The following is a 144179-nucleotide window of genomic DNA, read 5'->3' on the forward strand; positions in this document are numbered from 1 at the left end:
ACACCTTATACACACAGCCTGAAGGTCATTTAATACAATATTTTTAATAACTTTGAGTACTAAACAAAGTTTGTGTACATTGAGCCATCAAAAAACAAAGGTTTCACTATCTCAGTCTCACTCAAAAAAGTCCGTATTTCGGAATATTCCGTATTTCGGAATATTTGGATATGGGATACTCAACCTGTATAATGTTACATAATAATTTATGAACTGAGGCACTGTAATGTGGCACAATATGAAGTGGAGGACACTGTACAGCAGAGGTGGCCAAAACGTCGATCTCGATCTACCCATAGATCGCAGAGCTCTCGCCGGTAGACCGCGATCCAAGTGTGACTTGCCGTCTCTGCCAGCGTTCCCAATGATGCAATGCGCGGGTGCACGGGTGACGTCATGACATCAGCCGTGCAATGCATGATTGGGAACGTGATGTAAGGAGCAGCAGCAGCGGCGGGAAGCGGGAGCAGGCACGTGACAGCGGGGATCCAGCCAGCCAGCGGGGAGACAGCCAGCCAGTGGGGAGACAGCCAGCGGAGATCCAGCCAGCTAAAGTAAGTATTAATGTTAGTGTGGGCACATGGCACTGTGGGGGCATATGTGGCTCTGTGGGGTCATATGTGGCACTGTGGGGGCATATATGGCACTGTGGGGGCATATTTAGCACTGTGGGGGCATATTTAGCACTGTGGGGGCATATGTGTATCTGGCACTATGGGGGCATATGTGGCACTATGGGGGCATGTCTGGCACTGTAGGAGCATATGTGTATCTGGCACTGTGTGGACATATTTGTCACTGTGGGCACATGCCACTGTGGGGGCATATGTGTATCTGGAACTGTGGGAGCATATGTGGCACTGTGGGGACATAGCTGGCACTGTGGGGGCATATCTGGTACTGTGGGGGCATATGTGTTTTAGGTTTTTACCTGTGAGAGACGATGTGTGATTTCGTGCGAGACAGTCATTACACCCTGTGCAGCAAGGCTACGCCCATTGTTTGTTATGCCACGTCCCCTTTTTTGTTATGCCACGCCCCTATTTTATCCCTCCTAGGTAGATCACAAAAGCTTTTCAGCTTTCAAAGTAGACCACCGACTCCAAAAGTTTGGCCACCCCTGCTGTACAGTATGTCATTATGTGAATTGGGATACAGTGTTGCATAATGTGTGCTGGCAGCCATACAATGTGACATAATGTGAACTACTACTATATGGTTCATAAAATAAACTAAGGCACTATGAGTGTGGGATGATAGACAGTGTCTAGGTAGACAGTCAATAGATAGACACCACATGTTAGACAGACATTAGGTCGACATGGTCAAAAGGTCTACATGAAAAAGGTAGACAGTACAAAAGGTCGACAGGGTCAAAAGGTCGACGTGAAAATGGTCGACACGAGGAAGGTAGACACCATTTAAAAAAAATATATAAATATTTTTTTTCATTTTTGTGCTTTGTGTGGATAGTTTTGTCATCTGGGACCCCCAATTGTAGAAAGGCATCCCCTCACAGGGCTTGCTTCGCTCGCCCCACTTCAGGCTCGGTGGATTGCTGCGCTCGCCACAAGCTTTATTACCAACTCTATGCCGACATGGACAGAGAATGTATGAAATAGTCCAAAAACATGTAAAATAAAAAAAAACTGTCTAACTTTTTTATGTCAACCATTTTCATGTTGACCTTTTGACCCTGTCAACCTTTTTTGCTGTCTACTTTTTTCATGTCAACCTTCTGACCCTGTCGACCTAATGTCTGTCTAACATATGGTGTCTATCTATTGACTGTCTAACTAGACACTGTCTATCTATAATCCGGACGCCAAAAAGAAGACAGCTAATTTGTTAGATTCTGAACAAATTTTTTTTCGATGACTGCACGACTGCTTCACTAAATGTAAGGGATGAGAAGTGGGCAGACAGGAGGTGACAGTCAGTTATCTTACTCAACAATAAGAAGATGGAGTAGACTTAGGTGCCCTTCTTCCGTTATTGCGGGTCTTCAGTCACAATGATGTGTCCAGAACCTATTTGACTTGGGTCTCACACGATCGATATATACTGTACATTGCACTGAGTATGAATGTATGTATTCCAATGCAGAAACACCGTTGCCATGGAAATAATGTTTGTGTGGATACATTGAGCAGATTTTCGACCCACGGGCAGAATATCGGCGCCGAAACCTTGACATTACTCAAAATGCTGACACTAAAATTACGACAGCCGGCATCCTGATCGTACTGTAAGTATGCCGTGAATTCTTAGGGTTAGGCCCCAATGGGGGAGGTTAGGTTTAGGCACCATTGGGGATCGTTAGGGTTAGGCTGCGGGGAAGGGGGCTTAGGTTTAGGCATCACCGGGGAAGGTTAAGGTTAGGCTTGGGGGAAGGATTAGGTTTAAAACCACCAGGGAGAGTTAGGGTTAGGGTGTGTGAGGGGTGTGTGTGTGTGTGTGTTTGGATTAGGCTGTGGAGGGGGGGGGGGGAGTATAGGGTTAGGCTGCGGGGAGGGAGGGTTAGGGGATTTGGTGGGAAAGGTAATTACACCAGACCCCTGTGGGGATCTTCTTCATTGGGCTGCTGCTGTCGGTCTTATGACCGCCGACAGCCCGAACGCCAGTAAGGCTTGATACACACTATAAGATTATCTGTCTAATCTTTCTGGTTGGAACAAAAATCTGCTAATGTACGCGAGCAAATGACAATCAACCATTTGCTCCTAAAAGCAGGAAAATGGATAAAAATGGGCATTCGGATAAATTAGTTCAATCAAATGTATTTAACCAATATGTCTGAACATACATTTCTGACTGTTTTCCAGTGTTTGGGAACAAATTGTCAATTGTCATTTGTTCCTATGCATTACCAGATTTTTGTTCCAACCAGAAAGATTGGACAGATAATCTTAAAAGTGTGTATCCAACATAACATGTGTCACACCATTTGTATGCTCTGGGTGGGGTAAGGGAACATGTCAGGGCAGAGGAGAGCTGATACAACTTCTCTAAATTAACAGTGATCTATTGATCCAGACCTATATATGTGACATACATGGGTGTGTCATGCAGACCAACAATTATAGTAATAGAGAATGAAAGTCAATTATAAAATGTGTAGCCATGTGGGACATTATCCTAATGCTGGTAATAGCATATCTCCCAACTGTCCTGACTTTCTCGGGACATTCCCTTTTTATTTTAGAGCAGCAGAGAATAGACACTGGGGGTTATTCCGAGTTGATCGTAGCTGTGCTAAATTTAGCACAGCTACGATCAGGGACACAGACATGCGGGGGGACGCCCAGCATAGGGCTAGTCCGCCCCGCATGTATGTCCGCCCCCCCCCCCCCCGCACAAGTACAAAAGCATCGCACGCCGGCGATGCTTTTGTACTCGTGGAGCAACTCCCGGCCAGTGCAGCTCCTGCGGCTGGCCGGGCGTTGCTTGTCGCTGCTCCTGGTCGCAGCGGCTGCGTGTGACGTCACGCAGCCGCTGTGGCCCGCCCCCCCACACGGTCCGGCCACGCCTGTGTTGGCCAGACTGCGCCCACGAAACGGCGGCCAAACACCGCCGTTCCGCCCCCCCCCCCATGCCCAGCGACCGCCTCTTTCCTGTCAATCAGGCAGAGGCGATCGTAGCGCTCCGACGGCCTTCGGCCATCTGGTATGCGTCGGCGCACGCGCAGTTCTGACCCGATCGCACCGCGGCGATAAACTGCAGCATGCGATCGGGTCAGAATGACCCCCACTGTGCGCATACATGCACACAGCGTCTTCAGTGGAGACAGTGGGAGAGAGGGCATGCCAGCAGGTCACAGAGCGCTGTGCATGCCCCCTTAGTGATGAAAGGGGGGGGGGGGTGGCTTGCGATCGCGGCACTCCCGTGATGCCATGCCCCCTTTCACATAGACCATGCCCTCTTTTCAAAGTTGAGTGCGGCTTCGCCGCTCAATTGTCCCTCTTCCAATCTACAAAATGTTGGGAGTTATGGTAATAGTAGCATACTGGTCACAGAAGTGTGTTCAAACAAGAAAGGGAACAGATTATGAAAGCATGTCTGCATATTAACTAAGTACATTTTATAACATTACAGTAATGCCAGTGTGTTATTTATAACTATTAAAGCTTTTAGTTTGTAATTATATACAGGTTGAGTATCCCATATCCAAATATTCCGAAATACGGAATATTCCGAAATACGACTTTTTTGAGTGAGAGTGAGATAGTGAAACCTTTGTTTTTTGATGGCTCAATGTACACAAACGTTGTTTAATACACAAAGTTATTAAAAATATTGTATTAAATGACCTTCAGGCTGTGTGTATGAGGTGTATATGAAACATAAATGAATTGTGTGAATTGAGACACACTTTGTTTAATGCACAAAGTTATAAAAAATATTGGCTAAAATGACCTTCAGGCTGTGTGTATAGGGTGTATATGAAACATAAATGCATTCTGTGCTTAGATTTAGGTCCCATCACCATGATATCTCATTATGGTATGCAATTATTCCGAAATACGGAAAAATCCCATATCCAAAATACCTCTGGTCCCAAGCATTTTGGATAAGGGATACTCAACCTGTATAACACAATATATATAACACAACCATATAATATACATACATTGCTTCTATTCCACATGGTCCAAGCTAAACAATCAGGTTGATTTCTATTTGAAAACCATTTGTTTCTGTACATCACTTCATCCTGTCAATTTAATATACAATAATACATACAGTATCTACCCGGGTAATACAGCACTGTTAAAGTTTAAGCTCACAATACACTGTCAGCTATATGTCAGTGGCCTGAAAGGAAACATCTGGATGTATGCACTGTCCATGAACTGAGATTGTGACACTGGTCAAGGTCATGTCCATATACAACTCTACATTGTTCTCTTAAGAAACTGTGTATACTAGATAATGGCATATAACATTTCACCCCACTAGTGCTGTGCAATGAGTTAGTTGGCACTGAATAGAGACCTTTAATTGCAGATTTTACATAAAATGTTGTAGGAGAAATTATACAAATTCTACAGGGTTTATGTATTATGTGTTGCGTTGTAAAACCTGGTGCTTCTGATCGTGTTTCTGTCCAATATTTAAAAGGGCAATGCTTTCACTAGCAAGACTCAGTTAGTAAAAGCATTGCCTTTTAAATATCGGGCATAAACACAATCAGATTTTTCAACTCAACACTTTGTAAATAAACCCCAACAAGTCATTGGGTCAAATCTAACAATGGAAAAATCCATCAACCAAGTTTCAAGGTTTCTGAATTTTAGTGAATTAGACCCTCACAAAAGGTCTCTTTGGGTGGAAAATATTTTGAATTTATAATAAAATGACCTTTTTTAAGAAAATTACAGACTGAATCAAATGAATGTAAATGTTATATGTTTTATATCCTTAAATCATGTTTTTAAACCAGTTTTAGGGCAATTGGCATAATGTATGGGTATATTTATTAGGTTGAAATTGCAGAAGAATGGGTATTTGCAGAGGGGGATCCTCATAAAATCTAAGCATCCCCCAGGAGATAACATGGAGAGACTGACACATATCTCCGATACGCCACTGTCCCTCCATTTCCAACCGCAAAGCAGGCCGCATAGGTTTCTATGGAGGCTTCTATGCTGTCGGATTTACCAAGCTCCAAAATGTTGAGCTTGGTCCTGGAACAACGCCCCAAGAGCATTTTTTTTTCCCAATACATTTTTTTAAAACAGTTTAAAAATATGTTTGTAACTCAGTTATATTCTAATAAAGACTATTTCTGAGTATTTTTGGGGAAAGTTTTTGTCACTTGCTGTAAGTATTTAATAAGACTTTTGAAGAGAATTAAGGTTCTAAATTTGGTGCTTTACAAAGATGACTAAGCTACTATCCAAATCAGAGGATACTCTAACTGTGGTTGTAGAAAGTACCCTCAAACCATAAACCAAAAACACAAGAGTATGGAGAGAAATGTTCAAGCCACATAAAAGCCTTAGAGACTGTTCTGAGGTTCACAACTTTTTCTGTACACAGTGTTCTCACATCTGAAGTGTTCCCTTGTGACATGCTGTGTGTCCCGGAGAGAACATTCTGGTTTAATAAAGTATGGTGTTCTACAATCCTATGTGACATGACACATCAGCATTAGGGTAGTGACACACTGACATTGTTTTAGACACTGTGACATGTCATTCACTGGAACAACTGAACTCTGTATTTAACTAGTTGCGGAAGTACTCAGTGTTGCCCAGGTTTACATTTTCCAATTATGAAGTTATCAATGAGTTGGATGTATCTGTCAAAATATTACAGATACTTAGCAGCTTAGCAGCTCTTCCAACACACCCATGAGGTGGCTGCCCGGTGTCGTTTTTTTAATGGGGTATCGCCAGTAGCCCCAATCCCCAGTTTTCCTTTCTGTTCAGTTTTATAATCACTTTTACATTGCGAGATGGGTTTCAAACTGGGTACACATTAAAGGATGTGTAACCAGCACGAAATCATCAGTGACGGTATGCGGTGGCGGGGTCGACATCAGCAAGTGCATACACACTTGTTGATGCTGGCAGCGACGAGCCACGGTGAGGGGAGCCATGCATGCAGGTCCACTGAAGGATGTCGCTGATAACATGCAGGAGCACGCATTATCAGTAACATAGTGCATACACACTAGACAATATAATGAACGATGTGCCAGAATCCAGAACATCGTCCACAATACCGTCTAGTGTGTACCCAGCTTATTTCTGTCAGTTATTACAGCTCATTACCATTTCCAGTGGAAGGCCCAGAACAGGCTCACCGGGTCAAAATTATTATTGCTCTTAACTCACCGCTTTGGATTTCTGATCTTAGGATTGGTGTGACAAAATGTCCAGGTTGTAGCACTTTGTGTGGCACACTGGACAAACGCTGTTCATCTGTAGCCACTGTGTCAGGCAAGGGACATGGAAGGTATGGCGCCAGAATGATACAGCCATTTCCATTCCAACTTCAATGTCAGATATGCAGATGGTGCAGTACTGTACGTCCTCTCCTTCTGCAACAGTGCGTCTGCTGTAGGTGGGAATACTGGGCAGAATGGGCCTCAGGATGTTCTCCAGCCTCAGGAGTTCTGCCCTCAGTGCAGCTGCCCGATTTTCACTGGCACTGGGCCCATTTCTTCCTCTTCCTGATGATGATCCAGCTCTTTTTCTTCCTGATAGGGCAGTTCTTCCTAGTGATGGTCCAGGTCTTCCTCTTCCTGATGATGGGGACAGCGCATCCTGGTGATGGTCCAGGTCTTCCTGTTCCCAATGATGGTCCAGCTCTTCGTCTGCCTGATGATTGTCTTCGATTGGATGGTCTGTGGTGTCCTGACTTCAGCCATGTCTCACTGATGTTATGGTTTGTTTTTCCATTGCCAAGCAGCTGAGCTAACTCCCTTCGGCTCATTATAGCTGGTGACAGTACCTACACAAATTTTATTTAAAAAAAAAAGGAAAAAAAACACAGATGTGATTGTGCGCTGAGATCCAGTCACTGGTGAATCGCTAGCAGCAAATTCTAGTGAGTAATCGTGATCTCTCTTGGGAGGCTCTTTCTCATGCGTCAGCAGCAGCTTCAACTCAAGAAATGCCAGTGATATTGCTGTGCGCTGGGGACTTATACCATGGAGAATTCAAATGTGGCATGCGGGCGGCAGTTGGTGATGGCAGTTGGTGATAGCCGTGCTTCACATCAGCAGCATCTTCCCACTGATATTACACAGTGATACTAGAGATGAGCGCCTGAAATTTTTCGGGTTTTGTGTTTTGGTTTTGGGTTCGGTTCCGCGGCCGTGTTTTGGGTTCGACCGCGTTTTGGCAAAACCTCACCGAATTTTTTTTGGCGGATTCGGGTGTGTTTTGGATTCGGGTGTTTTTTTCAAAAAACCCTAAAAAACAGCTTAAATCATAGAATTTGGGGGTCATTTTGATCCCATATTATTATTAACCTCAAAAACCATAATTTCCACTCATTTTCAGTCTATTCTGAATACCTCACACCTCACAATATTATTTTTAGTCCTAAAATTTGCACCGAGGTCGCTGGATGACTAAGCTAAGCGACCCTAGTGGCCGACACAAACACCTGGCCCATCTAGGAGTGGCACTGCAGTGTCACGCAGGATGTCCCTTCCAAAAAACCCTCCCCAAACAGCACATGACGCAAAGAAAAAAAGAGGCGCAATGAGGTAGCTGTGTGAGTAAGATTAGCGACCGTAGTGGCCGACACAAACACCGGGCCCATTTAGGAGTGGCACTGCAGTGTCACGCAGGATGTCCCTTCCAAAAAACCCTCCCCAAACAGCACATGACGCAAAGAAAAAAAGAGGCGCAATGAGGTAGCTGTGTGAGTAAGATTAGCGACCCTAGTGGCCGACACAAACACCGGGCCCATTTAGGAGTGGCACTGCAGTGTCACGCAGGATGTCCCTTCCAAAAAACCCTCCCCAAACAGCACATGACGCAAAGAAAAATAAAAGAAAAAAGAGGTGCAAGATGGAATTGTCCTTGGGCCCTCCCACCCACCCTTATGTTGTATAAACAAAACAGGACATGCACACTTTAACCAACCCATCATTTCAGTGACAGGGTCTGCCACACGACTGTGACTGATATGACGGGTTGGTTTGGACCCCCCCCAAAAAAGAAGCAATTAATCTCTCCTTGCACAAACTGGCTCTACAGAGGCAAGATGTCCACCTCATCATCATCCTCCGATATATCACCGTGTACATCCCCCTCCTCACAGATTATCAATTCGTCCCCACTGGAATCCACCATCTCAGCTCCCTGTGTACTTTGTGGAGGCAATTGCTGCTGGTCAATGTCTCCGCGGAGGAATTGATTATAATTCATTTTAATGAACATCATCTTCTCCACATTTTCTGGATGTAACCTCGTACGCCGATTGCTGACAAGGTGAGCGGCGGCACTAAACACTCTTTCGGAGTACACACTTGTGGGAGGGCAACTTAGGTAGAATAAAGCCAGTTTGTGCAAGGGCCTCCAAATTGCCTCTTTTTCCTGCCAGTATAAGTATGGACTGTGTGACGTGCCTACTTGGATGCGGTCACTCATATAATCCTCCACCATTCTTTCAATGGGGAGAGAATCATATGCAGTGACAGTAGACGACATGTCCGTAATCGTTGTCAGGTCCTTCAGTCCGGACCAGATGTCAGCATCAGCAGTCGCTCCAGACTGCCCTGCATCACCGCCAGCGGGTGGGCTCGGAATTCTGAGCCTTTTCCTCGCACCCCCAGTTGCGGGAGAATGTGAAGGAGGAGATGTTGACAGGTCGCGTTCCGCTTGACTTGACAATTTTCTCAGCAGCAGGTCTTTCAACCCCAGCAGACTTGTGTCTGCCGGAAAGAGAGATCCAAGGTAGGCTTTAAATCTAGGATTGAGCATGGTGGCCAAAATGTAGTGCTCTGATTTCAACAGATTGACCACCCGTGAATCCTTGTTAAGCGAATTAAGGGCTCCATCCACAAGTCCCACATGCCTAGCGGAATCGCTCCGTGTTAGCTCCTCCTTCAATGTCTCCAGCTTCTTCTGCAAAAGCCTGATGAGGGGAATGACCTGACTCAGGCTGGCAGTGTCTGAACTGACTTCACGTGTGGCAAGTTCAAAGGGCAGCAGAACCTTGCACAACGTTGAAATCATTCTCCACTGCGCTTGAGACAGGTGCATTCCACCTCCTATATCGTGCTCAATTGTATAGGCTTGAATGGCCTTTTGCTGCTCCTCCAACCTCTGAAGCATATAGAGGGTTGAATTCCACCTCGTTACCACTTCTTGCTTCAGATGATGGCAGGGCAGGTTCAGTAGTTTTTGGTGGTGCTCCAGTCTTCTGTACGTGGTGCCTGTACGCCGAAAGTGTCCCGCAATTCTTCTGGCCACCGACAGCATCTCTTGCACGCCCCTGTCGTTTTTTAAATAATTCTGCACCACCAAATTCAAGGTATGTGCAAAACATGGGACGTGCTGGAATTTGCCCATATTTAAAGCACACACAATATTGCTGGCGTTGTCCGATGCCACAAATCCACAGGAGAGTCCAATTGGGGTAAGCCATTCCGCGATGATCTTCCTCAGTTGCCGTAAGAGGTTTTCAGCTGTGTGCGTATTCTGGAAAGCGGTGATACAAAGCGTAGCCTGCCTAGGAAAGAGTTGGCGTTTGCGAGATGCTGCTACTGGTGCCGCCGCTGCTGTTCTTGCGGCGGGGGTCCATACATCTACCCAGTGGGCTGTCGCAGTCATATAGTCCTGACCCTGCCCTGCTCCACTTGTCCACATGTCCGTGGTTAAGTGGACATTGGGTACAGCTGCATTTTTTAGGACACTGGTGACTCTTTTTCTGAGGTCTGTGTACATTTTCGGTATCGCCTGCCTAGAGAAATGGAACCTAGATGGTATTTGGTACCGGGGACACAGTACCTCCAACAAGTCTCTAGTTGGCTCTGCAGTAATGATGGATACCGGAACCACGTTTCTCACCACCCAGGATGCCAAGGCCTCAGTTATCCGCTTTGCAGTAGGATGACTGCTGTGATATTTCATCTTCCTCGCAAAGGACTGTTGGACAGTCAATTGCTTGGTGGAAGTAGTAAAAGTGGTCTTACGACTTCCCCTCTGGGATGACCATCGACTCCCAGCAGCAACAACAGCAGCGCCAGCAGCAGTAGGCGTTACACGCAAGGATGCATCGGAGGAATCCCAGGCAGGAGAGGAATCATCAGAATTGCCAGTGACATGGCCTGCAGGACTATTGGCATTCCTGGGGAAGGAGGAAATTGACACTGAGGGAGTTGGTGGGGTGGTTTGCGTGAGCTTGGTTACAAGAGGAAGGGATTTACTGGTCAGTGGACTGCTTCCTCTGTCACCCAAAGTTTTTGAACTTGTCACTGACTTATTATGAATGCGCTGCAGGTGACGTATAAGGGAGGATGTTCCGAGGTGGTTAACGTCCTTACCCCTACTTATTACAGCTTGACAAAGGGAACACACGGCTTGACACCTGTTGTCCGCATTTCTGTTGAAATACCTCCACACCGAAGAGCTGATTTTTTTGGTATTTTCACCAGGCATGTCAACGGCCATATTCCTCCCACGGACAACAGGTGTCTCCCCGGGTGCCTGACTTAAACAAACCACCTCACCATCAGAATCCTCCTGGTCAATTTCCTCCCCAGCGCCAGCAACACCCATATCCTCCTCATCCTGGTGTACTTCAACACTGACATCTTCAATCTGACTATCAGGAACTGGACTGCGGGTGCTCCTTCCAGCACTTGCAGGGGGCGTGCAAATGGTGGAAGGCGCATGCTCTTCACGTCCAGTGTTGGGAAGGTCAGGCATCGCAACCGACACAATTGGACTCTCCTTGTGGATTTGGGATTTCGAAGAACGCACAGTTCTTTGCGGTGCTACTGCTTTTGCCAGCTTGAGTCTTTTCATTTTTCTAGCGAGAGGCTGAGTGCCTCCATCCTCATGTGAAGCTGAACCACTAGCCATGAACATAGGCCAGGGCCTCAGCCGTTCCTTGCCACTCCGTGTGGTAAATGGCATATTGGCAAGTTTACGCTTCTCCTCCGACAATTTTATTTTAGGTTTTGGAGTCCTTTTATTACTGATATTTGGTGTTTTGGATTTGACATGCTCTGTACTATGACATTGGGCATCGGCCTTGGCAGACGACATTGCTGGCATTTCATCGTCTCGGCCATGGCTAGTGGCAGCAACTTCAGCACGAGGTGGAAGTGGATCTTGATCTTTCCCTAATTTTGGAACCTCAACATTTTTGTTCTCCATATTTTAATAGGCACAACTAAAAGGCACCTCAGGTAAACAATGGAGATGGATGGATACTAGTATACAATTATGGACGGACTGCCGAGTGCCGACACAGAGGTAGCTACAGCCGTGGACTACCGTACTGTACTGTGTCTGCTGCTAATATAGACTGGTTGATAAAGAGATGTAGTAGTATGTATGTATAAAGAAGAAAGAAAAAAAAAACACGGGTAGGTGGTATACAATTATGGACGGACTGCCGAGTGCCGACACAGAGGTAGCTACAGCCGTGGACTACCGTACTGTACTGTGTCTGCTGCTAATATAGACTGGTTGATAAAGAGATGTAGTAGTATGTATGTATAAAGAAGAAAGAAAAAAAAACCACGGGTAGGTGGTATACAATTATGGACGGACTGCCGAGTGCCGACACAGAGGTAGCTACAGCCGTGGACTACCGTACTGTACTGTGTCTGCTGCTAATATAGACTGGTTGATAAAGAGATGTAGTAGTATGTATGTATAAGGAAGAAAGAAAAAAAAACCACGGGTAGGTGGTATACAATTATGGACGGACTGCCGAGTGCCGACACAGAGGTAGCTACAGCCGTGAACTACCGTACTGTACTGTGTCTGCTGCTAATATAGACTGGTTGATAAAGAGATGTAGTAGTATGTATGTATAAAGAAGAAAGAAAAAAAAACCACGGGTAGGTGGTATACAATTATGGACGGACTGCCGAGTGCCGACACAGAGGTAGCTACAGCCGTGGACTACCGTACTGTACTGTGTCTGCTGCTAATATAGACTGGTTGATAAAGAGATGTAGTAGTATGTATGTATAAAGAAGAAAGAAAAAAAAACCACGGGTAGGTGGTATACAATTATGGACGGACTGCCGAGTGCCGACACAGAGGTAGCTACAGCCGTGGACTACCGTACTGTACTGTGTCTGCTGCTAATATAGACTGGTTGATAAAGAGATGTAGTAGTATGTATGTATAAAGAAGAAAGAAAAAAAAACCACGGGTAGGTGGTATACAATTATGGACGGACTGCCGAGTGCCGACACAGAGGTAGCTACAGCCGTGGACTACCGTACTGTACTGTGTCTGCTGCTAATATAGACTGGTTGATAAAGAGATGTAGTAGTATGTATGTATAATGAAGAAAGAAAAAAAAACCACGGGTAGGTGGTATACAATTATGGACGGACTGCCGAGTGCCGACACAGAGGTAGCTACAGCCGTGAACTACCGTACTGTACTGTGTCTGCTGCTAATATAGACTGGTTGATAAAGAGATGTAGTAGTATGTATGTATAAAGAAGAAAGAAAAAAAAACCACGGGTAGGTGGTATACAATTATGGACGGACTGCCGAGTGCCGACACAGAGGTAGCTACAGCCGTGAACTACCGTACTGTACTGTGTCTGCTGCTAATATAGACTGGTTGATAAAGAGATGTAGTAGTATGTATGTATAAAGAAGAAAGAAAAAAAAACCACGGGTAGGTGGTATACAATTATGGACGGACTGCCGAGTGCCGACACAGAGGTAGCTACAGCCGTGGACTACCGTACTGTACTGTGTCTGCTGCTAATATAGACTGGTTGATAAAGAGATGTAGTAGTATGTATGTATAAAGAAGAAAGAAAAAAAAACCACGGGTAGGTGGTATACAATTATGGACGGACTGCCGAGTGCCGACACAGAGGTAGCTACAGCCGTGGACTACCGTACTGTACTGTGTCTGCTGCTAATATAGACTGGTTGATAAAGAGATGTAGTAGTATGTATGTATAAAGAAGAAAGAAAAAAAAACCACGGGTAGGTGGTATACAATTATGGACGGACTGCCGAGTGCCGACACAGAGGTAGCTACAGCCGTGGACTACCGTACTGTACTGTGTCTGCTGCTAATATAGACTGGTTGATAAAGAGATGTAGTAGTATGTATGTATAATGAAGAAAGAAAAAAAAACCACGGGTAGGTGGTATACAATTATGGACGGACTGCCGAGTGCCGACACAGAGGTAGCTACAGCCGTGAACTACCGTACTGTACTGTGTCTGCTGCTAATATAGACTGGTTGATAAAGAGATGTAGTAGTATGTATGTATAAAGAAGAAAGAAAAAAAAACCACGGGTAGGTGGTATACAATTATGGACGGACTGCCGAGTGCCGACACAGAGGTAGCTACAGCCGTGGACTACCGTACTGTACTGTGTCTGCTGCTAATATAGACTGGTTGATAAAGAGATGTAGTAGTATGTATGTATAAAGAAGAAAGAAAAAAAAACCTCGGGTAGGTGGTATACAATTATGGACGGACTGCCGAGTGCCGACACAGAGGTAGCTACAGCCGTGAACTACCGTACTGTACTGTGTCTGCTGCTAATATAGACTGGTTGATAAAGAGATGTAGTAGTATGTATGTATAAAGAAGAAAGAAAAAAAAACCACGGGTAGGTGGTATACAATTATGGATGGACTGCCGAGTGCCGACACAGAGGTAGCTACAGCCGTGAACTACCGTACTGTGTCTGCTGCGACTGGATGATAAATAATGATATAAAAAATATATATATATCACTACTGCAGCCGGACAGGTATATATTATATAATGACGGACCTGCTGGACACTGTCTGTCAGCAGAATGAGTTTTTTATAGAATAAAAAAAAAAACACCACACAAGTGAAGTCACACGACGAGTGTTTAACTTTTTCAGGCAATCACAATATAGTATACTACTAACTATACTGGTGGTCAGTGTGGTCAGGTCACTGGTCAGTCACACTGGCAGTGGCACTCCTGCAGCAAAAGTGTGCACTGTTTAATTTTAATATAATATGTACTCCTGGCTCCTGCTATAACCTATAACTGGCACTGCAGTGCTCCCCAGTCTCCCCCACAATTATAAGCTGTGTGAGCTGAGCACAGTCAGATATATATACATAGATGATGCAGCACACTGGGCTGAGCAGTGCACACAGATATGGTATGTGACTGAGTCACTGTGTGTATCGTTTTTTTCAGGCAGAGAACGGATATATTAAATAAAACAAAACTGCACTGTCTGGTGGTCACTGTGGTCAGTCACTAGTAAACTCTGCACTCTCTACACTTCTACAGTACTCCTAAGCTCCAGTAAATCAGGTCAATCTCTCTCTCTCTCTCTCTCTTCTAATCTAAATGGAGAGGACGCCAGCCACGTCCTCTCCCTATCAATCTCAATGCACGTGTGAAAATGGCGGCGACGCGCGGCTCCTTATATAGAATCCGAGTCTCGCGAGAATCCGACAGCGTCATGATGACGTTCGGGCGCGCTCGGGTTAACCGAGCAAGGCGGGAGGATCCGAGTCTGCTCGGACCCGTGAAAAAAACCATGAAGTTCGGGCGGGTTCGGATTCAGAGAAACCGAACCCGCTCATCTCTAAGTGATACATGTGGGAAATGACATGTTAGTGCTGAGGAGTCATTACACCAAGAACAGGGGGGTTTGGGGCATCTACCGAAATCATCTCATTTCTTCTGCTGGACCCAGTGAGTCCAACTGTCATTGCTGCTGCCATCCCTACTCTCTATTGGTTATCTCTGTGGCCTCTGTCATGACAGCTCCCAACATTATAACATTATATGGGATCTATCTATTTATCATTTCATAAGATAGATATACCACTATTAGGTGTGTGGTTGCACTCTGATATACACCCGCCTTGGGTAGATAAAGGCCTCATGTGTATGTAAGAGCGTACACCCAAGAGTGGTATATCTATTAAATATATATGCAGAAAATCTTCTATCACCATGGGCAGAGTTAGGGGAACATTTACTAAGCAGTGATAAGAGCGGAGAAGTGAGCCAGTGGAGAAATTTCCTCATCAACCAATCAGCAGCTCTGTATCATTTTATAGTATGCAAATTATAGCTGTTACTTCAGTGCTGATTGGTTGCCATGGGCAACTTCTCCACTGGTTCACTTCTCTGCTCTTATCACAGCTTAGTAAATGTACCCCTCTGTCCAGTATGCATGTTGGTAGAATAATCCTTCAGGCAGCGCCCCTCCATTCTCCATTCCTCAATGTAACAGCAGTATCTGCATAAAAATATAACAAGAGGACGCACAATAGTGAAGTACAATCACAATATATATAATAAACAATAAAAATGCATTCAATTAAAAACAATTCACATATCATAGGTTGTCTAGCTGGAATCATCTGCATTTTTAATAGTCTGCTCGCTGCTTATAACCTGTTTTCACCTGGTCATCTGTCCGATAGCTGTACCACTCAAGGCATGCTGAAGCCCTTTTGCTGTGTGCGCATGCACAGAAGCCGCATTGCGCATGCGCACACTGTGAGATGCAATGATATCTCACATATGCGAATGCCTCTGCCTGATTGACAGGCAGAGGCGTTCGCTGGAAAGGAGGGGGCGTCGCGTTGCCATTTTGGGGGTATTGTTGTGCCACTGGGGGGGGGTGCAGCCCGAACAACGCAGGTGTGTTTGGGCCATTTGTAGGACAGGCTGCTGTGTAACAACACACGCAGCCGCCGCAAGCCAGGAGATGGCGGGTAGCTATCTGCCTTCACATGCAGGGGGCTACCCTTGTCATGCGAGCTCTTTGCTGCTGAGCAAAGTGTTCGCACGATAGTGTGGGGGGGAGCCCCATCATGTGGGGCGGACTTACCTTGTGCTGGGCGTCCCCATGCATGCTAGTGTGAGGGGTTGTGTTTGCACAACTACAACCCATGCTGAATTAGGCCCTTAGTTCCATGCCTGCAGACATGTGACATTCTGAGCAACATTAGGTCCAATTGGTGGTGCACCTTTGTGTACACATATATGGATTAGAGCTGCGGCCAGTGGGCATCTCAATAGGATGCCCATCAGCTGTGGCTTTACAAAAGTCACAGCCATTACTACTTCTGTACTTCCACCACCTCTGAATTAGGGCCTTAATGGCAGAGATTGGCAGCATCTTATAATATACCGTGATGATGAGGTTGATAAAAGAGAAGTTAGAAAATCTACATTTAATTAATTTGGAAATTAAGTGCCTTTTGAGTTCATCGAGGAATGCTTCTGATTGAGTGTCTTGATCCCTCCCACTGATACTGTTACTAGTGGGTGCTACAGCAATAGAAGAATAGGATGTTTACCATTGTAGCTAGTACAAAAATTATAATTGATGACATTTTCCCTGTAGAAAAAATTGCACTTCTTCTGCTATGCTATCAAAGATAATAAATAGAGAGCACTGATATGGCAGCCTGGGGCCAGATCTACATTCCACATTTAGAGTAGACTCATTGCTACTACTATGACATTGGAGCTCCAAGGGTCAGTTAGCAGCGGGACTTACCGCATGTCTGCAGCTCTGCTCTGAACTATTTAATTACAGCCCGCTAACCATCACGGTAACCCCTGAGAGTGCACTTAACATGGTTTTTTCCCTGCAGGCTCAGGAGCTGCAAGGAAAAACTTGCATTAAGTTCACCCTCTAGGGCGTACCACAAGGGGTAATTCCTTAGCTCCGGGCACTTAATCTAGGAACTATGCGTTAACACGCATTAGCCATGGCAAGTGGAAATTGCTGAATAATTCAGTAGAGATGCAGCTGTGTTGTAAGTCTCACAGCTAATTGAATCTGCCCCAAGTGTGAGGCTGTTTTGCTACCTAGAAAACTTCTTTGGACATCTGATAATCAGCAGACGCTTATAAGGAATTCTGGTTGCTCACTCCTGACCTAGAGAATGAGCACTGGTACTGCGCATTATCTTGAAAATGTAAATGTAATGGTGTTCTTTTGGGAATATAATATATTTAGCTGTTCTGCCCGTTCTTCACACGGGAGTTTCTGATTTTCATGGTTGTAAATATAAATGAGTGTTAAAAATTTGGTAAATCTATAGAGATGTAAATTTGAGATGTCTTAATGTAAGTAAATATTAATCCATGTTTCTTGCCGTTACACGAGGAGCACCCGTAGCCAGAGCCGGATTAAGAGGGGGGCCCTGGGGATAAGTACCCCGTGCCCCCTTTTTTAAAGGGCCCCCCGTCGCCGCCATCGCCATAGATCGGACCTCTGGTCCGATGCAGTATTATGCTGCGCTCCCAGGAGGCGGCGCGTGCGACGGCACCACACGCAGGGCAGCTCAGCGGTTGCTGTCCCTGGCGGCTCCCGGCTCCACACAGCATTCATAGGCTGGCGCCACGGCTGCACACAGGAAGTCACTGTCAGCGTGTAAAGGGAAGGACAGCTGAGCGACGGCTCAGCTGTCCAATAGTCTGAAGAGCAGCAGCCTGCGGCTCAGTCATTGGCTGGGCGTGCAGGCTGCAGGGAAGAAGGAGGACGGTGCGTAGAGGCAGCACCCAGCACCCATCCAGGCAGCTCTCCTATTTATACAGACTACAGTACATTATCTGTGCAGCCTGCCAGCAGCAAAGTACAGAAAAACGTAAGGCTGGCTGTATTATGTACTGTCTGTATTATGTACTATTATGTACTGTCTGTATTATGTACTGTGTTTCAATATATATATATATATATAGAGACCAAATAAGTAGCACTCCCAATGTAACAATCACAAGCCGTAGGTGCCTTCCGTAGGAGTCCCCAGCACGGGGTATTCCAATTTGTAGTCTACCGTCGGCGGCACTCAGAGTGCCACCGACGGTAGACTACTATATATATATATATATATATATACACAGGAAGAAAACAGCGTCAGTCCGATAGTCTTGTTCAAATAATGCAATGTATTTTTTTTTGCTCCGTTGTTTTCTTCCTGTTGTACTAATTGCTGAAGGCACCAGTGGCATTTGCTCCTTTATTGGAGTGCCGTGCAATCTATTCCTATGTATATATATATATATCTCCTATATATTAGCCCTGTAACTCTGTGCCTGCATTTCTAACGCTGGGTGGAGTCACAGACCCTGCCCTGTCCCAGTGTCAGCCCACCACACACCACTAGCAGAACGGACCACCAGGCAGACACACCATTCTCTGACTGCACTGACGGCCCACACTGCCAGGTAAGCAAGGAGACCCACACACCCCTCCCCTGCAAACACCCACCACCACCTACTACACCCACCTTACCCTCCACGGCGCCACACACAGCTGCTACCCAGTCCGCCGCTAGCCCGCCCCCCCCTACCATCTCTTACAGTGCAGCCGCGCCGCGGACCGCGGACATACAGTCACGGCTACACGGCCTCCACACCCCGCCCGCACACATCGCTCCCCACTACCGCTCCACACACACTCACTCACGGAGCCCGACCACACCGCACAGCCTGGCTCCCTCACTATCACGCCAGCTCCCATTCACGCTGTCAGAAGACACCTGACAGGAGCCTACCACAGCAGCTCCCTCCGGCCTTCCCCAGCCCCGTCACCCGCAGCTCTCTTCCGCCGGCCAACAGCAACGCACATAACTCTCCTCCCCTCCCCACTACCGCTGCACACCCTGTCTCACGGAGCCGCGACACATCAGACCGCAAGCCTCCGTCACTACCACGGCAGCTGCGCCTTCGTTACCTCTGTAACCTGCACCGTTCTGGTTGCGCCCGCCAGCCCTGACGCCACTCCACCATCACCCAGCACAAATCCACCCCCCGCACCCACCACTATCAGTATAGAAGCCAGCAGTAGCGCACCCCTCCCCCCTTTCCCAGTTTGGGAGTAAAGCTGATATTGCTGGGGGGGGGGGGTTTTCTATAACTTGATGGCTGCTATTGTGCTGGAAGGGGGGGGCAAGTGGAATGACTTATAAAGGGGGGAAGATTACTCATCCACTATCACCCAGCACAATCCTTGAAACAACACCCTCCCCATCCACCCCCCACCTCCACCCCCACCCCCACCACCACCACCATCATCAGCCACACAACAGTATATCTGGCCTACATAGGAGCCAGCAGTAGCGCACCCCCCCCCCCCCTCCCAACCCACACCCCTTCCCCACCTTGGGAGTAAGGCTGATATTGGTGGGGTGGGAAATAACTTGCTGGCTGCTATTGTGCTGGAAGGGGGGGGATTGGAATGCTTTATAAAGGAAGGGGGGGGATTCCTTATATTGGGGGAGCGGCCTGCCTTATATTATGGGGGGGGGGCTGGCCATCTATTAGTGTGTGCGTCTTGCAACGGTGGGGGTGCGCCAGGATACTGCTGCCATGCCAGACATTTATTTGAAACCAGCCGCTTGGGACAACACTGCCAACAGGACACTCTCCCCCACCCACACAGCTGCCAGTGACGGTCATGTGGACATGCCCAGGGTCACCACATTGTGCTGATGGGGCCTTCCGGTACAGTGTGGAACGGAGTCCCCTCTACCATAAACTTTGTGCTGGGGTACATGGTGGGGGGGTTTGCACACCACTCTCTTACCCTTCTCTGTTCCGGCATGGTGGGGACGCTGGGTATACTACGCAAACACCATACATCACTACCCAACACTGTTCAATTAACCACACACACAACCACTTACCCCTCTACAATTACGCGGCAACACCTACAGCACCTTCCACACACTCCACAATCCTGCACACCACCACACTACACCTACTACACACCCACCTCCCTGTCTATACTGCCCATGCATTCTGTCAACCCATTTACACAACAATCTGCCCACAATGGACCCGTCCCACACACAAGCAATAACATGCCAATTCATGTCTTCCCCACCACACTCCCTTGAACGTCCACACACACCACAATACCCTACACAAAGCTCCCAAAACATAACACACACCGCCATGCCACCTTGCAACTCATCCTATAACACACACATACACCTCCTACAACTACCACACCTCCTATAACCTCACCCAGCCCTCACCCCTACACCAATTTATACACTGACCACACCACACCACATCCACACTCCACACTCACCTAACGGCCCCAAACACACCACATTTCATACACCTACCACAATCCATGTACCCCTTGCACAACAAACTACACTACACACATTATCACGCTCAAGAAAAGCACATCACGTCAAAGTACACATTACACTAACTGAACAACAAGGACAGCTCCTTGGTGACACCCAACACTTTACTAAAAATGTAGTTTTCACACAAATTTTTCAAATGTAAACCATATCTTCACATACTTGCCTTTCACAACCATCTTTACTATACATTACATTTACACCAACAATCTAACCAGCCACCCCTATAAACACTGCTCACCCACTCACAAAACCCTACACCCCATTCACCATCACATTCTCTTTTGTTATACTACATCTACACACAAACAAATCAAACATTCCACCACAACTTCACCATCTACTATTCTACACCTTCACTTTTCTGTCGAGTTTAGCGGGGCGTAGCCCTTTACGACGGTGTGAAGAGCGCCCGTAGGGCGCGATGAATCACCTAGTTTATATATATATATATATATATATATATATACAGTGCTTGAGGTGGGCCAGTATATGCCGGTATGGCATACCGGTACTTTGAGCACTGTCCCTCGCCACCACCGCCTTTCAAATTCCGCACTGTTTAAGCGCTGGAACCTGCAGCCAATCACCTGATTGGCTGCCGAACCGCAGCAGATTTCAAATGGTGGTGCCGCGGTCATAGGGACCGAAGGTCCACAACACTGCTGCCCCAGGACTGCCCCTCTGCACCGCCGCCGCTGTCACCCACGTCCTGTTCCGCACTGCCGCCGACTACAGCCTCTGCACCGCTGCTGACCACAGCCCCTTCCACTGCTCATTAGATAACTCTTTTTGTCCCTCTATCACCGCTGTCACTCTCTCTGCCCCTATGTCCCTGCTGTCACTCTCCCTGTCCCTATGTACCTTCCTGTCACTCTCTGTCACTGTCCCTGCTGTCACTCTCCCTGTCCCTGAACATTGGCCCTTACTGTGTGGCATAATGTGAATATGGCTCATACTGTGTGGTGTAATGTGAATACGGCTCATACTGTGTGGTGTAATTTAATACGACTCATACTGTGTGGCATAATATGAATTTCGGCTCATATTGTGTGGGATAATGTGAATACGGCTCATACGGTGTGGTGTAATGTGAATACAGCTCATACTGTGTGGCTTAATGTGAATTTTGACTCATACTGTGTGGCGTAATGTGAATTTTGGATCATTGTAGATCATTGTAGTGATTGAAGATGTTATGATTTTAATTTTAAATTTTAGGGCCCCCCTGTCTTAAGTACCTCAGGCCCCCCGAAGCCTTAATCCAGCTCTGCCCGTAGCAGATACGGTAAAAAGTGGACCATTTTTGTAGTTTATTAAATTCTACACACTGGAGGTGCAATCCAAATTTTGATCTGATTGTCGATTTGGACGTTATCGTTCACGCAACGCAAGTCATGCATTGGTAAGGACGTCATTATGTCATCCCCTTAGGGGAGGTTTATTAAAATTCTAATTACGTAGTTTTCCTATTTCCCACCTGAAGAATAGTTCCCTCTCTCTCCCCTCTAACACTCTCTCTCCCCCTCTCCCCTTCTCTCTCTCCCTAACACTCTCTCCTCTCTCTCTCTCCCTAACACTCTCTCTCCCTAACACTCTCTCTCTCTCCTCTCCCTTTCTCCCTAACACTCTCCTCTCCCTTTCTCCCTAACACTCTCTCTCTCTCTCTCTCTCTCCCTAACACTCTCTCTCTCTCTCTCTCTCTCTCTCTCCTCTTGCTCCTCTCTCTCCTTGACACAGTTTCTCTCTCTACCTGACACTGTTCCTTTCTATCCCTCACTCTTCCTGACACTTAGTCTCTCTCTCTGTCCCTCTTTCTTTACCTGACAGTCGCCCTCTCTCTTCCCACCTCCTCCCCACCATGGTGCTGCCTCCATATTGTCCCCATAGTATGGCCTCCTCCACCCCAGTGGCTCCGCCCCAGGGACGCCAAATGAGGATCTATCTTGCCCCCCCAGCCCATAAATGTTATGAAGTCCCTGCTCACCCCTGTCAGACTTTTTTGCACTGGTATCCCGGGATCAGTATTACGATCACCGGGATCCCATACGCTGGGATATCATACTGATCCCCCTATTAGTACACTTCTTAATGCCCAGAGGGAAGGGCGATCCTGAAGCCATGGTTCCCCAGAGGTTTCCCCCAAAGGGGTTTTTTCCTCTCCTGAGTGCTGAAGGATGACTCTTCGTGAGTCCAGAGGTGTAGCTTTTATGCCATAGTCAATCTCATGTCCATCCCTGCAATGTCTAAGAAGTAAAATAATCGCTAATGCGATCACTTTACTTCTGGGTATAGTCATCAGACTACATATGCGAGAGCAGGCAGTAATGTAGAGAGATCCCAAGGATCCCTCTCCAGGGAAGAATTGCATAATGTAGCCCACGGGCTACAAACGCCATTTAGAAATGGCATTAGCTGCCGGGCCAAGCTTAGAAATGCTTTGCATTCTGGAGCTAGGTGAGTTTCGCAGTTTACCAACTGCTGTAGAAACTTTTGGTGGCTGCCTTTGTGATCACAATAGGAGGAATGCAATAGATATCTCCAATATCCATTGCAGTCCCCAATACATAAATTCAGGGCCTGTTTAATATTTGTGGGCAGTCTCCAAAACCGACTGTTTTCGGAGATGCCTCGCAAATATTATTTGTTAAATATTCTTCATAATAAACTTTTTATATTTTACCATAAACTGAAAAAAAATTCTGTATTTATTGACTGAGTCTCCGTTCTTTATTGCTTGCTAATTTCACAGGGTCCACAAATTATTACTCTACTGTCCTGCTGGTGCTCCTGACCGGCTGTGTAGCAGCGAGACATATATTTTATATACAGCACTCTTGGGGAGATGTATCAAGCCTTGGAGAGAGATAAAGTGGAGATGTCCAAAGCACCCAATCGTCCTCTGTCACTTATCTAGCACAGTACATGAAATGATATCTGTAGTTAGAAGCATCATTTGCTTTGGGCAAATACCCAACTTTAATTCTATCCGCGGCTTGATACATCTCACAGAAAATATCATGTCTCCTTTTCACTTAATTAACAAGTTAAATTAATAATTGACAATGTCTTTTTCTTGAAAACAGGGTAAGAAATTCCCAGTATAAGATAATGTTAAAAAGGGTTTCCATCTTCTGATAACTTTCTAATGGCTTGTCAATACCCTCCTGGTACATTTACTTTGATTTATCATTCACATTTCTTCCATGCCAGTCAGGGGCGGATTAAGAACTTAACGTGGCCATGGAAATATATAAGCGGGGCCCAACACAAACTGAGGGTTAGCAAATTGTTAGCATTAGCCATAATGGTAGTAAGCAAGGCCAATGCAGCATGGTAGGCAGTCACAGCACCAGCAGGAGGATCCTGTCACAGTAGGTGGAGATCACACCAGTGGGTGAGGTATCGCACTGGTAGGCAGTCACAGCACCAGCAGGAGGATCCTGTCACAGTAGGTGGAGATCACACCAGTGGGTGAGGTATTGCACTGGTAGGCAGTCACAGCACTAGCAGGAGAATCCTGTCACAGTAGGTGGAGATCACACCAGTGGGTGAGGTATTGCACTGGTAGGCAGTCACAGCACTAGCAGGAGGATCCTGTCACAGTAGGTGGAGATCACACCAGTAGGTGAGGTATCGCACTGGTAGGCAGTCACAGCACTAGCAGGAGAATCCTGTCACAGTAGGTGGAGATCACACCAGTGGGTGAGGTATTACACTGGTAGGCAGTCACAGCACCAGCAGGAGGATCCTGTCACAGTAGGTGGAGATCACACCAGTGGGTGAGGTATTGCACTGGTAGGCAGTCACAGCACTAGCAGGAGAATCCTGTCACAGTAGGTGGAGATCACACCAGTGGGTGAGGTATTGCACTGGTAGGCAGTCACAGCACTAGCAGGAGGATCCTGTCACAGTAGGTGGAGATTACACCAGTGGGTGAGGTATCGCACTGGTAGGCAGTCACAGCACCAGCAGGAGGATCCTGTCACAGTAGGTGGAGATCACACCAGTGGGTGAGGTATTACACTGGTAGGCAGTCACAGCACCAGCAGGAGGATCCTGTCTCAGTAGGTGGAGATCACACCAATGAGTGAGGTATCGCACTGGTAGGCAGTCACAGCACTAGCAGTAGGATCATGTCACAGTAGGTGGAGATCACACCAGTGGGTGAGGTATTGCACCGGTAGGCAGTCACAGCACCAGCAGGAGGATCCTGTCACAGTAGGTGGAGATCACACCAGTGAGTGAGGTATTGCACCGGTAGGCAGTCACAGCACTAGCAGGAGGATCCTGTCTCAGTAGGTGGAGATCACACCAGTGGGTGAGGTATCGCACTGGTAGGCAGTCACAGCACCAGCAGGAGGATCCTGTCACAGTAGGTGGAGATCACACCAGTAGGTGAGGTATTGCACCGGTAGGCAGTCACAGCACTAGCAGGAGGATCCTGTCTCAGTAGGTGGAGATCACACCAGTAGGTGAGGTATTGCACTGGTAGGCAGTCACAGCACTAGCAGGAGGATCCTGTCACAGTAGGTGGAGATCACACCAGTGGGTGAGGTATTGCACTGGTAGGCAGTCACAGCACAAGCAGGAGGATCCTGTCTCAGTAGGTGGAGATCACACCAGTGGGTGAGGTATCGCACTGGTAGGCAGTCACAGCACTAGCAGGAGGATCCTGTCACAGTAGGTGGAGATCACACCAGTGGGTGAGGTATTGCACTGGTAGGCAGTCACAGCACTAGCAGGAGGATCCTGTCACAGTAGGTGGAGATCACACCAGTGGGTGAGGTATCGCACTGGTAGGCAGTCACAGCACTAGCAGGAGAATCCTGTCACAGTAGGTGGAGATCACACCAGTGGGTGAGGTATTACACTGGCAGGCAGTCACAGCACCAGCAGGAGGATCCTGTCACAGTAGGTGGAGATCACACCAGTGGGTGAGGTATTGCACTGGTAGGCAGTCACAGCACTAGCAGGAGAATCCTGTCACAGTAGGTGGAGATCACACCAGTGGGTGAGGTATTGCACTGGTAGGCAGTCACAGCACTAGCAGGAGAATCCTGTCACAGTAGGTGGAGATCACACCAGTGGGTGAGGTATTGCACTGGTAGGCAGTCACAGCACTAGCAGGAGGATCCTGTCTCAGTAGGTGGAGATCACACCAGTGGGTGAGGTATCGCACTGGTAGGCAGTCACAGCACCAGCAGGAGGATCCTGTCACGGTAGGTGGAGATCACACCAGTGAGTGAGGTATTGCAGTGGTAGGCAGTCACAGCACCAGCAGGAGGATCCTGTCTCAGTAGGTGGAGATCACACCAATGAGTGAGGTATCGCACTGGTAGTCAGTCACAGCACTAGCAGTAGGATCATGTCACAGTAGGTGGAGATCACACCAGTGGGTGAGGTATTGCACCGGTAGGCAGTCACAGCACCAGCAGGAGGATCCTGTCACAGTAGGTGGAGATCACACCAGTGAGTGAGGTATTGCACCGGTAGGCAGTCACAGCACTAGCAGGAGGATCCTGTCTCAGTAGGTGGAGACCACACCAGTGGGTGAGGTATTGCACTGGTAGGCAGTCACAGCACCAGCAGGAGGATCCTGTCACAGTAGGTGGAGATCACACCAGTGGGTGAGGTATCGCACTGGTAGGCAGTCACAGCACCAGCAGGAGGATCCTGTCACAGTAGGTGGAGATCACACCAGTAGGTGAGGTATTGCACCGGTAGGCAGTCACAGCACTAGCAGGAGGATCCTGTCTCAGTAGGTGGAGATCACACCAGTGGGTGAGGTATTGCACTGGTAGGCAGTCACAGCACTAGCAGGAGGATCCTGTCACAGTAGGTGGAGATCACACCAGTGGGTGAGGTATTACACTGGTAGGCAGTCACAGCACAAGCAGGAGGATCCTGTCTCAGTAGGTGGAGATCACACCAGTGGGTGAGGTATCGCACTGGTAGGCAGTCACAGCACTAGCAGGAGGATCCTGTCACAGTAGGTGGAGATCACACCAGTGGGTGAGGTATTGCACTGGTAGGCAGCACACCAGGGTGACAAGTACACACATTAAATGATTACTTCTACTTAATCCAACAACAGGGAATTCCAAAGATTAGCACCGACATGGCAAAAGGTCATTATAAAATAAATCATTCTTACTGGGGTCTCATCCATTGCTAAACACCCACTGGTCTCACATTTTTCCTTGCAGTGTAAAAGAAAAATAAATCACAATGCCTCAGTCTACCATTCCAGTGAGAGATATTCAATACAAGGAGCATTCCAGTGACCCCCATACAATGCCCAAGGAGCATCCCAGTGACCACCATACAATGCCCATAGCAGCCAACCAGGGTCTAGCTATCATTTTATAGACTATATTTGATAAATGATAGCTAGAAGCTCATTGGTTGCTATGGACAACAAACTCTTTAGGAGGTTTTCTACATCTCTCCCTTGGGTATTGCTGCAATGCCCAGCTGAGCACATATCGGGCACTTATGGTAGTGCCCAAATCTCAGGTTTTCTCCCCCCCATGTTGTAATGCCGGTAGGAAAAGATGTGCCGTTGGAGCGCCTGAACTGGCATGGACCTGTCCGACTCAGATTAGACTAAAGATAAAAGAAAAATTCATGTTACAGAACAGTGTTATCAGCTAATATGGGGAGATATTGGATACACATATAGGGCCTGATTCTGAGATTTACATAAATCTCTGATGTTTAATGATCTGCGCATGAGTGGGCACTGCACTGCACTGCACATGCGCAGATCTGGTCCCGCCACATCCTGAGTAACCTCAGGGTTACTCAATGTCTTATGTGCACGCAGATAATCCTGTGCTGCCTCTTCAGAGGCAGCAGCGCATTACAGAATCCTGGGCTACTTTTTTACTTAAGACACCTCATGTAGCTTTTGCATAATTCTGCACAACTGCAGAGGTGCCATTAGCGTCCACCTCTGAATCAGCCCCATAATTATGTAGAGGCAGGGGCTTAACTAGGGACAGAGAGAGGCAGCGGGGACGTAGGGACAGATAGAGAGGTAGCAGGGACGTAGGGACAGGAAGAGGCAGCAGGGACGTAGGGACAGAAAAAGAGGCAGCAGGGGTGTAGAAACAGAGAGAGAGAGAGAGAGAGAGAGAGGCAGCAGGGATGTAGAAACAGAGAGAGAGAGAGAGAGGCAGCAGGGATGTAGGGACAGATAGAGAAGTAATTGCAACATGCAATAAAAGAAAAAAAATAGAAAAACATGGATCAATGGAACAATGTCAGCATATCTGCATATATAATATATGCACAGATAAAATACATATAAAATCCCAAGTTTAAAGGAAGCGATGACAGTCCGCTTCTGTTGCCATAACAACATGCACGCATCTATCCCGAATCCGGAAATACAGAGTGCCCGACGCATCACCAAGACAGCAGGCCGGGAGGAAATGAAGCAGTTACAGTGCCATCTCCATGGGAATGGAAACGCAGTGATGGAGATTACGGAAGCATAAAATATGGCAGCAGATAGACGCCGAGCCAGAACACATGACCAATATCAAGTGACATCAGTGTTAATAGAAAAACACACTGTTGCCCTGGAGATGGGAACTGTTTATGGTCACATGATTTACAGGAGATCTATGATTGGAGAGAGACCAGCCCCAGCTGTTATGTATTTTTCAGTAGGGGGAAGTGAAGGGATTGGATATTATGGGTATATAAGGATTGTTTGGATGGACTAGCAACACTCATTACCTTGAAAAAGACCCCAGAGGGGGTTGAAACGCGTTAGTGGGGATCAGGCAACTGGAGAGTGCAAGGAGGACATTACCTTTTGGAGCGGAGTGCCTGCAAGTCTACCTGGGATACCGCGTGGTGATATATCATCCTTCCTATGCCTTTATGGAACTGATTAAAACTCAGTTCCAAGATTTCTGGTAATTACCCATTTGCAATTACTGCCTGTCTGATCCCATTTTTGAGTGATGTATACATGTACCCTTGGACTTATTTTATTGTATGATGGGCCTAATTCAGCCCTGATCGCTGCTGTACTTTTTCACACAGCGGGCGATCAGGTCTGAACTGTGCATGCGCCGGCGACGCAGTGTGCCGGCACATGTCAGAGATGCTACCGGCATCTCAGCCCAGTGATCGCCTCTGCCTGACTGACAGGCAGAGGCGGTCAGTGGGTGGGCCGGCGGCGTTTGGCCACCGTCATGGGGGCGCAGTCCAGGCAATGCAGGCATGCCCGGACCGTACAGGGGTCGGGCCGCGGCAGCTGCATGATGTCACACGCAGCCACTGCAACCCAGACAGCGATGGGTAGCTCCCTGCCAGTGCGCAGGAGCTGCGCTGGTAGGGAGCTACTCCTCAGGTACAAAAGCATCGCCGCTGTGCGTTGCTTTTGTACTTGTGTGGTGGGGGGGGGCAGACATGCAGGGCGGACTAGCATTGTGTTGTGCAGTGACGTGCGGTGGGGTGAGGCAGGTGAGGCAGAGCCTTTCCTGTCATACTAACGTTTGTGCCAACGTTTTGACTGTATAAAGTATATGGAAAATACAAATAATTTGTTTGAAATATCTTCTTTGCATTATTCTAATAATTTTTATAGCCAAAACTCTGGAGTGAAAAGTCTCTGGCTGCTTATCTTTTCCGCACATCTCTGATTAACAATAACCAAATTTCCAGGAGTTTCTAATGCTGCACCTGTGTATAATGCCCAGATGTACCCTTTGGCTCATATATTGCATGTAAATATGGCTCTGGTGCTAGCCAGTGGCTCCTAAGCCATTTAGCTCACTGCACGTCCCTGGTGTTGGGCATCCCCCCGCATGTCTGAGTAAGTGGTCGTAGCCGTGCAAAATTTTGCACGGCTACAATCAGGTCTGAATTAGCCCCAATGTGACCTTTTTTATCACAATTTTTTTTTTTTATTATGCTATGTGTTTTTTCCACTCTTTCTTGCATGTACTGAAAAAATATGAGACATCATTGAAAGAGACATTTGGCACAGTACTGATGAAATTTCTATTTGGAAAAAAAATTGGAATTTGGATTCTATGTTTTAAAGGGACAGTACACGTCATAAAGGAAAGTGACTATTAGAGATGAGCGCCTGAAATTTTTCGGGTTTTGTGTTTTGGTTTTGGGTTCGGTTCCGCGGCCGTGTTTTGGGTTCGAACGCGTTTTGGCAAAACCTCACCGAATTTTTTTTGTCGGATTCGGGTGTGTTTTGGATTCGGGTGTTTTTTTCCAAAAACACTAAAAAACAGCTTAAATCATAGAATTTGGGGGTCATTTTGATCCCAAAGTATTATTAACCTCAAAAACCATAATTTACACTCATTTTCAGTCTATTCTGAATACCTCACACCTCACAATATTATTTTTAGTCCTAAAATTTGCACCGAGGTCGCTGTGTGAGTAAGATAAGCGACCCTAGTGGCCGACACAAACACCGGGCCCATCTAGGAGTGGCACTGCAGTGTCACGCAGGATGTCCCTTCCAAAAAACCCTCCCCAAACAGCACATGACGCAAAGAAAAAAAGAGGCGCAATGAGGTAGCTGTGTGAGTAAGATTAGCGACCCTAGTGGCCGACACAAACACCGGGCCCATCTAGGAGTGGCACTGCAGTGTCACGCAGGATGTCCCTTCCAAAAAACCCTCCCCAAACAGCACATGACGCAAAGAAAAAAAGAGGCGCAATGAGGTAGCTGTGTGAGTAAGATTAGCGACCCTAGTGGCCGACACAAACACCGGGCCCATCTAGGAGTGGCACTGCAGTGTCACGCAGGATGTCCCTTCCAAAAAACCCTCCCCAAACAGCACATGACGCAAAGAAAAAAAGAGGCGCAATGAGGTAGCTGTGTGAGTAAGATTAGCGACCCTAGTGGCCGACACAAACACCGGGCCCATCTAGGAGTGGCACTGCAGTGTCACGCAGGATGGCCCTTCCAAAAAACCCTCCCCAAACAGCACATGACGCAAAGAAAAAAAGAGGCGCAATGAGGTAGCTGTGTGAGTAAGATTAGCGACCCTAGTGGCCGACACAAACACCGGGCCCATCTAGGAGTGGCACTGCAGTGTCACGCAGGATGTCCCTTCCAAAAAACCCTCCCCAAACAGCACATGACGCAAAGAAAAAAAGAGGCTTTTTACTGATATTTGGTGTTTTGGATTTGACATGCTCTGTACTATGACATTGGGCATCGGCCTTGGCAGACGACGTTGCTGGCATTTCATCGTCTCGGCCATGACTAGTGGCAGCAGCTTCAGCACGAGGTGGAAGTGGATCTTGATCTTTCCCTAATTTTGGAACCTCAACATTTTTGTTCTCCATATTTTAATAGGCACAACTAAAAGGCACCTCAGGTAAACAATGGAGATGGATGGATTGGATACTAGTATACAATTATGGACGGGCTGCCGAGTGCCGACACAGAGGTAGCCACAGCCGTGAACTACCGCACTGTACTGTGTCTGCTGCTAATATATAGACTGGTTGATAAAGAGATAGTATACTCGTAACTAGTATGTATGTATAAAGAAAGAAAAAAAAACCACGGTTAGGTGGTATATACAATTATGGACGGGCTGCCGAGTGCCGACACAGAGGTAGCCACAGCCGTGAACTACCGCACTGTACACTGGTTGATAAAGAGATAGTAGTATACTCGTAACAACTAGTATGACACTATGACGACGGTATAAAGAATGAAAAAAAAACCACGGTTAGGTGGTATATATTATAATAATAATACAATTATGGATGGACGGACTGCCTGCCGACTGCCGACACAGAGGTAGCCACAGCCGTGAACTACCGCACTGTACACTGGTTGATAAAGAGATAGTAGTATACTCGTAACAACTAGTATGACACTATGACGACGGTATAAAGAATGAAAAAAAAACCACGGTTAGGTGGTATATATTATAATAATAATACAATTATGGATGGACGGACTGCCTGCCGACTGCCGACACAGAGGTAGCCACAGCCGTGAACTACCGCACTGTACACTGGTTGATAAAGAGATAGTAGTATACTCGTAACAACTAGTATGACACTATGACGACGGTATAAAGAATGAAAAAAAAACCACAGTTAGGTGGTATATATTATAATAATAATACAATTATGGATGGACGGACTGCCTGCCGACTGCCGACACAGAGGTAGCCACAGCCGTGAACTACCGCACTGTACACTGGTTGATAAAGAGATAGTAGTATACTCGTAACAACTAGTATGACACTATGACGGTATAAAGAATGAAAAAAAAACCACGGTTAGGTGGTATATATTATAATAATAATACAATTATGGATGGACGGACTGCCTGCCGACTGCCGACACAGAGGTAGCCACAGCCGTGAACTACCGCACTGTACACTGGTTGATAAAGAGATAGTAGTATACTCGTAACAATTAGGATGACACTATGACGGTATAAAGAATGAAAAAAAAACCACGGTTAGGTGGTAGGTATATAATAATAAATAATACAATTCTGGTCGGACGGACTGCCTGCCATGTGCCGACACAGAGGTAGCCACAGCCGTGAACTACCGCACTGTACTGTGTCTGCTGCTAATATAGACTGGTTGATATTTAAAGAGATATTAGTAGTATACAACAATACTATACTGGTGGTCAGGCACTGGTCACCACTCCTGCAGCAAAAGTGTGCACTGTTAATTAATATAATTGTACTCCTGGCTCCTGCTAACAACCTGCAGTGCTCCCCAGTCTCCCCCACAATTAATTATAAGCTTTTAATTTATACATTGATGACTGTGCAGCACACTGGGCTGAGCTGAGTGCACACAGACTGAGTCACACTGTGTGACTGACTGTGCTGTGTATCGTTTTTTTTTTCAGGCAGAGAACGGATATAGCAGAGAGAAGTGAACGGATATATTATATTAAATAAAAGTTAACTAGCAACTGCACTGGTCACTGACTGTGGTAAACTAACTCTGTCTGCGACTCTGCACAATCTCTCTCTATCTAATCTATCTATCTCTATTCTAATGGAGAGGACGCCAGACACGTCCTCTCCCTATCAATCTCAATGCACGAGTGAAAATGGCGGCGACGCGCGGCTCCTTATATAGAATCCGAGTCTCGCGATAGAATCCGAGCCTCGCGAGAATCCGACAGCGTCATGATGACGTTCGGGCGCGCTCGGGTTAACCGAGCAAGGCGGGAAGATCCGAGTCGCTCGGACCCGTGGAAAAAAAAGTGAAGTTCGTGCGGGTTCGGATTCAAAGAAACCGAACCCGCTCATCTCTAGTGACTATGGGGTATATTCAATTGAAGTCGAATTACAGCGTGGATTCGTCAGTTTTTGGATTCGACACTATTCGACAGCCGAAACCCTCTACCGGGACACTGAATTCGATATATTCAATTAAAAACGGATTCAACACGGCCTCTGTCGAAAAACGGACCAATCGTTGAATAGTGGGCGGCCTGGATTCGACTCCCCGCCATCAGGGCCGGCGCTATCACTAGGCAGCTTTAGGCAGCTGCCTATGAGCGCCGGCCACTGGAGGGCGGCAGAACACACTGACGAGAAAATGCTGTCTCTACAAATCTGTCGCCCCCCACCTCCGTGATAGCGCCTCACATATTCACTTGAGGATGTTGCCTGCACCATTACCCCCTTCCCCCGAGGCCAGGGCACTTTTATTTATCCTTTGCAGCCACATGCTGCAGTGTGCTCATACAGAAGCCGAGCAATTACCTCCCTACGCTCTGCTGAGTTTGCTTCCTGCATGGACAGGAACAGGAAGTCACTTGGTGTACATGTGACTGTGCAATGCATTAGACTAGAGAGGAGCCTTCAGACATGAGGAGCAGCAGCCCAGCAGGTCTATCAGAAAGCCATACCATACGGGGGAGCACAGACTCAGGTACATTCTGCTGCTGATGAGGGAAAGTGGTAATTTTACTGTGTGCAGGGGAGGGGGGTTGTATATTAGTGTGTGCAGGGGAGGGGGGGTTGTATATTAGTGAGTGCAGGGGAGGGGGGGTGGTATATTAATGTGTGCAGGGGGGGTTGTATATTAGTGTGTGCAGGGGAGGGGGGTATATTAATGTGTGCAGGGGAGGGGGGGGTATATTAGCGTGTGCAGGGGGGGTATATTAGTGTGTGCTGGGGAGGGGGTGGTGGTATATTAATGTGTGCAGGGGGGGTCGTATATTAGTGTGTGCAGGGGAGGGGGGGTGGTATATTAATGTGTGCAGGTGAGGGGGGGTGGTATATTAATGTGTTCAGGGGAGGGGGGGGTGGTATATTAGTGTGTGCAGGGGGGTATATTAGTGTGTGCAGGGGAGGGGGGTGGTATATTAATGTGTGCAGGGGAGGGGGGGTGGTATATTAGTGTGTGCAGGGGGGTATATTAGAGGGATTAGGTGAAAACCGGACCGGACCAAATTCCGGAATGCCGGACCGGATCAGCTCCCTGCAGCGACCTCTGCCGCTGGGGAGCTGTGAAAGCGCGTCCCCGTCCGGGGGGCGGGTCCGCGGACGGGCTGTCAGTGGGGAGGGAGAAATCACTGCAGGCTCCCGCACGAAGCTGCTGCACTGCTAGGAGGCTGTCAGCCCTGCACAGTGGCGCTGTCTGTGCGCTGCTGTCACACAGGGGAACCGCTGTGCAGGGCTGACAGCCTCCCACCTACCCCGCTGGTACTACACTCGGGCAGAGGGATGGAGGGGGGAGAACGGACATAGCTGCTGGTGCTGCAGCTCATCTATTTCACACACTGGCTGCATAGGGAGGGTTTTTTCTTTTTTAGAGCAGTATAAATATATAAATAAATAAATAATAATAAATGACCACTTGCCCATTGTTTTTGTTGGGAGGGTAGGGGGTGTGACCACGCCGCCTTTATAAAAAAATATAATTAAAACTAATATTTATGAGCAGCGCCACATGCAGTGGTGCCAAGAGGCGGGTAATCAGGTATTAATTACCCTGTCCCAGGCTGCTGGAGGGGCCCGACAGGGGAGTCCACATCCCCCTTCCCAAATATACTTACGCTTGGCGGTACTGGGCAGCGTCCTGTAGTGCACATGCGTCATGTTCCCAGATGTCACTGGGCAGATGGCGCCGTCGGCCGAAGAGGAGGGACCTGCTTCCGATTAAGCAACCTGGCCCCTTTGAATAAATTGCACACAATTAATACTTTAATTAATCATATCTTTCAGAGGTGTAGATAAGCACCCAATTTAGGCCACACCGCATTACATTACTGGGGCCCAGCATGGCTTTCCACGCCCCTGTGGGGTGGGGCGCCGTTATATCCATTCCGGTTGGTAGAATTGGGTGCAGAACACCCAGACAAACTTATATGCTATGGGTGCCGAAATAGGACATCCTTAGATATCAGTACCAGGTCCCGGAATGGGGGGCAGACCATCTTAGATACCTGTTCCGGGTTCCGGAACAGGATGCATACCACCTTAAATAGCTGTTTCATGTGCCGGAATTGTGTGCAGGACACCCAGGTCCCAGACAACCTTAGATAGCTGTTCAGGGACCCGGAATAGGGCGCGGACCACCTTAGATACCTGTTCCGGGTGCCGGAACAGGGCTCAAACCATCTTAGACAACCGGTCCGGATGCCGGAACAGGATGCAGACCACCTTAGATAGCTGTTTCAGGTACCGGAATGGTGTGCGAGACACCCAGACAAACTTAGATAGCTGTTCAGGGTGCCGGAATAGGGCGCAGACCACCTTAGATACCTGTACTGGGTGCCGAAACAGGGCTCAAACCATCATAGACATCCGTTCCGGGTGCCGGAACAGGATGCAGACCACCTTAGATAGCTGTTTCATGTGCCGGAATGGTGTGCAGGACACCCAGACAAACTTAGATAGCTGTTCAGGGAGCCGGAATAGGGCGCAGACCACCTCAGATACCTGTTCCGGTTGCCGAAACAGGGCTCAAACCATCTTTGACAACCGGTCCGGGTGCCGGAACAGGATGCAGACCACCTTAGATAGCTGTTTCATGTGCCGGAATGGTGTGCAGGACACCCAGACAACCTTAGATAGCTGTTCAGAGTGCCGGAATAGGGCGCAGACCACCTCAGATACCTGATCCGGTTGCCGAAACAGGGCTCAAACCATCTTAGACAACCGGTCCGGGTGCCGGAACAGGATGCAGACCACCTTAAATAGCTGTTTCATGTGACGGAATTGTGTGCATGACACCCAGACAACCTTAGATAGCTGTTCAGGGAGCCGGAATAGGGCGCGGACCACCTTAGATACCTGTTCCGGGTGCCGGAACAGGGCTCAAACCATCTTAGACAACCGTTCCGGGTGCCGGAACAGGATGCAGACCACCTTAGATAGCTGTTTCATGTGCCGGAATGGTGTGCAGGACACCCAGACAAACTTAGATAGCTGTTCAGAGTGCCGGAATAGGGCGCAGACCACCTCAGATACCTATTCCGGTTGCCGAAACAGGGCTCAAACCATCTTAGACAACCGGTCCGGGTGCCGGAACAGGATGCAGACCACCTTAAATAGCTGTTTCATGTGCCGGAATGGTGTGCAGGACACCCAGACAAACTTAGATAGCTGTTCAGAGTGCCGGAATAGGGCGCAGACCACCTCAGATACCTGTTCCGGTTGCCGGAACAGGGCTCAAACCATCTTAGACAACCGGTCCGGGTGCCGGAACAGGATGCAGACCATCTTAGATAGCGGTTTCCGGTGCCGGAATGGTGTACAGAACATCCAGACAACTTAGATAGCTGTTCAGGGTGCCGGAATAGGGCGCAGACCACCCTAGATACCTGTTCCGGATGCCGGAACAGGGCTCAAACCATCTTAGACAACCGGTCCGGGTGCCGGAACAGGAGGCAGACCACCTTAGATAGCTGTTTCATGTGCCGGAATGGTGTGCAGGACACCCAGACAACCTTAGATAGCTGTTCAGGGTGCCGTAAAAGGCTCGAGACCACCTTAGATACCTGTTCCGGGTGCCGGAACAGGGCTCAAACCATCTTAGACAACCGGTCCGGGTGCCGGAACAGGATGCCGACCATCTTAGATAGCGGTTTCAGGTGCCGGAATGGTGGGCAGGACACCCAGACAACCTTAGATAGCTGTTCAGGGTGCCGTAAAAGGCTGCAGACCACCTTAGATACCTGTTCCGGGTGCCGGAACAGGGCTCAAACCATCTTAGACAACCGGTCCGGGTGCCGGAACAGGATGCAGACCATCTTAGATAGCGGTTTCATGTGCCGGAATGGTGTACAGAACACCCAGACAGCCTTAGATAGCTGTTCAGGGTGCCAAAATAGGGCGCAGAACACCTTAGATACCAGTTCCGGGTGCCGGAACAGGGCTCAAACCATCTTAGACAACCGGTCCGGGTGCCGGAACAGGATGCAGACCATCTTAGATAGCGGTTTCAGGTGCCGGAATGGTGTGCAGGACACCCAGACAACCTTAGATAGCTGTTCAGGGTGCCGTAAAAGGCTGCAGACCACCTTAGATACCTGTTCCGGGTGCCGGAACAGGGCTCAAACCATCTTAGACAACCGGTCCGGGTGCCGGAACAGGATGCAGACCATCTTAGATAGCGGTTTCAGGTGCCGGAATGGTGTACAGAACACCCAGACAACCTTAGATAGCTGTTCAGGGTGCCGGAATAGGGCGCAGAACACCTTAGATACCTGTTCCGGGTGCCGGAACAGGGCTCAAACCATCTTAGACAACCGGTCCGGGTGCCGGAACAGGAGGCAGACCATTTTAGATAGCTGTTTCATGTGCCGGAATGGTGTGCAGGACACCAAGACAACCTTAGATAGCTGTTCCGGTAGCCGGAATAGGGCGCAGACCACCTTAGATACCTGTTCCGGGTGCCGGAACAGGGCTCAAACCATCTTAGACAACCGGTCCGGGTGCCGGAACAGGATGCAGACCATCTTAGATAGCGGTTTCAGGTGCCGGAATGGTGAACAGAACACCCAGACAACCTTAGATAGCTGTTCCGGTTGCCGGAATAGGGCGCAGACCACCTTAGATACCTGTTCCGGGTGCCGGAACAGGGCTCAAACCATCTTAGACAACCGGTCCGGGTGCCGGAACAGGATGCAGACCATCTTAGATAGCGGTTTCAGGTGCCGGAATGGTGTGCAGGACACCCAGACAACCTTAGATAGCTGTTCAGGGTGCCAAAATAGGGTGCAGAACACCTTAGATACCAGTTCCGGGTGCCGGAACAGGGCTCAAACCATCTTAGACAACCGGTCCGGGTGCCGGAACAGGATGCAGACCATCTTACATAGCGGTTTCAGGTGCAGTAATGGTGTACAGAACACCCAGACAACCTTAGATAGCTGTTTAGGGTGCCGTAAAAGGCTGCAGACCACCTTAGATACCTGTTCCGGGTGCCGCAACAGGGCTCAAACCATCTTAGACAACCGGTCCAGGTGCCGGAACAGGATGCAGACCATCTTAGATAGCGGTTTCAGGTGCCGGAATGGTGTGCAGGACACCCAGACAACCTTAGATAGCTGTTCAGGGTGCCGGAATAGGGCGCAGAACACCTTAGATACCTGTTCCGGGTGCCGGAACAGGGCTCAAACCATCATAGACAACCGGTCCGGGTGCCGGAACAGGAGGCAGACCACATTAGATTGCTGTTTCATTTGCCGGAATGGTGTGTAGGACACCCAGGCAACCTTAGAGAGCCGTTCAGGGTACTGGAATAGGGCGCAGACCACCTTAGACACCTGTTCCGGGTGCCGAAACAGGGTTTATAGATGGAATAGGATGCAAACCACCTTAGATACCCATTTCTGGTTCCTGGAACGGGGCGCAGTCCACCTTAGATAGCAGTTCTGGTTGCCGGAATGGGCTGCAAACCACCTTACATAGTCGTTCTGAGTGCTGGAAGGAGGTGCATAACACCAGGACCACCTTACACAGCCAGAACGGGTGCTGGAACGGGCTGCAGACCACCTTTGATAGCCACTCCGGGTGCCTGAACAGCATAGATTGTCGTCCCGGAAGGGGGTGAAGAACACAGTCAGAAGGGGTGTTGGAATGGTCAGGAGATTACTGTAGATAGCCAATCCAGGTGCTGGAATGGGCCGCATACTACCATAGATAGGCATTCCTGGTGACGGAGCAGGCACAGACCACCATAGACAGCCATTCCGGGTGCCGGAATGGGGTGCAGACCACATTATATAGCCGTGTCGGTTACCGGAACGGGGTGCAGAACACCTAGACCACATTACGCAAAAAATCTGGGTGCCGGAACCAGCAGCAGATCACTCTAGATAGCCATTCCGGGGTGCCGAAACAGGGTGCAGTCCACCTTAGATAGCCGTACCGGGTACCACAACAGGGTGCAGAACACCCAGACCACATTACGCAACCATTCCATGTGCCGTAATGGGCAGCAGATCAACGTAGATAGCCATTCCGTGTGCCGGAATGGGGCGCAGGCCCCCTTAGATGGTCATTCCGGGTGCAGGAAAGAGGTGTTGAAAACCCAGACCACATTACACATCCATTGTTTGTGACGGACCAGGCAGCAGATCACCGTAGATAGCATTCCGGGTGCCGGAATGGGGCACAGTCCACCTTAGATAGCCGTTCCGAGTGCCAAAACGGGGCGCAGTCCACCTTAGATAGCCGTACCGGGTACCAGAATGGGGTGCAGAACACCCAGACCACATTAAACAGCCATTCCCGGTGCGGGATCAGGCAGCAGATCACCGTCGATAGCCATTCCGGGTGCCGGACCAGGCAGCAGATCACCGTAGATAGCCATTCCGGGTGCCGGAACGGGTGCACAGTCCACCTTAGATAGCTGTTCCGGGTGCCGGAACAGGGCTCAAACCATCATAGACAACCGTTCCGGGTGCCGGAACGGGGTGTAGAATATCCAGACCACATTACACAGCCATTCCGGGTGCCAGAACAGGAAGCAGATCACTGTAGATAGCCATTCCGTGTGTCAGAATAGGGCGCAGGCCACCTTAGATAGCCGTTCCAGGTGCCGGAATGGTCCACAGCCCACCTTACATAGCCGTTCCGGGTGCTGGAAGGAGGTGCAAAACACAGAGACCACATTACACAGCCATTCCGGGTGCCGGACCAGGCAGCAGATCACCATAGCTAGCCATTCCGGGTACCGGAATAGGGCGCAGGCTACCTTAGATAGCTGTTCCGGGTGCCAGAATAGGATGTAGACCACCTTAGATACCCATTCTGGGTTCCGAAACGGGCAGCAGACCACCTTAGATACCCATTCTGGGTACCATGCTGGTGTGCAAAACACAGAGACATCTTTAGATAGCCCTGCTGGGTTTCAGAATTGAATGCAGACCACCTTAGATAATCATTCTGTGTGTCGGAATGGGGTGCAGAAACACCGATACATCCTTAGATAGTCAGCACCCCCACAGCCGCGTTCCCGCCGCCGCCAGGCAACCGGGCATTGGCATGCTGCAGTGACTGCATCATTCTGTACAACCTACGCTCTGCCCCTCCCCGAATCCCAATGTCCGCAGTAGGAGAAGAACACAGCGTGGGTGACAGGCCCATAGCCAGGTGGAAGCAGCTGCTCTGGAGGCTGAAGTAAGTATAACACACACACACACACACACACACACACACACACACACACACACACACAAACCAGGGCTGTCTTAACAGCAGTGTAGGCCTCTGAGCACAGCAGTGCACTGGGGCCCCTATCCATCCTGCAGCAATAGGGGTGGGGGATTGCTATCAGCGGGTGCTTTGATGTGCCATGGGCGGTAGGGGGTGTTCTATGGGCCCGATTCAGGTTGGATCGCAATATGCGATCCAACAGCAAAAATTACTAAAAAGATTTGGGCGCATGCGCAGGGCACGTCCTGTGCATGCGCTCTAATTTTCTGTGGGTGCCTGCAGAAAATGAGACCGCCTCTGCCTGTCAATCAGGCAGAGGTGTTTGCGGGGCAGGGGGCGGCAACGCTCCTTTTCCAAAGCAGGGATGGAGCATTGCGGGGGCGTTGCTTAGAAACGGGAGCGTGCCAGCGTGAACCGGTGGGGCGTGATCGGGGCTGCTGCATTACAAGAGCCTGCCCTAACCAATATGATGCCCTAGGCAAGATTTTGGCTGGTGCACCCTAGCACCACCGCTAGTTCCGCCTCTGATCCTGCAACCCTTTCCCAGCACCATCACCCCTTACCCATAGCAGTCCTCATTTTGGTGCTCCTACCCACTATATTTTAAATAGGAACACTTTGCACATTCGGCGCACAGCCCAAAGAGGGGTGTGTTCTTTCTGGGAAGGGGCATGACCACACAATAGTCCTCCCAATTCAAATTATGTCACACAGTACTGCAACTTCATTCACATTATATCATGCGATAGAGGGCCTAATTTAGATATGTTCGCTCGCAGGCTATTTTTTGCAGTGCTGCGAACAGATAGACGCTGTGTATTTTAGCTTTGCAAGTGTGCAAACGCGTGTGCAGACGCCCTGTACCAAAACAGCTTGTGCAGTTTCTGAGTAGCTCTGACCTTACTCAGCCGCTGCGATCACTTCAGCCTATTCAAGCCCGGAATGGATGTCAGACACCCACCCTGCAAACGCTTTGACACGCCTGCGTTTTTCCAAACACTCCCAGAAAACTGTCAGTTGACACCCAGAAACGCCTCCTTCCTGTCAGTCTCCTTGCGAATGCCCGTGCAAATGGAATCGACACTAGAACCTGTGCAAAACATCGATGCTGTTTGTACCCGTACGGCGCACCTGTGCATTGCTGTGCATACGCATGCACAGTAGTTACCTGTTCGCAGCGCAGCGAAAATCGCTAGACAGCGAACAGATCTGAATTAGGCCCATTGTCTCTAATTCACGATACATCACACAGTAGTACCACTTACATTACTCCTCACAGTAGTGCCCCTTATTCACATTACACCACACCATATTGCTCTTTATTCACATTAGACCACACAGTAGTGCCACTTTATATACGTTACTCCTTACAGTAGTGCCCCTTTATCCACATTACACCACACTGAATTGCTCCTTATTTTCATTACACCACACCATAGTGCTCTTTATTCACATTAGACCATATGCCCCTTTCTACATGTTATGCCACACAATAGAGCACCTTATACACATATTGCCACACATTAGTAATGCCTTTATGCACATTATATAACACAGTAATACCCCTTACACATAATGTGCCTAACATATTATGCCAAACTTTATTAATGCCCTTATACACATAATGTCCCTTTAACATTTGCCTCACATTATTAATGCCCTTATACACATAAGTACACACATTGGGGGTTATTCAATTGTTTGAAAAGTCATTTGGGTGTCTGTTTTTTCCTATCTAATAGACAGGAAAAAAACAGACAACCAACTGACTTTTCAAACATTTGAATTCCCCCATAATGTCCCTTACACATATGCCACACATTATTAGTACCCTTATACACATAATGACAAACATAATGTCCCTTACACATATGCCACACATTATTAATGCCTTTATACACATATAAAACACATAACATTCCTTACACTTATACCGCACATTTTTAATGCATTTATACACATGACACACATAATGTCCCTTACACATATGCTGAACACTACTGCACAACCAACCCACCTGCACACAGCACTCACAAGGTTGCTAACACTGTGACCTCTGCCTCTGCTTGGATACAGGTGTGTCCTCCTATATCTTGCCTCAGTACGCGATGCAGCAGGAGATGCCTGGTGTGAGTCAGCTGGCTACGATGCACAAGCAGCTTCTGCTGATTAAAATGATATGCTGCATGCCTATAGTCTGTGTGCGACTGTGGCTGTATCTGCATATGAAATGCTACGTTACACTGATTTCCAGGAATACACTGTAATGTAGCATATTGTATGCAGATACAGCTACAGTCACACACAGAATATAGGCATGATGCATATCATTTTAATCAGCAGAAGCTGCTTGTGCCCCTAGGCATACCAAATGCCCTATGCATTTGTCTAGTTTGCCTATACCTAGGGCCGGCACTGTGCCTTACGTCACACGCAGCCGCCATGATCAAAGAGACGGAGGCTGGACCGCTGCAGGCGCAGCCAGGCTGCACCGGCAGGAGTATTCCTTAATTTTAGCGATCAAGCAGAAATTGTGGTGCGATCGCAATTTTTGCTTGATAAAGGGGTGGGGAGTGGAACCTGAACCAGGCCCTATGTTCTGCTCAGCATGCAGGACCTGGAGCAATGATTCTGCTAATTACTCTTCTACTGCACAGAAGGGGCAGGGATAATGTGCTGAATGAAGGGGCCCTGGTACATGACTTCCAGGGTGGTAGGGTGTGTTTAATATGTAGCGGATGGGTGGATAGTGGAGTGGGCATAATATTCATCATTTTCTGGTGGGAGGGCCGCTTGCTTAACTGCAGATATCTCAAGTTCCTGGAAATAGATTTCTTAGCTTTGAATGGGATAAAAAAAACTAGAGATTCTCCCCCTTCAGGAGGTGCTGGGTACCTGGGCATCAGAGTTCAGGAGCCAGAGCAATCCACCAATGAATATATACAAATATATTATAATATATATTAGGCGTGTGGAGCTGGAGCCAGCTGTTAGAAGGCTGATATCTCTTGGTCTGGGCATAGTAGAGACAAGCTGCCAGTGTCCACCACATGGGGGGAAAGCCACAGCTTTTCGGGTACACCGTCAGAAAAACTCAAAGTCAGACAGAACCCGAGATATCTGGCTGGGAAAAGCAATGAATAAGCTTGGATGGGGACCACAGCTTTAAAGTCGGATCTCTCTGTTTCCCCAGGGCAGATTCTAAAAAATCTGGTACCCCTGGAAAGAGGGGACCATCAGCTATCAGACTAGGGCCCTTATACACCTGGTGCAATGTGTAAAAGGAAAGTCGGCTCTATCTGGTGCAATGTGTTAAAAATGGGGCTCTAACTGGTGCAATGTGTAAAAGGAATGGAGGCTCTTCCTGGTGCAGTGTGTAAAAGGGAGCTCTACTTGGTACAGTGTGTAAGAGGGCTCTACCTGTCATTGTATAAGGGAACTGTACCTGGCATAATGTGTAAAAGGGGCTCTACCTGATGTAGAGTATATGAAGGCTCTCCCTGGTACAATGTGTATAAGTGGGACGACTGTGTGGCGTAATTTGAATAATGGAGACTACTGTGCGGCATTATATGAATTTGTATTATTTTGAGACCATGCCACTTCCCGCTGAAGCCAGGCCCCTATATTTTTCCAGCGCACCTTTGTGGGGGGCACCAATTTTATTTCTGGCACCAAAATGTATAGTTGTGATTCTGGGATCCAGTATGATATGCCAGCGTTCAGAATACCCATGCTGGCATCCCGATTTCTCTTACGTCCTAGAGGATGCTGGGGTCCAATTTAGTTCCATGGGGTATAGATGGGTCCACTAGGAGCCACTGGCACTTTAAGAGTTTAATAGTGTGGGCTGGCCCCTCCCTCTATGCCTATCCTACCAGACTCAGTTTAGAAAATGTGCCTGGAGGAGCCGGTCACAGCTAGGGGAGCTCCTAGGAGATTTCTTAGTTTGTGGGACTTAGTTTCTGCTTCGTGGGACTTAAGGGGGGAGTAGGAACCAACTTAATAGAGAGTTAATGGTTCTCTATCTGCGCTGACAGGACACTGAGATCCTGAAGGTGATGATCGCAAGCCCATGAGGCAACTGCTCACTCCCACAGCACGGCCGCCACCCCCTAACAAAGCCAGAAGATAGAAGAGTGGTGAGTATGGTGCCAGCATCACGGTTAGTGGGTCGCGGGCGGGTATGGTGGCACAAGGGTTGGAGCACAGCTCTGAGGGGCTGTGCTCCGGTATGGCTCAGCAACATCTCTGCATGTAGATGCTGAAGGGGAGTCCCCAGTCAGCAGGTTAACCCTACACTGGTCATAGCATTTACAGGGGCTAATCCCACTGTTAACATATAAAATCCTGAAGCCAGTTTAAATAATAAGTGCGGGAAGCCACGCACCAGGTCAGGGCGCGGGGCTTCCCCTCAGAGTGGATCCAGCATTCAACAGCGCCATTTTCTCCCTGCAGATTACACAGAACGCTGACAGGGAGCGCTGCCTTCCACATAACTCCAATGCCTCACGGTACCAGGGTGGAGTGTGATAACAGTACTAACTGTTCTATTAACTAACTGTTCTGTTCTGTGTGCCAAGTGGGCTTGGCACACAGCGCAGTTGCCCTGAGGGCGCATGGCCAGCGGCATGTAATGAGTCAAATTGACTCATTACATGCCGCCTCTGAAGTCTGCGCCGTCGCCGCGCTGTGGAGGACAGCTACAGCACCAGGCAGCAGAGAAGGAGGAGGAGGGAGGGGGAGCAGGGAGCCGCAGCAGCGCTATTTCATTGGTAGTAAGCGCCGCTGCAGCATCCCCCTCTCCTTCCGTATTGGCTGCCCGGCGCTGCTGTGGATGCTGGGATGCGGTTCCTCCATCCCAGCATCCACCTGCCTGCACCGAGGAAGCTGCACGAGGAGCCTGTCAGCGGGGAGATGGTAAGTATCTCTCTCTCTCTCTCTCTCTTTTAGGAGGACACCGTCTGCCATAATGTGTAAAAAGGGGACTGGCTGCCGCAATGTGTAAAAAGGGGACTGGCTGCCGCAATGTGTAAAAAGGGGGACTGGCTGCCGCAATGTGTATAAAGGGGGACACCGTCTGCCGTAATGTGTAAAAATGGGGACGCTGTCTGCTGTAATGTGTAAAAAGGGGACGCTGTCTGCCGTAATGTTAAAAAAGGTGACGCTGTGTGCTGTAATGTGTAAAAAAGGGGACGCTGTCTGCCGCAATGTGTAAAAAGGGGGACTGGCTGCCGCAATGTGTATAAAGGGGGACACCGTCTGCCGTAATGTGTAAAAACGGGGACGCTGTCTGCTGTAATGTGTAAAAAGGGGACGCTGTCTGCCGTAATGTTAAAAAAGGGGACGCTGTGTGCTGTAATGTGTAAAAAAGGGGACGCTGTCTGCCGCAATGTGTAAAAAGGGGGACTGGCTGCCGCGATGTGTTAAAAGGGAGACTGTCTGCTGTAATGTGTAAAAAGGGGGACGCTGTCTGCTGTAATGTATAAAAGGAGCTCTACCAGGTGTAGTGGTGCTACTGTGCAGCGTAATTTGAATAATGTAGACTACTGTGCACCGTAGTATGAATTGCTATTATTTTGTGTCCACGCCCCTTCCCCATGAAGCTATGCCCCTATAAATTTTTTGCGCGCATACGGCGCGCACTGCCCCTATCTTACATGGGGGCGGGGGGCCACTGTCGTTTCTTGCACACACCGCTAAAATGCCTAGTTACGGCACTGCCGGATGGTTTGGTAAGGCCAATATTGAACCTAAAGTCATTGAACCCATACTTACAAGTGATCAAGTTCAAGATGGAGTCTCTGAGAGTGGTGGTCTCAGGTCTGGAGGAGGGGGAATTCCTGGTATCCCTGGATATCAAGGATGCGAACCTTCACATTCCGATCTGGCCGCCTCACCAGGACTATCTAAGGTTTGCGATACAGGACTGTCACTACCAGTTCCAGGCCCTTCCATTCGTCCTCTCCACAGCACCGAGGGTGTTCACAAAGGTCATTGCAGAGATGATGCTCCTCCTCCTCCGCAAGCAGGGAGTAAACATTATTCCATACCTGGAAGATCTACTGATAAAGGCATCTTCCAGGGAAAGGCTGTTGCAGAGTATTGTTCTCTCAATTCAACTACTCCTGGATCATGGGTGGATCCTAAATCTTCCAAAGTCACACTTAGAACCAACAAGGAGACTACCCTTCCTGGGGATGATCCTTGACACGGAGGTGCAGAGGGTGTTTCTACCAGTAGAGAAAGCGTTGGTGATCCAATCAATGGTCTGGGATGTCTTGAAGCCAGCCTGGGTGTCGGTTAATCAATGCATTCACCTTCTGTGAAAGGTGGTAGCCTCCTACGAGGCTCTACAGTATGGCAGATTCAATGCACAGTCCTTCCAGCTGGATCTCCTGGACAAGTGGTTGGGATCGCATCTTCACATGCACCAGCGGATACGCCTATAGCCGAAAGCCAGAATTTCACTCCTCTGGTGGCTCCAAACTTCTCACCTGCTCGAGGGCCGCAGATTCGGGATTCAGAACTGGATCCTTCTAACCACGGATGCAAGTCGCAGAGGTTGGGGAGCAGTCACTCAGGTGGAAAACTTCCAAGGAAAGTGGTCCAGTCAGGAATCTCTCCTTCCAATAAATGTTCTGGAACTGAGGGCCATTTACAATGGCCTTCTACAGGTGGCATATCTTCTGCAAGCTCAAGCCATTCAGGTTTAGTCGGACAATGTCACAGCGGTGTCCTACATAAACAGGCAGGGTGGATCGAAGAGCAGAGCTGCAATGTTAGAGATAACAAAAATCCTCATCTGGGCAGAAAGACACGCGGTGGCGTTGTCGGCGATCTTCATTCCAGGAGTGGACAACTGGGAGGCAGACTTCCTCAGCAGACACGATCTCCATTCAGGAGAATGGGGAATCCACCCAGAGGTGTTCGCAGAGGTAACAAGCCAATGGGGCGTACCTCAAGTATACATGATGGCCTCTCGCCTCAACAAGATGCTTTGGAGGTACTGTTACAGGTCACGAGACCCACAAGCAGTGGCGGTGGATGCTCTGGTAACTCTGTGGGTGTTCCAGTCGGTGTATGTGTTCCCTCCACTTCCACTCATCCCAAGGATTCTCAAACTAATAAAAAGAACAAGAGTTCAGGTGATCCTCATTGCTCCGGACTGGCTAAGAAGGGCTTGGTACGCGGATCTTCTGGAATTACTACTGGAAGATCCGAGACGTCTTCCTCTTCACGAGGACCTTCTTCAACAGGGGACGTTCGCTTATCAAGACTTACCACGACTATGTTTGATGGTATGGAGGGGTATTCCGAACAAGGTTATTCCCACCCTGATACAGGCTAGGAATGGAGTAACGTCTAAACATTACCATCGACTTTGGAAAAAGAACGTGTCTTGGTGTGAATTCAAGAAGTTTCCTATGGTGGAGTTTCAACTTGGACAGTTTCTCCTCTTACTGCAAGCAGGTGTGGCTATGGGTCTGCGTTTGGGATCCATAAAAGTCCAGATTTCGGCCTTATCCGTTTTCTTCCAGAAACAACTGGCTTCCCTCCCTGAGATTCAGACATTCTTGAAAGGGGTTCTGCACATCCAGCCTCCCTTTGTGCCTCCTACGGCACCCTGGGATCTTAACGTGGTGTTGGTTCAAACCTTTAAAGGAGGTTGAGGTCAAGTTTCTCACATGGAAGGTTGTCACGCTGTTGGCCTTAGTTTCAGCTAGGCGTGTGTCGGAATTGGGGGCTTTGTCTTGTAAAAGACCCTACTTAATCTTCCATGAATATAGAGCTGAACTCATGACACGTCAGCACTTCCTTCCAAAAGTTGTGTCAGATTTTCATATCAACCAACCTATTGTGGTGCCAGTTGCTACTGGCTCCTCAATTCCATCAAAGTCATTAGATGTTGTAAGGGCTCTGAAGATCCATGTGAAGAGGACTGCTCGTCACAGAAAGTCGGACTCTCTGTTTGTCCTGTATGATCCCAAGAAAATTGTGTGTCCTGCTTCTAAGCAGACGATCTCTCGCTGGATCAGGTTCACTATCCAGCATGCATATTCTTCGGCAGGATTGCAGTATCCAAAATCCTTTCAGGCACACTCTACTCGTAAGGTGGGTTCTCCCTGGGTGGCTGCCCGGGGTGTCTCGGCTTTTCAACTTTGCCAAGTGGCTACTTGGTCAGGGTCGAACACGTTTGCTAAGTTCTACAAGTTCGATACTTTGGCATCTGAGGACCTACAGTTTGGTCAATCTGTTCTGCAGGAGCCTCCGCGCTCTCCCTCCCGTTCTGTGAGCTTTGGTACATCCCCATGGTACTAATGTGGACCCCAGCATCCTCTAGGACGTAAGAGAAAATAGGATTTTAATCGCCTACTGGTAAATCCTTTTCTCGTAGTCCGTAGAGGATGCTGGGCGCCCGCCCAGTGCTTCGTTATCCTGCAGTAGCTATTTGTTTCAGTACTGTTTTGTTCTTGGTTAAGTACTGTGTTGTTACTTGGTTAAGTAATGTTGTTCAGATGTTGCTGAGTTTTCAAGCTCCAATATAGACAGTGGGCGCTAGTATACTGACTGTTAGACACCTATAAAAACACTTTATTAGTGACTGCAGCTTCACAATTTGGGGTGCTGAACCTCAAATAAAAATGGATATACAAACAAAAAAACAATAGGAAGCGCTGTCACCAAAAGTATCAAATTTAATAAAAGTTGTTTTTACATTATTCATAATAACTCACACAATATTATAAAACCAACTCTCCTGGTAGTTTTAAACCATTCTACTGACTCAATGCTACAGATACAATGTTACTTTAGATTTTATACAGTAACTTTTTAGTGTCCACGCTAGGAGGCTCTCTTTGATATACTGTATCAATATTGAATTGATCTTTAGTAAGATCCTCAGAGAAGTCTCTAAAATATGCAGGCTCCACGCGTGGGTTAATTAAATGAATGAGCTCACTAATGCCCTTGATTTTTATAACAATTGTAGGATGCACATTTTAGATGATTTGTGATCAATTATGCCACAGTGTTCGGTTCAGTTCTACAATGAATTAAAGCATGCTACTCTTGTCACAGCTCGCCTGATTGTGTGGCCCGGAATTTAAGAGACTTTGCTAGGGTGATATTGATACAGTGTATCAAAGAGAGCCTCCTAGCGTGGACACTAAAAAGTTACTGTATAAAATCTAAAGTAACATTGTATCGGTAGCATTGAGTCAGCAGAATGGTTTAAAACTCCCAGGAGAGTTGGTTTTATAATATTGTGTGTGTTATTGTGAATAATGTAAAAACAACTTTTATTAAATTTGATACTTTTGGTGACAGCGCTTCCTATTGTTTTTTTTTTTTTTTTTTTGAGTTTGCAAGTTGGTTAGCTTGGTTTGCCTTGTATGTGTGAGCTGCTGTGAATCTCGCCACTACCTGTGTAATTCCTTCTCTCGAAGTTGTCCGTCTCCTCGGGCACAGTTTCTATACTGAGTCTGGTAGGAGGGGCATAGAGGGAGGGGCCAGCCCACACTATTAAACTCTTAAAGTGCCAGTGGCTCCCAAAGGACCCGTCTATACCCCATGGTACTAAATGGAACCCCAGCATCCTCTAGGACAGGCCTGGCCAACCTGTGGCTCTCCAGCTGTTGTAAAACTACAAGTCCTATCATGCCTTGCCAAAATTTTGCTATTAGGGAATGCTAAAACTGTGGCAGGGCATGCTGGGATGTTTAGTTTCACAACATCTGGAGAGCCACAGGTTGGCCAGGCCTGCTCTAGGACGTAAGAGAAATAGGCTTAATAACCGTATACAATGTCAAAGTGCAGCAAAGAAGGCAAGTAAGGTGCTAGCGTGCATAAAACGGGGCATTGAGACAAGGGACGAGGATGTAATGCTGCCGCTGTACAAATCATTGGTACGTCCGCACCTGGAATATTGTGTTCAATTTTGGGCACCACATTATAAAAAAGATATCTGTGAACTCGAAAGGGTTTAAAGGCGTGCTACTAAATTGATTAAAAGGCTAGAGGGACTGGATTACGAGGAAAGGTTTACTAGGTTGAAACTGTATACACTAGAAAAGAGGCATCTAAGAGGAGACATTATTAATATCTTCAAATATGTAAAGGGACATTACAAAGAGTTATCAGAGGAATTGCTTATTAAAAAAAACTTTGTATAGGACACGAGGACACTCGCTGAGGATAGAGGAGAGAAAATTCCGTACGCAGCAGAGGAAAGGGTTCTTCACTGTTAGGGCAATAAGGATTTGGAATTCCCTGCCAGAGAAGGTGGTAATGGCGGAATCTGTAAATGCAGTTAAAAATGGATTGGATACATTTCTGACTGAAAAAGATATCCAAGGTTATAGAATTTAAAATATCAACTTTGATAATCTGGGATTAACATGATTTATAGTTGTTAACTAGACATAAAACATTACTTCAGCAGGGACATTATAATGAACTCGGCTTAATACAGAATACAGGTTGAAGCCGATGGGCATCTTTTCAACCTCATTAATTATGTTACTATGTTACAGTCCCTTTATACATTGCCAGGTAGAGCCCCTCTTACACACTGCACCAAGTACAGCTCCCTTTTACACACTGCACCAGGAAGAGTCCCCATTCCTGTTACACATTGCACCAGGTAGAGCCACCATTTACACATTGCACCAGATAGAACCCCCTTTCCTTTTGCACATTGCACCAGGTGTATAAGGGTGCTAGGCTGATAGCTGAACGTCCCCTCTTTCCAGGGGGTAACAGATTTTTAAAATTGGCCCTGGGGAAACTGAGATATCTGACTTCAAAGCAGTGGTCTCCATCCAAGCTTATTAATTGATTCTCCTAGCCAGATATCTCAGGTTCTGTCTGACTTTGAGTTTTTCTGACAGTGTACCCCAAAAGATGGGATTCTCCCCTTTTGGTTGACTCTGGCAGCTTGTCTCTACCATACCCAGATCCAGAGATATCAGCCTTCCAGCAGCAGGCTCCAGCTCCACATGCCTAATATATACTATAATATATTTGTATATTTTCGTTGGTGGATTGCTCTGGCTCCTGAACTCTGATCCCCAGGTCCCCAGCACCTCCTGAAGGAGGGTGGGGGGGTGGGGGGGGGGGAGGGGGGGATAGCTACTTTTTTAATCTCATTCAAAGCTAAAAAAAATCTATTTCCAAGAACTTGAGATATCTGCAGTCAAGCAAGCTGCCCTCCCACCAGAAAATGATGAATATTAAGCCCACTCCACTATCCACCACTCCCCTACATATTAAAAAGCCCCTACCACCCTGGAAGTCATGTACCAGATCCCCTTCATTCAGCACAATGTAAACTTTCTACAGTTTAGTGTTCACCCTCCCACCACATCACTGACAACCTGTGCAGTAGAGGAGTAATTAGCAGAAATTACTGCTCCAGGTCCTACATGCAGAGTGGAATATAGGGCCTGGTTCAGGTTCCACCACCCCCCTTTTCCAAGCAGAAATTGCGATCACACCGCAGGGGGCCTGCCTCCATCTTTTTGATTGCGGTGGCTGCGTGTGACGTCACGCAGCCGCCCCGATCATGCCCCTGTCATGTCCACCCCATTCATGCTGGCACGCCCCCCAATTCCAAGCCACGCCCCCGCAAAGCTAAGTCTCTGCCTTGGAAAAGGAGCGTTGCCGCACCCTGCCCCACGAACACTTCATTTGCATTTTCTGCGGATGCACACAGAAAATGCGGGCGCAGGACAGGCCCTGTGCATGCACCGCATCCTTTTAGTAATTTTTGCGTTTGGATTGCGTATTGTGATCCATCCTGAATTGGGCCCATAAACACCCCCTACCACCCACGGGACACCAAAGCTGCCGCTGATAGCACCCCTTCCACTAGAGGATGGGTAGGGGCCCCAGTGCATTGCTGTGCCCAGGGGCCTACACTGCTGTTAAGACATCCCTGGTGTGTGTGTGTGTGTGTGTGTGTGTGTGTGTGTGTGTGTGTCTGTGTGTGTTATACTTACTTCAGCCTCCAGAGCAGCTGCTTCCACCTGGCTGCCGGTTTGTCAACCGCGCTATGTTCTTCTCCTACTGCGGACATTGGGAATTGGGAGGGGCGGAGCGTAGGTGGTACAGGATGCTGCAGTCACTGCAGCGTGCCAATGCAGGCTGCCTGTCACTGTGTGAGCAGGAGCCGGTATAGTGCAACACTGGCGGGGCAGCGACGGAAGCACAGCTGTGGGGGTGCTGACTATCTAAGGATGTATGGGTGTTTTTGCACCCGGTTCCAGCACCCAGAACGATTATCTAAGGTGGTCTGCGTCCAATTCTGGCACCCAACAAGGCTATCTAAAGATGTCTCTGTGTTCTGCACACTAGCACGGTATCCAGAATGGGTATCCAAGGTGGTCTGCTGCCCGTTTCGGAACCCAGAATGGGTATCTAAGGTGGTCTACATCCTATTCCGGCACCCGGAACAGCTATCTAAGGTGGCCTGCGCCCTATTCCGGTACCCGGAATGGCTATCTAAGGGTGTCTGGGTGTTCTGCACACCATTTCGGCACATGAAACAGCAATATAATGTGGTCTGCACCCTGTTCCGGCACCCGGACCGGTTGTCTATGATGGTTTGAGCCCTGTTCCGGCACCCGGAACTGGTATCTAAGGTGTTCTGCGCCCTATTCCGGCACCCTGAACAGCTATCTAAGGTTGTCTGGGTGTTCTGTACACCATTCCGGCACCTGAAACCGCTATCTAAGATGGTCTGCATCCTGTTCCGGCACCCGGACCGGTTGTCTAAGATGGTTAGAGCCCTGTTCCGGCACCCGGAACAGGTATCTAAGGTGGTCTGCGCCCTATTCCGGCACCCTGAACAGCTATCTAAGTTGTCTGGGTGTTCTGTACACCATTCCGGCACATGAAACCGCTATCTAAGATGGTCTGCATCCTGTTCCGGCACCCGGACCGGTTGTCTAAGATGGTTTGAGCCCTGTTCCGGCACCCGGAACAGGTATCTAAGGTGGTCTGCAGCCTTTTACGGCACCCTGAACAGCTATCTAAGGTTGTCTGGGTGTCCTGCCCACCATTCCAGCACCTGAAACCGCTATCTAAGATGGTCGGCATCCTGTTCCGGCACCCGGACCGGTTGTCTAAGATGGTTAGAGCCCTGTTCCGGCACCCAGAACTGGTATCTAAGGTGTTCTGCGCCCTATTCCGGCACCCTGAACAGCTATCTAAGGTTGTCTGGGTGTTCTGTACACCATTCCGGCACATGAAACCGCTATCTAAGATGGTCGGCATCCTGTTCCGGCACCCGGAACGGTTGTCTAAGATGGTTAGAGCCCTGTTTCGGCACCCGGAACTGGTATCTAAGGTGTTCTGCGCCCTATTCCGGCACCCTGAACAGCTATCTAAGGTTGTCTGGGTGTTCTGTACACCATTCCGGCACCTGAAACCGCTATCTAAGATGGTCTGCATCCTGTTCCGGCACCCGGACCGGTTGTCTAAGATGGTTTGAGCCCTGTTCCGGCACCCGGAACAGGTATCTAAGGTGGTCTGCAGCCTTTTACGGCACTCTGAACAGCTATCTAAGGTTGTCTGGGTGTCCTGGACACCATTCCGGCACATGAAACAGCTATCTAAGGTGGTCTGCATCCTGTTCCGGCACCCGGACCGGTTGTCTAAGATGGTTAGAGCCCTGTTCCGGCACCCGGAACAGGTATCTAAGGTGGTCTGCGCCCTATTCCGGCACCCTGAACAGCTATCTAAGTTGTCTGGGTGTTCTGTACACCATTCCGGCACCTGAAACCGCTATCTAAGATGGTCTGCATCCTGTTCCGGCACCCGGACCGGTTGTCTAAGATGGTTTGAGCCCTGTTCTGGCACCCGGAACTGGTATCTAAGGTGGTCTGCGCCCTATTCCGGCAACCGGAACAGCTATCTAAGGTTGTCTTGGTGTCCTGCACACCATTCCGACACATGAAACAGCTATCTAAAATGGTCTGCCTCCTGTTCCGGCACCCGGACCGGTTGTCTAAGATGGTTTGAGCCCTGTTCCGGCACCCGGAACAGGTATCTAAGGTGGTCTGCGCCCTATTCCGGCACCCTGAACAGCTATCTAAGTTGTCTGGGTGTTCTGTACACCATTCCGGCACATGAAACCGCTATCTAAGATGGTCTGCCTCCTGTTCCGGCACCCGGACCGGTTGTCTAAGATGGTTTGAGCCCTGTTCCGGCACCCGGAACAGGTATCTAAGGTGGTCTGCGCCCTATTCCGGCACCCTGAACAGCTATCTAAGTTGTCTGGGTGTTCTGTACACCATTCCGGCACATGAAACCGCTATCTAAGATGGTCGGCATCCTGTTTCGGCACCCGGACCGGTTGTCTAAGATGGTTAGAGCCCTGTTTCCGGCACCCGGAACTGGTATCTAAGGTGTTCTGCGCCCTATTCCGGCACCCTGAACAGCTATCTAAGGTTGTCTGGGTGTTCTGTACACCATTCCGGCACCTGAAACCGCTATCTAAGATGGTCGGCATCCTGTTCCGGCACCCGGACCGGTTGTCTAAGATGGTTTGAGCCCTGTTCCGGCACCCGGAACAGGTATCTAAGGTGGTCTGCAGCCTTTTACGGCACCCTGAACAGCTATCTAAGGTTGTCTGGGTGTCCTGGACACCATTCCGGCACATGAAACAGCTATCTAAGGTGGTCTGCATCCTGTTCCGGCACCCGGACCGGTTGTCTAAGATGGTTAGAGCCCTGTTCCGGCACCCGGAACAGGTATCTAAGGTGGTCTGCGCCCTATTCCGGCACCCTGAACAGCTATCTAAGTTGTCTGGGTGTTCTGTACACCATTCCGGCACCTGAAACCGCTATCTAAGATGGTCTGCATCCTGTTCCGGCACCCGGACCGGTTGTCTAATATGGTTTGAGCCCTGTTCTGGCACCCGGAACTGGTATCTAAGGTGGTCTGCGCCCTATTCCGGCAACCGGAACAGCTATCTAAGGTTGTCTTGGTGTCCTGCACACCATTCCGACACATGAAACAGCTATCTAAAATGGTCTGCCTCCTGTTCCGGCACCCGGACCGGTTGTCTAAGATGGTTTGAGCCCTGTTCCGGCACCCGGAACAGGTATCTAAGGTGGTCTGCGCCCTATTCCGGCACCCTGAACAGCTATCTAAGTTGTCTGGGTGTTCTGTACACCATTCCGGCACATGAAACCGCTATCTAAGATGGTCGGCATCCTGTTTCGGCACCCGGACCGGTTGTCTAAGATGGTTAGAGCCCTGTTCCGGCACCCGGAACTGGTATCTAAGGTGTTCTGCGCCCTATTCCGGCACCCTGAACAGCTATCTAAGGTTGTCTGGGTGTTCTGTACACCATTCCGGCACATGAAACCGATATCTAAGATGGTCTGCATCCTGTTCCGGCACCCGGACCGGTTGTCTAAGATGGTTTGAGCCCTGTTCCGGCACCCGGAACGGCTATCTAAGGTGGACTGTGCCCTATTCCGGCACCCTGAACAGCTATCTAAGTTGTCTGGGTGTTCTGTACACCATTCCGGCACATGAAACCGCTATCTAAGATGGTCTGCCTCCTGTTCCGGCACCCGGACCGGTTGTCTAAGATGGTTTGAGCCCTGTTCCGGCACCCGGAACAGGTATCTAAGGTGGTCTGCGCCCTATTCCGGCACCCTGAACAGCTATCTAAGTTGTCTGGGTGTTCTGTACACCATTCCGGCACATGAAACCGCTATCTAAGATGGTCTGCCTCCTGTTCCGGCACCCGGACCGGTTGTCTAAGATGGTTTGAGCCCTGTTCCGGCACCCGGAACAGGTATCTAAGGTGGTCTGCGCCCTATTCCGGCACCCTGAACAGCTATCTAAGTTGTCTGGGTGTTCTGTACACCATTCCGGCACATGAAACCGCTATCTAAGATGGTCGGCATCCTGTTTCGGCACCCGGACCGGTTGTCTAAGATGGTTAGAGCCCTGTTCCGGCACCCGGAACTGGTATCTAAGGTGTTCTGCGCCCTATTCCGGCACCCTGAACAGCTATCTAAGGTTGTCTGGGTGTTCCGTACACCATTCCGGCACCTGAAACCGCTATCTAAGATGGTCGGCATCCTGTTCCGGCACCCGGACCGGTTGTCTAAGATGGTTTGAGCCCTGTTCCGGCACCCGGAACAGGTATCTAAGGTGGTCTGCAGCCTTTTACGGCACCCTGAACAGCTATCTAAGGTTGTCTGGGTGTCCTGGACACCATTCCGGCACATGAAACAGCTATCTAAGGTGGTCTGCATCCTGTTCCGGCACCCGGACCGGTTGTCTAAGATGGTTAGAGCCCTGTTCCGGCACCCGGAACAGGTATCTAAGGTGGTCTGCGCCCTATTCCGGCACCCTGAACAGCTATCTAAGTTGTCTGGGTGTTCTGTACACCATTCCGGCACCTGAAACCGCTATCTAAGATGGTCTGCATCATGTTACGGCACCCGGACCGGTTGTCTAAGATGGTTTGGGCCCTGTTCTGGCACCCGGAACTGGTATCTAAGGTGGTCTGCGCCCTATTCCGGCAACCGGAACAGCTATCTAAGGTTGTCTTGGTGTCCTGCACACATTCCGACACATGAAACAGCTATCTAAAATGGTCTGCCTCCTGTTCCGGCACCCGGACCGGTTGTCTAAGATGGTTTGAGCCCTGTTCCGGCACCCGGAACAGGTATCTAAGGTGGTCTGCGCCCTATTCCGGCACCCTGAACAGCTATCTAAGTTGTCTGGGTGTTCTGTACACCATTCCGGCACATGAAACCGCTATCTAAGATGGTCGGCATCCTGTTTCGGCACCCGGACCGGTTGTCTAAGATGGTTAGAGCCCTGTTCCGGCACCCGGAACTGGTATCTAAGGTGTTCTGCGCCCTATTCCGGCACCCTGAACAGCTATCTAAGGTTGTCTGGGTGTTCTGTACACCATTCCGGCACATGAAACCGATATCTAAGATGGTCTGCATCCTGTTCCGGCACCCGGACCGGTTGTCTAAGATGGTTTGAGCCCTGTTCCGGCACCCGGAACGGCTATCTAAGGTGGACTGTGCCCCGTTCCGGCACCCGGAATGCTATCTACGGTGATCTGCTGCCAGGTCCGGCACCCGGAATGGCTGTGTAATGTGGTCTGGATGTCCTGCACCCCGTTCCGGTACACAAAATAGCTATCTAATGTGGTCTGCGTCCCGTTCCGGCACCCAGAACGGCTATCTAAGGTGGACTGTGCCCCGTTCCGGCACCCGGAATGCTATCTACGGTGATCTGCTGCCTGGTCCGGCACCCGGAATGGCTGTGTAATGTGGTCTGGATGTCCTGCACCCCGTTCCGGTACACAAAATAGCTATCTAATGTGGTCGGCGTTCCGTTCCGGCACCTGGTACGGGTATCTAAGGTGGTCTGTCTGCCCTATTCTGGCAACAGGAAAGTGCTCCCACTTTTCTGGGTTTTTTAATAGTCCCCTCATCTCCGGTCCTTTTTTTGGTTACAGTGCCAACCCCTGTACCTCTGCCACGGACCCCTTGCTCTATCTCTCAAAATCTTGCAGCCTTCTGTCTTCTCCCATCTCTTTTGTCAGGCAGCATTGTGTCTTCATTATAGGAGAGGCACGATCAGTGTCGGACTGGGACATGAAGGGCCCACCCGGGGCATGCAGTTATAGGGGCCCATACTTAGGGGTGTGGACAGCCTCCAAAGGGTGTGGGACCAGCATCCACAGGGGCTTGAAATACACAATAGTTTAGTGCAGTGTAATGCAACTTATCTACCATGTATAACACAAGTGCACAGTCTGGAACCTGATCTATAGAGGAAGGGTTGGGCCCTCAGGCAGTGGGGCCTACCGGTGGTTTCCCTGGTACCACTGTGGGCCAGTCCGACCCTGGGCACGATGCTGCCAGGAGCCAGGAATTGGCGCTGCTATATCAGTGCTTATTTCTGCAGGGGCAACGGCAATACACCACTGGCTACTATGTGGGACATACGAGGGGACAATGTGGCCGGTGCTCAGCTCCGACCATGTAAGCAAGCCCGCCAACTGACTCCTCCGACACATACCCCGCTTGCCCCACCCTTATTACGCCCCTAATTGTTGTAGGCTGTGGGAGCTATTCAGAGTTGGTCGCAGAATTTTTTCACACACAGCAAAATCTGCGACCATAGACTTACATGCTGGGGGCCGCCCAGGATAGGGCAAGGCCGCCCAGCATGAGTGGCGCCAAACTGCGATGTGCTCACAATTTAATTGTGAACGCATCGATTAGAGGCCGACCCCTGCTTGTGCAGCCTGGCTGTGTAGACAGGGGCACCGCAACCATTTTTCCATAAGCAGGAAATGCAGGAGACATCATAGACCTGCCCCCAAAATGTCCATGACACATCTGCGTTTCCCGATGTCGTCTCCCGCAATGCCGCGTCGCCACCAATCACCTAACGATCGCGTTCTTCTGAGTGAAGGGTCGCGCACGCGCATTATGTCTGTTGTGCATGCGCAGACCCTATGGACGTGGCCCAGTGATCAGTCATAGCGGCCCGGGAGGGGGGGAGATGGGGCACAGCAGGAATCACATCCTGGCGAACCCCGTGCTATAATGGAAGCAAATAATAAAACTATTTTTCTTTTCTAAACTAAATGGAGGGGGGGGGGGGGGGGGCGACATGTACCTGTGTGCCCTCCCCCCCTTCATTGGGTAAGGGGTAATTCATAACTTAGCATATATCATACAGTATTTCAGACTGTACATGCCCCCCCCCCCTCCATATGCAGCAAGTGGCTATATATATATATATATATATATATATATATGTGTGTGTGTATATATATATATATATATGTGTGTATATATATATATATATATATATGTATATATATATATGTGTGTGTATATATATATATATGTGTATATATATATATATGTGTATGTATGTATTTCTCTCTTTTCACCTACACCTTGACAAAGGGGTTGGAATCCCCGAAACGTTGGTGGGGCGCGGGTGCGTTATGTAATTGAATTTCTAATACAATCTTTCTCAAGCACAAGACCCTGAGTGCCGCAGCCTTTGTTTCTTGTATCAACATTTATTGTGAGGGCACCGGGGCAGCCAATCAGCGGAGGGAGTGCCGGTCTTTGGACTATTGTTTATATATATATATATATGTATATATATATATAGAGTAAAGATACACTCGGCACTCCGCCAAATAAATGTAGACATCTTGCCCGGTGCCTTCCTTCTGAGTTTGATATAAGTATGGTATGTAGGCGGCACTCGTGGACTTAATTCAAATAAGAAACCCGGACACTCCTGGGTTGAATACAACGTTTCGGATTTATTATCCTTCGTCAGGTATATAACAAATGCAAGAAATCAAGCTTACCTTTATGCAGTTAAGAAACACCAAGTGAAAGTGAAAGTAAGTGCAAAAACACTCCCCATGCTGCTGCTGCTGACGTCATCACCAATAGACGGCGCCTGAGCAGTGACTGGGACAAAGTGAAAATGAAAGTGAAAGTAAAAACCGTTACCATGGTTACAATGATACATTGTACAAACGGACATTACTACAAATGATCTTACAGCAATACTACAAAAAATAGCAACATAACCATTATAAGAAACAATTAAAGGAAATCATTTCATTCAGTCCATGCGGGGAAACAGTATTCAAAAGATGTATCCATTTAATTTCTAACTGCAGAAGGATCTTTCCTCTATCACCCCCCCTGATATCTTCCTTGACATGGTCCAACATCATGTAGCGTAATGAGGAGAGACTATGCTTGCAAGTTTTAAAATGTTTGGCAACAGGCTGATCTATGTTTTTCCCTTCCAATATCTGCTTAATGGCACTGCGGTGTTGTGCCATTCTTTCTTTGAACTGGCACACCGTTTTGCCTATGTAATATAAGCTGCAAGGGCACCTAATGCAGTAGATCACATATTTGCTGGTGCAAGTAAAAACATGTTTTAATTTGATCTGTTTACCACTATGTGGATGCCTGATATAATTGCCGGTGTCCAGATAGGTGCAAGTAGTGCAACCTAAGCACCTGTAGTTTCCTGGTTTTTTAGTCATGAAGTGTTTAGGATATGTGGGTGACATGTTAGCAATGTCAACATGTATCACATGGTCCCCGATGTTTTTACCCCTTGTATAACAAGGTAGTAACGCACTTTCAGACAATTCTGCAAGGTCTGGGTCTGCTTGGACTACTGGCCAAACCCTTTTAGCGGTACTGACAATGGTCTTAGTAGATACCGTGTAATTGTTGACCCAAATCATGGTAGTGTCTATTTTATTAGGTTTGGGACAGGTGATATTCTTTACTTTAGGTGCTTTGAGTGCCTTAATTTTAGCTGATTGTAAATCCTTGTTGCTGTACCCCCTTTCTAGAAATTTTTTAGTCATAAGTTCCATTTTATTCACCTCATCAACAGGATCACTGCAAATGCGGTGAACCCGTAAGAATTGCGATAGAGGAAAGATCCTTCTGCAGTTAGAAATTAAATGGATACATCTTTTGAATACTGTTTCCCCGCATGGACTGAATGAAATGATTTCCTTTAATTGTTTCTTATAATGGTTATGTTGCTATTTTTTGTAGTATTGCTGTAAGATCATTTGTAGTAATGTCCGTTTGTACAATGTATCATTGTAACCATGGTAACGGTTTTTACTTTCACTTTCATTTTCACTTTGTCCCAGTCATTGCTCAGGCGCCGTCTATTGGTGATGACGTCAGCAGCAGCAGCATGGGGAGTGTTTTTGCACTTACTTTCACTTTCACTTGGTGTTTCTTAACTGCATAAAGGTAAGCTTGATTTCTTGCATTTGTTATATACCTGACGAAGGATAATAAATCCGAAACGTTGTATTCAACCCTGGAGTGTCCGGGTTTCTTATTTGAATTAAGTCCACGAGTGCCGCCTACATACCATACTTATATATATATATATATATATATATGTGTGTGTGTATATATATGTGTGTATATATATATATATATGTATATGTGTATGTATATATATATATATATATATATATATATATATGTATATATATATATATATATATATGTATATATATAAATAAATAAGTAATGATCTGTATGCAGCACAGCACAAGTATCTGCTGCTCCCCCCTCCCTCCCTATGTCCGGGCAGAGCAGCAGCAGCGGGGTCTGGAGACTGTAATCTCTCCCCGCACACAGCAGCGCACGGACCCGTTCGCCCGTCCTCTGTGTGTGCAGGGCAAAGTCACCCGGGAGCAGCAGCCGCAGCTTCTTGAAAGGAGCCGGCTCTAAGCTCTCGCTCCCCGTCTCCCCGCTGACAGCCTGTCAGACACGCCCCCCGGACGGACGCGCGCACACAAAACTCCTCAGCGGCAGGGGTCGCTGCAGGGAGCGGGTCTCGTCCGGCGTTCCGGAATTTGGTCCGGTCCGGCTTTCACCGATACCCTATATTAGAGTGTGCAGGGGAGGGGGGGTGGTATATTAATGTGTGCAGTGGAGGGGGGTGGTAGTATATTAATGTGTGCAGGGGGGGTATATTAGTGTGTGCAGCGGAGGGGGGTATATTAGTGTGTGCAGTGGAGGGGTGTGTGGTATATTAATGTGTGCAGGGGAGGGGGGTGGTAGTATATTAATGTGTGCAGGGGAGGGGGGTATATTAGTGTGTGCAGCGGAGGGGGTATATTAATGTGTGCAGGGGAGGGGGGTGGTATATTAGTGTGTGCAGCGAGGGGGGGTATATTAATGTGTGCAGGGGAGGGGGGTATATTAGTGTGTGCAGGGGAGGGGGGGTATATTAGTGTGTGCAGGGGAGGGGTGGTGGTATATTAGTGTGTGCAGGGGGGTATATTAATGTGTGCAGGGGAGGGGGGGTGGTATATTAATGTGTGCAGGGGAGGGGGGGTGGTATATTAATGTATGCAGGGGAGGGGGTGGTGTTATATTAATGTGTGCAGGGGAGGGGGGGACGGTATATTAAACATTTGTATGGGGGAGTGGCATATTAATGTGTTTTTGTTTTTTAATTAATGCAGTTTCCCACTGCCTATCACCCACTGCCTCTCCCCGCCCGTCACCTCTCTCCTGAGACCCTCTCCCTATCACTCACTGACTCTTATACCGCTTTTAGACCAACAGCGCGGGTCGCAGCCCGGAGCCTGACACGGGTGCTACCCGGCTGCGCCCTGCGTCAGCTCCCTTTCCCACTGCACTCACCAACCCGGCATATTGCCAGTGACGCGGCGGGGGTGGCACTTGGAGATCACATGATCTCCAAGCGCCGCCCGCACATTCACTGTACACTGCAAAATTTGCCGAGTTGAACACGTGTTCAACCCTGCAAAACACCCGAGTTGGAGTACCGGGTCACTCGACCCGGATTATTCCAACTCGAACCTTTTACACCAGCCAGCAACACGGGTTATGCACCTTCATGTGCAATAATCCGTGTTATATGCTGGCGGTGTAAAAGGGGTATTACCCTCACTCCGTCACCTCTCTTCTGTTACACTCTTCCTGTTGGCAACTGATTCTCACCATTTCCCCATCACCTCACTCGCTTGTTACCCAGTGACTCTCACCCTCTCAATGTCACCCTCTGTTTTCACCCTCTGCTTGTCACCTTCCTCCACTCACTGGTCACTGCCTCTCCCTAGCTTCACTCTCTGCCCTTCTCCCACTGCCTCTCCCTGCCGTTACCCTTTTCCCATCCGCTCTCTCTCCTGTCACCCTCTCCCTGTCACCTACTGACTTTCCTGTCACCCACCGTCTCTAACACTCACCCGATCACCCTCTCTCTCTTTTCACATTTCTGTGGGGTCTATTCATGAAGCAGTGAAAAGTGTGGAGAAGTAAGTCAGTGAAGAAGTTGCCCATGGCAACCAATCAGCTTATATAATTTTATAGAATACACTTTATAAATGTTACCTCAACACTGATTGGTTGCCATAGGCAACTTCTCCACTGTTTACACTGCATCATGAATAGACCCCTATGAAACATAGTAAAGAGACATGTCAAGCAGACATACAGCTGTGTCCCTCCTCAGCTTAAAGGCTAATTGTGGCAAATGCAACTTGTTTTCTGCAATAAGCGTGCCTGCGGGTGTCCATGAATGCGCTATCATTAGGATCGCATGGTGGCCCTCATTCCGAGTTGTTCGCTCGCTAGCTGCTTTTAGCAGCTTTGCACACGCTAAGCCGCCGCCTACTGGGAGTGAATCTTAGCATAGCAGAATTGCGAACGAAAGATTAGCAGATTTGCGAATAGAAATTTCTTAGCAGTTTCTGAGTAGCTCGAGACTTACTCCTACACTGCGATCAGTTCAGTCAGTTTCGTTCCTGGTTTGACGTCACAAACACACCCAGCGTTCGCCCAGACACTCCCCCGTTTCTTCAGACACTCCCGCGTTTTTCCCAGAAATGCCAGCGTTTTTCCACACATAAAACGGCCAGTTTCTGCCCAGAAACACCCACTTCCTGTCAATCACACTCCGATCACCAGAACGATGAAAAATCTTCGTTAGGCCGTGAGTAAAATACCAAACTTTTGTGCTAATTTACTTGGCGCAGGCGCACTGCGAACATTGCGCATGCGCAGTTTGCGACTAATCGCTCCGTTGCGAAAAAATTAACGAGCGAACAACTCGGAATCACCCCCGGTGTGTACACTCCTGCGAATGGGACGCAGCTTGCCGTGGCTAGTCATCAGCGCAATGTGGCTGCTTGCTGGTAGGATGAGAGTGGCCACATCTGTATTTGTAGGAGGGCACAAAATGTATAGTTTGCAGGAGGGCGCTGATCACCTTAGCACCGGCCCTGCCTGCAACCCCCGCATAATGCCCGCACCCGTGCCCTGCAAATTGTGGACTCGGGCATGATGCCCGCACCCCTTCTCCCCCGCAATTGTGGACTCTGTAATGATGCCCGCACCCCGACTACTATATACATGGTGTATATTATATCTATATCCCACGGAAACCCTTCCACACAAATCCTGCGTTTGCCCCTGGATGCCCACACAACCCATCCCCCCCACGAATTGCGGACACTCGGGGATGATGCCCACACCCCTCCACGAATTGCAGGCTCAGGCATGATGCCTGCATCCCCCCATGATTGTGGAGACGGGCATGATACCCGCACAACATACACCCCCCCCTGCACGAATTGCGGACTCGGGCATGATGCCTGCACCCCCCCACGATTGCGGACCCGGGCGTGACTCTCTCCCCCCCCCCCCCCCCTGCGAATTGCGTTCTCGGGCATGATGTCCGATCGCCACTAATCCTCCGCCCCCTGATTGCAGACTCCAGCTTGTTGCCCGCAACACCCTCACGATTGCAGAGTCGGGGGCATGTAGCACACACCACCAAATCCGCCCCCCACACCCCGGCGCGACTGCAGATTCTGGGATGTTTCAGTCTCCCCCCTCCCCTGGATGGCAGACTCAGGTACCCCTCCCTCGCGATTGCAGACTCCCACATGTTGTCCGCAAACACCCCCCCTCCCCGCACTGCGTAGAATCAGGCATGTTGCTCACAACCCTCCCTTCTATTGCAGACTCGGTGATGTTTCCTTTTCCTTCCCTCGCGATTGCAAACTCCCGCTTGTTGCCCGCACCCCCCCTCCCAACATACTGCGATTGTAGAATTGGGCATGTTGCCCGCAAAACACAAATCCCCCCCCTATTGCAGACTCCGTTATGCCCCCCCCTCGCGATTGCAAATTCCCGCCTGTTGCCTGCAGCCCCCGCCCAAGCGATTGCAGAATCGGGCATAGTGTCCGCACCTCGCCCATTCGCAGCTCTGGCATGTTGTCCGCATCCTCCCCCCCCCCACACCCTGCGATTTCAGTCTCAGGTGTGTTTTTGACTACCACCCCTTCAGCGATTGCAGACTCCCGCATGTTGCCCGCTAGCCCCCACCCCCCACAATTGCAGACTCCTGCATGTACGGCATCCACCACGTACCACTATGTAAGCATGCAGAGGGGGTGGGGGGGAGGAGCAGGCTAAAGTTTTGCCTAGGGTGTCAAGAAACCTTGCACCGGCCCTGCCCGCCATTTGGATACATATATACGATGAAAAAAAAATATGATATACCTGTATATATGTTGGAAAACGCAGGGATTCTCCTAAAAAATTATTCCACAAGAGAGCTGACTAATGGCTGCTCATCTCCCTGAAGTCTCAAAAACGGGAGTGAGGAGAGAGGAGTGGCTTTGGAGAAGTGTATCCTGGGTAACTGTGGAATCATGGGTACATTTTCCTCAGTCGAGTACAGGAAAAAATATTCTTTTTAAAAAATCGATGATATAATACTGTGGTTCATAAATAAAAAAAACAAGTAGATTATCCCTTCAAATATAAATAGATATGCTATTAGAAATCAAAAAACCACCCAAAAGTATTTAAGATTTCTTATCAGCTCACGCCAGAAAAAGGTGGCGCAATGAAATTGACGAATTAAAACAGGAAATGACTGTCGAAAAGCACTGATGTCGAATCAACATTCTTCAATTGAATATACTTTTGTCGAAATGCTGCATTTTTTACATTACAGACATGAAAGTGTTGAATAGTAAAAAGTCGAAACAGAAACTACAGGTTTTTTGTCGATAAGTGCCGTATTGAATTGTCGAATCCGATTCGACTTGTTTTTTTGGTCGAAAAAGCTCAGTTTTTCGACAATTTCAGTAATTTGACATCAATTGAATATACCCCTAAATTCGATCCTAGCACCATCTAAGGAATCACTCACTTTTTACATTTAATTTCTCAAGAGAAAGTATGCCTTTTTGCAGATGACTCAAAGGTATGCAACAGGGTAGACACACCAGGAGGGGTTTATAGGAGGATTTAGGTAGACTGGTCAAGAATGTGGCAACTACAGTTTAATACCAAATCATGCACTTGAGTCTCATTAGCACAAAGGCTAAATAAAGAATTAATGGAGACTACTGAGGAGGATTGGGACCAATATTTATCAGGTTGAGTATCCCTTATCCAGAATGCTTGGGATCAGAAGCATTTTGGATAATGGATTATTCCGTACTTTGGAATATATAAAAATCTTTGGCCCTCATTCCGAGTTGTTCGCTCGCAAGGCGATTATAGCAGAGTTACACACGCTAAGCCGCCGCCTACTGGGAGTGAATCTAAACATCTTAAATGTGCGACCGATGTATTCGCAATATTGCGATCAAAACCGAGTTAGCAGTTTCTGAGTAACTCCAGACTTACTCTGCCTGTGCGATCAATTCAGTGCTTTTCGGTCCCGGCTGACGTCATAAACACACCCAGCGTTCGCCCAAGCACTCCCACCGTTTCTCCAGACACGCCTGCGTTTTTTCCGGAAACGGTAGCGTTTCCTGCCACACGCCCCTAAAACGCCGTACATCCGCCCAGTAACACCCATTTCCTGTCAATCACAATGCGTTCTCCGGAGCGACGAAAAAGCCGTGAGTAAAATTACTTTCTTCTTAGTAAAGTTACTTGACGCATGCGCAGTGCGAACATTACGCATGCGCACTAAGAGAATTCTCACTGCGATGCGATGAAAAATACCGAGCGAACAACTCGGAATGAGGGCCCTTGTCCCCACTATAATGCCAGATACAAGTAATGCCCCCAGTATAGTGCCTCTGCCATCCTCACTCAATCACCTACCCCCTGCCACCCTCATCCATTCACCTCCCCCCTCATCCAGTCACCTGCCACCAGGGCCACCATCAGCAGTCCTGGGCCTGGCCTCTCTGACAGAGAGGGGAGGGCCCGGTCAGCTCATGCTGCTGTCTGACCACCTCTGCCGCCCGTTCATCCACCGCCCTGCTCCGTCCGTCCTCCGCCGTGCACCGTCCACCCACAGTTACGGTTTCCACCTCATCCCTTTAATTCTGGACACATTAATTACTCAGGTTCTGTGGCTGATTAAAACCAAGTGAAATGGAGTCTTGAAGTCAGCCAGCCACAGATCTAAGGTATTAGCTCTGGAGTGACCTCTGTATTTGGATCATCTACTATTGCCCTAATCACTGGGGAATTTGAACATTTCTGAACCTGCAACAAGGGACTCTACACATCTCGGTATATTGGACTCCGGCTCTAAAAGGTAAAATCAGCCGTGCTAGCTGAATAGCTTCCAGGCAGTACGGTGAATGTCAGCCACCACTGCCGTAATTGCTGGGTAATTACTACACCCTAAACCCGCTGCAAAGGGACTCCGTGTATCAACGTGTTTTGGACACCGGCTGTTAAGGATATTCCAGCCGCACTATTTGGGTGGTAACCGGGCGATGCAGTGAATGCCGGTACGTGGAATACAGATAACGGAGGTCTTGGGTGATTCCAGCTAGTGAACCAGCACAAGTACAAGTGTCAGAGACGGTTACTCTACAAAAAATATCCCCACTAAATAGCTCCTTACATCAGTGGCACGGGGAGGATATTTAACTTTCAGCAAAGAGGAGGCACTTGTTATATACCGACGGTACCCAATTGCATGGCATACAAATGGTTCAACTATATGGTTCTCTTTCTTTCTTTTTTTCGTTTTAATCACAGTACTGTGGTATAGACATTAATTATACAAAACAACTGATTCCTTGGATGAACCTATAGGTGTAACACACCTCATTTAATTACAGGCTGGCCAGCATATGTGGACATTTTATGGTTAATGAATCAGTGTACTGCAGTGCGATTTTTATTAAGGGATCTTATTGTGATTATATCACGAGTTAAGTTTAGAGTGATTGTGGCATTATTACAGGTTCTTTTATGATCCAGATGGTTTAAAATTTGCTAGAAATTGTTCAACATTACTGTGAGGTCACTTCTGAATTATATAGTGTATACTGTGTATTTTTATATACATTATATTTTAATTTTTTTCTATCCATATTTTGGATTATTAATAAAAATACTATATTTTAGAAATTAATCCTGTTGCGCACAGATTGGTCTCTTTTTCTTGTTTATCTTGTTTTGTGGGGGTTAGCAACCTTCCCCTTTTCACCAAATTGTGCAGCAATAGGAGGTTCTCTTAAAGTGGAAAGTTTCGGGCGCCCATTTTTCCTTGTTTCTAGCCAGCCACAGAACCTGTGTAATTAATATGTGTCCAGAATTAAAGGGGTGAGGTGGCAACCCTACCCGCAGTGCTCTATTGAAAATGTCCCTCCCAAGATGGTCGCTGCCTCAGAGGAGACAATCATTAAAAATACTAGAGGAGGCCTCATATCATAACTGTCTACTCTGAGGCGGCAGCCATTTTTGGAGGGTCGTTTTCTGTAGTTTGAAAGCAGGCAGGTGCGAACAGCGCTGCGGCCCCTGTCTGGACATTAGAGTACTTTCATCTAGGTGAGGAGAGCGGCCACCGGCTCTGTCCTTCCAGCAGCGCGATCTGCCCCCAGCTCCAGCCAGCACAGACAGCATGGTCAGGTCAGCAAGACAGAGGAGCTCAGAGTGCAGAGACACCCTGCCCCTGCTAACTGGCTGCCCCAACAGAAGGCCGGCACCCTACTGTGGTAATGGCATTACTGTATTTTCGCCTACATCTGTGTGGTGTGTGAGTGTGTGTGTACAGTGTGCTGCTGTATGAGTGAGTGTGTACAGTGTGCTGCTGTGTGTGTGTGTGTGTGTGTACAGTGTGCTGCTGTGTGTGTGTGTGTGTGTGTGTGTGTGTACAGTGTGCTGCTGTGTGTGTGTGTGTACAGTGTGCTGCTGTGTGTGTGTGTGTGTGTGTGTGTGTGTACAGTGTGCTGCTGTATGAGTGAGTGTGTACAGTGTGCTGCTGTGTGTGTGTGTGTGTGTGTGTGTACAGTGTGCTGCTGTGTGAGTGTGTGTGTACAGTGTGCTGCTGTGTGACAGGGACACCACTGGGTTGCCAGGAGCAGGGCCTTTTGATATAAGAGGCTGGGCAGGAGAGCAGAGCAGCATCGTGCTGCAGGTGAGATGCTGGGCGTGAGGTCATGGAGTCACTCCCCTGCTCGCTGCTCTGGCTGGCCGAGCTATGTGTTTTGGGGTCCGTGATGCTGGCCTGTGCCAGGAGCCTCCTCCTCAGCCTCAGTCTGCTGCCCCTGCTACAGCCCACTTCCATCCTCGCTTTCTTCTGATGTCCGGAGCCCCTTCCTGCCCGCGGTGCTGCTACTGCTGCTGCTGGGGGTGGCGGCTGCTGAGCCGGCCCCTGGTCATCCTACGGAGCTTGGACGAGGTGGGGTACATCCTGGAGCGGGGGCCGAAGCCGGGCAGACACCTCTAACCTGGTCAGCGTTCTGGCTCAATTTCCTGCCAACGGACCACATATGGACCCCTGGCCAGGGGCTGCAAAAGGATGCGGTAGGGGCCGCAAGTTTAACACCTCTGCTGTATAGTTATTAGCGAAAGAAGGGGTGGGGGTAGGAGACAGGGACGGTCAGGAGATGCTGGGTTTCAAAATGGGGGGAAGCTGCAAGTGAAAGTAATTAAAACAGGTAATTGACAAGTGCCACCAACAGCGCCCCCTACCCTGCATCGCTGTGTGGTGCCCCCTACGCATACACCTAGTTACAGCCCTGGCTACTACTGTATATGCAGGTAAACTTTAACTTATATGCATGTGGTCATTGTTTAGTGCAATGAAATATGTCTACCACAGTCATTCCAATAAGAGAAATCTGAATTCCAAGCCTTTGTTCAGCAGGAAGATGGAAGTTTGGGTGGATAGGATACAGCTATTTTAAAACAAAAAAGTTATTTTGCCTGGACAAAGCATAAAAAAAAATGCTCTTGCTGTAATTTAAGGGAACCAGCATAACAATATAATGCTGGAATGTATCAAATGCTCCATTGTTTCTTAAGGCGGCAGCTGTGTAGAATTTCCTGTTTGTTCCTTTGTCCCTAAAATACAAGTTTACCTAAGGCAATGCTTTTCTAATTTCTTATCCTGGTCTCCATAAAAGGATGAGTTCATGCAATTGTTCTCATTTCCCATTGTTCTATTTAACAGATTGGATACAGCTTAGACATATACCATATTTCATACACATTCTAAGAGCAGTGAATACATTTTATGATGTTTCTCCAATTTTTATGCAGCTAATAAAAAGTAATCTCACACTGAGATCTCACACTGACCAGATCCCAATCTGCGGTGGCTAGTGTATAGCATTGGCCACATTCTGTTGGCTAGTGAATAATACAGAGACCATTGCGTGGTGGTCAGGTAAGGCCAAGTGTATATTACAGATCACTGGGGGTGATTCCGAGTTGTTCGCTCGCAAGCTGCTTTTAGCAGCATTGCACACGCTAAGCCGCCGCCTACTGGGAGTGAATCTTAGCTTATCAAAATTGCGAACGAAAGGTTCTCAAAATTGCGAATAGAAATTACTTAGCAGTTTCTGAGTAGCTCGAGACTTACTCTTCCAGTGAGATCAGTTCAGTGCTTGTCGTTCCTGGTTTGACGTCACAAACACACCCAGCGTTCGCCCAGACACTCCCCCGTTTCTCCAGCCACTCCTGCGTTTTTCCCAGAAACGGCAGCGTTTTTTCACACACTCAGTGATCGCAAAAACGCGCTATGGCGCGTATTTTACCCCATTATTGATGGTGGGGACTCAAAAATAAAAAACCGCCGGGTCCCCCAGGACGCGCTCTGACTAACAGCGCTGTCCTGTGCTGTCAGTCAGTTTTTGTCTCCACGGCAGCAGAGGGAGGAACTTGGAAGGGGAGGAGATCGAGAGTATGTTCACTCCTGCCTCCCCTCACTGTCTGCTCTGCGCGCACACCGCTCCCTCTCCTGCCGGCACCTCCCACTTAGCCTCACCGGCCCCACCCCCTTCTGTCTGCTCCGTGTCCGCTTTCATGTATTGCCGCGTAACTGGCAGTGGCGGCTATCAGCGCTCCCCCCCCCCCCCCCCCCGTTGCAGCCCGGCCTGTGCATCAGCGGGTCCGAGCGTCCGCCCAGTACTCCGTGGCGGACAATCAGGGGGATGGAAAGAAGAACGGTCTGCAGTGCTACTAAGCGCCGGGGTCAGCACCGGCCAGCGGGAGGCGGCACAGCAGGGTAGTCTCAGGCCGCTCCCGTTCAGCACCCCTTTCTCAGTGCCTTCCTCCAAAGTGTGTGAGTTGTTCTGAGGGAGCAGAAAATCCCTATACATTACACTGTGTTCCTGAAAACCTTGCTGTTGCAGTGTCTTTGCCATAACTATCACTGATGTAACATAGTGCTGGTCACCTAGAAATCTAAGTGTTTTTTTTTAATGTTATTTAGTCCTACTGTATTGAATGATGGCATTAGCATATTATCAATGTACATTACTACCTCATATCTTCTGAAAGATGGATTATTTTATATAAGTGCTCTTCCTGGCGCAATGTGTATAACGCGCTCTGCCTGGCGTAATGTGTGTAACGTACTCCACCTGGCGTAATGTGTGTAACGTACTCCACCTGGCGTAATGTGTGTAACGTACTCCACCTGGCGTAATGTGTGTAACGTACTCCACCTGGCGTAATGTGTGTAACGTACTCCACCTGGCGTAATGTGTGTAACGTACTCCACCTGGCGTAATGTGTGTAACGTGCTCTACCTGGTGCAGTGGGTGTAACGTGCTCTACCTGGTGCAGTGGGTGTAATGTGCTCTACCTGGCGCAGTGGGTGTAACATGCTCTACCTGGCACAGTGGGTGTAACGTGCTCTACCTGGCGCAATGTGCTCTACCTGGCGCAATGTGCGTAACGTGCTCTACCTGGCGCAATGTGCGTAACGTGCTCTACCTGGCGCAGTGGGTGTAACGTGCTCTACCTGGCACAGTGGGTGTAACGTGCTCTACCTGGCGCAATGTGCGTAACGTGCTCTACCTGGTGCAATGTTTGTAACGTGCTCTACCTGGCGCAATGTGTATAACATGTATAGGAGGTCCTACCTGGTGCAATGTGTACAAGCGGCACTACTATGATGTGGCCATGCCCCTTCTCCACGAAAACATGAACCTAAATTTTTGCGGCGCGCCTACGGCGCGCACTGTCCGTTCCTTCCTTCCCATAATAGGAAGGGTAGAACCAGTTCAGTTTCTACGAAAGGGCACCAAAATGTCTAGTTAAAGCCCTGTTGCAGAGTGTCCTGTATGCTGCACAGCCCAGCAGCACTGTGACTCCCCCTCCTCCCCCTTGCAGCACTTTTGTAGCGTCAAAATCAAGTCTGTGTTTTATGTTTGAATCATTAATAAGATTAATAAGAACCTTTATTCCGATGGAACCCAAAAAAGGACAGGCAGGACCCCAATTTTTAAAAGTGAGGGGTCCCTGGGACCCACTTTTTTTTGGGCTTATTGCGATCACTGCGACACTCCTATAAAACGGCCTGTTTCCGCCCAGAAACACCCACTTCCTGTCAATCACATTACGATCACCAGAACGAAGAAAAAACCTCGTAATGCCGTGAGTAAAATTCCTAACTGCATAGCAAATTTACTTGGCGCAGTCGCACTGCGGACATTGCGCATGCGCATTAGCGACTATTCGCTCCGTTGCGACAAAAAAATAACGAGCGAACAACTCGGAATGACCCCCACTGTTCCTGGTTGCTGAATGCAGAAAATAGGGGCTAGTACCTTGGCAATGAAGTGTACAATGTAGAGAACAGTCCATCCCTGGGGGTCCAATCACTACTGGCTCAATGTGAATTATTCAGCAGTAACCAAGGAAGAGGCTTTTTTTTTTTATCATTTATCGTGCTGGTAAGATAGTTTTAAAATGCACTTCTGAATTGGACCTATCCGTTAATGGCCTGTGATGAGTTGGATGCACTGTGTATCATTGGGCCTAATTCAGACCTGGTCGCAAGCAGGTGTTTTTTGCACTGCTGCGACCAGGTATTCGCTGTGCAGGGGTGCGAATGCACGTGCAGAGAGCAGCACAAACAAAAGTTTGTGCAGTCTCTGCACAGCTCAGGACTTACTCTTCCAGTGCGATGATCCGGCCCAGAGCTGACGTCACGAACCCTCCCTTCAAACGGCTGGACACGCCTGCGTTTCTCTGGACATTCCTTGAAAACAGTCAGTTGACACCCACAAACGGCCTCTTCCTGTCAATCTTCTTGCGATCGCTGGTGCAATCACTTTCTTCGGCCATCCCGTCGCTGTCCTGCACTCCCCGTCGCTGGGGGGACCTCGCACCTGCGCATTGCGGTACATAAGCATGCGCACTTCATACCCGATCGCTGCTGAGCGAAAACGCACAGCAGCGATCGGGTCTGAATGACCCCCATTGTTCATACTGACACACACACACACTCAAAAAAAAATAATCAAATTAGAAGTCCTGAAAACATTTCTTTGTGCATTTGGAAGAAAACAGGCACAGCTGTAGAATGATTCTTGATTCCTCAGAGCCTGAACAAAAGTCATGGAAAAACTGAGGAAAGTTTGGCTAGAAAACTGTTTTTGTGAAGTATTTACTGTAGCAACTTAGTAAACATAATTGTTACAGATACCAGTCACTCAGAGCATTGTGATTGCCTGTTAAACGTTCTTTTGCATGCAGCAGTAATGTGCCTACAATGAGGCAACCTGAGGCAGCTGTATAAAGCTGGGTACACACTAAACAATGAGTGTACTCATCGGCTGCGACAGGACCTGGTGGGTTGCCGACATGGGTAAGTGCATGCATACACACTTGCCGATGTTGGCAGCAAATGGAGCAGTGGCTGGGGGGAGGCGGGGCCATGCTGCATTTGGCTGAGCTGCACGTACAGCCGACGGGTGATGTCGCTAGCGACCTGCAAGAGCGGGCATCGTTGGCAATATAGTGGGTACACACTAGACGATTTGAACAATACAGATGGAGCCATGCTCAGTGAGCGTGGCTACATCGCAGGTGGGGGCGAGCGGCGTGCCTAGGCGCACCTGCACCTCAGCCCACCGCCGGGCGTACACAGATGCTCCCATTCACAATGGGGTGCGTGCGTGTCTACGATGCATGCTCGCCACATTCGCTCCTGGCGGTACGCCTCACCGGGCGCGACTAGGCACAGACAGAGCCGCGATTAGCGTTGCTCAATCTGTATATCATTCAGAAATGTGGGAATTGGCATTACCAGTTAAAAAGTCATCCAGTGTGTACCCCAGCTTAAAGCAGAATGTTTTTCTGGTTTTATGTTATGTCAAATAAATAAATAAATAAATAAATAAATAAATAAAACAGAGGCCTCAAGTAAAGTCAAATACTACAAGTTACTAAAAGGTTTACAATAGTATTTTTTTAGCAGTTTACCATACAAACAGTCACCTTGACCTTTGAAGCAAGCATAGTAATATCCCCTGTTTGAATTAAAATAATGTTACTAATACCAAACAAATGACCAAGTAAGCTTCAGCACACAACATTTTATAGTTTATTTTACAGAACTCAGACACTGAACTTGAATTTGACAATGGCAGGGATTCTTTCAAAGAAAACAAACCAACAAATTACTAATAGAATCACTATAACATATCCAGGGCAGTCGAGAGCCGGGCTGGGCCCAGGTACTTTTCGAGGGGCGTGGCCTAATCACAGGAGGTGTGGTCATGTATTTTTAGAAAATAGTACTGACAAAAATTATATTTTAAGCACCTCCATGGCTACACTGCAGCGCAGTACACAGCAGAGTGCACCGGGCTGAGGAGAAGAGCTGCAGCTGCCAGGGAAGGGGAGTGGGCCTGGGCCCCTACTGGACCCTCACTGGGCACCTCCATCAGACCTGGGCCCGGGTAATTTGTACCCTCTCTCCCCCTCTCTCGACACCACTGAACGTATCCATAATAAATAAGATTTTGGAATACCAAATGATTCTTTATATATTTACCCAACACCCGACATCAGAACAAAAGTGAAAGGGTCCACTAAGAAATCTGGGCAATTTGTGATATTATGTCGTTATCCAGGGAATCCGATAATCCCCAACTAGATAACATAAAGTCATAGGGGTTTATTTACTAAAGTCCCGATTTTTCCCCAGTTTTTTTTTTCCCTCTAAGTGTGAAGACGGGAATTTACTAAACACAAATCTCGGCAGTGTTGGGGCTATACGTAATGATTTTCATGGCAAAGGGCAGAAATACGAATGAATAGACCATCGGTCAAACGCGGCTGTTTGTTCATACAACACGGGAATTTACTATTCATTTGTATTTTGGTGTTTGTCAGTGAATGGTCAATTGCGGTTGTATTTTGTTGCTAATCATAAAAAAAAAGCAGCAAAAAAATAGACCTGCTTTTTCCTGGCGTGTTTGGATAGTCATGCACGGATCAGTGCATGCTTATCTGTGGGAATGGGTCTGTTTAGGTTAAAAATGTAAAACACAATTTGCGTGGGGTCCCCCCTCCTAAGCATAACCAGCCTCGAGCTCTTTGAGCCGGTCCTGGTTGTAAAAATACAGGGGAAAAATTGTGTAGGGTCCCCCCATATTTAAACAACCAGCACCGGGCCCGGCTTCCGGTCCTGGTTTAAAAAATATGGGGGACAAAATATGTAGGGGTCCCCTGTATTTTTTAAACCAGCACTGGGCTCCACTAGCCAGAGAGATAATGCCACAACCGGGGGACACTGTTATACTGGTCCCTGCGGCCGTGGCATTACCCCCCAACTAGTCACCCCTGGCCAGGGTTCCCTGGAGGAGTGGGGACCCCTTAAATCAAGGGGTCCCCACTCTCCAGGCACCCAAGGACCAGGGGCGAGCCTCCCATCCACCGCCCCTATTCGTGGGCGGTGGATGGGAGGCTGATAGCCTTTGTGTAAAAAGAAAGAAAATTGTTTGTTTCTCTAACGTCCTAGTGGATGCTGGGGACTCCGTAAGGACCATGGGGAATAGACGGGCTCCGCAGGAGACAGGGCACTTTAAGAAAGAATTTGGATACTTCTGTGCTCTGGCTCCTCCCTCTATGTCCCTCCTCCAGACCTCAGTTTGAATCTGTGCCCGGACGAGCTGGGTGCTACTTAGTGAGCTCTCCTGAGTTTGCTATAAAAGAAAGTATTTTGTTAGGTTTTTTTTATTTTCAGAGAGATCTGCTGGCAACAGACTCTCTGCTAGGTGGGACTGAGGGGAGAGAAGCAGCCCTACTCACTGAAGATAGGTCCTGCTTCTTAGGCTACTGGACACCATTAGCTCCAGAGGGATCATACACAGGATCTCACCCTTTGTCGTCCGATCCCGGAGCCGCGCCGCCGTCCCCCTCGCAGAGCCGGAAGACAGAAGCTGGTGAAAGAAGCAAAAAGACTTCGAAATCGGCGGCAGAAGACTCCAGTCTTCATACTGAGGTAGCGCACAGCACTGCAGCTGTACGCCATTGCTCCCACACTAGACCCACATACTCCGGTCACTTTAGGGTGCAGGGCGCAGGGGGGGGGGGGTGCCCTGGGCAGCAATTAGAGACCTCTTGGCAAAAGTGGGCATATATACAGTTGGGCACTGTATATATGCATGGGCCCCCGCCATATTTTTACACAGAAACGCGGGACAGAAGCCCGCCGCTGAGGGGGCGGGGCTTCTTCCTCAGCACTCACCAGCGCCATTTTCTCTCCACAGCTCCGCTGAGAGGAAGCTACCCAGGCTCTCCCCTGCAGAAACACGGTAGAAGAGGGTAAAAAGAGAGGGGGGGCACATAAATTAGGCGCAAAAACAGTATATACAGCAGCTACTGGGTTAACACTAAGTTACTGTGTGATTCCTGGGACATATAGCGCTGGGGTGTGTGCTGGCATACTCTCTCTCTGTCTCTCCAAAAGGCCTTGTGGGGGAACTGTCTTCAAAAAGAGCATCCCCTGTGTGTGTGTGGTGTGTCGGTACGCTTGTGTCGGCATGTTTGACGAGGAAGTCTATGTGGAAGCAGAGCGGGAACAAATGAATGTGGGGTCGCCGCCGACGGCGCCGACACCCGATTGGATGGATATGTGGAAGGTTTTAAATGATAATGTTACTTCCTTGCATAAAAGGTTGGATAAAGCTGAAGCCTTAGGACAGCCGGGGTCTCAGCCCATGCCTGATCCTATGTCGCAGAGGCCGCCAGGGTCTCAGAAGCGCCCACTATCCCAAATTGTTGACACAGATATCGACACGGATTCTGACTCCAGTGTCGATTGCGATGATGCAAAGTTACAGCCTAAATTGGCTAAAGCCATCCGTTATATGATTATAGCAATGAAGGATGTGTTGCACATCACAGAGGAAACCCCAGTCCCTGACAAGAGGGTTTATATGTATGGGGAAAAAAGGCAAGAGGTGACCTTTCCCCCTTCACATGAGCTAAATGAGTTATGTGAAAAGGCTTGGGAATCTCCAGATAAAAAACTGCAGATTTCCAAGAGGATGCTTATGGCGTATCCTTTCCCGCCAACGGACAGGTTACGCTGGGAATCCTCCCCTAGGGTAGACAAAGCTTTAACACACTTATCCAAGAGGGTAGCCCTGCCGTCACAGGATACGGCCACCCTAAAAGATGCTGCGGATAGAAAGCAGGAGGGTACCCTGAAGTCCATTTATACACATTCAGGTACCTTACTAAGGCCGGCGATTGCGTCGGCCTGGATGTGTAGTGCTGTAGCAGCATGGACGGATACCTTATCTGAGGAACTTGATACCTTGGACAAGGATACTATATTACTGACCCTGGGGCATATAAAAGACGCTGTCCTATATATGAGAGATGCTCAAAGAGACATTAGCCTACTGGGCTCTAGAATAAATGCAATGTCGATTTCTGCCAGAAGGGTCCTGTGGACTCGGCAATGGACAGGCGATGCCGACTCACATGGAGGTTTTACCTTACAAGGGTGAGGAGTTGTTTGGGGAGGGTCTCTCGGACCTGGTCTCCACAGCTACGGCTGGAAAGTCAAATTTTTTTGCCATATGTTCCCTCACAACCTAAGAAAGCACCGTATTACCAAATGCAGTCCTTTCGATCACAAAAAGGCAAGAAAGTCCGAGGTGCGTCCTTTCTTGCCAGAGGCAGGGGTAGAGGAAAGAAACTGCACAATACAGCTAGTTCCCAGGAACAGAAGTCCTCCCCGGCTTCCACTAAATCCACCGCATGACGCTGGGGCTCCACAGGCGGAGCTAGGCCCGGTGGGGGCGCGTCTCCGAAATTTCAGCCACAAGTGGGTTCACTCCCAGGTGGATCCGTGGGCTATAGAGATTGTGTCTCAAGGATACAAGCTGGAATTCGAAGAGATGCCCCCTCACCGTTACCTCAAATCGGCCCTGCCAGCTTCCCCCTTAGAGAGGGAAATAGTGTTAGCTGCAATTCACAAATTGTATCTTCAGCAGGTGGTGGTCAAGGTTCCCCTCCATACTATTTGACCATGTTTGTGGTACCGAAACCGGACGGTACGGTCAGACCCATTTTGAATTTAAAATCCCTGAACATATACCTGAAAAGGTTCAAGTTCAAGATGGAATCGCTCAGAGCGGTCATCGCAAGCCTGGAAGGGGGGGGATTTTATGGTGTCTCTGGACATAAAGGATGCTTACCTTCATGTCCCCATTTATCCACCTCATCAGGAGTACCTCAGATTTGTGGTACAGGATTGTCATTACCAATTCCAGACGTTGCCGTTTGGTCTCTCCACGGCACCGAGAATATTTACCAAGGTAATGGCGGAAATGATGGTGCTCCTGCGACGGCAAGGAGTCACAATTATCCCATACTTGGACGATCTCCTCATGAAGGCGAGGTCCAGAGAGCAGTTGCTGATCAGCGTAGCACGCTCTCGGGAAGTGTTACAACAGCACGGCTGGATTCTAAATATTCCAAAGTCGCAGTTGATTCCTTCGACTCGTCTGCCCTTCCTGGGCATGATTCTGGACACAGGCCAGAAGAGGGTTTATCTCCTGATGGAGAAGGCTCAGGAGCTCATGACACTGATCAGAGACCTATTAAAACCAAAACAGGTGTCGGTGCATCACTGCACGCGAGTCCTGGGAAAGATGGTGGCATCATACAAGGCCATTCCCTTCGGCAGGTTCCATGCGAGGACCTTTCAATGGGATCTGTTGGACAAGTGGTCCGGATCACATCTACAAATGCATCGGCTGATCACCCTATCCCCCAGGGCCAGGGTGTCTCTCCTGTGGTGGCTGCAGAGTGCTCACCTTCTCGAGGGCCGCAGATTCGGCATTCAGGACTGGGTCATGGTGACCATGGACGCAAGCCTCCGAGGGTGGGGAGCAGTCACACAGGGAAGAAATTTCCAAGGTCTGTGGTCAAGTCAGGAGACTTGCCTTCACATCAATATCCTGGAACTAAGGGCCATATACAACGCCCTACGTCAAGCGGAGACCCTGCTTCTCGACCAATCGGTGCTGATTCAGTCAGACAACATCACCGCACTGGCTCATGTAAACCGCCAAGGCGGCACAAGGAGCAGGGTGGCGATGGCGGAAGCCACCAGAATTCTTCGCTGGGCGGAGAATCACGTAAGAGCACTGTCAGCAGTGTTCATTCCGGGAGTGGACAACTGGGAAGCAGACTTCCTCAGCAGGCACGACCTCCACCCGGGAGAGTGGGGACTTCATCAAGAAGTCTTCACGCAGATTGCAAGTCGGTGGGAACTGCCACAAGTAGACATGATGGCATCCCGCCTCAACAAAAAGCTACAGAGGTATTGCGCCAGGTCAAGAGACCCTCAGGCGATAGCTGTAGACGCACTAGTGACACCGTGGGTGTTCCTGTCGGTCTATGTATTTCCTGCTCTTCCTCTCATACCCAAGGTGCTGAGAATCATAAGAAGAAGAGGAGTGAAAACAATACTCATTGTTCCGGATTGGCCAAGAAGGACTTGGTATCCAGAGCTGCAAGAAATGCTCACAGAGGACCCATGGCCTCTGCCTCTAAGACAGGACTTGTTGCAACAGGGGCCCTGTCTGTTCCAAGACTTACCGCGGCTGCGTTTGACGGCATGGCGGTTGAACGCCGGATGCTAGCAGAAAAAGGCATTCCGGATGAGGTTATTCCTACACTGATAAAGGCTAGGAAGGACGTGACGGCCAAATATTATCACCGTATATGGCGAAAATATGTTGCTTGGTGTGAGGCCAGGAATGCCCCTACGGAGGAATTCCAGCTGGGCCGTTTCCTTCACTTCCTACAGTCGGGAGTGACTTTGGGCCTAAAATTGGGTTCCATTAAGGTCCAGATTTCGGCCCTATCCATTTTCTTTCAAAAAGAACTGGCTTCTCTACCTGAAGTTCAGACGTTTGTAAAGGGAGTGCTGCATATTCAGCCCCCTTTTGTGCCTCCAGTGGCACCTTGGGATCTTAACGTGGTGTTGAGTTTCCTGAAGTCACACTGGTTTGAGCCACTTAAAACCGTGGAGTTAAAATTTCTCACGTGGAAGGTGGTCATGCTATTAGCCTTGGCTTCAGCTAGGCGTGTGTCAGAATTAGCGGCTTTGTCACATAAAAGCCCCTATCTGGTTTTCCATATGGACAGGGCAGAATTGCGGACCCGTCCGCAATTTCTGCCAAAAGTGGTGTCATCTTTTCATATGAACCAACCTATTGTGGTGCCTGTGGCTACTCGTGACTTGGAGGATTCCGAGTTACTAGATGTGGTCAGGGCTTTGAAGGTTTATGTAGCCAGAACGGCTAGAGTCAGGAAAACTGAGTTGCTGTTTATCCTGTATGCACCCAACAAGCTGGGTGCTCCTGCTTCAAAGCAAACTATTGCTCGCTGGATCTGTAACACGATTCAGCAGGCTCATTCTGCGGCTGGATTGCCGCTGCCAAAATCAGTAAAAGCCCATTCCCCAAGGAATGTGGGCTCTTCTTGGGCGGCTGCCCGAGGGGTCTCGGCATTACAGCTTTGCCGAGCAGCTACTTGGTCGGGTTCAAACACTTTTGCAAAGTTCTACAAGTTTGATACCCTGGCTGAGGAGGACCTTGTGTTTGCTCATTCGATGCTGCAGAGTCATCCGCACTCTCCCGCCCGTTTGGGAGCTTTGGTATAATCCCCATGGTCCTTACGGAGTCCCCAGCATCCACTAGGACGTTAGAGAAAATAAGATTTTACTTACCGGTAAATCTATTTCTCGTAGTCCGTAGTGGATGCTGGGCGCCTGTCCCAAGTGCGGACTTCTTCTGCAATGCTTGTATATAGTTATTGCTTACATAAGGGTTATGTTATAGTTGCATCAGAGTTGATCTGATGCTCTATTGTTGTTCACACTGTTAACTGGGTAAGTTTATCACAAGTTATACGGTGTGATTGGTGTGGCTGGTATGAGTCTTGCCCTGGATTCCAAAATCCTTTCCTTGCACTGTCAGCTCTTCCGGGCACAGTTTCTCTAACTGAGGTCTGGAGGAGGGACATAGAGGGAGGAGCCAGAGCACACCAGTATCCAAATTCTTTCTTAAAGTGCCCTGTCTCCTGCGGAGCCCGTCTATTCCCCATGGTCCTTACGGAGTCCCCAGCATCCACTACGGACTACGAGAAAAAGATTTACCGGTAAGTAAAATCTTATTTTTTTTGTAGTAGAACTATAAGTCCCAGCAAGCCTCCCCTGCAAGCTGGTACTTGGAGAACCACAAGTACCAGTATGCAGGAAAATATCGGACCCGCTGGTACCTGTAGTTCTACTACAAAAAAAATACCCCCCAAAAAAACACTACACAGACACTGTGAAAGTACAATTTTAATTACACACAATTACAAACTCACATACTTACCTACCTCCAACGCTGCGATACGCGTCCACTTGTCCAGTAGAATCCACGGATTACCTGTAAAAATAAAATTATACTTACAAACAATCCAGTGTAGATCTGTCCTCTTCTTTAACTTTGTAATCCAGGGACTTGTTTAAAATAAAAAAACAAATAACCCAGTCCACGCTACTAAAGGGATTCCATGTTTACACATGGAACCCCTTTCCCCGACTGGCGGGACCCCCCGTGACTTCTGTCAGTGAAGGTCCTGCTAGCCAATCAGGGAGCGCCACGTCATGGCACTCTCCTGATTGGCTGTGCGCTCCTGCACTGTCAATCAGGAGGAGCGCACTGGTTACAATGTAGCTTAGCGCAGCTCCACTATAACCAATGATGGGAAATTTGTGGTCTGCGGTTAACCGCGATGTTAATTGGGGTCACCCACAAGCTGACCAATCTCAGATTCTTTTTTAAAGGGACAAAACTATTCCTTGTAAATGATTGCCTTTTAAAAAAACTTCTGAGATCAGCCTGCATTCCCCACGTCCGGCAATCTTGGACTCCATTACTACCTGCCCAATATAGTAAAGAAATTCTGAAAAACGATCCAAGGTTTAGTATTGGTGCATGATACATTATATTAACTGCAAACAAAGAAATGCAATATTCACTATCTGCAACTTACGATGCTACTATGAGGCTGGCTGAGATAGTAACGTCAAGTTAGTCACTCCTGTTTAATCCCAGGCAAGCTATATAGGGAAATTCTTACATAAGCTTAGAAATTGAACTACAACTGCTACTGGGGAGAGACACTGACATAACAAAGCTTACTATGAATACCGGGCAAAGATCCATGACAAGTAGCCTTAATTATTTTTAAGGAATCTAAGGCATCAGAGGAAGACTATAGTAACTGTTCATTCCAGTTGCTCTACCATGTTCCGGATTTGGGGGATTTATTTACTAAGACGCCAGTTTATTAGTATGTTTAAGCCTGAAATTTAAAAGGGAAATACTTTTAAAAGTGAACACCCATTGTTGTTGTATTGCCTTTTTAAATTAATCATACTGAAAAAAAGCAGTAAAGTAGAAAGAAAAAAACTGTATACGGCAAAAATATGTAACCCAATACGACTTTAGAAACAGCATTTTTAAATGGTGATAGTATAATTTCTTTTCTGCACTTGCATGAAGAAGAAATACCTATATTGGTTCGTGCTAATCCACGGTTGATGTCAACTCGCAACGTGTGGCACATCCTACGACACAAATGTTCCTTAAATCCATACGTGTCCCTTTTTCTCCCTTTAGTTCGTAATATGCGTTTCCAAGGTGGAAACGCAGGTCACCCTTTCACATTATGGGAAAGACACAGCATCACTTTTATACGACAATTTGTAAATTGTGAATCGAGAAAACCATTAACCCTTGCACAGGCTGTGGAGCAGTTCCCAATATTGAGACCCTTCCCCCTAGCATATTTACAAGCTCAACATTATGCGGCTGGTATCTCCAGGATGCTCTCTCCAAAGGATTATGATAATCTGCTAGATAAATTGTTGATGGAGGAAAATTCTTCTTCTAAAGCAATATCTTTTTACCCATTACTTATCTCTGCACACCCCTTTACAATATGATGATCTGAAGATGTAGATGGCACAATGGAGGACCAATTCTCATCTTTAAGTACCAAAAAATTATTGAAGACATTCTAATTATCCATTAAATTAGTTCCTGCAGCATCTTACATAGAACTATTCTTGAATATATGGCACAGGACATACCTATCACCACATCGTAGATACCTGATGGGTATGATAGAGGATCATTCATGACCTAGGTGTGGATCTCAGAGAGCTGAGTTGTTACATTGCCTGTGGGGGTGTCCTATAATTAGGAGATTCTGGGTCCAGATACGGGGATATGTAACTCAACACCTGGTTAATTGTTTACCTTTAACCCCTGAATGGGCAATATTTGGTATAATACATGAGGGAACTAAAATAGCACAAGGTGTTAGAAAATTGTTGATAATAGTATCTGCAGCAACTAAAAATGTATTTTACAGATGTGGATACAACCCACAGCCCCCCCCCCCCCCCCTCCCATTGTTGCTTTTCTTGGGAAAACGTTTCCACATTTTTAGAATGGAATGGCTAGAGGCTTCATTACAGAAAGAAAAGTTCACTGAAAAATTCTTTGAGATGTGGGAAAGTTATATAGAAACCCTATCCCATCCACTAAAAGAGAAGGTGTGGAAATGTTTTAAAAATACATTATGGTATGAAACACGTATCCATGAGCAAGAGCCCCCAATCTCTTTCTAAAATGAATAATGTAAGGCCAAACACTGTCTTAGGGGAGATACAGAATCTTTGTCTTGGAGAGGAATGGTGGAGGTGAAGTTGTGGGTATGGGTCGGGCTCACCTTGTTTGTTTTACATACAGTATATATGCAGATCTCTTCTTCTCCTTCTTTATGAAAGTGTGTATAATTTGCATAGTAAACTGGACAACGAACTAGTAAAGGTTGTTGAAATACGTTTATTGTACAATAAATAATTGTTCATGATACATGTCAAATTGGATGTACACAAGGATGTATACTGAATAAAACTTTATGTCATGCTTCAAATAAAATAAACTTTTGAAGAAAAAAAAACCCTATACAAATGCAGTGAGATTCAGGGGTGCTTTAAGAGAGGAGGCCCGTGTGCAGCCTCCTCTGTTTGGGCCCCTCCTGTCTGCCGGCAGTGCTGTAGAGTCTGAGCACTAGAGGGTTCTGACTCTACTGCACATGTGCAGATCTTCTGGAAAATGGTGCGGCGCCAATTTCTCCCACTGATTCTCTACTGTGCATGCCAAGAACACTGTGGAAATGGTTGCTGCGCCATTTTCACTGTGATTTAACAGCACTGCTGTTATTGCTGCATGACTCCAGCGGAGGGTGAGTATTCAAAAAATGGGTGCAGCGTGTGCAGTGGGAGCCCGTACTCAGGGGTGTGCACTGCACCCATTATAAATACACCAGTGGTGAGATTATAAACACTAATTTATCACTGTTGCAACCTGCTATTGATTGCCAATGACCATTCTGTTATTTCAGGTTGTATGCGGAAGTTCAGAAAGATTTGTACCATGAAGCGAAACCAAGTGTGGGCTATGCAGAGTCATGCGAACTCAGCTGCATCTCCGCTAGCAGCAGGCATACGTGGGCGGTAATGGGGCATATGTTTAATTTTTAATATTAAATTACAAGATATTTTCAGACATACTACACTACATACAGTATTTGGCTTTTCTCTGTTTTTCTGGTACTGAGTGACGATGTTTACCACACTGGAACTATAGGTTATTTTTTGTGCAGAGGAGAAGAACTTACCCTGTTTGACTCTGATTAAGAAACACCCTATTTGGAATTGATTAAGAAACACTTACCTAGTGAAATGTTGGAGATTGGACAGACTGTCACTGGAATAAAGTGTATGAGGAACTAGTAGCATCAGAAAATGTGTTCAATATTCTTTTATTCATGTACACGTAGTAGTTGGGTACCATCTGATCACATTTCGGCTGCTTTATTATAGTGCGCCATTACTTATTTCTATTTCTTATTGTATTTTACGCAGAGTTGTGCCTATACTTATTTCTGACTATTTTCAGTTGGATCTTTAACGCCAGCTACAGGCTTGTGCGCAGGGCCGGATTAATAATGGGGCTGATGGAGCTGCAGCTCCAGGCCCACTCTCTCAAATAGGCCCACAGCATCCTACAGTTCTCTGTGCTGCTGTAGATAGAAGATTTTTTTTCCCTTCTACAGCAGACTAATTCATCTCACTGCCGCCTCTCCCGGATGACCTCGTTGCAGCCCTGTGCCTCCCTGCTCCGTTTTAACAAGCCAGTCTCGGGGATGCCGATGGCCACTTCCCAAGTCCCGACTGCCTCACTCTCTGGCCGGGACCCACTGTGCCTGCTGTGCCACGCCTTTGGTGCCGCCTCCTGGACGGGCTATTCTCAGCCAGCCAAACCTCCTCTCACAGGGCGGCTGCCTCGGCGTGCTCAACGCAGAGAGGAGGAGACCAGGGCAGCACGGCTCCGCTCTCCAGTCTTGGCGATACCTTCAGAATTCTTTAACAGTCGCTGGTGAGTTTACCTTTTTCTAGCCTCCTCTGGGGTCCCCAGCACGGATGCTTCCCGCCTGAGATGCGTGCTGCTCCTCAGCCGGTGCACGGCTTAGCGTCCAGAAGCTCCACTTGTCCCCGCTGTCACCAATGCACTGTAATTTAAATTAAAACTAGGGGTAGTTCCTGCAGCTGCAGAGTGACCATTAACCCTGCGGTGTGGGGATGTAGTATGAGTAGGTAGTGCAGTGGTGTAGTGTAGTGTAGTGGTGCAGAGTGGGGAGGTAGTATAGTTCTGTTTTGTAATATGGGCAGGTAGTGCAGTATTGTAATGTGGGGAGGTAGTGTAGTGCTGTTTTGTAGTGTGATGATGCAGTGAAGGAGGTAGTGTAGTGGATATGTGGTTAGCATACCGCTTGTTGGGATCCCGGCTGTCAAAATACTGACACCGGGATCTTGATGGGGGCACCATACCGCCGCTGGTATACCAGTCAGGTAGGCGATTCCCCCTCTGTGGGTGTGCACGACACCCATAGAGAGAGAATAGAACCTATGGCGAGCATATCTCGCCACCGAGCCCGCAAGGGGCTTAGTTGCACATGTCCATCTGCCAGCATTCCACCGTTCGGGATGCCAATGTCAGGAAATTGGCATTCGGCATCCCGGGCGGCGGGTTATCATACCAATATTGTGTAGTGATGTCGTGTGGAGACATAGGGACTAATTCAAACCTGATCGTAGAGCACATCTACGGTAGGTCACACAGACATGTAGGGGGACGCCCAGCACAAAGCTAGTCCGCCCCGCATGTCAGGCCCTACCCACCCCCAGCACAAGTACAAAAGCTGTGCGATGCTTTTGTACTTTAGAAGTAGCTCTCTACCAGTGCAGCTCCCGCGCGCTGGCAGGGAGCTACTCGTCGCTGTGAGGGTCGCAGCGGCTGCGTGTGACGTCACACAGCCACCACGGCCCGCCCCCCCCCCCCCCCCCCCCCCCGCACGGTCCGGGCACACCTGCTTCGCCAGACCGCTCCACCTAAACGGCTGCCAAACGCAGCCTGCCCACCCCCTCCCACCCAGCGACTGCCTCTGCCTGTAAGTCGGGCTGAGACTGCCGTCGGTTGTCTGGTATGCGTCGGTGCACTGCGGCGCCGGTGCATGTGCAGTTCAGACCTAATCACATGCTGTGCGAAAACACACAGCACTGACCAGGTCTGAATTAGGCCCATAGTGCAATAATGTGTAGGGTGGTAGCACAGTAATGTGGTGTGGGAGGTAGTGCAATAATGTGAGATGGTGGCCAGGGTTGGATTATAGGCAGGGACGGTCGCTCAGTGCCCTGCTACTCTCATGAGCTGCTGACACCTTACAAATCTTTATAAGCACTTGCTTGTACGCTTACACTCTGTGTGTGGATCTCCCACGGGCCTCGACTGCGGGCCTAATTCAGACCTGATCTCTGCACATGTTACATCTGTCCCACCTGCAGTGCACATGGTTTTGCTCATTAGAGAAACATTTTGCTGCTGTGATCAGGTCTGAATTTGGCCCAGTGACCACTGTTTCTCCACAACAGCACACAGCTGTATGCTCGCTGCTGCTGCAGTGACATTACCTGAACCCAGAGAAGGCCACCTGTGCAGTGAGACGGCTCCCTGCAGTGACCAGTGACCTAATACAGTGTAGCAGCGGCGTTCCCACAAACTCCCGAGATACCCAGGCTGACACCCCCAGAGGTGACTTCTGGGCCAGTGGCCACTTTACAGTATGCCAGAAGGAGGATGTCAGTCGCTCCCTCAACCCTGGCATACCCTGTTGGGGCCATCCCCTGTCGGAAGGTGGTTACCGGCACTCCTTCACCTTGATCCCAGCCAACCCCGCACTGGAGACAAGCATTGTAGCCTCCCCATTTTCTTTTATTGATAAGGGCCCCACAAGTTTGAACCCAGAGGCCCCACAAACCTTAATGCATCCATGAAGGTAGCGCAGTATTGTGGTGTGGGGAGGTAGATGTAGTGTGGAAATGTAGTCCGGGGACCAGTGAAATAGTGTGGAGATGTAGTGTGGGGAGTTACATAGTGATATACGGCAGGGATGTAGTGTGGGGAGGTAGCATAGTGATATATGGCAGGGATGTAGTGTGGGGAAGTAGCGTATTGATATATGGCAGGGATGTAGTGTGGGAAGTTACGTAGTGATATACGGCAGGGATGGAGTGTGGGGAGGTAGCATAGTAATATACGGCAGGGATGTAGTGTGGGAAGGTAGCATAGTGATATACTGCAGGGATGTAGTGTGGGGAACTAGCGTATTGATATATGGCAGGGATGTAGTGTGGGAAGTTACGTAGTGATATACTGCAGGGATGTAGTGTGGGGAAATAGCACAGTGATATATGGCAGGGATGTAGTGTGGGAAGGTAGCACAGTGATATACGTCAGGGATGTAGTGTGGGGAAGTAGCACAGTGATATATGGCAGGGATGTAGTGTGGGAAGGTAGCACAGTGATATACGTCAGGAATGTAGTATGGGGAGATTGCACAGTGATATACGGCAGGGATCTAGTGGGGGAAGGTAGTATATTGATATACAGCAGGGATGTAGTGTGGGGAGGTAGTATGAGGAGGTACCATAGTGCTATACGGCAGGGATGTAGTATGGGGAGGTACCATAGTGATATACGGCAGGGATGTAGTGTGGGGAGGTACCATAGTGATATATGGCAGGGATGTAGTGTGGGGAGGTATAGTGTGGTGAGTAGCATAGTGATATATGGTGGGGATGTAGCATAGTGATGTAGTGTGGGGAGGTATAGTGTGGAGATGTTGGGCCTAATTCAGATCTGTTCGCTCTGTAGCGTTTTTCGCTGCATAGCGATCAGGTAACTACTGCGCATGCACCACAATGCTCAAATGCACCGTACGGTTACAAAGCGGATCGTTGTTGTGCACTGGTTCTAGCAAATAAACCATTCGCACAGCTGATCGCAAGGAGATTGACAGGAAGAGGGCATTTGTGGGTGGCAACTGACTGTTTTCAGGGAGTGGTTAGAAAACGCAGGCGCGTCAAAGTGTTTGCAGGGCGGGTGTCTGACGTCAACTCCGGGCTCGAATAGGCTGAAGTGATCGCTGAGTAAGGTCAGAGCTACTCAGAAACTGCACAAGCTGTTTTTGTACAGGGCGGCTGCACATGCGTTCGCACACTTGCAAAGCTTAAATATACTCCCCTATAGGCGGCATCTATCTGTTCGCACCGCTGCAAAAAATAGCTAGCGAGCGAACAGATCTGAATTAGGCCCGTAGTGATGTAGTGTGGGGAGGTAGCATAGTGATGTAGTGTGGGAAGGTATAGTGTGGAGATGTAGTGTGGTGAGGTAGCATAGTGATATACGGCTGGGATGTAGCACAGTAATGTAGTGTGGGAAGGTATAGTGTGGAGATGTAGTGTGGTGAGGTAGCATAGTGATATACGGTGGGGATGTAGCACAGTAATGTAGTGTGGGGAGGTATAATGTGGAGATGTAGTGTGAGTAGGTAGCATAGTGATGTACGGTGGGGAGGTAGCACAGTGATGTAGTGTGGGGAGGTATAGTGTGGAGATATAGTGTGTGTAGATAGCATAGTGATATATGGTGGGGTGTACTGTAGTTTGGGGAGGTAGATATAGTAATGTAGTGTGGGCAGGTAGTGCAGTGATATAGTATGTCACCACCCCTCCCCCCTACCCACCTGGAAGAATTTGTCTATGGCGCTGAGCACACTACCTGTCACGGCACATAGTAGGCCCTTCCTAAATTTCAGCTCCAGGCCCACGTGGACCTTAATCTGGCACTGCTTGTGCGGGTGTAGTATGGCTGACCGGCGGTCAGGAGACCGCCGGTTAGCTTACCGACGGCAGGATCCCGGCAGCATACCGACGCCGGGATCCCGGCAGGGAGGGGCGAGTGCAGCAAGCCCCTTGCGGGCTCGCTGCGAGCTCGGTGGTGACCTACGGTTGCCACGGGTTCTATTCCCACTCTGTGGGTGTCGTGGACACCCACGAGTGGAAATAGTCCCTGTTGGTCGGCATGCCGACCATCGGGATAGTGAGGGGTCGGGATGGTGGAGGAGTTCATGTGACTGTCGGTCTCCCGACCGCCGGTCACATGAATACCACCCGGCTTGTGCAAGTGTGCACTTCTCATGACAGCTAAGAATACAAGTGTATAGATAGGGTGCCATATTGGTGTATATACGCATTGGCCCTCATTCCGAGTTGATCGGTCGCAAGGCGATTTTAGCAGAGTTACACACGCTAAGCCGCCGCCTACTGGGAGTGAATCTTAGCTTCTTAAAATTGCGACCGATGTATTCGCAATATTGCGATTACTAACTACTTAGCAGTTTCAGAGTAGCTCCAGACTTACTCTGCCTGTGCGATCAGTTCAGTGCTTGTCGTTCCTGGTTGACGTCACAAACACACCCAGCGTTCGCCCAGGCACTCCCACCGTTTCCCCGGCCACTCCTGCGTTTTTTCCGGAAACGGTAGCGTTTTCAGCCACACGCCCCTGAAACGCCGTGTTTCCGCCCAGTAACACCCATTTCCTGTCAATCACATTACGATCGCCGGAGCGAAGAAAAAGCCGTGAGTAAAAATACTTTCATCATAGTAAAGTTACTTGGCGCAGTCGCAGTGCGAACATTGCGCATGCGTACTAAGCGGATTTTCACTGCGATGCGATGAAAAATACCGAGCGAACAACTCGGAATGAGGGCCATTAAGCGCCATGCATGTAATGCAGAAGCAATCACTGCCGACTTGCATTCAACTATACATCAGCCCCTTAATGCATTATATAGTTGTTACGGGAACATTCAAATGTCTTTATTTCTCTATTAGGAGTACAAGGCTACTTTCAAATATTTTGTTAGATCTTCCACCTCTGAAATTAGACCTGAGGCTATAATCGTTTCATTTATTTTTAATTAGAACTTAACATTTTGATAAACAATTACTTTGATGGAATAATTACTTATGAAGGACAGATGTATAATTTAAATATAGGCTGATAACACCAACGTAATGAGATTTATAGAAAAGCTATAAAATAGAGACATGGATTTATTATAATAATTCAGTTACTTATTATTTTCATAATGTAACTTGTGAATAGGGATGATTTATATGTAATCAACTATATAGTCAATGCTGACAGTCCCCTGATACCTTTATCTCTGTTCCAGTACCCAGCATTCTCTAGATCATGTCTGGCCAACGGGTGGCTCTCCAGCTGTTGTGAAACTACAAGTCCCAGCATTTCCTCCTACTAATTAGCTGGTAAAGAATGATGGGTCTTGTAGATTCACAACAGCTGGAGTGCCACAGACTGACCAGGCCTGTTCTTGATTATCCATGGGGCAGTGGCGAATATTGTTGTGCTGGTCTGAACTAATAAATCTGTTGGATATACAGAAGTTTTTTTATTATTATATTTTTTATATGTAATTATATGGATTTTTATGGAATTGGACTATTTGCAGTTATTTTCCTCGTCTCCTATTCCTCTCTTCTTTATACTTCATTCTGAGTGACTGACCCTAAGAATTTGGAGTTCTCTGCATAAACCTCCCAAATTTTCACATGCACAAACAGGGCAAAATAAGCACCGCCCACAGTCCTCCCAAACCAGTGTTAATTTTGACAAGGATTTCCAATTTAGTTTTAGTCTTAGGGGGAGATGTGCTAAGTCTTGAAAAGTGATAAATTTCAAGGTGATAAAGTACCAGCCAATCAGATCCTAACTGCCATGTTACCGGCTGGGTTTGAAAAATGACAGAAGCTGGTTGGTTGGTACTTTTGTCACCATGCAATTTATCACTTTTCAATGCTTAGTACATCTGGCCCATAGTCACTTACTTAAAATTGTAGTCACATTTAAATATTTTCTTTTGCTTTGTTTTGTCAAGATTTAGTCAGTGGATCTTAGTTATCATTTTAGTATAATTTTAGTCAGTCTTTTAGTCATAAGTTTTGCAAACAGTTTAATTACACTGTAATGGATTTTGCTGAAGAACATTGCTCTAAAGTTCCCTTGAGAAGTTTGCATACTTTTAAGAATGTGTTTAGTAATCTAGGCTTAGTAAGATGAGAACGTGTTACATACATACATTTATTAATAGATATCTGTATAGGACACTTGGGAACTCACTGAGGGTAGAGGAGAGAAAATTCCATACAAAATGTACTGTAGAAAAAGGGTTCCTCACCGTAAGGGCAATAAGGATTTGGAACTCACTGCCGGAGCAGGTAATAATAGCGGACTCTGTAAATGCATTTAAAAATGGATTGGTCAGTTTTCTAGCTGAAAAAGTATTCAAGGCTATAGAATTTACTATATTTACATTAAGTATCTGGGAGTGGTACAAAATATAGTTGTCAATTGGTACGAAACCATTACTTCAGCAGGTGCATTATAAATATGAACAGCTTAATGCAGAATACAGATTGAACCTGATGGGCATTTTGCCTATTTTCAACCTCATTAACTACAGTATGTTACTATGTTATGCGGAGTCTCACTTACCACAGTGCTCCCATATATCATATACAATTAATGCCTTAAGTTTGTTAAAACAAACAAGTGCAATACACAATCCTATTTTCTTCACACCAGGTCATATTTACTGTCTGCAAATAGCTAGGACATATAAATGAATTTAAAACCCTACTTCCAGTGTTAATTCCAGTGCCCTTTGACAAGGATTTTAAATTTAGTTTTAGTCATAGTCACCTTTTCTCTTTGTTTTAGTTAAGATTTAGTCAGTGGATCTCAGTTTTCATTTTAGAAATTTTTTTGTCTGTTTTTAGTCCTGAAATAAACTGTAGTTGATGAATACTTTTAGTCAACATTTTTGTCATACAAAATTAACACTGTCCCAAACCCTGGTTTGATCCACCCAGAAAAGTTCACTTTTGTGTAAAACTCTGCCACTTACAAGGTCCATGAACAAGGAGTATCCCTACAGAAAAGGGATAATTGGGAATTATGTCACTGTATCACACAAGGTCATTACTATAGTCATATATAGTAATTGTCGACATTGGCAAGTCAGTCTCTGGCAGTAGGAGGTCCAGGTGGGTGGGTTGGGTGGTGTGGGTAAATTGTGCCATCGCGGCTCTTGCCCCCTCAATGTTTTGTCACAATTTTAGGCAAAATGTCATAAAGGGTGGTACCTTGATGACATTATTCATAGCAAATTGCGTTTTCAGACTCACTTTATCTTGGAATTGCCATATTCTGGAGACTTGTCCAGTTTCCCATAGCCAGGGAGATTCTACCCCAACAGGTAAGTCTCTTCAAGTTACTATAATACTTACTATGGGGGGAGATTTATCAAACTTTCTAAAGAGAACAAATCATATTCTAGCAATCAGTGACCACTCCGATTCTAACTATTATGTATAGATTAAACTAAATAAATAATAGCTAGAATCTGATTTGTTGCTATGGGCAACACCTCCTTGCTTTGTGTACATTCCAGGAATAGTTCTGCTCGTATCATGGGATGTATCAAACTAGGCTGCAGAATAATTAGGTTTATGTTAATTTTTTACGCATTTCTTTTTTAAAGATATTTTATTATGGCACCTCAAAACAGAGCATTGCAGAATGTGACATATCATATTTAGAACACAGTGCAATGCATAAGATATTACATATGTCATATTTAATGGCGCAGAGAGGAGGGGGGAGCAGTTCCTAATTACATGGGCCTGAACCTTTTGGAGGGGCCCAACGGGTGCCTGGGTCCGCCCCACCCCTTCCTACTTGTCAGGCTGCAGCACTGCAGTCTCTCTTCGCAGCTTAATTGGCTGTTTTAACACTCTGCAGATATTATTCTGTACTGATGGGGAGATCAATATTTACATTTTAAAAGCAAAACATGTAACAAATACCTTTACTGAATATTTCATAAGATAATGGGCCTAATTCAAGGTTGATTGCAAAATAACATAATGGGCAAAACCATGTGCACTGCATAGTTAGACTTGGGTGAAGTGTGTTCAAACTGAAATCTAAATTGTAGTATAAAAATAAAGCAGCCAGCATTTACCCTGCACAATAACAATATAACCCACCAAATCTAACTCTCTGTGCACATGTTATATCTGCCTCCCCTGCAGTGCACATGGTTTTGCCCATTAGGGGAAAATGTTTTGCAATCAACCTAAAATTAGGCCCAATATCCCTTATTTAAAAAAAAAAAATTTAAAAAAAGGAGGGAAGACAGATCACAGTCGTTTCTGTAGTCATAAACAAGGCAGATTGGCATTCTGGCAATTGCCAGAAGGGCTGATGGCCTGTTGGGCTGGCTGCGCCCAGCTCTATTGGACCACCCCCGCCCCGCCTGGCGTGCCTGTGTCAAAGAAAGGCGTACCTTGAGGTGCGGCCCCCCTGACTCGTGGCACACCCCTGTTTGCAGTGGGCACGCCTCCTGTAACAGCGCGTACGATCAAATGCCAGGGCTGAAAACAGACCCAGTCCGTCCCTGGTCATAAAACATTGTAACCTGAAGAGTGTTTTTTATTTTTTTATTTTTTTTACACATCCATTGAAGTTCCTGCTGTTGTAATATTACTCACACAGGTCACAAATGTTTTACTGGCATTGTGCTTTGCCAATTAGTTTCCTTAATAAACAAATAAATTAGGGGAAAACACTTTGCAGCTGAAATTCTAGTTAAAAGCATCTGTTTTTTATTTATAAGAACATTTGAAAAACCTGCTTAGATCATTACTAATAATGAGTAATACTGATCTTGATCATTTATTTCAGCGTCTACTTTAACAGACAGAAAGGTTGAATAATGAGAGGATGTTGCAGAAATTATTGTGAAAACGCAGTCGGAAAAAAACTAATTTAAAGGAACAGTAATTATTTTAGCCCACTAGACATTTCTTAACAATCTGTAGTTGTTATTTGGTCGTCACAACTTCTTAGTTGCAAAACCATTGTATACATTTCAGTGGCCTACCTAATAGCGGGTTATTCCTTATTTCATTACACCCTGCTCAGGTCTCTTTATGAGTTTCTGTGGTAAGGGGACCTGGTTATTGGGCTAAGCAAATTTTGGAATTCAGCTTTGCTTCCTTCCAAATAGTGATGAGCGGGTTCGGTTTCTCGGAAACCGAACTCCCCCGAACTTCACCTTGTTTACACGGGTCCGAGGCAGGTTAGAACCTTCCCGCCTTGCTCGGCTAACCCAAGCGCGCCCGAACGTCATCATCCCGCTGTCGGATTCTCGCGAGATTCGGATTCTATATAAGCAGCCGCGCGTCGCCGCCATTTTCACTCGTGCATTGGAGATGATAGGGAGAGGACGTGGCTGGCGTTTATTGTAGAAGACAGTTGATTGGTTGTTTATTGCTTAATTGTGGGGAGGATTGGGGAGCAGCTGTTAGGAGTACAGTGCAGAGTTTTGCTGATAAGTGACCACCAGTTTTTATCCGTTCTCTGCCTGAAAAAAACGCTCCATACCATATCTGTGCTCAGTGTGCTGCATAATATATCTGTGCTGAGTGCTCACACTGCTTAATTGTGGGGACTGGGGAGCAGTTATAGCAGGAGTACAGTGCAGAGTTTTGCTGACAGTGACCACCAGTATACGTTGTCTGCCTGAAAAACACTCCATATCTGTGCTCAGTGTGCAGCTTTATTGTGGGGACTGGGGACCACCAGTATAATTAATATTATATAGGAGGAGTACAGTGCAGAGTGCACTGCTGTACCTACCTCTGTGTCGTCATCTATTAAGTATACTATCCATCTACATTCTATACCTGTGGTGCATTTTAGTTTTGCAGTTTGCTGACAGTGTCCACCAGTATACTATATATAGCAGTATGGTAGGCCACTGCTGTGTACCTACCCCTGTGTCGTCACTCGTCATCCATTAAGTATACTATCCATCTACATTCTATACCTGTGGTGCATTTTAGTTTTGCAGTTTGCTGACAGTGTCCACCAGTATACTATATATAGCAGTACGGTAGGCCACTGCTGTGTACCTACCTCTGTGTCATCACTCGTCATCCATTAAGTATACTATCCATCTACATTCTATACCTGTGGTGCATTTTAGTTGTGCGCAGTATATATAGTAGTAGGCCATTGCTATTGATATTGGCATATAATTCCACACATTAAAATATGGAGAACAAAAATGTGGAGGTTAATATAGGGAAAGATCAAGATCCACTTCCACCTCGTGCTGAAGCTGCTGCCACTAGTCATGGCCGAGACGATGAAATGCCATCAACGTCGTCTGCCAAGGCCGATGCCCAATGTCATAGTAGAGAGCATGTAAAATCCAAAACACAAAAGTTCAGTAAAATGACCCAAAAATCAAAATTAAAAGCGTCTGAGGAGAAGCGTAAACTTGCCAATATGCCATTTACGACACGGAGTGGCAAGGAACGGCTGAGGCCCTGGCCTATGTTCATGGCTAGTGGTTCAGCTTCACATGAGGATGGAAGCACTCATCCTCTCGCTAGAAAAAAGAAAATACTTAAGCTGGCAAAAGCACAGCAAAGAACTGTGCGTTCTTCGAAATCACAAATCCCCAAGGAGAGTCCAATTGTGTCGGTTGCGATGCCTGACCTTCCCAACACTGGACGGGAAGAGCTTGCGCCTTCCACCATTTGCACGCCCCCTGCAAGTGCTGGAAGGAGCACCCGCAGTCCAGTTCCTGATGGTCAAATTGAAGATGTCACTGTTGAAGTACACCAGGATGAGGATATGGGTGTTGCTGGCGCTGGGGAGGAAATTGACAAGGAGGATTCTGATGGTGAGGTGGTTTGTTTAAGTCAGGCACCCGGGGAGACCTGTTGTCCGTGGGAGGAATATGGCCATTGACATGCCTGGTCAAAATACAAAAAAAATCAGCTCTTCGGTGTGGAATTATTTCAACACAAATGCGGACAACAGGTGTCAAGCCGTGTGTTGCCTTTGTCAAGCTGTAATAAGTAGGGGTAAGGACGTTAACCACCTCGGAACATCCTCCCTTATACGTCACCTGCAGCGCATTCATCATAAGTCAGTGACAAGTTCAAAAACTTTGGATGACAGCGGAAGCAGTCCACTGACCACTAAATCCCTTCCTCTTGTAACCAAGCTCCTGCAAACCACCCCACCAACTCCCTCAGTGTCAATTTCCTCCTTACCCAGGAAAGCCAATAGTCCTGCAGGCCATGTCACTGGCAAGTCTGACGAGTCCTCTCCTGCCTGGGATTCCTCCGATGCATCCTTGAGTGTAACGCCTACTGCTGCTGGCGCTGCTGTTGTTGCTGCTGGGAGTCGATCGTCATCCCAGAGGGCAAGTCGGAAGACCACTTGTACTACTTCCAGTAAGCAATTGACTGTCCAACAGTCCTTTGCGAGGAAGATGAAATATCACAGCAGTCATCCTGCTGCAAAGCAGATAACTCAGGCCTTGGCAGCCTGGGCGGTGAGAAACGTGGTTCCGGTATCCATCGTTAATTCAGAGCCAACTATAGACTTGATTGAGGTACTGTGTCACCGGTACCAAATACCATCTAGGTTCCATTTCTCTAGGCAGGCGATACCGAAAATGTACACAGACCTCAGAAAAAGAGTCACCAGTGTCCTAAAAAATGCAGTTGTACCCAATGTCCACTTAACCACGGACATGTGGACAAGTGGAGCAGGGCAGACTCAGGACTATATGACTGTGACAGCCCACTGGGTAGATGTATTGCCTCCCGCTGCAAGAACAGCAGCGGCGGCACCAGTAGCAGCATCTCGCAAACGCCAACTCGTTCCTAGGCAGGCTACGCTTTGTATCACCGCTTTCCAGAATAGGCACACAGCTGAAAACCTCTTACGGCAACTGAGGAAGATCATCGCAGAATGGCTTACCCCAATTGGACTCTCCTGGGGATTTGTGACATCGGACAACGCCAGCAATATTGTGCGTGCATTACATCTGGGCAAATTCCATCACGTCCCATGTTTTGCACATACCTTGAATTTGGTGGTGCAGAATTATTTAAAAAACGACAGGGGCGTGCAAGAGATGCTGTCTGTGGCCCAAAGAATTGCGGGCCACTTTCGGCATTCAGGCACCGCGTACAGAAGACTGGAGCACCACCAAACATCCCTGAACCTGCCCTGCCATCATCTGAAGCAAGAGGTGGTAACGAGGTGGAATTCAACCCTCTATATGCTTCAGAGGATGGAGGAGCAGCAAAAGGCCATTCAAGCCTATACATCTGGCCACGATATAGGCAAAGGAGGTGGAATGCACCTGACTCAAGCGCAGTGGAGAATGATTTCAACGTTGTGCAAGGTTCTGCAACCCTTTGAACTTGCCACACGTGAAGTCAGTTCAGACACTGCCAGCCTGAGTCAGGTCATTCCCCTCATCAGGCTTTTGCAGAAGAAGCTGGAGACATTGAAGGAGGAGCTAAAACGGAGCGATTCCGCTAGGCATGTGGGACTTGTGGATGGAGCCCTTAATTCGCTTAACCAGGATTCACGGGTGGTCAATCTGTTGAAATCAGAGCACTACATTTTGGCCACTGTGCTCAATCCTAGATTTAAAACCTACGTTGTATCTCTCTTTCCGGCAGACACAAGTCTGCAGAGGTTCAAAGACCTGCTGGTGAGAAAATTGTCAAGTCAAGCGGAACGTGACCCGTCACCATCTCCTCCTTCACATTCTCCCGCAACTGTGGGTGCGAGGAAAAGGCTAAGAATTCCGAGCCCACCCGCTGGCGGTGATGCAGGGCAGTCTGGAGCGACTGCTGACATCTGGTCCGGACTGAAGGACCTGCCAACGATTACTGACATGTCGTCTACTGTCACTTCATATGATTCTCTCACCATTGAAAGAATGGTGGAGGATTATATGAGTGACCGCATCCAAGTAGGCACGTCAGACAGTCCGTACGTATACTGGCAGGAAAAAGAGACAATTTGGAGGCCCTTGGACAAACTGGCTTTATTCTACCTAAGTTGCCCTCCCTCCAGTGTGTACTCCGAAAGAGTGTTTAGTGCAGCCGCTCACCTTGTCAGCCATCGGCGTACGAGGTTACTTCCAGAAAATGTGGAGAAGATGATGTTCATTAAAATGAATTATAATCAATTCCTCCGTGGAGACATTCACCAGCAGCAATTGCCTCCAGAAAGTACACGGGGACCTGAGATGGTGGATTCCAGTGGGGACGAATTAATAATCTGTGAGGAGGGGGATGTACACAGTGAAAGGGGTGAGGAATCGGAGGATGATGATGAGGTGGACATCTTGCCTCTGTAGAGCCAGTATGTGCAAGGAGAGATTGATTGCTTCTTTTTTGGTGGGGGCCCAAACCAACCAGTCATTTCAGTCACAGTCGTGTGGCAGACCCTGTCACTGAAATGATGGGTTTGTTAAAGTTTGCATGTCCTGTTTTTATACAACATAAGGGTGGGTGGGAGGGCCCAAGGACAATTCCATCTTGCACCTCTTTTTTCTTTCATTTTTCTTTGCATCATGTGCTGTTTGGGGACTATTTTTTTGAAGTGCCATCCTGCCTGACACTGCAGTGCCACTCCTAGATGGGCCAGGTGTTTGTGTCGGCCACTTGTGTCGCTTAGCTTAGTCACACAGCGACCTTGGTGCGCCTCTTTTTTTCTTTGCATCATGTGCTGTTTGGGGACAATTTTTTTGAAGGGCCATCCTGCCTGACACTGCAGTGCCACTCCTAGATGGGCCAGGTGTTTGTGTCGGCCACTTGTGTCGCTTAGCTTAGCCATCCAGCGACCTCGGGTCAAATTTTAGGACTAAAAATAATATTGTGAGGTGTGAGGTGTTCAGAATAGACTGGAAATGAGTGGAAATTATGGTTATTGAGGTTAATAATACTATGGGATCAAAATGACCCCCAAATTCTATGATTTAAGCTGTTTTTTAGGGTTTTTTGAAAAAAACACCCGGATCCAAAACACACCCGAATCCGACAAAACATTTTCGGTGAGGTTTTGCCAAAACGCGTCCGAATCCAAAACACGTCCGCGGAACCGAACCCAAAACCAAAACACAAAACCCGAAAAATTTCCGTTGCACATCACTACTTCCAAACCAATGTTGCCTTTGGATGCATCTTGTGACTGATGCAAATATCTGTCAATAAAACACAAGCAAACCAACAATGTGTCTGCATCTAAAGTGATGTGCAGGACTTCCCTTTCCTATACAGGACCACCATGAGTGTCCATGGGCCCGGATACTGGGTGGGGTGGGGGGATTTGTGGCCAAATCCAGGGATGCTTGGCCACACCTCCTCAAAAAAGTTATAAAAAGTAGTAGTAGTAGTGCTGACAGTTGCACGGGGGAACTTGTCTCCCTTAGTAGATAACTTGAGCTTTCTCTGGGCCGCTCCAACAACCCCAGGCCTGGATAATTAGCACCCCCCTTCCTCTACTCCTATATAAGATGGTCTAGTATTGGCATCTTTGTCCAGTGATTATTGAGCTCCCTATGCCTTCAATTTAGCAACTCTTTCTGTATGAACTCTTTATGTATTTATCAAATATTGGATAGACATAAAGTGGAGAGAAAGTAACAGCCAATCAGATCCTGTCATTTTACAGAAGCTGGCTGGTTGTTACTTTATTTCTCTCCACTTAATCTCTCCAACATTTGATAAAACTCCCCATAGTGTTTTCTCTATCAATAGGACATATAATCTGTGCACAAGTCCTGGGCACACACCAGCAGGGATGCCAAGGCCTAGATCAGGGTTAAATGGCCCATAATTATACTCCTTTGGGGAACCTTTGCAGATGCTGTGTACTCAGGGGACTGTGGCCATGCCATTATGGGGCCATGGTATATGATTCAGAATACCTAATACTAGGAACATTAAAGTATGTTACACATTGTACAATTAAGTTTATTTACCAATTTACTGTACCATTCTTATTTCTGCAGTTAGAATGACAGAGGTACACATGATTGCATGTGTTAATTGCTATTACTGAACATCTAGATCAATTTCTGATTACAGAAAGCAAACCAAAATAAAGGCTGGAAAGAATGCATCCTTTCAAGCTCAATCCAAAATTTAGTGTTCCAGCCTTCACACAAGCGACATTGGGGTTCAGCATAAATTTCATTTCATGGGACAACTACACAGATCCTTTCCAGCTTTGCTTTAACCAAACTTGTTCCACAGATCTGCATCATATAAATACACTTTATTGGAGTTTGGATAGTCTCCCTACGTTTGTGCGGGTTTCCTCAGACAGTCCAAACACTCTGTGTAATATAATGGCGCGTACACATACAGTAATTGAAATTAAATAAATACAAGCACTTTAAAATGTATTCGTAAAAACACAAACAGGTCATTGTAAATGGAGCACAATAACAGAGACAGAAATATTCCTACAAGTTTCCCAACACAAATGAAATCACCACCATTCCGGAAGGTCTTTTCATTACCACAGATAGATCATTTCTTTCAGACAAGGAAAAATCTTGTCACTGTTGTGTCATATAAAGCGCTTCTCCAAGAACGTACAGTCACCAGCTCCTTGCTGCAACATTAACAGAACTGATGGAAAATATGTCTTTATAATCTCCCAACTAGAGATGTGTGGGTTCGGTTTTCTGAAAACCAAACCCATCCGAGTTTTGCATATTCGAGTACTACAAAGGCCATGCTCAGGTTTTCCTGCCAGGCTCGGATTCCAAAATTAGGCAAAATGTCATCTTCCTGGCGACGGATCTCGCATGTTTTGGATTCTATAGAAGTCCCTCTCTCTTGGTTCGGGCGCCATTTCACACAGGATGCCAGTGGGTTTGGGTGGGCTGTGTCAGTGAAGTGATGTTGGGTGAAACTAAGCATGGCTGTGGCAGACTGAGAAGTGCTGTGGGCTGCCTGCAGCACTAAGAAGACTGTGTCAGTGAAGTGCTGTGGGGTGCAAGCACTACTGTGGAACGGGTTGGTATTGGTAGATCGGCGTTTGGGATCCCGGAGGTCACCTTACCGACCCTGGGGACCCAGTCTCCAGAATTCCCCTGTTGGGAATCGTCCCTGTTAGTCGGCATGCCAACTGTCGGGCTGTCCAACGCTAGGGATTCCAGAGTTGGTATAGTGACCGGCGGCCTCTTGACCGCTGGTAACATGACTACATCCACTGTGGAACTACTGCTGTGGCTGTGACAGCGTGTGAAGGGCTGTGTGGTGCAGCACTAAGCACTGTGTCAGTGAAGGGCTGTGGGGTGCAAGCGCTACTGTGACACTACTGCTGTGGCTGTGTCAGACTGTGAAGGCTCTGGGGTGCAGCACTAAGGACTGTGTCAGTGAAGGGCTGTGGCGTACTAGCACTACTACTGCTGTGGCTGTGTCAGACTGTGAAGGCTCTGGTGTGCAGCACTAAGGACTGTCAGTTAAGGGCTGTGGGGTGCTAGCACTACTACTGCTGCGGCTGTGTCAGACTGTGAAGCCTGTGGGGTGCAGTACTAAGGACTGTGTCAGTTAAGGGCTGCGGGGTGCTAGCGCTACTACTGCTGCAGCTGTGTCAGACTGTGAAGCCTGTGGGGTGCAGTACTAAGGACTGTGTCAGTGAAGGGCTGCGGGGTGCTAGCACTACTACTGCTACGGCTGTGTCAGACTGTGAAGCCTGTGGGGTGCAGCACTAAGGACTGTGTCAGTGAAGGGCTGTGGGGTGCTAGCACTACTACTGCTGCGGCTGTGTCAGACTGTGAAGCCTGTGGGGTGCAGCACTAAGGACTGTGTCAGTGAAGGGCTGCGGGGTGCTAGCACTACTACTGCTGCGGCTGTGTCAGACTGTGAAGCCTGTGGGGTGCAGCACTAAGGACTGTGTCAGTGAAGGGCTGTGGGGTGATAGTGCTACTGTGGAACAGGCTGTGTCAGACTGTGAAGTTTGTGGGGTGCTGCATTAAGTACTGTGTCAGTGATAGGCTGTGGGGTTCTGGCACTACTGTGGAACTACTGCTGTGGTAACAGTAAAAACATTTTCCCAGAGATGTGTGTAATAAAGAAATCACTACCATTGCACATGCACAATAGATTCTGGTACTATGCCCGAGTCTGCACTTTGCATGCACCAGCATAGTGGGAGGGGTCAGCTTGGACACAAGCACTGCTATCTTGCTCCACAAACCATTGCACATTTGAAGTAAGGAAAGGTACACTAGTAGGTGCAAAGCAGTTCCCATGTACTACATAAAAGTTTTTTGCACTTTGCATAAGGCCTCCTCAGTGTGTAAAGAAGTGAAAAATCATCAGCTCCAGGTCAACACAGCTTAACTCATGATTCATTAATAACATTACACATTCTGCATTGAATAATACATATTTACCAATTTGTGGCTGCATCTGGTTTAAATTAAAAATGAAATATTAAATCAGTGAAATTCATTCAACATTCAGAATAGGTCGGTTCTGCCCATCTCTACTTAACTGTGTAACTGTTATTCGCTCATGTTTCGTAGAGATCAATGAATCCAAAGCTGGATTTGTAAATAAGCACTTTTTTAAAATGTTGTTGCTAACCCATCTTGATAACACAGAGAACCACTGAAACCTCTGTGCAGATCTCGATCACCTTTCAATATTTCCGCTGATTCATCATTTCCTGTTATGCATACACGTTAGCATCTTCTTTCCTTGTTTATGCATGACCAGAGTTTATGATAAATAAGATATTTACATGTAATCCAATATTGGCCCTCATTCCGAGTTGTTCGCTCGCTAGCTGCTTTTAGCAGCATTGCACACGCTAAGCCGCCGCCCTCTGGGAGTGTATCTTAGCTTAGCAGAATTGCCAACGAAAGATTAGCAGAATTGCGAATAGAAATTTCTTAACAATTTATGAGTAGCTCCAGACTTACTCCTACATTGCGTTCAGTTCAGTCAGTTTCGTTCCTGGTTTGACGTCACAAACACACCCAACGTTCGCACAGACACTCCCCCGTTTCTTCAGACACTCCCGCGTTTTTCCCGGAAACGCCAGCGTTTTTTCGCACACTCCCATAAAACGGCCAGTTTCCGCCCAGAAACACCCACTTCCTGTCAATCACACTACGATCACCAGAACGATGAAAAATCCTCGTTATTCCGTGACTAAAATACCTAACTTTTGTGTAAAATAACTAAGCGCATGCGCTCTGCGAACCTTGCGCATGCGCAGTAAGCGACTAATCGCAGTATAGCGAAAATCGACAACGAGCGAACAACTCGGAATGACCCCCATTGTCCAGACAAGTTGAGTCATCTAGTATAAAGGGCCCTACAGACTGGGCGATCCGCCGCCGAGCTGCCCGACCGCCGATATGTCAGACGGGTGAACCGGTGGCGGGGGGGAGGTGATGGGGGAGTGAAGTTTCTTCACTTCCTCCGTCACCCGGCTCGATAGCAGTGCATGCAAATATGGACGAGATCGTCCATATTGGCCTGCATGCACAAGCGAAAGGGTACCAACGATGAAAGAGCGCGGGGGTGCGCATCATTCATCGTTGGTGTCTACACACTGCACGATATGAACGAGTTCTCATTCATTAATGAACGAGAACGTTAATATCGTGCAGTGTTATCTGCCAGAGTGTAGGGCCCTTAACACATTAAAGAATGAAATGATAAGGAAAGTGGTAAATCTGAGCAAACAGTAAAAAGACCTTTACAGTATCTCATTTACAATTATGATTTGGGGTTAGCTTGACCACACATGTATAAGCAAGAAGACCACAAACAAAAGAGAAGTGCTCCTGGATTTTGTAGTATAAACAAATCAATGAAAAGAACATATTGTACAGAATGTGTATTACTCTCACTTCCCAGGATGGATCAAACAGACTTACATTTCTACAGTGGCGTCACAACGGGGGTGTGGCCCGCACCCGGGTGTCACCTGCCGAGCGGTGAGACTCGTCTTCGGTGACAAGAGCCAGCACCGCACACACACTGGTCCTCAGGCGCAGCCTGCATCTCCTGGAGTGACGAAACAGGGGTTTGGGACATGAGGCCATGCCCCCTGCCAGTGAGGCCACACCCCCTGCATGTGAGGCCACCCCCCTTTTACCTGTTGTGCGCACTGCGTCCCCCCCATTCCCTCCACTGCTGCGGATGTCACCACTGGCAGTGACGTCTCTGCATTATAAGCTTTAAAATGTAATCTTACTGAAACCAGTTTATGTAGATTCACTTTTCACTTTGTAATACCAAAATGAATCAATTAGGGGCAAATGTATCATGGCTATTTTTGTGAAAATTTGGTGAAAACAGCAGTTTACGCATGATTTTCATGCTACTTTATTTTTCATGATATGTATTAAACTGTTGCATTAGATATTGGCCAAGAAAATTTCACACTGTAAAATATATAATTTTTCACATAGTGATATTTTTGAAGCACAGAAAAGGATTTTTATTTTTTAATTTGTTTGCTTTAGTTTTTGCCATCTTTTGATGATGAAAATGCATGGGGGAAAGGTATCTTTTCTCATCCCTCCCGTGTGTTGTTCCTCCTTTCCCATCACAGCGAGCATTCTTGGTGGCAACTGAAGATTGAATAGCTTTTCTCCACTTGTCAAAACTTCTGACATCTTAAAAATCCCTGCCTACAGTTTACCCCCCGCTGCTCGCATTTTAGCTAAACTTGACACTGTCCTCACTATAGTAGGTACTTCACTACCAGAGGCGTAACTAGGGTTTTTGGAGCCCAGGGGAAGATTAGGAGTGGCGCTCCCCCCCCCCAAAAAAAAAAAAAGAAAAAAAGAAAAGAAAAGCCTTACATATAAACTGTGTGCACGCTAGTGATGAGCGGGTTCGGTTCCTCGGAATCCGAACCCGCCCGAACTTCACCCTTTTTTGCACGGGTCCGAGCAGACTCGGATCCTCCCGCCTTGCTCGGTTAACCCGAGCGCGCCCGAACGTCATCATCCCGCTGTCGGATTCTCGCGAGACTCGGATTCTATATAAGGAGCCGCGCGTCGCCGCCATTTTCACACGTGCATTGAGATTGATAGGGAGAGGATGTGGCTGGCGTCCTCTCCGTTATAGTAGAACTTAGTTAGTTATAAATTGTGGGGAGGATTGGGGACGGGGAGCAGCTGTTAGGGAGTACAGTGCAGGGTTTTGAGTTTAATCCGTTGTTTCTCTGCCTGAAAAAAAACGCTCCACCAATCCATATCTGTGCTCACTCAGTGTGCTGCACTGCTGCATGATATATCTGTGCTGAGTGCACTGCTCACACTGCCTAATTGTGGGGACTGGGGAGCAGTTATAGCAGGAGTACAGTCAGTGCACACTGCACAGTTTTGCTGACAGTGACCACCAGTCCAGTATACGTTTGTCTGCCTGAAAAACACTGTGGTGTTTTTTTTTTCTTTCTTCATACTAGTTTACCAGTCTGCTGACACTGTCCACCAGGTCCATTATACAGTATATTATATTTATATATAAGCACTAAGCAGCAGTACGGTAGGCCACGGCTGTACCTACCTCTGTGTCGACTCGTCACTCGTCGTCCATAAGTATAAGTAATACTATCCATCCATCTACATTGTATACCTGTGGTGTTTTTTTTTTCTTTCTTCATACTAGTTTAGCAGTCTGCTGCTGACACTGTCCACCAGGTCCGTTATACAGTATATTATATTTATATATAAGCACTTAAGCAGCAGTACGGTAGGCCACGGCTGTACCTACCTCTGTGTCGACTCGTCACTCGTCGTCCATAAGTATAAGTAATACTATCCATCCATCTACATTGTATACCTGTGGTGTTTTTTTTTTCTTTCTTCATACTAGTTTAGCAGTCTGCTGCTGACACTGTCCACCAGGTCCGTTATACAGTATATTATATTTATATATAAGCACTTAAGCAGCAGTACGGTAGGCCACGGCTGTACCTACCTCTGTGTCGACTCGTCACTCGTCGTCCATAAGTATAAGTAATACTATCCATCCATCTACATTGTATACCTGTGGGTTTTTTTTTTCTTTCTTCATACTAGTTTAGCAGTCTGCTGCTGACACTGTCCACCAGGTCCGTTATACAGTATATTATATTTATATATAAGCACTAAGCAGCAGTACGGTAGGCCACGGCTGTACCTACCTCTGTGTCGACTCGTCACTCGTCGTCCATAAGTATAAGTAATACTATCCATCCATCTACATTGTATACCTGTGGTGATTTTTTTTCTCTGACGTCCTAGTGGATGCTGGGGACTCCGTAAGGACCATGGAGAATAGACGGCTCCGCAGGAGACTGGGCACATCTAAAGAAAGCTTTAGGACTATCTGGTGTGCACTGGCTCCTCCCCCTATGACCCTCCTCCAAGCCTCAGTTGGATTTCTGTGCCCGGCTGAGCTGGATGCACACTAGGGGCTCTCCTGAGCTCCTAGGAAGAAAGTATATGTTAGGTTTTTTATTTTCAGTGAGACCTGCTGGCAACAGGCTCACTGCACCGAGGGACTAAGGGGAGAAGAAGCGAACCTACCTAAGTGGTGGTAGCTTGGGCTTCTTAGGCTACTGGACACCATTAGCTCCAGAGGGATCGTACACAGGACCCGACCTCGTCGTCCGTTCCCGGAGCCGCGCCGCCGTCCCCCTTACAGAGCCAGAAGCAAGAAGGTGGTCCGGAAAATCGGCGGCTGAAGACTTCTGTCTTCTCCAAGGTAGCGCACAGCACTGCAGCTGTGCGCCATTGCTCCTCATGCACACCACACACTGCGGTCACTGATGGGTGCAGGGCGCTGGGGGGGGGGGGGCGCCCTGAGCAGCAATTTTAACACCTTGGCTGGCGAACTGACACCATATATAGCCCCAGGGGCTATATAGGTGTTTATTAACCCCTGCCAGAACTTTTACAATAGCGGGAGAAAGCCCGCCGAAAAAGGGGCGGAGCCATCTCCCTCAGCACACTGGCGCCATTTTCCTCACAGCTCTGCTGGAGGGATCGCTCCCTGGCTCTCCCCTGCAGTCCTGCACTACAGAAAAGGGTTAAAAAGAGAGGGGGGGGGGCACAAATTAGGCGCAGTATATATATATATTATGCAGCTATAAGGGAAAACACTCTCTATAGGTGATATCCCTGTGATATATAGCGCTCTGGTGTGTGCTGGCATACTCTCCCTCTGTCTCCCCAAAGGGCTTTGTGGGGTCCTGTCCTCTGTCAGAGCATTCCCTGTGTGTGTGCTGTGTGTCGGTACTGCTGTGTCAACATGTATGATGAGGATAATGATGTGGAGGCGGAGCAAATGCCTGTGAATGGGATGTCACCCCCTGCGGGGTCGACACCGGTGTGGATGGACTTATGGAAGGAATTACGTGACAGTGTCAACTCCTTACATAAAAGGTTTGACGACATAGGACAGCCGGCTGCTCAGCTTGTGCCTGTCCAAGCGTCTCACATGTCATCAGGGGCTCTAAAACGCCCGCTACCTCAGATGGCAGACACAGATGTTGACACGGATACCGACTCCAGTGTCGACGACGATGAGACTAGTGTACCTTCCAATAGGGCCACCCGTTACATGATTGAGGCAATTAAAAATGTATTACACATTTCTGATAATACCCCAGATACCACAAAAAAAAGGGTATTATGTTTGTTGACAGAAAACTACCAGTAGTTTTCCTGCATCTGAGGAATTGATATGAGGTGTGTGAGGAAGCGTGGACTTCCCCCGATAAGAAATTGATAATTTCTAAGCAGCGTACCCTTTTCCGCCAGAGGATAGGTCACGTTGGGAAATAACCCCTAGGGTAGATAAAGCAGTTACACGCTTATTAAAAAAAGGTGGCACTACCGTCACGGATACGGCCGCCCTGAAGGACCTGCTGATAGAAAGCAGAAAACTACCCTTAAAGCTATATATACACACACACGGGCATTATATTGAGACCTGCTATTGCCTCGGCATGGATGTGCAGTGCGGCAGCTGCGTGGTCAGATTCCCTGTCGGATAATATTTATACTATAGATAGGGACAATATTTTGCTGAAAATAGAGCATATAAAAGACGCTGTCTTATACATGCGTGATGCACAGAGGGATATTTGCCGACTGGCATCATCACTAATAAGCGCTATGTAAAACCATTGCCGCCAGACGGGGGTTATGGACTCGGCAATGGTCGGGCGATGCCGATTCAAAACGGCACATGGAAGTTTGCCCTAGAAGGGGGTGGAACTGTTTGGGGATGGTCTTTCAGACCTTGTTTCCACAGCTACGGCTGGGAAATCAAAACTTTTGCCACAAGCTACCCCACAGCAAAAGTAAGCACTGTATTATCAGGTACAGTCCCTTCGGCCCCAGAAAAGTAGAGGGCTAGAGGCTCATCTTTTCTGCCAAGAGGAAAAGGTAGAGGGAAAAAGCTGCAGCACACAGCTAGTTCCCGGGAGCAGAAGTCCTCCCCTGCGTCCGGTAAGTCCACAGCATGACGCTGGGGCTGCTCAGGCGGACCCGGGTACGGTGGGAGCCCGTCTCAGAAATTTCAGCGCACAGTGGGCTCTCTCACAGGTGGATCCCTGGGTTCTTCAAACAGTATCTCAGAGGTACAGGCTGGAATTCGAGACGTCCCCCCCTCCGCCGTTTCCTAAAATCTGCCTTACCGGCAACTCCCTCTGCCAGGGAGGCAGTGTTGGTGGCTATCCAAAAAACTGTATTCACAGCAAGTGATTATCAAGGTACCCCTCCTTCAACAGGAAAAGGGTTACTTTTCCACAATGTTTGTGGTACCGAAACCGGACGGTTCGGTGAGACCCATCTTAAATCTAAAATCCTTGAACACATATAACAAAAGATTCAAGTTCAAGATGGAATCGCTCAGGGCGATTATTGCGATCCTGGACGAGGGGGATTACAGGGTCTCTCTGGACATCAAGGATACTTACCTGCATGTCCCCATTTACCCTCCTCACCAGGAGTACCTCAAGATTGTGGTACCGGACTGTCACTATCAGTTTCAGACGCTGCCGTTTGGATTATCCACGGCACCGAGGGTCTTTACCATGGGTAATGACCGAAATGATGATACTCCTTCGCAAGAAGGGAGTTTTAATTATCCCGTACTTGGACGATCTCCTGATAAAGGCGAGGTCCAAGGAACAGTTGGTAAGGGGGTAGCACTTTCTCGGGAAGTGCTGCAACAGCAGGACTGGATTCTCAATTCCAAAGTCACAGCTGGTCCCGACGACACGTCTACTGTTCCTGGGAATGATTCTGGAAACAGACCAGAAAAAAGTGTTTCTTCCAATGGAAAAAGCCGAGGAGTTGTCATCTCTAGTCAGAAACCTCCTAAGACCGAGACAGGTGTCGGTACATCAATGCACACGAGTCCTGGGAAAAATGGTAGCTTCGTACGAAGAAATTCCATTCGGAAAGTTCCACGCAAGGATTTTCCAGTGGGTCCTGTTGGACAAATGGTCCGGGTCCCATCTCCAGATACAGCAGCGGATAACCCGGTCGGCAAGAACCAGGGTGTCGCTGCGGTGGTGGCTGCAGAGGGTTCATCTACTAGAGGGCCGCAGATTCGGAATACAGGACTGGGTCCTGGGGACCACGGATGCCAGCCTTCGGGGCTGGGGTGCAGTCACACAGGGAATAAAATCCCAAGGACTATGGTCCAGAACAGGAGTTTTCACTTAACATAAATTTTCTGGAGATAAGAGCCATTTACAAGGCCCTAAGCAAAACAAGGCCCCTGCTTCACCAGCCGTACTGATCCAATCAGACAACATCACGGCGCTTGCCCATGTAAACAGGCAGGGCGGCACAAGAAGCAGGAGGGCGATGGCAGAAGCCACAAGGATTCCCCGTTGGGCGGAAAATCATGTGGTAGCACTGGCAGCAGTGTTCATTCCGGGAGTGGACAACTGGGAAGCAGACTTCCGCAGCGGACTCCACCCGGGAGAATAGGGACTTCATTCAGAAGTCTTCCAAATGCTGGTAAACCGTTGGGAAAGACCACAGGTGGACATGATGGCGTCCCGCCTCAATAAATAAGATAGTGCGCCAGGTCAAGGGAACCTCAGGCGATCGCTGTGGACGCTCTAGTGACACCGCGGGTGTACCAGTCGGTTTATGTGTTCCCTCCTCTCCCTCTCATACCCAAGGTACTGAGGATAATAAGGAAAAAAGGAGTAAAAACTATGGCCCTCATTCCGAGTTGATCGGTCGCAAGGCGAATTTAGCAGAGTTACACACGCTAAGCCGCCGCCTACTGGGAGTGTATCTTAGCATCTTAAAATTGCGACCGATGTATTCGCAATATTGCGAGCACAAACTACTTAGCAGTTTTAGAGTAGCTCCAGACTTACTCTGCCTGTGCGATCAGTTCAGTGCTTGTCGTTCCTGGTTTGACGTCACAAACACACCCAGCGTTCGCCCAACCACTCCCCCGTTTCTCCGGCCACTCCTGCGTTTTTTCCGGAAACGGTAGCGTTTTCAGCCACACGCCCATAAAACGCTGTGTTTCCGCCCAGTAACACCCATTTCCTGTCAATCACATTACGTTCGCCGGAGCGATGAGAAAGCCGTGAGTAAAAATACTTTCTTCATAGCAAAGATACTTGGCGCAGTCGCAGTGCGAATATTGCGCATGCGCACTAAGCGGAATTTCACTGCGATGCGATGAAAAATACCGAGCGAACGACTCGGAATGAGGGCCAATACTCATGGTTCCGGATTGGCCAAGAAGGGCTTGGTACCTGGAACTTCAGGAGTTGATCTCAGAGGACCCATGGCCTCTGCCACTCAGACAGGATCTGCTGCAGCAGGGGCCCTGTCTGTTCAAAGACTTACCGCGGCTGCATTGACGGCATGGCGGTTGAACACCGGATCCTGAGTGAAAAAGGCATTCCGGAGGAAGTCATTCTTATCCTGATCAAAGCCAGGAAGGATGTCAGCCAGAAGTGCAGACGTTGTAAGGGAGTGCTGCATATTCAGCCCCTTTTTTGTGCCCCAGTGGCACCTTGGGATCTCAATGTGGTTTTGAAGTTCCTGGAATCACATTAGTTTGAGCCACTTAAAACCGTGGATTTGAAATATCTCACATGAAAAGTGGTCATATGTTGGCTCTGGCTTCGGCCAGGCATGTGTCAGAATTGGCGGCTTTGTCATAAAAAAGCCCTTACCTGACTTTCCATATGGATAGGGCAGAGTTGAGGACTCGTCCTCACTTTCTCCCGAAGGTGGTATCAGGTTTTCACTTGTACCAACCTATTGTGGTGCCTGCGGCTACTAGGGACCTGGAGGATTCCAAGTTACTGGACGTAGTCAGGGCCCTGAAAAATTATATTTCCAGGACGGCTGGAGTCCGGAAAACTGACTCGCTGTTTATCCTAGATGCACCCAACATGCTGGGTGCTCCTACTTCTAAGCAGACTATAGCGCGCTGGATTTGTAGCACTATTCAGCTTGCGCATTCTGCGGTGGGACTACCGCAGCCTAAATCTGTAAAAGCCCATTCCACATGGAAGGGGGCTCATCTTGGGCGGCTGCCCGAGGGGTCTCGGCTTTACAACTTGGCCGAGCTGCTACTTGGTCAGGGGCAAACACGTTGCAAAATTCTACAAATTTGATACCCTGGCTGAGAAGTAGAGATGAGCGGGTTCGGTTTCTCTGAATCCGAACCCGCCAGAACTTCATGTTTTTTTTCACGGGTCCGAGCGACTCGGATCTTCCCGCCTTGCTCGGTTAACCCGAGCGCGCCCGAACGTCATCATGACGCTGTCGGATTCTCGCGAGGCTCGGATTCTATCGCGAGACTCGGATTCTATATAAGGAGCCGCGCGTCGCCGCCATTTTCACACGTGCATTGAGATTGATAGGGAGAGGACGTGGCTGGCGTCCTCTCCGTTTAGAATAGATTAGAGAGACACTTGATTTACTAATTTTGGGGAGCATTAGGAGTACTCAGTACAGTGCAGAGTTTTGCTGATAGTGACCACCAGTTTTATTTATAATCCGTTCTCTGCCTGAAAAAAGCGATACACAGCACACAGTGACTCAGTCACATACCATATCTGTGTGCACTGCTCAGGCTCAGGCCAGTGTGCTGCATCATCTATTATCTATATATAATATTATATATATCTGTCTGACTGCTCAGCTCACACAGCTTATAATTGTGGGGGAGACTGGGGAGCACTACTGCAGTGCCAGTTATAGGTTATAGCAGGAGCCAGGAGTACATAATATATTATATAGTGAGTGACCACCAGACACACAGTGCAGTTTATTTAATATATCCGTTCTCTGCCTGAAAAAAGCGATACACACAGTGACTCAGTCAGTCACATACCATATCTGTGTGCACTGCTCAGGCTCAGGCCAGTGTGCTGCATCATCTATATATATTATATATCTGTCTGACTGCTCAGCTCACACAGCTTATAATTGTGGGGGAGACTGGGGAGCACTACTGCAGTGCCAGTTATAGGTTATAGCAGGAGCCAGGAGTACATAATATTATATTAAAATTAAACAGTGCACACTTTTGCTGCAGGAGTGCCACTGCCAGTGTGACTAGTGACCAGTGACCTGACCACCAGTATATATAATATTAGTAGTATACTATCTCTTTATCAACCAGTCTATATTAGCAGCAGACACAGTACAGTGCGGTAGTTCACGGCTGTGGCTACCTCTGTGTCGGCACTCGGCAGCCCGTCCATAATTGTATATACCACCTAACCGTGGTTTTTTTTTCTTTCTTTATACATACATACTAGTTACGAGTATACTATCTCTTTATCAACCAGTCTATATTAGCAGCAGACACAGTACAGTGCGGTAGTTCACGGCTGTGGCTACCTCTGTGTCGGCACTCGGCAGCCCGTCCATAATTGTATATACCACCTAACCGTGGTTTTTTTTTCTTTCTTTATACATACATACTAGTTACGAGTATACTATCTCTTTATCAACCAGTCTATATATTAGCAGCAGACACAGTACAGTGCGGTAGTTCACGGCTGTGGCTACCTCTGTGTCGGCACTCGGCAGCCCGTCCATAATTGTATATACCACCTAACCGTGGTTTTTTTTTCTTTCTTTATACATACATACTAGTTACGAGTATACTATCTCTTTATCAACCAGTCTATATATTAGCAGCAGACACAGTACAGTGCGGTAGTTCACGGCTGTGGCTACCTCTGTGTCGGCACTCGGCAGCCCGTCCATAATTGTATATACCACCTAACCGTGGTTTTTTTTTCTTTCTTTATACATACATACTAGTTACGAGTATACTATCTCTTTATCAACCAGTCTATATATTAGCAGCAGACACAGTACAGTGCGGTAGTTCACGGCTGTGGCTACCTCTGTGTCGGCACTCGGCAGCCCGTCCATAATTGTATATACCACCTAACCGTGGTTTTTTTTTTCTTTCTTTATACATACATACTAGTTACGAGTATACTATCTCTTTATCAACCAGTCTATATATTAGCAGCAGACACAGTACAGTGCGGTAGTTCACGGCTGTGGCTACCTCTGTGTCGGCACTCGGCAGCCCGTCCATAATTGTATATACCACCTAACCGTGTTTTTTTTTTCTTTCTTTATACATACATACTAGTTACGAGTATACTATCTCTTTATCAACCAGTCTATATATTAGCAGCAGACACAGTACAGTGCGGTAGTTCACGGCTGTGGCTACCTCTGTGTCGGCACTCGGCAGCCCGTCCATAATTGTATATACCACCTAACCGTGGTTTTTTTTTCTTTCTTTATACATACATACTAGTTACGAGTATACTATCTCTTTATCAACCAGTCTATATTAGCAGCAGACACAGTACAGTGCGGTAGTTCACGGCTGTGGCTACCTCTGTGTCGGCACTCGGCAGCCCGTCCATAATTGTATATACCACCTAACCGTGGTTTTTTTTTCTTTCTTTATACATACATACTAGTTACGAGTATACTATCTCTTTATCAACCAGTCTATATATTAGCAGCAGACACAGTACAGTGCGGTAGTTCACGGCTGTGGCTACCTCTGTGTCGGCACTCGGCAGCCCGTCCATAATTGTATACTAGTATCCAATCCATCCATCTCCATTGTTTACCTGAGGTGCCTTTTAGTTGTGCCTATTAAAATATGGAGAACAAAAATGTTGAGGTTCCAAAATTAGGGAAAGATCAAGATCCACTTCCACCTCGTGCTGAAGCTGCTGCCACTAGTCATGGCCGAGACGATGAAATGCCAGCAACGTCGTCTGCCAAGGCCGATGCCCAATGTCATAGTACAGAGCATGTCAAATCCAAAACACCAAATATCAGTAAAAAAAGGACTCCAAAACCTAAAATAAAATTGTCGGAGGAGAAGCGTAAACTTGCCAATATGCCATTTACCACACGGAGTGGCAAGGAACGGCTGAGGCCCTGGCCTATGTTCATGGCTAGTGGTTCAGCTTCACATGAGGATGGAAGCACTCAGCCTCTCGCTAGAAAAATGAAAAGACTCAAGCTGGCAAAAGCAGCACAGCAAAGAACTGTGCATTCTTCGAAATCCCAAATCCACAAGGAGAGTCCAATTGTGTCGGTTGCGATGCCTGACCTTCCCAACACTGGACGTGAAGAGCATGCGCCTTCCACCATTTGCACGCCCCCTGCAAGTGCTGGAAGGAGCACCCGCAGTCCAGTTCCTGATAGTCAGATTGAAGATGTCAGTGTTGAAGTACACCAGGATGAGGAGGATATGGGTGTTGCTGGCGCTGGGGAGGAAATTGACCAGGAGGATTCTGATGGTGAGGTGGTTTGTTTAAGTCAGGCACCCGGGGAGACACCTGTTGTCCGTGGGAGGAATATGGCCGTTGACATGCCAGGTGAAAATACCAAAAAAATCAGCTCTTCGGTGTGGAGGTATTTCACCAGAAATGCGGACAACAGGTGCCAAGCCGTGTGTTCCCTTTGTCAAGCTGTAATAAGTAGGGGTAAGGACGTTAACCACCTCGGAACATCCTCCCTTATACGTCACCTGCAGCGCATTCATAATAAGTCAGTGACAAGTTCAAAAACTTTGGGTGACAGCGGAAGCAGTCCACTGACCAGTAAATCCCTTCCTCTTGTAACCAAGCTCACGCAAACCACCCCACCAACTCCCTCAGTGTCAATTTCCTCCTTCCCCAGGAATGCCAATAGTCCTGCAGGCCATGTCACTGGCAATTCTGACGAGTCCTCTCCTGCCTGGGATTCCTCCGATGCATCCTTGCGTGTAACGCCTACTGCTGCTGTCGCTGCTGTTGTTGCCGCTGGGAGTCGATGGTCATCCCAGAGGGGAAGTCGTAAGCCCACTTGTACTACTTCCAGTAAGCAATTGACTGTTCAACAGTCCTTTGCGAGGAAGATGAAATATCACAGCAGTCATCCTACTGCAAAGCGGATAACTGAGTCCTTGACAACTATGTTGGTGTTAGACGTGCGTCCGGTATCCGCCGTTAGTTCACAGGGAACTAGACAATTTATTGAGGCAGTGTGCCCCCGTTACCAAATACCATCTAGGTTCCACTTCTCTAGGCAGGCGATACCGAGAATGTACACGGACGTCAGAAAAAGACTCACCAGTGTCCTAAAAAATGCAGTTGTACCCAATGTCCACTTAACCACGGACATGTGGACAAGTGGAGCAGGGCAGGGTCAGGACTATATGACTGTGACAGCCCACTGGGTAGATGTATGGACTCCCGCCGCAAGAACAGCAGCGGCGGCACCAGTAGCAGCATCTCGCAAACGCCAACTCTTTCCTAGGCAGGCTACGCTTTGTATCACCGCTTTCCAGAATACGCACACAGCTGAAAACCTCTTACGGCAACTGAGGAAGATCTTCGCGGAATGGCTTACCCCAATTGGACTCTCCTGTGGATTTGTGGCATCGGACAACGCCAGCAATATTGTGTGTGCATTAAATATGGGCAAATTCCAGCACGTCCCATGTTTTGCACATACCTTGAATTTGGTGGTGCAGAATTTTTTAAAAAACGACAGGGGCGTGCAAGAGATGCTGTCGGTGGCCAGAAAAATTGCGGGACACTTTCGGCGTACAGGCACCACGTACAGAAGACTGGAGCACCACCAAAAACTACTGAACCTGCCCTGCCATCATCTGAAGCAAGAAGTGGTAACGAGGTGGAATTCAACCCTCTATATGCTTCAGAGGTTGGAGGAGCAGCAAAAGGCCATTCAAGCCTATACAATTGAGCACGATATAGTAGGTGGAATGCACCTGTCTCAAGTGCAGTGGAGAATGATTTCAACGTTGTGCAAGGTTCTGATTCCCTTTGAACTTGCCACACGTGAAGTCAGTTCAGACACTGCCAGCCTGAGTCAGGTCATTCCCCTCATCAGGCTTTTGCAGAAGAAGCTGGAGGCATTGAAGAAGGAGCTAAAAGGGAGCGATTCCGCTAGGCATGTGGGACTTGTGGATGCAGCCCTTAATTCGCTTAACAAGGATTCACGTGTGGTCAATCTGTTGAAATCAGAGCACTACATTTTGGCCACCGTGCTCGATCCTAGATTTAAAGCCTACCTTGGATCTCTCTTTCCGGCAGACACAGGTCTGCTGGGGTTGAAAGACCTGCTGGTGACAAAATTGTCAAGTCAAGCGGAACGCGACCTGTCAACATCTCCTCCTTCACATTCTCCCGCAACTGGGGGTGCGAGGAAAAGGCTCAGAATTCCGAGCCCACCCGCTGGCGGTGATGCAGGGCAGTCTGGAGCGACTGCTGATGCTGACATCTGGTCCGGACTGAAGGACCTGACAACGATTACGGACATGTCGTCTACTGTCACTGCATATGATTCTCTCAACATTGATAGAATGGTGGAGGATTATATGAGTGACCGCATCCAAGTAGGCACGTCACACAGTCCGTACTTATACTGGCAGGAAAAAGAGGCAATTTGGAGGCCCTTGCACAAACTGGCTTTATTCTACCTAAGTTGCCCTCCCACAAGTGTGTACTCCGAAAGAGTGTTTAGTGCCGCCGCTCACCTTGTCAGCAATCGGCGTACGAGGTTACATCCAGAAAATGTGGAGAAGATGATGTTCATTAAAATGAATTATAATCAATTCCTCCGCGGAGACATTGACCAGCAGCAATTGCCTCCACAAAGTACACAGGGAGCTGAGATGGTGGATTCCAGTGGGGACGAATTGATAATCTGTGAGGAGGGGGATGTACACGGTGATATATCGGAGGGTGAAGATGAGGTGGACATCTTGCCTCTGTAGAGCCAGTTTGTGCAAGGAGAGATTAATTGCTTCTTTTTTGGGGGGGGTCCAAACCAACCCGTCATATCAGTCACAGTCGTGTGGCAGACCCTGTCACTGAAATGATGGGTTGGTTAAAGTGTGCATGTCCTGTTTTGTTTATACAACATAAGGGTGGGTGGGAGGGCCCAAGGACAATTCCATCTTGCACCTCTTTTTTCTTTTCTTTTTCTTTGCATCATGTGCTGATTGGGGAGGGTTTTTTGGAAGGGACATCCTGCGTGACACTGCAGTGCCACTCCTAGATGGGCCCGGTGTTTGTGTCGGCCACTAGGGTCGCTAATCTTACTCACACAGCTACCTCATTGCGCCTCTTTTTTTCTTTGCGTCATGTGCTGTTTGGGGAGGGTTTTTTGGAAGGGACATCCTGCGTGACACTGCAGTGCCACTCCTAGATGGGCCCGGTGTTTGTGTCGGCCACTAGGGTCGCTTATCTTACTCACACAGCGACCTCGGTGCAAATTTTAGGACTAAAAATAATATTGTGAGGTGTGAGGTATTCAGAATAGACTGAAAATGAGTGTAAATTATGGTTTTTGAGGTTAATAATACTTTGGGATCAAAATGACCCCCAAATTCTATGATTTAAGCTGTTTTTTAGTGTTTTTGGAAAAAAACACCCGAATCCAAAACACACCCGAATCCGACAAAAAAAATTCGGTGAGGTTTTGCCAAAACGCGTTCGAACCCAAAACACGGCCGCGGAACCGAACCCAAAACCAAAACACAAAACCCGAAAAATTTCAGGCGCTCATCTCTACTGAGAAGGACATTGAGTTCTCTCATTCGGTGCTGCAGAGTCATCCGCACTCTCCCGCCCGTTTGGGAGCTTTGGTATAATCCCCATGGTCCTTACGGAGTCCCCAGCATCCACTAGGACGTCAGAGAAAATAAGATTTTACTCACCGGTAAATCTATTTCTCGTAGTCCGTAGTGGATGCTGGGCGCCCATCCCTAGTGCGGATTGTCTGCAATACTTGTAAATAGTTATTGTTGTTACACAAAATCGGGTTGTTATTGCGAACCATCTATTCAGAGGTTCCATTGTTATCATACTGTTAACCGGGGTTCCTATCACGAGTTATATGGTGTGATTGGTGTGGATGGTATGAGTCTTACCCGGGATTCAAAATCCTTCCTTATTGTGTCAGCTCTTCCGGGCACAGTGTCCTAACTGAGGCTTGGAGGAGGGTCATAGGGGGAGGAGCCAGTGCACACCAGATAGTCCTAAAGCTTTCTTTAGATGTGCCCAGTCTCCTGCGGAGCCATCTGTTCCCCATGGTCCTTACGGAGTCCCCAGCAACCACTACGGACTACGAGAAATAGATTTACCGGTGAGTAAAATCTTATTTTTCTTTCTTCATACTAGTTTAGCAGTCTGCTGCTGACACTGTCCACCAGGTCCGTTATACAGTATATTATATTTATATATAAGCACTAAGCAGCAGTACGGTAGGCCACGGCTGTACCTACCTCTGTGTCGACTCGTCACTCGTTGTCCATAAGTATAAGTAATACTATCCATCCATCTACATTGTATACCTGTGGTGTTTTTTTTTTTTCTTTCTTCATACTAGTTTAGCAGTCTGCTGCTGACACTGTCCACCAGGTCCGTTATACAGTATATTATATTTATATATAAGCACTAAGCAGCAGTACGGTAGGCCACGGCTGTACCTACCTCTGTGTCGACTCGTCACTCGTCGTCCATAAGTATAAGTAATACTATCCATCCATCTACATTGTATACCTGTGGTGTTTTTTTTTTTCTTTCTTCATACTAGTTTAGCAGTCTGCTGCTGACACTGTCCACCAGGTCCGTTATACAGTATATTATATTTATATATAAGCACTTAAGCAGCAGTACGGTAGGCCACGGCTGTACCTACCTCTGTGTCGACTCGTCACTCGTCGTCCATAAGTATAAGTAATACTATCCATCCATCTACATTGTATACCCAGGGCCGGTGCAAGGTCTCTCTGCACCCTAGGCAAAGCTTCAACCTGGTGCCCCCTAACATGCAACCCCCCTGCAGGAGGTCCCCTTGGGAGCCATAGTTACATCCGCCTCTTTGTGCCTTCACATGACTTGATGTTACATGTGTTGGCACAGAGGAAGCACTGAGGCACCATGTGGTATAGCCTGATAGTGGTGGCTGCAACTGACTAGACCTGCAGCAGCAGCCAACGCAGTGTAATAGGAGGAGGCTGCATACAGAGACATCCTTCAGTTTTTTGCTAGATGAATTTAGTGGCGCCCTCCAGGGTCTGTCGCCCCTAGGCAGCCGCCTAAAGCTGCCTAATGGTAGAGCTGGCCCTGTGTATACCTGTGGTGTTTTTTTTTTTTTCCTTCATACTAGTTTAGCAGTCTGCTGCTGACACTGTCCACCAGGTCCGTTATACAGTATATTATATTTATATATAAGCACTTAAGCAGCAGTACGGTAGGCCATGGCTGTATCTACCTCTGTGTCGACTCGTCACTCGTCGTCCATAAGTATAAGTAATACTATCCATCCATCTACATTGTATACCTGTGGTGTTTTTTTTTTCTTTCTTCATACTAGTTTAGCAGTCTGCTGCTGACACTGTCCACCAGGTCCGTTATACAGTATATTATATTTATATATAAGCACTAAGCAGCAGTACGGTAGGCCACGGCTATACCTACCTCTGTGTCGTCACTCGTCGTCCATAAGTATAAGTAATACTATACTATCCATCCATCTACATTGTATACCTGTGGTGTTTTTTTTTTCTTTCTTCATACTAGTTTAGCAGTCTGCTGCTGACACTGTCCACCAGGTCCGTTATACAGTATATTATATTTATATATAAGCACTAAGCAGCAGTACGGTAGGCCACGGCTATACCTAGACTCTGTGTCGTCACTCGTCATCCATAAGTATAAGTAATACTATACTATCCATCCATCTACATTGTATACCTGTGGTGGCTTTTAGTTGTGCGCAAAATATGGAGAACAAAAATGTGGAGGTTAAAAAAATAGGGAAAGATCAAGATCCACTTCCACCTCGTGCTGAAGCTGCTGCCACTAGTCATGGCCGAGACGATGAAATGCCATCAACGTCGTCTGCCAAGGCCGATGCCCAATGTCATAGTACAGAGCATGTAAAATCCAAAACACAAAAGATCAGTAAAAAAATGACCCAAAAATCAAAATTAAAAGCGTCTGAGGAGAAGCGTAAACTTGCCAATATGCCATTTACGACACGGAGTGGCAAGGAACGGCTGAGGCCCTGGCCTATGTTCATGGCTAGTGGTTCAGCTTCACATGAGGATGGAAGCACTCATCCTCTCGCTAGAAAAAAGAAAAGACTTGCGGCAAAAGCACAGCAAAGAACCGTGCGTTCTTCGAAATCCCAAATCCCAAAGGAGAGTCCAATTGTGTCGGTTGCGATGCCTGACCTTCCCAACACTGGACGGGAAGAGCTTGCGCCTTCCACCATTTGCACGCCCCCTGCAAGTGTTGAAAGGAGCACCCGCAGTCCAGTTCCTGATAGTGAAATTGAAGATGTCAGTGTTGAAGTACACCAGGATGAGGATATGGGTGTTGCTTGGGCTGGGGAGGAAATTGACAAGGAGGATTCTGATGGTGAGGTGGTTTGTTTAAGTCAGGCACCCGGGGAGACACCTGTTGTCCGTGGGAGGAATATGGCCATTGACATGCCTGGTGAAAATACCAAAAAAATCAGCTCTTCAGTGTGGAAGTATTTCAACAGAAATGCGGACAACAGGTGTCAAGCCGTGTGTTGCCTTTGTCAAGCTGTAATAAGTAGGGGTAAGGACGTTAACCACCTCGGAACATCCTCCCTTATACGTCACCTGCAGCGCATTCATAATAAGTCAGTGACAAGTTCAAAAACTTTGGGCGACAGCGGAAGCAGTCCACTGACCAGTAAATCCCTTCCTCTTGTAACCAAGCTCGCGCAAACCACACCACCAACTCCCTCAGTGTAAATTTCCTCCTTACCCAGGAAAGCCAATAGTCCTGCAGGCCATGTCACTGGCAAGTCTGACGAGTCCTCTCCTGCCTGGGATTCCTCCGATGCATCCTTGAGTGTAACGCCTACTGCTGCTGGCGCTGCTGTTGTTGCTGCTGGGAGTCGATCGTCATCCCAGAGGGGAAGTCGGAAGACCACTTGTACTACTTCCAGTAAGCAATTGACTGTCCAACAGTCCTTTGCGAGGAAGATGAAATATCACAGCAGTCATCCTGCTGCAAAGCGGATAACTGAGGCCTTGACAACTATGTTGGTGTTAGACGTGCGTCCGGTATCCGCCGTTAGTTCACAGGGAACTAGACAATTTATTGAGGCAGTGTGCCCCCGTTACCAAATACCATCTAGGTTCCACTTCTCTAGGCAGGCGATACCGAGAATGTACACGGACGTCAGAAAAAGACTCACCAGTGTCCTAAAAAATGCAGTTGTACCCAATGTCCACTTAACCACGGACATGTGGACAAGTGGAGCAGGGCAGACTCAGGACTACATGACTGTGACAACCCACTGGGTAGATGTATTGCCTCCCGCTGCAAGAACAGCAGCGGCGGCACCAGTAGCAGGATCTCGCAAACGCCAACTCGTTCCTAGGCAGGCTACGCTTTGTATCACCGCTTTCCAGAATACGCACACAGCTGAAAACCTCTTACGGCAACTGAGGAAGATCATCGCAGAATGGCTTACCCCAATTGGACTCTCCTGGGGATTTGTGGCATCGGACAACGCCAGCAATATTGTGCGCGCATTAAATCTGGGCAAATTCCAGCACGTCCCATGTTTTGCACATACCTTGAATTTGGTGGTGCAGAATTATTTAAAAAACGAAAGGGGCGTGCAAGAGATGCTGTCGGTGGCCAGAAGAATTGCGGGCCACTTTCGGCGTGCAGGCACCGCGTACAGAAGACTGGAGCACCACCAAAAAAACCTGAACCTGCCCTGCCATCATCTGAAGCAAGAGGTGGTAACGAGGTGGAATTCAACCCTCTATATGCTTCAGAGGATGGAGGAGCAGCAAAAGGCCATTCAAGCCTATACATCTGCCCACGATATAGGCAAAGGAGGTGGAATGCACCTGACTCAAGCGCAGTGGAGAATGATTTCAACGTTGTGCAAGGTTCTGCTGCCCTTTGAACTTGCCACACGTGAAGTCAGTTCAGACACTGCCAGCCTGAGTCAGGTCATTCCCCTCATCAGGCTTTTGCAGAAGAAGCTGGAGGCATTGAAGGAGGAGCTAAAACAGAGCGATTCCGCTAGGCATGTGGGACTTGTGGATGGAGCCCTTCATTCGCTTAACCAGGATTCACGTGTGGTCAATCTGTTGAAATCAGAGCACTACATTTTGGCCACCGTGCTCGATCCTAGATTTAAAACCTACGTTGGATCTCTCTTTCCGGCAGACACAAGTCTGCAGGGGTTCAAAGAACTGCTGGTGAGAAAATTGTCAAGTCAAGCGGAACGCGACCTGTCAACATCTCCTCCTTCACATTCTCCCGCAACTGGGGGTGCGAGGAAAAGGCTACGAATTCCGAGCCCACCCGCTGGCGGTGATGCAGGGCAGTCTGGAGCGACTGCTGATGCTGACATCTGGTCCGGACTGAAGGACCTGCCAACGATTACGGACATGTCGTCTACTGTCACTGCATATGATTCTCTCACCATTGAAAGAATGGTGGAGGATTATATGAGTGACCGCATCCAAGTAGGCACGTCAGACAGTCCGTACGTATACTGGCAGGGAAAAGAGGCAATTTGGTGGCCCTTGGACAAACTGGCTTTATTCTACCTAAGTTGCCCTCCCTCCAGTGTGTACTCCGAAAGAGAGTGTTTAGTGCCGCCGCTCACCTTGTCAGCAATCGGCGTACGAGGTTACTTCCAGAAAATGTGGAGAAGATGATGTTCATCAAAATGAATTATAATCAATTACTCCATGGAGACATTCACCAGCAGCAATTGCCTCCAGAAAGTACACGGGGATCTGAGATGGTGGATTCCAGTGGGGACGAATTAATAATCTGTGAGGAGGGGGATGTTCACAGTGAAAGGGGTGATGAATCGGACGATGATGATGAGGTGGACATCTTGCCTCTGTAGAGCCAGTTTGTGCAAGGAGAGATTGCTTCTTTTTTGGTGGGGGCCCAAACCAACCAGTCATTTCAGTCACAGTCGCGTGGCAGACCCTGTCGCTGAAATGATGGGTTGGTTAAAGTGTGCATGTCCTGTTTATACAACATAAGGGTGGGTGGGAGGGCCCAAGGACAATTCCATCTTGCACCTCTTTTTTCTTTATTTCTTCTTTGCGTCATGTGCTGTTTGGGGAGTATTTTTTGGAAGGGCCATCCTGCCTGACACTGCAGTGCCACTCCTAGATGGGCCAGGTGTTTGTGTCAGCCACTAGGGTCGCTTAGCTTACTCACACAGCTACCTCATTGCGCCTCTTTTTTTCTTTGTGTCATGTGCTGTTTGGGGAGTATTTTTTGGAAGGGCCATCCTGCCTGACACTGCAGTGCCACTCCTAGATGGGCCAGGTGTTTGTGTCGGCCACTAGGGTCGCTTAGCTTACTCACACAGCTACCTCATTGCGCGTCTTTTTTTCTTTGCGTCATGTGCTGTTTGGGGAGTATTTTTTGGAAGGGACATCCTGCCTGACACTGCAGTGCCACTCCTAGATGGGCCAGGTGTTTGTGTCGGCCACTAGAGTCGCTTAGCTTACTCACACAGCTACCTCATTGCGCCTCTTTTTTTCTTTGCGTCATGTGCTGTTTGGGGAGTATTTTTTGGAAGGGACATCCTGCCTGACACTGCAGTGCCACTCCTAGATGGGCCAGGTGTTTATGTCGGCCACTAGGGTCGCTTAGCTTACTCACACAGCTAACTCATTGCGCCTCTTTTTTTCTTTACGTCATGTGCTGTTTGGGGAGTATTTTTTGGAAGGGCCATCCTGCCTGACACTGCAGTGCCACTCCTAGATGGGCCAGGTGTTTGTGTCGTCCACTTAGGTCGCTTAGCTTAGCCATACAGCGACCTCGGTGCAAATTTTAGGACTAAAAATAATATTGTGAGGTGTGAGGTGTTCAGAATAGACTGAAAATGAGTGGAAATTATGGTTATTGAGGTTAATAATACTATGGGATCAAAATGACCCCCAAATTCTATGATTTAAGCTGTTTTTTAGGGTTTTTTGAAAAAAACACCCGAATCCAAAACACACCCGAATCCGACAAAAAAAATTCGGTGAGGTTTTGCCAAAACGCGAAAAAAAATTCGGTGAGGTTTTGCCAAAACGCGTTCGAACCCAAAACACGGCCACGGAACCGAACCCAAAACCAAAACACAAAACCCGAAAAATTTCAAGTGCACATCCCTAGTGCACGCGCTGGAAAAAAATGGGCATGGTCACATACCAGAGGGGGCGTGGCCACTGAAAATGGGACGTGACATCATGACACGCCGCCTGTTTTATGTCACACTGGGAACATTCTTTTAAATTCAACATGCACCTTACCTGTATGATGGTTTCTCACAATATGGAACCTCTGAAGAACTGTATCCTCTGAGGCAGACGGCGTCTTCAGTCGGTAATCACTATTCATGTAGGAGATCTCATCGTCCAGAAGATGCCTGTTTGTGTAGGTATATTAACAAGGTCAGCAACATGCAACAGTGGTTCAACAAGATTCACATCCCGCCCCCTGCGTCACATCCTGCCCCGTGTCACTTCCTGCTCCCTGCGTCTCTCAGCCACACCATCATCTCCCTCTCGTGTCATCTCTCAGTCACACCATCACCTTCCCCTGCATCATCTCTCAGCCACACCATCACCTCCTCCTGCAACGTCTCTCAGCACACCATCACCTTCCCCTGCGTCGACATTCAGCACACCATCACCTCCCCCTGCATCGTCATTCAGCACATGCCATCGCACTCTGTCTCTATGTGTGTCCCATGCGCTCGGAGCCCATGCTGCTGCTGTCAGGGAGGCTGCACCGCACCTGAGCACCCTGTGCTGGCATTCTGACAGAGAGGGCGGGATGTATTAAAATACATTGCCACCCCTCGCCGCCTACCGCAGCGATGCTAATCACATATGTACTAACATATGCGATTAAAATCGCAATGCGGTAGATGAGTCCTCCTGCGATGTTGAATGGAGATACACTGCTGGTGGGGAGAGGGGGACACGGAGACACACACTGCTGGTGGAGGGAGGGGGGAATGGAAACACACACTGCTTGTGGGGGGAGGGAGACATAGAGACACACTGCTGGAGGGGGACATGGAGACACACACTGCTGGTGGGGGGAGAGGGACATGGAGACACACTGCTGGAGGGGGACATGGAGACACACACTGCTGGTGGGGGGAGGGGGGAATGGAGACACACTGCTGGTCGGGGCAGGGGGACATGGAGACACACTGCTGGTTGGGGGAGGGGGACATGGGGACACACTGCTGGTCGAGGGACATGAAGACACACACTGCTGGTGGGGGGAGGGTGACATGGAGACACTGCTGGAGGGGGACATGGAGACACACTGCTGGAGGGGGACATGGAGACACACACTGCTGGTGGGGGAGGCGGGAATGGAGACACACACTGCTGGTCGGGGGAGGGGGACATGGAGACACACTGCTGGAGGGGGACATGGAGACACACACTGCTGGTGGGGGGAAGGAGGCATGGAGACACACTGGTGGGGGGAGGGGGGCATGGGGATACACACAGTGGGGGTGAGTTGGGCATGGAAACACACGTATTGCTGGTGGGGGGAGGGTGCATGGAGCCACACTGGTGGGGGATGTGGGGCATAGATACACACACTGGAGGGGGAGGGGGGCACGGATTCACACACTGCTGGTGGGGGCATGGAGACACACTGGTGGAGGTAGGGGAACATGGAGACACACACACACACACACACACACACACACACACACACACACACACTGCTGATGGGGGGTATGGAGACAGTGGTGGGGGAGTGGGGGACATGGAGACACACACACATTGCTGATGGGGTTGCATGGAGACACACACTGGTGGGGGGAGAGGGACATGGAGACACATGCAGTCAGGGTCACTCACAAACACAGAGGTACCCTCACATTGATGTTGTAGCATACAACAGCTGCTCCCTCCTCTTCCATGCTGCCAGCCAGGGCCCGGTAGTGTCTAGTTTCCCTTCGTGGGGAGGACCTTTCCCATAAGCTCCTGGGTCCATGTCACAAACTATTTGGAATAGTAACCTGTGGCAAGCGGAGCGAGACACAGAGCCCGAAGCGTGGCGAGCGAAGCGATCCCGCAAGGGTCCAAAGGTGCATAGAAAAAAATAATAACCTCAAACAAACGGAGAACGGAGAAAACATTTAGATGCTGTAAGGGCGGAAGTTATCTACTGACCTTTCGCACTTCCTGGTCCTGATCATGAAGGGAACATAGACACAACCGCCAGGGCCAGGGAGAAGAGCTGTAGATGCTGCTGTAGCCCCGCCCCCTGCTCAGGTCAGATGAGCTTGTGCTGTGCTTCACCAATCTGGGCTCAGCGCACGCTCCTCTGACCCCCACTGTCAGCAGGTTACTCTCTGCTGCTGTTGCTACTGCTCATTATCACAGAGCAGGCACCTGGTTATTCCCTTATGCTGGAGGGCGGCATCAGCAGCACATTGACCGAGGCGGGCGGAGCAGGTACGATGCCAAGGCCATTGGCGCCCCCTTCTGCTGGGCCTGCCACGATGCCCAGAGCACGTGCCCTGCTTGACCCCCCCTTAGTTACGCCTCTGTTCACTACTTATTTTATCATGATCACTTGATATCTTTATTTTACTATTTGCCATATCAGCTTGCGTCAATCAAATTAATGAAAAATATTTTTCACAGTTAAAAGTTTGGTCCATTAATCAGTCCATTTTCACACAGTTTATAATTGATCTCAAATGGTGCTGTAAAATAATTCTGTACGAGGGCTTGATGCAGAGAGTGACGGTTTTGCACAGCGGCTGCATCTTTGGACGGAACGCAGGGTTGGACTGGCTCAGAGGAGCACAGGGTAAAATCCCCGGTGGACCCCACTGCCGACCCCCTCTTCCCCCTCTAGCTGACGTTTTCTGTGCATTCAAAGTGTGCATTGTAACTGAGGGTCAGTGACCTAGTGGAGCACGGGGCGTCTGAAGGAAAAAGACACCTCCTTCCAGCATCTCAGATCTGAGTGGTACATCTGAACATGCAGCCTCGGATCAATGTTCGAGATGGCGGAGGCATCAGGCATCTGAGTCTATGCTTACTCAAAATGGCTGCCTCCTGCATGCTTGCAAGACCAGTAAATCTGCATCAGAAGAAGATTCTTGAAACACAGGCAGTGCTGCCCCCAAATGGCTGCAGCATGTTAATCATGCTGCAACTGGGGGACACTGCAGGCAATCTCGCATGACTTGTTTTGCACATATGTAGGATGGGGAGACTGCTGTTGCTGAGCAAAAGCAGACTCCTCTGCCCATAGGGGGTGGGGACACTATTGACTGACTTATTCCCCTCCCCCTCCCTGCCACACAATATAACACTTATTCTAGCACTCTATAGCACTTATATTGTTGTTGTTGTTTTTTATATATATGTAAAAAAAATTCACAAATTCCTATTTCACCCCTGTAACACTCCTAAAACATTCAGTAGCTGCTCATATCGAACACTCCTGTATGCTTCACTTGTCTCACTAGTGTGATGTCATGGGGTGCTTTGGCTGGGCGGTCTTGGGGGTGTCCCATGTCCTAGACTTCAACCCTTAGAATGTTAGGGTCCTACCTGATGAGGTTACCTGGACCTGGTAGGCAGGCCCAGAGCCCGTACACCAATATCTCTCTCCTCATCCCACCTCGGTCCCTCCCCCTTGAAATACACACACACACACACACACACACACACACACACACACACACACACACACACACACACACACATGTAAAAGCTACACATTGTAGCACCAGAATAAGAGAGCGAGAGAGCTGACAGCACAGTCTGTGTGACATCAAGCATGTACATGTAATAGTCAGTGGGACATACATGCCTACTCTCCCGTATCGGGAGACTCACTATTTATAGGGCAGTCCCCCGCAGCCCCAGAAGAATAGGTTTACATCCCGCATCCTTCCCACTTCTTAGCGAAATGGGCAGAATGGGGAGATAAATAGAAGGAATCCTGGGATCCCAGAAGAGGGGCAGGGCCTAGTGATGCATTTCTATGAAAAGAATAGAATAGTGCACATGCATCTGATTCTTTTTTCTTTGTATGTGGCCAGGCTTGGACTGACCCACAGGAATCCGCCGGTGGGCCCCACTGCCTGGGGAGCCTACCTCCTGCTCTAAGGATCAGGTTCCAGACTATGTACTTGAATTATGCATTATACATTACTGTATGTTACCTTATACTGGAATATGGTGTATTTTCTACAGTGCATTGCTGTTATTAATCTGTTATTAATCTGTTATTAATCTGTTACATTGTCATGCATGCAGCAGCTGAATTTACTGTATATATTTATGAAGGGGCCCAGACGTTGCACTCTCTAACGGTTAGTCAAACCAATGAGGTGGAAGGCCATACCCCCTCAGCAGACTGGCCACACCCCTAGCATGGGCCCCTACCACTGCATTCCCCCGGTGGGCCCTACATGCCCCAGTTCGACACTGTATGTGGCACTATAAGTCTCAGCAAGGTAACACCTCTCATTACTTGTAAAAGCACCTTGAGTCCTGTTGGAGAAAGAGCACTATATAAATAAAGTTATTATTTTTATTATTATTATTATTATTATTATTTTTAAAGGGTGTGTAGTCCCTGGCCCCTTCCTATATAACATATTCTACAGACCCAGATGCAGGCATATCTTGAGATGCTTATAACTCTGTATATGAGCAAATATTCACATTTATATCATACGGACACGGCGGTAGATGCCCTTGGGGCCAGCCCCTTTTTCTCATACGTCCTAGAGGATGCTGGGGACACCAAAAGAACCATAGGGTATAGACAGGATCCGCAGGAGACATGGGCACTTTAAGACTTTCAAAAGGGGTGTACACTGGCTCCTCCCTCTATGCCCCTCCTCCAGACTCCAGTTTTAGAATTGTGCCCAGTGAGACTGGACGCACTACAGGGGAGCTCTACTGAGTTTCTCTGAAAATACTTTTTGTTAGGATTTTATGTTCAAGGAGGCTGCTGGCAACAACCTCCCTGCTTCGTGGGACTGAGGGGAGAGAAGTATACAGGGCCGGCTCTACCATTAGGCAGCTTTAGGCAGTTGCCTAGGGGCGCCAGCCCCTGGAGGGTGCCACTGAATTCATCTAGCAAAAAAACTGAAGGATGTCTCTGTATGCGGCTTTCTCCTTTTACACTGTCCTGCTGCTGCGTGTCTAATCAGGTGCAGCCACCACTATCAAGCTGTACCACATGGTGCCTCAGCACTTCCTCCATGCTGACACGTGTAACATCATGTCATGTGAAGACACATAGGAGGCGGATGTAATTATGGCTCTCGAGGGGCGCCCCCGTGGCGGCTCCTCTAGCCCTGACGCACCTCCTGCAGGAGTTGCAGGTTAGGGGGCACCAGGTTGAAGCTTTGCCTAGGGTGCATAGAGGCCTTGCACCGGCCCTGGAAGTATGACCAACTTCTAGTGAGTTTAATGGCTCTGCTTCTGGCTACAGGACACCATTAGCTCCTGAGGGTTTGATCGCTGGGTACGCTCAGATGCTTGCTCCCACAGCCGGCCGTCAACCCCCTTACAGAGCCAGAAGTCAGAAGACAGGTGAATAGAAGAAGAAAGAAGACTTCAGTGACAGCATTTCCCTGAGGTACTGCGCAGCGAGCGGACGCTGCTCGCCAAGCTCCCGCTCACACACACAGCACTACTAGGTGCGGGGGGCGTCCTGGGCAGCTTAAAATCTTCAGCATAAACTGGCAAGAAAGGACATTAGTGCAAAGGCACTGTCCTAACCCCCGCCAGTATAATCAGTATTACAAAGAGCGGGACGGAAGTGCGCCATTAAGGGGGCAGAGCTTCGTCCCCACAGCTCACTCGGCGCCATTTCATCTCCGCTGCCTGCAGAGACGCTGGTTCTTCCTCACACTGCTGAACAAGTATCAGGGTGCAAAACGGGGGGCCCAGGTTGTTTGGTGCAATAATATAATATAAGAAGCACTACAGGTCAGGGGCATTTTAGTAATCGCTTCAGACCCATTGATTTGGCACTGGGGTGTGAGCTGGCAAATTCCCTCTGTGTCTCTGTGACAGGCTTTTCTGTGGGTCTGTCCCCTATAAGCCCAGTGTGTCTGTGGGTGTTTATTACACGTGTGTCGGCATGTCTGAGGCTGAGTGCTCTTCACAGGAGGAGACTGAATTAGAGACGCAAAATGAGGTGGGGGTGACCGTGTCGGCATCGCCAACTCCTGATTGGGTAAATGTGTTGAATGCTTTGAATGCTAATGTAGCTCGTATTAGTAAGAGATTAGACAAGTCTGAGTCTCAGACCCAGGCATGGAAGAAATCTGTGGAAGATATGTTATTACAAGTTCAGGTCCCCTCGGGTACACAGAAACGTACGTCTACCCAGTTGGCTGACACTGATACCGACACGGACACTGATTCCAGTGTCGACTATAGTGATTCCAGATTAGATCCGAAATTGGCAAAGAGCATTCAGTACATGATTGTGGCTATTAAAGAAGTATTGCATATCACTGAGGACCCTGCTGTTCCAGATAAAAGGGTCTGTATGTATAAGGAGAAGAAACCTGAGATAACGTTTCCTCCCTCTCATGAACTGAATACTCTATTTGATAAAGTCTGGGAAAGTCTTGACAGAAAATTTCAGATTCCCAAAAGGATTCCGGTGGCTTATCCGTTTCCCTCAGGGGATAGGGAAAAGTGGGAGTCACCCCCCCCAATTGTGGACAAGGCTCTATCGCGGTTGTCTAAAAAGGTGGCTCTTCCGTCACCTGTCACGGCAGCCCTTAAAGACCCTGGGGATCGTAAGCAGAAAGCTACGTTAAAATCCATTTGATATAGATACCCTATGGCATTCTCAGCTAGACGAGCATTGTGGATTCATCAGTGGAATGCTGATGCTGACTGAGAAAAATATGGAATCCCTGCCGTACAAAGGTGGTGTCTTGTTTGGTGACGGTCTCGCTGATTTGGTATCTACGGCTACCGCGGGTAAGTCATCATTTTTGCCTTATGTGCCTTTGCAGCAAAAGAAGACACACCACTATCAAATGCAGTCCTTTCGGCCCAATAAATACAAGAAAGGTCAAGGATCTTCCTTCCTTGCTGCTAGAGGAAGGGGAAAGGGTAAAAGAACACCAGCCGTGGCTGGTTCCCAGGAGCAGAAGTCCTCCCCGACTTCTGCCAAATCCAGCGCATGATGCTGGGGCTCCGCTGCAGGAGTCCGCACCGGTGGGGGCACGTCTCAAACTCTTCAGTCAGTTCTGGATTCGTTCTGTCAAAGTCAGAAAAATATCCCTATACACGCTGCCATATTTGCACCTCACGCTGGTCCGCGCTGCGCATGCGTGCGCTTTCCCGTGATAGCGCATACCCGCTACTGTGTGCACTCGCTCGCACTCGGTATGCGTATTTATGGTAAAGAGTATGTAGTCGTAGCGTGCGACTCATTCGTTACACATTTTTATAAATAATGTATTTTATAGATCATGGTCCCTTTGATAGATTCTGAAAGTTTGGTTAATATAGAATGTCCCTGAACGGAGGGATCCCTCTTTGTATTGTGCGAAGGGTCTAACAGGAATCATACAGCAGTGTTTGGTACCCATCGGAAGGGTATTTAAATAGCAATATTCCGGTGTTGGTTTGGAGCGTATTAATCGCTCGTGCGAATAGTTATGGACATAAGAAGTTATGTCCATTTATTATTCATGCACCTGAACAGTGGAGACAGGTATCAGTGGGTCTCAAATGGCTCTTTGACCTCAGAGATCCCCCAAACAATAGTTTGCATGTTGGGAGGGCCTCATAACTTTACATGCATAAGGTAAGCACCGGAATAGTAATTGAAGATCAATTGTACTCCAAATCAGTATCTTTCCCGCAGACGGAGTACAATAGTCTTTAATTACACTGAGCTTTGAGACTCAATGAGGAGGGCCAACACCTGTGTTTTCGAATGGATTAGGGTTTGTATCCAGGAGAATGAGGGCTGAGATGTCATTGTCTCAACTGAAAGTGGACATCATGAATATAGAACAAAACCCAGACAGGATTCTGTTTTGTATTCGTCAAACAATAGCTCTCCAGAAGACAGGAATGTGTTGGTCATCACCCATTGTGTTGCATAAACAAGGCCACTGATACAACACAGCCCACCTGTATGAATCAACCTATGACCTTTGTTATAATGCGAAGCCGAATTCCTGCGTCCAATGGACAATGAGATTGTAGGGACCATTGGATTGCATTGTGTGAGTAGCATAAAAGACGGGCCTGTGGCATCCAGCTGGCACTTCTCATCAAACGGTTCTCATTGCTGATAATCGGGAAGCTGGCAGTCCAGAAGCGCTTGCGATCGTTACCCTTGTGCGTAAGTTTCTCTCCGTAATCATTGTCTTTCTGTGAGCCATTTCTCTCATATATCTCTCTCTCTCTCTCTCTCTCTCTCTCTCTCTCTCTCTCCTCACTTTCTCTCGTATTTTCCCTTGATTAGTATTGTATTGTATTGTATTAGATTGGTATTGTATTGTATTTCTTGTATAGTTATTTGGTTAGGAAGTCTCTGTTATATTGTAGTGTATCATTTGTACTGTGATTCTTTTTGCAAGTATAATAGTCATAATACAGATAATAGGCTTTGGACCCTAAACAAGTATCTGTGTATTTTCTCATAGTGTTAAGTGTTCACTTGAGCGTCGGTGACGCTCAAGCAGCTTTGTAGTTAGTCAGGTTACACAAGGTTGCACTTACACCCTGTATTCACATTAAGGTATTCTGTGTATTTCATTGATAATAGGTTTAGACATAAAGGTATAGCGTTGTGAGCGTCTGCGCCGCTGGTGATCTCCTCGTGGTCTCGAGCGTCCGCTACGCCATAGCGAATCATTACTCTAGTCATCACCAATAACGTGCTGTCCTGTGATCACTGGGCCGTGAGCGAACGTGACGCTTGAGCGTCTCGCCTACGGCTAAGCGATCGTTACGCAACTAGTGTACCCTTACGGTACTTCTTAAGTAAACAGCGTACAGTGTTCTTAGACTTCATTAAGGGTTGTTTATACGACAAAGGAATTTAACATTGTCAATTGGGGGCCGTCCAGTCCTTCACATATCTGCACTAGGTAGATCAGCAGACATTATCCCCCAGCGAAGGGTGGGAGGTTGTCTCGCAGTGCTGACGGGATAAGCGTCTGCTTCACTTAGATAAAGGGTGCTGAAGGAATCCGGGAACCGGAGGTAAGAACAAAACGCTAGTGTTTTTTAAAACTGTTTATTTTTCTTCTGTCTTGCGTATATACGCACGCATACATATATATATCTGCATTTCTTTTCCATCTGTGTATTTCATTTTTCGTATATCACTATCCTGTTTGCCAGTTTTATAGTTGATAGAAAAGTGCCAAAAGAGATTTGCTGTTATTTCATAGTTTAAGAATAGAGGTAATAGTTAAAGTATAGACCAACACACGGTTTGCCTGGGAGATAAGGCGAAGTCAGTGTGGTGTGTGGTAGATGATCAGGGATCATCTACATTGATAAAAGTATAAATTGTGTTACGGTGGATCTTTGCTTTGCGTACACGTGTCCCTAACTGAGACTTGCGTACGCAATCCAAAGGCCGACGCACGCAGTGTACATTACGCAACGGAGCGTCTGTGTACGCCCACGTAACTCAAACCACAAGTTGACTTTAACAGGCGATAAATAGCGCAACGCGGTAAATAGCGCAACGCGGTAAATAGCGCAAGGCGATAAATAGCACAAATTGATTTCAGTTTTCCAAAAACTTAGTTTAAATACCTTACTTTACTGTAATACCTCTGGGGAGAGCTATCAGACTACGGGAAATGATTTTTCTGATCAGAAAACTATAAGAATGATATTGGTTTGAAAACGGTATGAGTGTATTGAATCCCGCTTTGTGGACTTTGTGATCTATGTGATAATCCCGCTTTGTGAACTTTGTGATCTATGTGGAACGTGATGAGCACGATCTGAGTGAAAACGTGCAACAGAGTGTGATAAAGTTTTCGTTGTATTACGCTCTGGCTGTTTTGGAGCACAGTAGGGAGACTCCAATGATCCTACCATTTATGGGCAACAAGTGTCTATAAGTGGTACGATTGGACCGCACGGTTGTATGTGTGACCAATAACGCAACGTGATATGAGGTCGTATATCCATGCGTAAATCTTGCCCTCATACGTGTTGTAGGGAGCACATGCAAGCGTGATTTGTGTAAAGAAAAATGGAAAAGGGAATTTTCTCAGGAAAATCTCTAAAAATAGGGCCTGCAACGGCTACACGTGTCTGCTAGAAGGCGGACCGGAGATACCCGGAGCAGAAGAAGTTCAGTGGAAGAGCTTTAAGGATTTCCAACGAAGTTCTGTGTTTGGTGCATTTTAGGAAGTTTTTCTGTGTTAAAAAGGTCCACAATGGCAGCCAAGTGCACAATACAGAGACAGTCGGAGGTCAGGATTCAGACTCCAGAGGCTTGCAGACCCCGAGGGTCTGCTCGGTTAGTAATGTGGGGGAAATATGGTCCCCACTCTGAGACCTTTTGTGATGAATGGACACGAATGACTGCGGGGGATAAGGTACCATTTCCCGGGATAGGTAGCTTTGACTCAGAGGTGTTGCATAATTTAAGGAGAAGGATATGTCTCATTAAATCAGCAAAGAGACGAATCAAGCATTATGATTGTTTACAGATATGGCAACAGGAGGGTGAAATGCAGAGAAATGTAACTTACTTACCTAACTTTCATCTTGAGAGGAGAGAGATGGCAATGGAGGGGATTGTGGTTGCGGAGAAAAGCACAAGGGTGAACAATAAAAACGCTCTTAGCAACTGTAGTATAGATGATAAGAATAAGTGTAATAAATGTAACAAAGATAATTGTAATACTGTTGAATGTACAACTATTAACCCATGCAAGTCGCACCCCATGTTAAACTTTCCTCAGGAACACCAACCAGAAAGTGAACCCAGAACGATGTCGGCACCTCTTCCAGAAGCCATCACACAAGACGTCCAGGTGGACGCGACCCAGTCGGTAAAAACTGTAATCAAACCCCCTAATGGAGGGTCAGGTGAGGTCGTGTCCACAGGTATGTATGGTATTATACATCACGCACAAACAAATGTACCTTATATCTTAGAATCAATTCAGAATGACATTACTGGACTTAATCCTGTTAGGGTAATTGCAGTACCAAATGGGGAAACTGACTCTTCAGGAATCACTCCTGTCAGGAACATCGCCATGTACTGCCCTTTTTCCCGAACAGAATTAAGAGCAATTCAGTCTGAATTTCCTGATCCCAGGAAAGACTTAGTTGCTTGTCAAAGATACATTAGAGTGCTAGGACATACTGCAGAGCCAAGTAACAAAGATTGGAGGACAGTTTTGAGGGCATGTTTACCCCCCGATGTTGATTCATTGAAATTTATCACTGATTGTAAGCTAGATGAGGAAGTGCCACTAACAAACAAGTATAACCAAGATAATGTAAAAAGAATCAATCTACAGTTGAAAGAATATTTTCCTACAGTAGTAAAGTGGAATAAAATCTATACAATAAGACAAAAAGAAGGTGAATCCGCAGAAGAGTATTTTCACCGGGCTCTGCAGGATATGGCTAGGTACACAGGTATAGATGACATTGAAACTAATGTACACCACAGAGAGGTAGCTGTGTCCGTATTAGCGAACAACTTAAAAGACACACTAAAAATTAGGGTACAAACTTCAATACCTCATTGGAGAGGTATCTCGGTGGCGGCATTAAGAGAGTCCGCTATCGAGCATGACCGAAATATCCAAAGAACCAGGGAAGCGCAGGGAGAGCGGTTGATGACACTGAACATCCAAGCACTAGAGGATGCATCAAGTCGACCGGAACCCCAGGCCCCTAGCACATGGAGAAAGCCAAGGATTTGTTACCATTGTAGAAGAGAAGGGCATTATGCCAACAACTGTAATAACCCACATAAAGTTAGACCCCCTAGACCAAGAAATGAGCAAAATTACAACACACACCATTATAATCAGAGATCAGATAGGAGGAATTTTGAGCCACACCCATGATAGGTAGTCAAGAAAGGTGATCATACGACGGATGGTAAGCCTGAGGTAACGGTTAACAAAGTGGGAGGTCATTCACTGAAGACACAGGAATGACCAGGTGAAAAGTTGTAAATGTATTTGTGAAAAATGTTTTTTTTTCTCTCTCTCTCTCTATCCCCATCTCTGACGAGTAGTGGTAAGAATTCACACATTGCATATCCACTTGGTCCTTGCAGGAGTCTACCAAACCCCAGCATGACCTCCGCCACAATGTATTTCTGGCTAGATACAGACAGTGGAGTAATGCAGGTGCTGGTGGGGAGGGACTGCTCAAGGAGACCATTAGACACATAGATATGACAGCCTAATAAGTCTGACAATGTTTTTCTAATGCTAACAATGTTTTCTTAATGTTGACAATGTTTAAAAAAAATGTTTTGTTTCTCTTTTCTTATTGATGGTTATTGTCGAGTTATGTAATGTATATATGCACATGAATTGTTCTCTATCTCTTTTGTTTTTTTTTGTGTTTTCTCTCTCTTCTCACTCATGTTTCCATGGTTTAAAGATGCTATGTCACCCCTCAGTTGGACCAATGGTAATGCCAGATTTTTGCTCCTTACAGAAAGATCGTCGGTTAGGAAGGGAATATTGCATCACCAGAATGTTCGTTTGGAAGACTGAGAGACAGCACCTTTGAGAGGACAGCAGAACAAGAAGAACAACAAGACGAGAGAACTTATTATCGTAACAAGTTCTCTCCCCCTCAAACTGTTTTCTTATACCCCCTTTACAAATTTCTTCTTTTCTCCTCCTGTAAGATGGACTTGCCCCAAGAGACTGTGATATGGATTTTCCCGTTAACCATGATGGTGACCAGAGCAGTCTGTTTCGGTGAGAGTACCAGTGAGGTCGAGAAAGGATCCAGAAAGGTCCTGATGACTGAGACGGAGGTGTAAATTTCCAATAGCAACCCAATCACCAAGCAAAGGCGAGTACCGGGCACGATCTAACAACCATGTTATCTGTAAACATTTTCTTTGAAGGATTGTTAGTTAAAAAGAAAACTGTATCTGTAGGCTCTGTAACTATAATGCCAATCCAGTTTTAATATCCATATGGACCGGCATCCATTGAGTGACTATCACTCCTTAGTGGGTAACGTATTAAACCAAACAGATTGTTGGGTATGCTCTCAAGTACCTCAGGGTCATAGCAAATCAGGGCTAGTACCATTTCCTTTAACGTTAGGGGAGGTACTTGAGTTAAATGGTGGGAGACCGGTGGACCGGAGGTTTAACATCTCCAGCCCTCCTAGTTTGAAGCTCCACCAATACCATGTGGATAGGTCCCTCTTATGTTTTAATATCTCCAATCCCCGTAAGCCGGGAAATTGGGAAGTGTCATGGAGCAACCTTACCATGACCTTCTCGCATAGAGCAGATAGAATGCCTACAGATACAGAGCTTGTACGCCACATAGCCAGTAGAGGAAAATCTTTCCGGTATCGATATACCTTAGGAAATAGGATTACTAGAGTTGGAGAGGTATCACCAGGATACTGTGCACATATCGTACAAACCGATACGTGCATTAAGCAGATGGAAGAATTAGGGTCAGGAGAATTCACCTGGAAGGTGTGTAATATGGTAATGTCCTTCTCTGTCCCATATGTTCTCCCCGATGATGCATATTTCATATGCGGGAGAAAGGCGTACAAGTGGCTTGCCCCAAACTCTGAAGGATTGTGTTATATTGGAAAAGTATTGCCTGAAGTGATGACTGTTACACATGACAAAATGAAGGACATACACCGTGGTGCCCAAGCTCCTTATACTCACACTCATTACGAGCACCGAGTTAAAAGACACCTGTCAGAAAGGTTAGAGCATCCGGCCTCTGATCTAATCCATGAATCCACCGGGATTCAGGTTCTGGTGGCGTTAGATTTCACTCGCACCGCTCGAGGAGTGATGAATTATAGATACATTTCCGCACTCGCCAATTTGTTAGATAATATCACTGAAATGTATGATGACACGTTTAGATACACTGGAAGAGAACTTCAAGCTTACAAAACAGAACTAGTTCAGCATAGGATGGTTCTTAATTATCTTACAGCAGTAACAGGCGGATATTGTGTTACATTGGCAACACAGTACGGCATAAAGTGTTGCACGTATATCACAAATAGCACCGAGGATCCGGTAGAGGTCATAGACCAAAAGATGGACGATATTCTCCAATTGAAGTGGGAATTTCGTCGAAAACACAATCTCACCCTTGCTGCTGTAGGTAATGAGCTGACTGGTTGGGTGTCATGGTTGAACCCGCGAAATTGGTTCTCCGGTTTAGGAGACTGGGCTCAAGGAGTCATAATGGACGTTGGAAAGTTTCTCCTATGTATCTTAGGTGTTATTATATCTATTGGAGTGATATTTAGATGCGGGCAGGCTTTAATGAGGTGCAAACAAAGTACAAGAGTGATGAGTTTGAGGAGTGAGGAAACTGTAATTAACCTGGATTTGATTTATGACCCAATGATAGAAACCATGATGTGATGAAAATGCGATTATAAGGTCCGTTTCTTTCACCTGTTTTTCTGCTTTTCACCAAGGTACAAAGACCCCCTTGGACGAGGAAGTTGACGAGACGCTATACAGACAACAGACAAGCACCAAAGATGAAGTTTTGACAACCTATGATATGGACACTTGATGAACTTTGCCATGGATCCCCAGTTTCCCTAGTATTCTTAAACTCACGCTAGCCCAACATTTTTGTAAATCTGATGGCACTGACAAAGCTATTTGCTCATGCCCAAGGAGCAATACAGCGCAAAGAAGACGACTCTCAACAGATACCGAACAAAACTTCAACAACAGATGTACATTTACCTGACATAGAATATCATTGCATTCTCCATAAGTGTTCTTTATCTTCATCTCTACAACCCTCAGGTAATAACACACATAGTAAAGGGAATACAGGCACAGATATCAGCAATCACATATTCCCCCATTCATGTATCATCAACTAAAATGTGCTCCCCATTTTGTTCAAAATCCGAAAAGAGCTCGGTAAAGTTTGACAGCCCATCCACAGACCCGTACCACGGGATAAGAAGGAATTCAAATGTATACTTCGCAATACCTCGAAGCTTGATTTACAACACGTACGGCACGATGATATATGACCCCCCAAACATGGACTCATACACACATGCTTCTGCTATCCCACTAGGTCATACCCTCTTCACACCTACTCCTCTCTTCTTCCTTACCCAACCATGGAAATGAATTAACCCCTGACTTATATTTTTCTCCTTTTTGAAATGTTTTGAAGGTGGCAGTTATTATTGACTGCCAAAGGACTGTCAAAGTCAGAAAAATATCCCTATACACGCTGCCATATTTGCACCTCACGCTGGTCCGCGCTGCGCATGCGTGCGCTTTCCCGTGATAGCGCATACCCGCTACTGTGTGCACTCGCTCGCACTCGGTATGCGTATTTATGGTAAAGAGTATGTAGTCGTAGCGTGCGACTCATTCGTTACACATTTTTATAAATAATGTATTTTATAGATCATGGTCCCTTTGATAGATTCTGAAAGTTTGGTTAATATAGAATGTCCCTGAACGGAGGGATCCCTCTTTGTATTGTGCGAAGGGTCTAACAGGAATCATACAGCAGTGTTTGGTACCCATCGGAAGGGTATTTAAATAGCAATATTCCGGTGTTGGTTTGGAGCGTATTAATCGCTCGTGCGAATAGTTATGGACATAAGAAGTTATGTCCATTTATTATTCATGCACCTGAACAGTGGAGACAGGTATCAGTGGGTCTCAAATGGCTCTTTGACCTCAGAGATCCCCCAAACAATAGTTTGCATGTTGGGAGGGCCTCATAACTTTACATGCATAAGGTAAGCACCGGAATAGTAATTGAAGATCAATTGTACTCCAAATCAGTATCTTTCCCGCAGACGGAGTACAATAGTCTTTAATTACACTGAGCTTTGAGACTCAATGAGGAGGGCCAACACCTGTGTTTTCGAATGGATTAGGGTTTGTATCCAGGAGAATGAGGGCTGAGATGTCATTGTCTCAACTGAAAGTGGACATCATGAATATAGAACAAAACCCAGACAGGATTCTGTTTTGTATTCGTCAAACAATAGCTCTCCAGAAGACAGGAATGTGTTGGTCATCACCCATTGTGTTGCATAAACAAGGCCACTGATACAACACAGCCCACCTGTATGAATCAACCTATGACCTTTGTTATAATGCGAAGCCGAATTCCTCCGTCCAATGGACAATGAGATTGTAGGGACCATTGGATTGCATTGTGTGAGTAGCATAAAAGACGGGCCTGTGGCATCCAGCTGGCACTTCTCATCAAACGGTTCTCATTGCTGATAATCGGGAAGCTGGCAGTCCAGAAGCGCTTGCGATCGTTACCCTTGTGCGTAAGTTTCTCTCCGTAATCATTGTCTTTCTGTGAGCCATTTCTCTCATATATCTCTCTCTCTCTCTCTCTCTCTCTCCTCACTTTCTCTCGTATTTTCCCTTGATTAGTATTGTATTGTATTGTATTAGATTGGTATTGTATTGTATTTCTTGTATAGTTATTTGGTTAGGAAGTCTCTGTTATATTGTAGTGTATCATTTGTACTGTGATTCTTTTTGCAAGTATAATAGTCATAATACAGATAATAGGCTTTGGACCCTAAACAAGTATCTGTGTATTTTCTCATAGTGTTAAGTGTTCACTTGAGCGTCGGTGACGCTCAAGCAGCTTTGTAGTTAGTCAGGTTACACAAGGTTGCACTTACACCCTGTATTCACATTAAGGTATTCTGTGTATTTCATTGATAATAGGTTTAGACATAAAGGTATAGCGTTGTGAGCGTCTGCGCCGCTGGTGATCTCCTCGTGGTCTCGAGCGTCCGCTACGCCATAGCGAATCATTACTCTAGTCATCACCAATAACGTGCTGTCCTGTGATCACTGGGCCGTGAGCGAACGTGACGCTTGAGCGTCTCGCCTACGGCTAAGCGATCGTTACGCAACTAGTGTACCCTTACGGTACTTCTTAAGTAAACAGCGTACAGTGTTCTTAGACTTCATTAAGGGTTGTTTATACGACAAAGGAATTTAACATTGTCAGTTCGGACCTGGACCCATGGGTTTTACAAATAATATCCCAAGGGTACAAACTGGAGTTTCAAGGCGTCCCCCCCCACCGATTTTTCAAATCGGCCTTGCCAGTTTCTCTTCCGGACAGGGAGGTAATTTGCAACACCATACAAAAGTTGTGTCAAAATCAGGTTATCGTCAGGGTTCCCCAGTCACAACAGGGAGAAGGCTTTTATTCAAGCCTATTTGTGGTCCTGAAGCCGGATGGCTCGGTCAGGCCAATCCTAAACCTGAAATCCCTCAATTTCTACCTAAAAAAATATAAATTCAAGATGGAGTCTCTCCGAGCGGTGATCTCCAGTCTGGAGGAAGGGTATTTTATGGTGTCGGTGGACATAAAGGATGCCTATTTACATGTTCCCATTTATCCTCCACATCAGGCTTACCTGAGGTTTGCAGTTCAGGATTGTCATTACCAATTTCAGACGTTGCCGTTTGGCCTGTCCACGGCTCCGAGGATTTTCACCAAAGTAATGGCGAAAATGATGATTCTACTTCGCAAGCAAGGAATCACAATTATCCCGTACTTGGATGATCTACTGATAAAGGCGAGATCCAGGGACCAGTTGGTAAAAAACGTTGCCCTGTCCCTGACAGTTCTTCAACAACACGTGTGGCTCCTGAACTTGCCAAAATCACAGTTGATTCCGGCGATGAGGTTGTCATTTTTAGAGATGATACTGGATACAGAACTACAGAGAGTTTTTCTTCCGGTGGAAAAGGCTCAGGAACTTCAGAGCCTGGTCAAACAAATTCTGAAACCACCAAGAGTGTCAATCCATCAGTGCACTCGGTTGCTGGAGAAGATGGTGGTGACCTACGAGGCCATTCAGTTTGGCAGATTCCATGCCAGAGTGTTTCAGTGGGACCTGTTGGACAAGTGGTCTGGATCCCACCTGCACATGCACCGAAAGATAATCCTGTCTTCCAAGACCAGAATATCACTCCTGTGGTGGCTACACAGCTCTCACCTCCTGGAGGGGTGCAGGTTCAGGATCCAGGACTGGATCCTAGTAACCACGGATGCAAGTCTCCGAGGATGGGGTGCAGTCACGCAAGGGGAAAACTTCCA

Source organism: Pseudophryne corroboree, chromosome 8 (genome assembly GCF_028390025.1).
Source record: "Pseudophryne corroboree isolate aPseCor3 chromosome 8, aPseCor3.hap2, whole genome shotgun sequence".
Lineage (NCBI taxonomy): Eukaryota > Metazoa > Chordata > Amphibia > Anura > Myobatrachidae > Pseudophryne > Pseudophryne corroboree.